This window comes from Solea solea, chromosome 19 (assembly GCF_958295425.1).
Source record: "Solea solea chromosome 19, fSolSol10.1, whole genome shotgun sequence".
NCBI lineage: Eukaryota > Metazoa > Chordata > Actinopteri > Pleuronectiformes > Soleidae > Solea > Solea solea.
Window position 1 is genome coordinate 21,010,634 of NC_081152.1, and position 144,179 is coordinate 21,154,812.

Sequence of the window (144,179 nt, forward strand, 5' to 3'; positions counted from 1 at the left end):
AACATCAACTTAACTTCTTCCTTGGATTGAAGCACTTTCAAGTAGGATGAAAGTTGCAGAAAGCCACCAGGGGGCGTCTCCACTGGTGTCCATGGACATGAACTTCTACTTCTCACTTGATTTATAGAGGATTTAATGGTCTCAATCACTAGTTTCAGCTCTTCTTCAGCAGAATGTGACGTCATTTTTGTGACTTATGTTCACATTTAGAGAAAAATAAATGTCCAATAGGAATCCGGAGACATGTTCCTTCATGCTGAAAACAGAGGTCATTGTCAGAGTGACTCACAGAAATCCTAAAGCTTTCCTCACATGAATTCCACGTCTGCTTCAGCTCATTCCCAGACTGACGTTGGCCGCTGATACAGATTTTCTCGACCTCAATCATCAGGGGAGAAAAAAATAAACATCTACTTTTCAATACTTTTCATTTTTAACACCGAGTCAATATCGACCGCCTGAGACTCACTCCTGAGTGCGACTTTCTCCGTTCAGGCGATAAGAGGCGTGTTATTTTAATCATCATCATCTTTCATTAGATCCTCTCTTTATCTGTCGCCCCAAACACACCAGAAAAAAACCACTTTGAGACGCGGAGCGGCAAAAAAAGCTTCACGCAGAGTCGCAGAGGCAGGCGACGCGTCTCTGAATCACTGACAATCCCAATTTGTCCCATTCGTGTGCAAAAGTGTAGCTACTTCCTGTTGCCTCGACTGTTTTATGATAGTTGTATTTGTCACCCGCCCATAAAACCAAAGAAGAAACCGTGTATTTGTTTTATAAGAATAACTGTTAAAAACTCAATATGACGTTAAGAAACTGCTGTAAATTATTTAAACGGGAAGTTACAACGAGAAGTAGACGCACTTTACACGTATGTAGAACAAAATATCGCCACCTTGTGTATTAGAGATGGACACACATCATTAAATAATCAATTCAGTAATCCAGTTAAACAGGAAGTAGCCAAACTTCACACATACATAGAACAAATCAGGTCTTGGACAGATAGTGTAATGACACACTTCATACTCAGCAGCTAAACCATAGTCAAGAGGAAGTAGCATGTTGTTTGACAGGAAGTAGCTGCTCTTTACACACGTGTAGAACTTATTGGGTTTCTGGTACGTAATCACGTAACAACACATTTGAAAAACAGGGGATATAAATATATCGCCACCTTGTATATTAGAAGTGAAGGCACATGATTAAATCATTGATTCAGTGATCCAGTTAAACAACACAGTCGACAGGAAGTGGCCTATTTCAACAGGAAGGAGCCACACTTTGCAAATCATAGAACAAGTCAGGTTTCTGGTTTGGATCGCATAATGACACCCTTGATACTAAGCAGCTGAAAGAGGGCATATATCGCCACCTAGTGAATCAGAGGTACGATTATTAAATAATCATCCAGTTAAACAACATAGTCGACAGGAAGTAGCCACACTTCACACACGTGTAGAACACATTGGGTTTGGGCATATAGCGCCACCTTGTGTATTAGAACACATGTTATTGCATAGTGATTCAGTGGTCTAGTTAAACAACACAGACAACAGGAAGTAGCATGTGTGAACAGGAAGTAGCCACACTTTGCACATGTGAACAACAAATATGGTTTTCAGTTCATATTAGGCAGTGACAACTTTAACTTTTTGTTGAATGAAAATTGTTTTTAATGCCAGGCTGTGAAGTCTACACACACACAGAGTGTGTGCAGCCCATAATATTCTAATTTAAACCCTCATATAGCACCAACACCACTGTTAATACCAGTAATTACTGCTGTTGGTGATGATAATAATAGTGTTGTTACTGTAACCACGGCCGCTGCTGCTGCTCTTCAAGAACCAGATATAATTTGCCGTTGCCTCGATGAGTCTCGTGGATTTAAAGGAGTAGTTTGGATAGTTTTTTTTGACGTGGGGGGTGTGCCGGAGGCGTGAGTGTGAGCTCAGTGAGAACCGACACTGCGACTTTTACCACTAATAGCACTTGTGTCACATTTGTTTCACAGTAAATCAGTCGTACACATGGTTCTGTTTCAGTTTGAACTGTAGACATGTTGTTACGCTGCGTAGACGTGTTGTTATTGACGGATATTGCTTACAATGGCTCGCCCAAGATACTTGTTGTTTTTTGCATTTTAGACTTAACTTAACTGGACTGTGGTGAAGTCGGGGTGATGTCACACTATCTTAACCATTTTGAAGCAGTTAAAGTCAAGGTAAACTGCTCCCACAGAAAATCAGTGATTTTAACATCACAGCACACAGGAGTTGTTGATCCACTGCTGCCTTCATCACTAAGTTCACAGGTGTTTTATTGTGACTTTGGCTTTTGAAATCCTTCGTTCAGATTTACCTCAGTGGCACAAACTCACCACACGAGGCAGCAGTGCACCAACAAACTCTATTGAAACCCTAGTTCAAATGCTGCTTTTCTCAATGGAGTCTGGTGTGGAAGTAGAGTCTGTGTAAGGGACAGCTTCACAACACTGTGTGCATGATCTCAGGACGTAAACATCCAGTCCATTCTCAAATGACGTCTTTGGCGCAAACAACAAAAAAACACGACACGTCGTCGAGCGTCTGCGTCTCATTCCCTCGCGGCGATGAGGTCGTCTGTCGAGCTGCCAGTCAGCGTCAGCGCCGCCATCAGAGCAACCCGGAGGACAATGACCATTAGAGGAAGCAATCATGTGATCATCATGTGACGCAGATCAGAACATCGCTGTTTGTCAGGAGGCAGAAAAAAAACAAAACTGCTTATTGTAATTTTATTCATTGGCTCAAATTTGTCAGATGAAAAACAAAACAATATTCATAAAGAAGTGAAATAAGAAGTGGAGGCAGAACAGAGTTAATGTGCGTGCGACGCCGCAGGGCTTATTGTTCCGCAGCCGTAATGGACTCCGGAGGATAAACGCTTTCTTACAAGTGGCCTTCATGCTTTCACAAAAATCACATAATTATTCTGATAAATGAAATGCAGCAGAGTTCTCCTACTTTTGTTTAAATGCCATGTTTTATGCTCTCATAAGAACTAAAAATCACCACCTGACCACATGAACACATGATTATGGATCGTTATTCACAGGTTGTTTTAATTCTCTGAGTAAATCCACTTTTTTTAAACAGCAAAAGGAGACAAAGTCAACAAAAATAAGTCTTTAATCAAAAAATCCGTGACAAAACAAAACACGAACAAAAGACGAAGATGAAGAAGACGAAGGGACAGAAAATCAAGCACAGACGTGTGAGGACATCAAGTGAAGCAGCTGAACGGGATAATTAAACACAGGTGAAAGACATCAGGGCAGAGAGAGAGAGAGAGAGAGAGAGAGAGGAAAACAGGACACAAACAAAACTCACTGACAATAAAGACCAACATCAACAAGAGAAAGTTCCGAAAACACAAAATCCCACGAGCGATCATGACGAAGCTTCATATTTAATTTGTTTACAGCGTCTTCATCGGTTCAGTTATATAAGTGAGACATCAGTGAAGAAGACGAGGGACACATGAAGGAGCCACATTTTCTTCAAAGCTCAAAAGTCTTTGGCTTAAACTTGTCATTCATGATGTGACAGAAACAAAACAACATCATCTGCGTACATGTTGATCCCTGTGAGCCGCCTTCATTTATTCACTCAGTTTGTCCTGATGTCTTTAGTCTCATGTCCTCACACGTTTGTCTTAGTGCTGTTTTGCTTTAATACGTCAGTTGTGTGCTCATTTTCTTTATTGTTGCAAAGTGTTGAACGTATTTTTTTATTTATTTTTTACAAAACACTACAGACAAAAAACAGATAGCTAACTGTTTTCAAAATAAAATGAAAAATGAAAAAAACAGACAATGACAAGTTTTTTCCAATTTCTATTTTAATGAAATAGGAAAAAAAACGGATAATGAGCATTTCCTGTTTCATCCAGTTTGGATTTTTCCATCTAACGTAAATTACGTGTCACAAAGGTTGGGTTGGTAAACCCGGACGTAACCTGTGACGTGGGAGGAGCTTCCCACGGGACAAATCACCCCGTTTTGATTTTTGAGTGAGACCAGAGCGCAGGGGCCGTCTACAAAGTGCAACACCTGAAAGAAGACACATTAAGACAGTGTCGTCAAACCTTCTGTAAACTTTATTCCACTGTATCTCACTGTTCAACTGAAAACTGAAGCTTGAGCTCTGTTTTTATCTTCTGCACCAAACCCCACAGAGAAAATCTACCTTTTTAGCTCACAGGGACACAGTGGTTTCTGGCTCACTGCTGCCTCTTGTGGTCGGTTTGAGTCACTGAGGTAAATCTATCGAGTAAAGAATTTCAAATGCTGAAGTCACAAAATAGTACATTTGAAGTTGCTGTGTTTAATTGTGTAAAATTGCTGATTTTCTCTATGGACTTTGGTGTCGGGAGAGACCGCGTTACGTAAGTCTAACACTTTTATGACCGTTGTCCCGTGTGAAGCTCCTCCCCCTGTCACAGGTCACTTCCAGGTCACGTAAATTTGCATTAGATGGAAAAATCAAACCAGGAAAAACGCTTGCTATCGAAAAAACAAACCTCTTTTTCTTAAAAAATCATTATGTTTTCTTCTTCGTCCTCGTCATCCTCCAAACTGCAGATGTTTGGCTCTGTGAGAACACGTCGTTGTCTCCCAGCGTGAACTGTCCTTTGTATGAGGGACGGATTGAGTTCTGCTCACTGTAACCCAGTTCACTTCAGGCCATTATGAGAATCCTTTGTTTTTCCATGACAGAGTTACAATAACCAGACGCCTCCGTCAGCGAGACGCTGATTACACACCTCCAGCTATCGCTGCTGCTCCCATTCACCTCTCCGCTGCTTCCACCGTGTGACACAAACCAGGACCTGGCGTGGAATTTACTCACTCTGTGGATCCACGGTGTCGGGTAAACGTCAATGTGTTGATTTCTTAGAGCGGAGAAAAGAAACAAGAAAGAGTTGAAGACGTTTGCTTTAAATCGTCCATTCCTGACAGAGTGACCCCTGCGTTCACTCCTCACAGATTTAACCGGTAATCCTCGCTGACAATTCACCAGCGAGGGCTTTTGGGGGGATTGTGAGGGAGATTATCTAAACAAATACATCACCTTTGGAGGCTAAATCCCTCCTCAAGGAGACTCGCTGAGAGATGAGTCTTGCGTGCGGTGGAAGGAGAGACGAGGAACGAGGCCAAGGTGTCGGTTCTGTGATCATCGCCGCCGAGGGCGAAGTCGCGTGACTTAGAAATCACACATTTCATCTTTACTGCGAACCAGGTGTCACTCACCGCTGAAGTGTCCTTGAGCAAGAAAAGAAAAGAAGAAGCGGAGGAAAAAACCTGTTATTTTTTCTGCCCAGTGGTTTCCACGGTGACGTCTCTTTTTCAAAGAGTCAAAATCTTTTCCTTCCTTTTTTGTCTCTAATGACTTTAATTGAACAACAACAGCCAGTATTAATTCCCTAATAAATCCCCAGTGGTTTAATTAGTTATTAGAGCTGAATTGATTGTTATTGTCCCTAAAATCTCTGTTTTTGCTCCACAGTGAGAGGAAGATGTGGTTTTTTACGGCTCTCACTTTGTAAAAACAGATTTTGGAAAGGCTCACGTAACAAAATCTAATCTAATGTATGTCTACGATATCTTAAAATAACATGTTGGCCACTGTGTCTCACTGTTAGACTGAAAACTGAAGCTTGTGATCTGTTTTCTCTCCTGCACCAAACCCCATAGAGAAAATCTACGTTTTTAGCTCACAGGGTCACAGTGGTTTCTGGCTCACTGCTGCCTCCTGTGGTCGGTTTGAGACACTGAGGTAAATCTATATGAAGAGTTTAAAATGCTGAAGTCATAAAATAGCACATTTAAATTTGCCAATGGAAGCAGTCGTGGATCAACAACTCCAACTTTAATTGTGTAAAATTGCTGATTTTCTCTGTGGAGTTTGGTGTAGGGAGAGAACACGTTGCGAACTTCACTTTCCTATTGGAAAAGTAAGTCTTAACTGCTCCGAACTGCCATTTTAAAGTGATTTTATGAAACACTGACAGCACTTTTGTTGTTTTAGAGTTGGGCGAGACTCAAAGTTGTGTCAGAATCGTGGCTACAATCCCCTGTTGTCGCTCTTTTTGGAGATGATTTAAGTTTTCATTCACACAAGTACACATATCTTTCCTTTTCCCCCTCTACGTCGCTCAGATAAATGTTTCTTATTATTATTATTACAACAAAAAAGCTTTTCCGTCATGCACCAACATCAGCAATCGTCTACTTCTGTCTTAGCTGGACTGTTTTGTTAGAGATTAGACGCTTGGCACGACGACTTGAAGAAGTCTCGGTGGTGAAAAATGCCGTTTTCTTTTGCCTCAGAGCGTTCTCCTCTGCTGAATGACAGCGTGATTACAGGCACTCGAGTACAAACCTCACAATACGTCGATTTGGTTTCACGCACAGTTGGAGGTAATTTTAAAATAGTGCTGTTAGAGCTCAGACTCTAATCAGGGCACTTACGTTGTGCTTATACAGTGTAATCTTACACTGTATAATAGAGAATCCAGAGGAGCCAGCGCACATAATGTGTCCATGTGAGAAATGAACAGTGAGATTCTGTGTGATTGTACTTTTTTCTCTCAGGTGGAGGCAAAAAAAAAACTGTGGAAAAATCTAACGGAGAAAAAGGCGAGAAACGGAGGTGAAACCGAGGTGAAGCGGAGGTGAAACGGCGGCGAGTGCCAGAGCAACATCACACCGCTATTATTTCCACTCCATCACAAGTACTGTGAGTCTAGAATCTAAAAAAAAAAATTTTAGCCCCTTAATAAAAAGCTTAGTCAATAAAATCTACATCTGCCTACGCAGGCAACGTCTAAAAATACAAGTTCACCGCTTTATCTCATCGTTAGACACTGGAAACTGGAGTTTGTGCCACTTTGTAAACCACTCGCTCCCTCCACACCAAATCCCATTGGTGAAATCAGTGATTTTAACATCACAGCACACAGGAGTTGCTGATCCACTGCTGCCTCCATCAGTGAGTTTAAATGTGTACTTTTGTGCATTCGGCATTTTAAGTCCCACGTTTGGATTCAACGAAGTGACACAAACTCGCCACACGAGGCAGTAGTGGACCAGCAGCTCCTGTGTCCCCGCCAGCTAAAAACGATGATTTTCTCTATGGAGTTTGGTGTGGGAGAGTGAACCTACGTGTGTAACAGAATTGATATTAAAGCTAAGGTAGGGAACATATTTTTTGTCATTAGTGATCAATAATTCAAGAACAGCTCATCAAGAAACTCAACAATGGAATGTTTTTCTTTCAATTTAATCACCACCAACATCATGTTATTTTCCTTCCCGTCCACTCTCTTTACTCCACGCTGCAGTCAGTCAGTCAAACATGCAGATACTTCACAGCTGTGTGTGCTCGGCGTCCCGACCGTGCTGTTCCACCACGCTGGCAGCAGACGCCTGCGATCCATCAACACCAGACGCAGCCAACGAACGCTCACTGCTCCACAGCCGTGTGCTTATTAGCGGGAGAGGAGAGTCATGAAGCGGCTGCAGCGTAACAACATCTACAGGTTGTTGTTTAGCGGTGATGTTCTCATCTCACAATTTACACTTTTTATCTCACAATTTACACTTTTTATCTCATAATTTCGACCTTTATCTCACAATCTCGACTTTTTATATCACAATTTCGACTTTTTATCTCAGAATTTCAAATTTTTATCTCACAATTTTGACTTTGATCTCACAATTTCAAATTTTTTTCTCATAATTTCGACTTTCATCTCACAATTTTGACTTTATCTCATAATTTCGACTTTTTATGTCATTAGATTTTTTATCTCACAATTTCGACTTGACTTTTTATCTCATAATTATGACTTTTTTATCTCACAATTTGGACTTGACTTGTTTTTCTTCCATACAAACGTTCCTCTGTCCTGCAGAGAACACGTGTAGTTGTGTTGTTTAGATGCCGTGTGGAGGACGAGCAGCATCTGAACACATCACTAACACGTTATAAATCACGTACGGAGGCAAACATCGATGACTTTCAGGTGATCTTTCTGTGTGATGTCGTCTGCATCGGCCACATACTGGTGTTACCACATGTTCCGGCAGACGCTGAAACACTGCTGCTGCTGCTACTGCTGCTACACCTGGCAGCTGCTTCCTGCTGCTTCCCACAGTTCCAGGATGATTCACTTTCTCCCAGAATGCTGTGCAGGAATTCATTTTGGTGCTAAGTCAAATTTTGAAAGACATTTATAATAAACTGAAGAGGCCTTGGAAATTGATTACATCGTGTTTGAGAAGCACATTAGAGATATGAAGTCATTCCTCAAGGTGCTTTACTTTGTCTCGTGCACCAAATTCCATTGAGAAAATCAGTGATTTTACATCACAGCACAACAATACTGACAGTTTTTGAGTCAAACCCAACTTTAAAACAAGGAAACTGCTGTCAGTGCAGTTAATTCAATCACTTTAAAGACAGACGTTAAGACGTTTCCAGCAGGAAGCACAAGTTTGTAAACTGGCCTCTCCCACACCAAACCCCATAGAGAAAATCAGGGATTTTAACATCACAGCACACAGGAGTTGTTGATCCACTGCTGCCTCCATTCATAAGTTCACATGTGTCATTTTGTGAATTCGGCATTTGAAATCCTTTGTTTGGATTTACCTCAGTGACACAAACTCACCACACGAGGCAGCAGTAGACCAGCAGCTCCTGTGTCCCTGTGAGCTAAAAACTGCAATATTCTCAATGGACTTTGGTGCAGAAGTTTATTCAAACTCTTATTTTAAATTCTAAATTGTGTTTGTTTGTTTTCTCCTCTGTCGCCATGAGTAGCCATGATCTCAGTGACAGCAGGCATGTGTGTGTGTGTGAGTGTGTGTGTGAGTCAGTACGTCATACCGGCCTCAAACTATGACTTTAATCAGATCTCTGAAGTCTGCGTCCTAGTTTTTTTTCCCACAAAACTGTCACGGAATCTTCCATTAACAGACGGACGGACAGAACCAGGACTGATGAGCTGAAGCGTCACAGGTTGGAGGAGCTGCCGAGCAGATGATCTGTCCTCAGTGAGAATTCCTATTCAAACCATGTGTGTGTGTGTGTGTTTCTTTTTAAAGCCACTGAATAAAACATACGGTGCAAAAAATCAATCTATAAACTGCTCAACGCTAAATCGTTGCTTCACAACTACAATTTTTTACGTGTGTTTTCTTTCTTTTTACGACGCGGCCCATGTGAGACCCACTGTGATGCTTCAGAATCTATCGTCACTTACATGAATATATTCCATTTCATTTTCTGCTGCATTTGGTTTTGGAAGACAGATTTTTTTTTAAAGGCAAAGTTTCACTTTCCATTCTAAAGATTGCAGATAAATGCAGGAAGAGAAATGTTGATTTTTGAATTAGTAATCCACGTACTATACTGTATTTTGTCATGTTTTGGGGACTACTTAAAACTGAATCAATGCTGATTAATCAAGTAACTTCCTGTCTACATTTTTTGTCGAATCATCATGAAATTTTTGTGACGTGTAGGTGATCACCCAAGTATATTCCCACTAAATTTTCGTAAGAATGGACCCACTGATGACGTCACAAAACTCCTCAAACTTTCAAGAAACGCCCATCTCTTATAAATGGGCAAAATTGTAAAACAAAACTTAATATCTCTGTCAAAAGTTGTCGGATTTGAACAAAATTTTGTTTGTGTATGTAGGATCATACACTCTACCAGCATACTGAGCTTCATCTAGATTTAATGCAGATTATGGATTTGACGAGAATTAAAAACAAGGAACCCATTTAACAAGTTCAGATGTTTATATCGCAGCGACAGATTGTTCTTCGGTTAGCAACTTCCTGTCTACAGTTTTTCAATCTGAGTTGTTTGCAAGTATTTTCCCACTAAAGAATCGACCCACTGATGACATCACAAAAGTCATCATATTTTCATGAAATCCCTGTCTCTTATAAATGGGCAAAACTGTAAAACAAAACTTCATATCTCTGTCAAAACCAATCGGATTGGAACAAAATGGTGCATGTATGCATGATCAGACTCTGTACCATCAGACTAAATTTCAACTAGATTTAATCCAGATTACAGATGAAGCGGCAATTTAAATGTAACAAACGTTCAGATGTTTAAGAGAACATGTTGTCATGTTTATGTAACGTGGTGAAAGCTGTGAGCAGGTAAAGAAAGTTCCTCTGGATCATAAATGTAAACATTTCAGCTGCTGGTGTGTAGAAGTGTTTAGAGTCTGAACTCTCTGAGTGATCTTGTAATTGAATAATTTCCTAGCTCTTACCTCCTCTTCCTCTTCCTCCTCCTCCTCCTCCTTGGTGGAGGTAAGAAAGCAAATTACAGAGCGCGGCTTTAATTCAGTATATTTTCCTTTGTGTAATTGGTTGTTTATGTTTCTCTAACGTGTGTTATTACAGGTCCTGTGTTCTTAAAGCTCGCGCTCGTCTTTGTTGTTGTTTTTTCTTTTATTTTTTTTTTGGTACAAAGAACAGAGAATAACCAGGTAACTGAATCCTGGTCCCAGTGTATTCCCTCACCCTCCTCCCTCCTCCTCCTCCTCCTCCTCCTCCCGCCTCCCTCCAGGATCCTGTCAAGCTCTTGACCTGACAACCCTCGACCCGCTGCCCCCCCCACGTCTCATTCAGCCCACAGTCACATGAACTGATGAGTCCATCGTTGGCCTCAGATCAATTTTACCGCGCTCGGAGCATTATTATTTTTTTTGATTCACAGCTCCCCGACGTCTCATGATGATGAAGAACTCACTTTAACGTAAAACGCCTCAGATCAGAGGCTAATGAATACATTTGATATTTAAGTGTGTCATTATTATCACTTACAGCACAGAATGAAATACTTTAAACGATCTTAAACGTGGAATAAATCTGTTGTTAAATTAGGTTTTGTTACAACAAAGAAAAGCAAAATAACAGAGATTCTAAACAACAAAGAAAATCGACATTCAATAGAAACGTTGTGTGGATAAAACTAAACAACACAGTACACAGTAAATGTGTCTTTTCTTTGCTGAATCTAATCTCAGCTCTTCTTTGTAGTTTTTATAAATAAATGAAATTAACAGTGATGTGAGATTAGGAGTGGGTGAGTGGATTATTGTGAGGCCGATCGATGGATTATGAGACGCCCTGAGGCTGCGATCTGAATGACAGCCTCTTTTTTTGATTGAATGACCTGATGTCGGGTCAGACGTGTTCACCTCTGTGTGAACTGAACCGATCATTACCACACACACACACACACACACACACACACACACACAGGAATGATTGTCACGCTTATTTTCGATTGTTTTAACTCGATTGAACTGTTTTCTCGTCACATAATCCAGTGTTTTTTTCCTAGTTTGTAAACTCATAGGTGTTTTGGTTACATAAGTTCAGCCTGTGTGCAAATATAGACCCTGCAAACAAGGTTAAGTCAATATTTTACAGTATATGATGCGTATAACATACGTATAAGATGCACATTCTTGATGAGGTACATTCATCAGAGAATTGTTGCATTACATGTCTATAAATTATTATTAATCTTATAAATAAGTTCTTAAGATTTTATCAAATCAAATACATTTTATTTAATATACAGTTTAATCAATGATGTGCAGAAATATGCCTGGTTAGGTTGAGGTGAAAGGAAAATTGGGGTATTAAGTTCTGTTAGCGTCAGTTATCGAGTATTATCATGACATTAGATACATGTTTGCCTACCATCACTGCATGATGTCATACTGTATGATTTAATTTGGAAATTAATATAACTATAACTATAATAACTATTTATTATGACGATATCAACACTGGACAAACAGCCCTTCGAGAAATAACTCAAATATTCTTAAATTGATCATATTTTTCTTGTTTTCTTCTTGGAAAACTGAAACGTAGCCTGTAATGTAACCACTTTCAGACTGAAATGGAGCTTAAAAGTAGACAAAATTCAACTTTTCCTTCACTTAATGAAGCTGCGTTTAAACGTGTGTCGTTCTGAATGTCTTACATTTTTTTCACAAACGTAGATTTATCTTCTTATTGGTGATTAACTGCATTAAAGACAGACTGATGAGTCACTATTTCTCTTTTTTAGTACGTTTGACTTCCTCTCACATCCTTCAGATCCACTTCCTCTTCGCGCCATCATCGTCCTCTCATGGAAAAGTAAATGTTTATCTCTCTCCCCGAGCGTTGGTTTCACCGCTCCGTCTCGTCTCGTCGGAAACTCCAGCGAGAACCTTCACAGCTGCAGGACGTTCACGTTCGTGAAAGTGTTGAAGGTTCAAGCCTGAGAAATAAAGATTTGACCGCGATGAAAAACACACAAAATAAAGAGAAATGTGAGCCGAGAGAGGGAGGAGAGAGAGGAGAGGGTGCTCGGACACAGTGGGGGGTCTCTGTGTGTGTGTGTGTGTGTGTGTGTGGCACCTGGTCTGAACTCCTTCTGTATACATGACCTCTGCAAACACAAATATACAAGCTCACACTTGTATACAAAACGCCAGAGTGTGTGTGTGACAGAGGTAACACACACTCTTGTGAGTTTTCTCTGTGTGTCGGTGAGTAACTGTGACCCACAGAGTCTGTGACCCGCCGGGCCTGTGACCCACAGTCTGTGCTGCGCCGAGTCTGTGCTGCTTAAAGTCATTCAGACGCAGTGCTGCTGACACTGGAATGTTAGCTATGTCGTTGGGGGCGGGGTTTCCTCAGCAGATTTGAACATTCATACCAGAAGGAGGTTTATTTAGTCACATTTATGTTGCACAGCAAATGTCCCCGAGTCCTTGAACCCCCTCCCCCCCCCACCACCTCCTAAATTCACAGCAGTGCACCTTTAACCCGACCGCAAGTGTCGCTCTTTGTTTTCACCCAAGTGTCCGTTTATGTTGAACAAAGCATGCGGGTGATTGACTGAGAGTCTGGAGGTGAAACCTGCATGTGGACAGTGTTTGTGGACAATTAGATGACATTCTAGAGGACAGGGGACACAGAGGACACTCTTAAAACATATATCATGAAAAACAGTAGCTTAATGTCCAAAAAACAGCGATCAGTCATCACCACATTTCTCTTGGACGACTCGAGTAACGTCCAATTTCACCAAAATCAATAAAATCGAACCTGTAACCGTGATATTATGGATGCAAAAACACAAGAAAACAAATATCCACAAATACTTAACATCATTTTCAGTCTAATTTTCTACAGTGCATAATGTGTGCATGATATGCAGTGCAAAAAAAAGTCAAAAATAAGCCTTGTTTTTGGGGAAATTGTGTTTTTTTTTCCCCACAAATTTTAAGAAATAATATCTAACTTTGTCTTAAATTCTCTATCACAGATTGGTTTTTGTGTGCAAATACAAGTAATTCTATGGTATAAATGGTTAAATTCACCTTAAGAAAACCTAAATATTGGCCAATTTTGTCTCATTTTTGACCTGTTTTTTCCCTCATGTTAAGGATCATCACAGTGGTTAAATTAAAGGTAGTTTTCAGTTTTCATCAGCAGATTTTTTTTAAAAATTACAATAAATTTAAGAATATTTGAATTACTTATCATAGGGCTGTTTTCCAGTGTAATGTGTCTATCATATACACTGCAAAAAAAGATTTTCAATTAAGTAAAATTAACCTTGTTTCTGGGAAAATTATTTTCTTTGCTAAAAAAGAAAGATAATGTAATTTTAACTAAATCATTTCGTCTGAATAACAAAAAATATCTCTGTCTTAATAACATATTACAATTTACCACAGATTGGTGTGTGTGTGCAGATATAACAAATACTAGGCTATACATTCTTGAATTCAGTTTAATTAACTAATTTTAAGTAGATATTTCTTAAATTTGTTGTTTTTGTTAAATTTACATGCATTTTAATAATTCTAGCCAAGCTAACTTTGCTTATACCTTCATTTGCAGATTTATTTTCTTAAAAAAAAGAAAACTTTATCAATTTAAGAATACATTTCCAGTGAGACTGTTTTTAAACCACCAGGGGGCGTCTCAGTGAAAAATAGCACCTACTTCTCACTTAATTTATAACGTTAGTAAACATTTTGCTGTCGAGTTAATGATCTTGTTAGTTTTGTAAATGATGTCCCTGATTTGTTTAGTCTGTGTGTGTGTGCGCGTGTGTGTGCGCGTGTGCATGCGTGTGCGTGGGTGTGTGTGTGTGTGTGCTTGCGTGTGCATGCGTGTGCGTGTGTGTGACAGTGGACATATTAGATAAACATCAGAATTCTCCTCTGCGTGTTCCGTGTCGGCTGCTTCTCTAACAATGATTAATAAAGTCTTCATTGTCTCTGTGGACGCAGAGACAATGAAGACATAAATGAAGTAGGACAAAGACGTCATCAGCTGAGAGGAGACGATTATCTGTGAACGAGTGAGGTGGATGATCAGTGTGAGGCCAGGTCCACACTAACATTTGATTTGGGAGCAGATGAAAATGATTTGCATCCAGACGAGGATTTCAACTTCATATCAGAAACAATCTGTATCCAGATTAACAAACAAACAGAAATAATCTGTATCCAGACTAACAAACAAACAGAAAAAATCTGTATTCAGACTAACAAACAGAAATAATCTGTATCCAGATTAACAAACAAACAGAAATAATCTGTATCCAGACTAACAAACAAACAGAAATAATCTGTATTCAGACTAACAAACAGAAATAATCTGTATCCAGATTAACAAACAAACAGAAATAATCTGTATCCAGACTAACAAACAAACAGAAATAATCTGTATCCAGACTAACAAACAAACAGAAATAATCTGTATCCAGACTAACAAACAAACAGAAATAATCTGTATTCAGACTAACAAACAGAAATAATCTGTATCCAGACTAACAAACAAACAGAAATAATATGTATCCAGACTAACAAACAAACAGTAATAATCTGTATCCAGACTGACTAACAAACAAACAGAAATAATCTGTATCCAGACTAACAAACAAACAGAAATAATCTGTATCCAGAGTAACAAACAAACAGAAATGCAGATAATTGTGTCATCGTGATCTGAGTTCTCATTTTTTGTTCATCCAGACTAAGATACAGCACAGAAGTTAGATTGTTTTCAACCTTAGCAATGTTGGGCTTGAAAACACTTGTGATGTAGTGTGAATGATGAACATATCAGATGTAGTGTGGATATAGTGTGGATGCATCGTGTGGATATAAATGTGATGCAGCGTGGAAATATGTGTGTAGTGTGAATTGTGTGAATGTGTGGATGTAGTGTGGACGTCGTAGCGTAAATAGAGTGGATGAAGTGTGGAAGTTGTGTGGATATACAGTAAATTTGATGCAGTGTAGAAATATGTGCATAGTGTGAATAGTGGGTTTAGGATAAGGATTTAGAGGGGTTGTAGTTTAGATACGGTGTGGACGGCGTCGTGTGGACACTGTGGACGTCGTAGTGTGGACGTCGTAGTGTGGACGTCGTAGTGTGGACACAGTGTGGACATCGTAGTGTGGACGTAGTGTGGATATTCTGTGAAGATTGTGGATACAGTGTAACTTTATACAAACACATAAACAAGTTCAGGTGTTTCTTCAGAAATTCCGAGTTCCGACTTCAAATAGAACAGACCACAACTAGAACTCAGTATTATACACAGGTGCAACCACAAAAACAGACCACAGGGAACAAAGAACTGGAAACAAAGGTTCCACATGACTGTCAGACAAAACAACACACATTAATTATACACATGAACACGTGTTATTGTTACATTAATTGCATGTTCTACAGATGTGGAGGAGTGGTGGAGGCGGAGCAGGGGGAGGGGGCGGAGTCAGTCTGGTGGAATAAATCACACAGTTGTTGAAGAGAAGCCTCAGACAGACGGACGGACGGAGGAGACTGTTCAGTGTCACATGTGAAGTTTATAATACATACGCACGCACACACACGCACACACACACTCAAACCTCAAACCTCAAACAGCGTCTTCTTCTTCTTCATTCATGGTGTTTGATTTCCCCTGGATCCTCACAGCGTGCTGTTCCCATGACGACCACTATGTGGCGCCTCGAGTCATGGAACGCCCCACACACTCACACGCACACACACAGAGCAGGTCTACAGCAGTGAAGTCTGCAGGAGGTGAATTTTTATAATCCTCATAAAATTGTGGAGGAAATGAGAAGATGTTTACTGTGAAAGAAGAAACATTGTTTTCAACAAAACAATGTGTGTGTGTGTGTGTGTGTGTGTGTGAGACGCAGTGAAAGCAGCTGGAGAATTATTATCTCAGTTGAGAATTATAATCTCAGCAAAATTGGAAAATGTTCTAATTTGAACCGAAATTATATATTTCCATTATAATAATAGACTGAGCTTAAAGTGTATGTAATTCAAACACAGTATGTAGCTGCAGTATTGATGTGATTTACTTTAGTTTATTTTACTGTTTAATTAACTTTTCTAAAAAAAATTTAAACTTGTTTTTATTTTATTTCTATTGAACTTTTGTAATTTTTGTACTTTAATTTGATATTGTTTGTGTTTTGAAGCAGTACAAAATCATCTGAATTATGTTATTGTACAGGAACACTACTCATATTTAGATTCTTTTCTTTAGTCTTTTTTATTTATCACTATTTTGTTGTTTGTATGTTTAAAACATGATGAGTGATGATGATGAGTGAGTGAGGATTGATGATGTTTTTGAAAATCAATGTGAAAACTGTCCACTGTAAGAAATGTCACACACACACACACACACACACACACACTGGAGGAAAATTGGAGATTAAACGTTGATTTTTGTGCTTTTAAAATGATCTGTTGAACACATCTGAAAACAGCAGTGAATAATTTCACAGGATTTAACTGTGAAATGATTCACTGTAAAACCTTTTAATAACTTTTTATTAAAATGTTTCTTACTTTTAATCTCAGAATTCTTATTTGTAATCTCAGACTTCCTTTTATCTCACAGTTCTTATTTTTAATCTCAGAATTCTAGGTTTAATCTCAGACTTCTTACTTTTCTTCTTACGTGTTTTTAACCAAAGACAGTCATTTTTTACAGTGTGCTCCGTCTGACACACACACACACACATATACAGGGAGAGAGCGCATGGCCGCAGCTCTACCACAGTGACTCTCTCTCTCTCTCTCTCTGGTTCTTCTCTCTCACTGACGCCTCGCGCTCGGTTCAGTCGCCGCTCACGAGACATTTTCTCGCGGAGGTTTTCTGAGCGTTTTTACGCGCAGCAGCAGCAGCAGCAGCAGCGGGAAACAGGCGCAGAAGACTGTGCGCGCGCTCGTGTTGTTGTTTATTTCGCTGTTGCTTGCTGTTTGTTTGCAGCAGAATCAGCAGCAGCAGAATCAGCAGCAGCAGTTGCTGTATTTCCAGTTGAGCCGCTGATTCGCGCTGGAAGCAGCGGAGACCCGGAGCTCCTGACCCGGACTGTGGCTGCTCTTCTCCCCGCAGCTGTGGAACATTTATTCAGCCTCAGTTTTCTCCGGTTCCTGATTTTTTATTTCTTTTCCATGTTTCTTCCTCGCATCAGCTCATCTGTGGGAAACTGAGTTGGAGAAAGTGTCCTCGCACTGCGTGGACGGGACTTAAACCGTGGGAATCAAAAACTGTGGATTTTCACTCAAAAAACTCTGGAGATTTAATAAGGAAATATTGAATCACGCAGAAGTTCCACAGGAGGGACAGATTGTCCGGAGCAGGGAAGAACACCTGTGCGGGAGTAAAGTGAGCAGACGTCGTTACGTGTTACTGTAACACGGAAAACAACGTTCGCTTTGAAAAATGCCGCAGATGGAAATGATCTTCATCCTCCTCTTCCTCCTCGTTGGTGTGTGCGTGTTCGCTCAGGACCCGGCGTCCAAGGTGGTGTCCGACCGGTACGCCGTCTTCTGGAACCGGACCAACCCCAAGTAAGTGTCCCCTCTCTCCCGCGTGAGTGTGTCTGAGTCCCGCTGCTGCTGCACCGGGAGTCCCCGGGGCCTCGGCCGAGACTGTGCCCGGGTTTGGTGGCTCTGTGAGCGGCTTCAGAGGCTGCGTGTGTCCGCTGTGAGTGGAACATGTGCTGGGATTAAAAAAAACAACAACCGTCAAACAGAGACGTTTTTATAGGAAAAAAACACATTTTCTACTTGTGTCAGACTCTTTTTCTTCTTTTTGAAAGCCCTGCTCAGTGAATTCATCTTCGCAGTGAAGCGTGCAGCGTAAATCACTGCGAGTGACAGTGGAACAAGTGTTATTAGTCCTTTAATGAGCAATTTTTCTTCTTTTCTTGTCTCCATTTGTGCGGCTCTGAAACAAACCTTGAAAAAAACGACCTAAATTGAGAATAAATGAATAAAGTTCATTGAATGAAGTTAATTCAGAATAAACTAAGCAAGTTGTATTTGTATAACTCAGTAAATTGAGTTTTAAATAACTTAATTTAGGTTTCAGTATTTTTTCGATTTCTTCAGTGTAAACTGCCTGGTTAGTTAGTTTATTAGTTAGGTAGTTAGTTCATTAGTTAGTCTCAGTTCAAGTCCACTGCTATAGATTAAAAGTGACAGTGAAATAAGTGTTGTTAGTCCTTTAATGAGCAACAATATGAAAATATTTTTCTTCTGCACTGAAACAAGACAATGGTTGAAAAACCTTTAATTTAATTTGCAGATTTAAATTCATTCAGAATATATATAATCTAAGCAAGTTGTCTTTTGTATAACTTGATAAATTTAGCTTTAAATAACTTAATGTAGGTGTTTAAATTGAAGTATTTTTTTCAAGTTTGCCAACTATTAGATTTTTAAGGTAGTTTGTTAAATGTTTAGTTAGTCTCCATTTTAGTCCTTTAATGACCACATTTTCTTTAGTTTTGCTCCATAATCTGTTTTAAAAATTAAACACAATTCACTGGGAAAATAGTTTTCTGCTGCACTGAAACAAGAAAATGGTTGAAAAACCTTTAAAAAAATACTTTAATTGGCAAAACTCAACTGGATTAAGTTGATTCGGGATAAATTCAGCAAGTTTTCTTTGTATAACTTCTTACATTTAGTTTTAATTAACTTAATGTAGCTGTTACCAATTTGAACTTGTCAAATATTTAAATATTTTTCCAGTGTAAACGGCTGAGTTAGGTAGATTAGTAGTTGCCACAATGTTTTCTTAAATTTTGCTCCATAATCTGGCTGAAAATTAAATATAGAAAATAGTTTTCTGCTGCAACGAAACAAAAATGTTGGAAAAACCTTTTAAAAACCTTCTTTAATTGACAAACCCTGTATGAATGAAGAATAAATGTGTGTAATTTAGTAAATTACAGTGGATTAATTCATTCAGGTGGCACCAATTTAAGTATTTTTTTAAATTTGGTCAACTATATTATTATTTTTTTATCATTCTCTTAATGACTGTTGGTAGTTAGTGACTGGTTAGTGAGTTGGTTAGTTAGTGAGTTAGTGTGCTGCTGTTGGTTTTTAAAAAACTGCTGAGTCGCAGTTTCAGGCCGCTGCCATGGATTAGAGGTGACGGGGCGTATTTTTTGGTGCCAAACTCATGCAGTAGTGGCAGTTTAGAGACGTCTGCTGCCAAAGTTCTGTCGACGTGATGTAGTTTATTACATGTCAGTGACACACGGCTTTACCGTCAACTGCTGATAAAGTCTCTCTCTCTGTGTTTGAGTTTAAATAAAAAACAAAAAGAAAAACTTTGGGTCGCTGCCTGCGTCTAATTATGACAAGGTTTTTCCTCCCAAGAAAGTTTCTTTGGAAATAATCCCGGAGTGAGATTGTTCTGACGTGACATTATACGCCTGCTAGACTCCCTCCTGACTCCTGACTGTGTCGCTTCAACCTCCCTTTGTCAAAAAAAATCACATGGATAGTTTCCAATTGGGAATATTCCCAAAAGTTCCCTACTATCCCATGGACAGTTTCTGGGAATTTAGCGTGAATTTTACGCCCTTTGTAACCCTAGTCATGATTGATATAGTTGCAGTTAAAGTTCACCATCGTCCTTGTCCCGTACACTAGGTGGCAGTACGTTCCTTTCCTCAGCTTCTCTGTATTAAATGTGTCATGACCCGATCTGGACCAGAAACCTGATTTGTTTTCTATGCAAAGTGCAAAATGCGGCTACTTCATTGTCAAACAAATATGCGACTGTTTCAGATATTTTAGTTAAAATATATCTTGTTGCGTGGAATGTCTGTTTCATTGCGTAACTTTCCAACGGTTCTGTTGTCAGGCTTCAGACTTGGCAGATGACTTACGGAGAGCGTCAGACTGAATTTGACGTTGTTTGGATAAGAAATGCGTGAGATATCGTTAGCATTGCGACAAATGTGACGCTAAATGAGTCGGTTTCGCCCCCTTGTTGGGGGATAGAGCTATTCTGTCCATTTTGTGAACTCAATAAGTTCACTTACTTACTTTATTAAGGTGTTTGAAGAGTTTGCAACTACAACTACCTGTTTCTCTCCTTAAAATATGAACAAGAACAGGCGACTACTTCTTTTAAAATAGATGGTTTCTATAACATGTGGTAACTACAACTGTGTTACGGTCGCGGTAACAAGAAATAGTCGTACTTTCTTACGGTTTCTGGTTTAGCTCGTGGCTACTTGGTACCAAGTCAAGTGCCATTTTGTGTCTTTCCACCTCCCATTAACTTGGAAATGTTGAATTCTTGAAGCTGACACAGTGTAAAGTCTGTGTTTTCTAACAAGATTCTTCTGTCATTTTCTGGTCAAAGCTCGTGTTTGTGAGACTGCAGAACATACGCAGAGACCAGTTTGGGTCTCAGGAGCAATCGTTTTGAAAACGGTGGCTGAGTTTGTCTTTCAACTGGAAGTTTGAGGGTTTGATTCCTTACATGTCGGCGTTTCCTTGGGCGAGACACTTAACCCCAAGTTGCTCTAGCACTGAACAGCGATGAAAGTGAAGGCAAAAACTGTCATGTGACATAAATACAGATTATTCACCATTGAATTGTTGTTTTTGCGGGATGACGTCTTTTCAAGAAGAGTGAGCAGAGTTTATCATCATCATTTGCTCAGGGAAACTGAGAAACTGGTTTGTTGGTTGCTAACGGTGACACTGCGGTTCACACACACACACACACACACACACACACACACACACACTGTGGAACTGTCAGAATGTTTTGATGACCCAAATGCAAATGTTGTGGTGTGGACATCAAAGTTAGTTCCTGCTCCACAGACAGACTTTTCTGTCCACAGGTTGTTGTTGTTGTTGTCCCTCTGTCTCTGTCTCTGTCACATACAACACCGTTTATTCGCAGGTTTCTCACCACAGTGAAAGTGTTTACTCAGTGTTCACTCTCAGATCAAAAGTGTGACTCAGCAAATTCATGACGTAAGCTCCTATCAACATTAGTCAGAAACACAACACACCTCATATTTGACTCAGCCATGCTAATGCCTGTGTAATTTCTGCTACAACACTAGCCGTTAGCATAGCTGTTAGCCTTGAATGGTTTTTTTTAGCAAACGTTACTTTATATAACAACAATACTCAGTATTTTTAATCTCATGAATCAGCGTCTAAATATGTAAAATAACTAGCTTAAATGCTCCACTGTGCTGTTGTTGTTGTTTTCTTCTTGCTAAGCTATGATGCTACGTTTTGTGCACAGGTAGAAAAAACTGTAAGTATTTTATTTTAGTATTTTGTAAGTAGTTTACCTGCTAATTTAATTGTTTGAGAGGTTTGAAATTAGCGTGAATTCTGAGCTTGATAATCGACAAAAAAGGTAGAATTAAGACCAGAACAACAAGAACAGTTACTGCTTTGTTTTACTTTGATGTCAAAAATTGGATTAAACTAAACTGAGGGACGTCCCCAAGTATGCTAACGGCTGGAAGATGGTGTTTTTGTAGGAATTTGCGAAAGTAAAAGATGAAGCCGATAAAAATCTGTGTGGATTAAGTAGTAAATGTTGAATCAATGATCAATAAAGTTGTAGTCGAATTAGCTGCCTGCAAATTTCCTGTCATGATTATCTTACGTTAAGTTGTGATTCACGATATTATTGCGCTATTTTTCAATATATGCCTTCATATACTTTTACACTTTTTACACAATTTAAGAAAATACTTACTTTACCAAAAAAGTGTTAAAAAACAATGTTTTGTCACCAAAAAAAAAACATGATTCTAAAAATCCTAGCTAGCAACCAAACCCAAAATTTTACCAACAACTTCATCTGTCGGAGAATCATTGCAGATCGATTGGTAAATGTTTAAATCAATGATCAATAAAGTCGTCATCAGAGGGGGTTTGTCGTCACATGAACATTTCCTGTCATGATTATCTTACCTTACCTTTCATACACGGCATATTTGTTTCCAATTTAACTTATGTTCATTTTCATGTTAAAGATGGTGCAAAAAATACTTACTTTACCAAAAGTAAAGTTTGTTTTTCGTGTTTTGTTTAAAAAGCCTTGTTGGCTTTGGAAACCAAGTTCTTACCAAAAAAGTGTTCACACTGGAGAAAACCCAGATTAAATCCAGGTTTACATGTGTTTCTGGACCAGTAGGAATGTGGCATTGGACTTCAAGTTTAGTTTTCTCAGTTGTCCTCCTCCTCCTCGTCGTTGTCCTCCATGTCTAAGTGTCCCCTCCCCCGTCCTCCCTCCCCCGTCCTCCCTCCTCCCACGCTGGTGCAGACAATAAGGAGGCACTCAGAGTTTCAGCAGCGGCCGACGCTCAGCGTGTCTCCGGCTCTTGTGAGAGATCCACACATGCTGAGGTCACACACTTGGTGGAAACCAGGCGAGTCGCGGGTTAAGCAGCACAAGAGGGGACCGTTGTCAGGGTCAAAACCGGGGCAGTACCGCCGGCCGCGGGGGCCCCGGCGGCAGTGGCCCCCGGCCCCTGGCCTGCAGCGGCTTTGTCTCTGCAGAATAAATGAGTAACTCTAAATGACTGTCTTCTTTTCTCATTCATGACTTTAATCTAAACCTGACCCGGGCTCTCTAATGTAACACAGGGTCGTGCTTAAAGGCCCGGGGATGGGGCCCTTCCCCCCCACCCCCCCACCCGTCCCTGACCCTCAGCAGAACCTAACAGTATTCCATACAAATGCCGGATCCCTACTGTTTAATGTAACCATACTCGGGATTGGAGTCCTGGGAACCTGCTGTGGTGCAGTCCCAACTTCCAGATGAGCTTTCTCTAACCCTCCCCCCCCCCCCCTCCTCCGCCTCCTCCTCCTCCTTCTCCTCCTCCTCCTCTCTTTTTACCTTCGCTGCATGTTGCTGTATATTTGAGCAAAGTGGAGAAAAAGACCCGCAGTTCCAGAGCAGCGGTTCATACTCAGCCATTCATGAAATCCTCTACAGGAGCCGCGGAATTGAAAAGGGAAGTGAATCGTGAAAAATGGAAATGCGATGACATTTTCATGTTTTCTTATTGTTTGTGGAAAAAAAACATAAACGGGCGGAGCAGAGAAAGACTTTGGTGTGTAATTTAGATAAATGTGCTTTGGTGTCTGATGAGGCTCAGGCGAGCCGGACTCTGGGGACACGGAGACGGAATCCACAGCCCGGAGGACCAACTCTGTCTCTGCTTCTCGTAGAAGCGACTTAATGAAATTAAAATGAAACTCCAGAATCAGGAATTTTTTCTTGTTGACACAGTTGATGTAATTCCTCCCCACGGCTGTTTTTATTTTAATGCCCAGTACCTGCAGAAATAATCTGAGATAATTGTTCTGTTAAGAGCGTTTGCACGGTCGTCGTGTGCTTGTGCGTCAGCTGAGCTCACGTTCACGGAGCTCTCCCAACGTCTGGGACTGATCCTGGTTTGGACATAATGTTGGAAATATGGAGATGATTCACAGAGAAAAAAAAACCTGGAGCAAATGCGAGAAAAACAAGAAAAAAACAGGAGCATTTTCTCGACTCCTTTTCCTTCGTGGACTCATGTGGTTTGTAGCACCGGCTCAGTGATGAAGAAAGTAATGTGTAGCATCCGCACGCTTCCATCCGACGCAGTTGTATTTATACAACACTGAATCACAACACATGCTGACTCTGCGATGGTCACCGCGGGACAGATTCACAGAGGGAAAAACAAAATATCACAAAGTCGTACTGCGTCAAATCGCGATCCGTCACTGCTGTGACTTTTATCAGCTCCACTTTCCGATAAAACGGATAAAATTAGAGCTGCGACAATCGATCAATAGACTGGTTTGAGTGTTTTTTTAGATGCTGTCATATTAGCTACATTATGCTAACTAAAGTTATTGCAATCATTGTAAAAATATGCATCTATAAACTGCGTATATGTTTCCAGATTCTTATGTTGCTGTTAATCTTACCTAATGTTAAGCTAAGTAAAAATAAGATGAAGAAAATCTAATTTTTTTTTTTACAAACCCATTTTTTTTTTGTTTTTTTTGTTTGTTAATGTAGGCTAATGTTAATGCTAATGTTAACATTACAGGCTCCCCCTTGTGGTACGTCACAATAAAACACTCGCATTAAGAACTTTTTTTTTTACTTAAAATAAGATTCTTGTTATTCCAAAAATAGTTAAGTGCCTCAAAAGAAACTTTTAGTAGATTAATTCACTGTTTCCGAACTAAATCCAAACACAGCTATAAGACATTAGATTGATCCCATATGTCAGTATTGGTTGCTAGAATTGATTTATATGACACTTCTGGCTGTAACATACAATATTATTCATTATTGTTCATATAAATCAGTGCAATAGAGCTATTTTTTAAACATTTGGCTTTGAAAAATAACCAAAAATGTGAAAACTGATGATCAGTTGTGGTAACTTTATCAAACCTCTTCAAAAAAGTGCTTTTTAAAAATCATGAACTGCTTTTCAAATGCTGCTTTTTATCAAAATAATGGATTTTAACATACGTACAATCCTCTCAGTGTGTTCAACCAGAAACGTGTCGACCTTTGTCATCCAAGTAGCTTTGGGAGACAAAATGACCTTCAGAGCGTCATTAACAGCTTTTATTAATCATCGTACAGTGTGGTATAGCTGCAGCTCACAAAACCCCAGCGTCGAACAGTGTTTTGTAAGAAAAGTGGCATGAAATCAAAATGTGGAAAACAAAAGCCGCGGCCTCTCGCGGTGGAAAAGTCATGTAAGAAAAATGAGCCACAGATGTTCCTCGTCAGCTCCAGAAACCAAACGACGGGCTAAAGTGTAAGAGCGGGGTATTTACCGCTGCTCTGACAAGGGCGGCTATTAGTGAATTTCCTGCTCAGCAGCTCTTTAGCTGCTTCATTAAAACCCGCCCGGGTCCATATGGTCCCGCGCGCAGGCGTCGCCGAGGCCCGAGGTGTTTATTTGTCGCTGATAGGTGGGATCAGCGGAGAGATCGGGGGCCTGAGTTCTGTCCTTAATCTCCCGAGCTGTTTGTGTCTCCGACGCCATGGAAACTGATACCCCTCCTCATCAAAGACGCTCATTGGGTGGGAGCCGCGACGTGACAGCTGGAGAGTGAAGGGATCCCAGTGTTCAGGGAGAAGACCGTCACCCCAGGGCTTTCCCTTAAATCCCTGATAATTCTCCTCCAGAGCTTCAGCCCCGGCAGATGCAACACATTTCTCTGTGAGACAATCAAACCGTCCCTTCAGCGACGTCCCTTCTAAGTGCAGTTGTTGACTTTAAAGACGTCTCTGACGGTCCAGATTAACGCCGGAAAGGTTACCGAGATAAAGTCTTTCAATAATTATCCCCCATAAATGGAAGTTGAAGAAACAGAAAAGTGTTCAAGCACAGAAATACTTCACATATCTGGGGTAAAAACATTTAAAGTGATCACATATGTCGAACCTCCAACTGTGTTTCTGCGACTTTGCCCAGTCCTAATCCAGATTATCTTTCCCCTCGCTGTTTCTGCACAAACTTGGTGAAACAACATTCCCACTTTTCTGTCCCATACTTTAAGACGACTGCGTCAGATGTTAGAGAAAGGAAAACATAAAATCAGATACGATCTAAAAACCCCTTAAATATCACTTAAATACTTCACTAAACACAGGCTGCTGAGAAAGATTTGCACCGCTAACCTCATGTGACCATAAAGTGAGCGAGGAATGCACATGTGTCTGCAACTCTGCAGTGAGTCATGTGACCTGTGACTCGATAAAAATCAAAATAGAGCTGCCTTTTCAAAATAATAATAATAATAACCATTAAAACCTGGATCACCAGACCAATTATGATCACATAACAGCTGCAACATCTGTCAAAACAACTACAATATGATTTTTATTGTAGCTCTATACTTCAGTCTGTCTTTTAATAGATCTTTTAGTTAAACCAAATGTTAAAATTTAAAAATACTGAGCTCTGTCCAAAGTTATTAAAGTTATTAAAAAGTAAAGTTCAGTGTATAAAGTTGTTTAAATGAGTTTAAAACAGTCGTTAAGATGCTAAAATGGTCAGTCGGACAAATTCTGAGCCACATCACAATTCTATGTCAACATGACTGTAATATGATTTTTAATTCAGCTGTTCTTCAGTTTGTCTGTCAATCGATTTTTTTAATTGAACCAAATGTTTTAAATTGAAAAATAATACTGAGCTCTGTCCCAAGTTGTTAGCTAGTGTAGCTAAAAACATTCATTCATGGCTAATAGCTATGCTAACGGACAGGGGCGATTAAGAAAAACCTCGAGTCATTTGACCTGAGAGTGAATGTGGATTACATTCACATTTAAATACGTGTATAAAGTTGTTTAAATTGGTTTAAAGCGATTATAAAGATGCTAAAATGATCAGGTCATTTAGCAACTTTTATATTCATCAACATGTGTTTTAATGCTGCTGTACTCGATCTTTTAAATGACCCAAATGTTTGAAATTATATAAAATACTGAGCTCTGTTTGAAGTTGTTAAAAGGTTCAGGTTAGCTAAAAGCCCTCAAGACTGGCAGCTATGCTAACAGCTGGAAGATGAATGTGCAACTTAGCGCTATGTTGTAAATGAGACAGAAATGTATACGTAAAAAACAACAGAAAAACTAACAAACCTGATTTTAAGTTTTCACTGAGATGCTAAAGTGAATCATTTCTGTCAAATGTGAGTCATTTAGCAACTGCGATAATTGTTCATGTGTCTTTTAATGCAGGTCTACTTCAGTCTGTCTTTCAATCGATCTTTTAATTGAACCAAAGGTTTGAAATTAGAAAATACCGAGCTCTGTTTGAAGTTGTTAAAAGGCTCAGGTTAGCTAAAAGCACTCATGGCTAACAGCTATGCTACCAGCTATGCTAACAGAGTTGATTAAACACAACTGAAGTGGTGAAGGAAACCAGTTTAAACCCAGGATGAAACTGGTTTGTGACCAGTGTGAATGGAAAAGAGAGGAAAACAACAACAATAACAAGATGCAGGCAGTAAAAAGCTAATCTCACTCCCTCATCTCTGTGTCTGTCGGCGGAGCAGGAACTGGCTTTGATGTGAGCGGCACAACATTTGCATTTGTATCATTTAAAACATCCTGACCAGAGGGAACGTGATGTAACTGCACTCATTGACTCTAAAGACTCCTCTCTCATGCTCTCAATGATCTTTTTTCCTCATTCTCGGGTTATTTTTGGTTTGGGGTCAGGGGCTCCGTGACTCGCGCACACGTCTCCTCGCGGCAGAATAACCTCCGCTATTTGCTTTTCTTACACCGCTCTCTTTTTAATCTCCACTTAAAGAAACAATACACCTTTTTTTGTGAGCTGATGTTGTGATATTTTCCCAGTGGCATTGTGAGTTTCCCCAGTCCTCATTGTTCACCGTGTTTACCCTCGCTCTCCCCTCTCGGCCCTCCCCCCCCGACTCCCTGCTGCTCGGTTCCGCTTGGATTAAAAAACGGACACAAAAAGGCAACTGCGTCCAAATATTGACTGGGTCCCAGGACTTCGGTCCTCTCCCAGCGCCCGGTGCAGACTGCCTGAAAGGCCGCTATTGTTCCGCTCGTACTCAGCGGCCCGTAGCCAGCTCTGAGGAGACGGGCGAGGTGGTTTTTGGAGAGTGTGCATATGTTATCTGACGTGGAGCGGGCGGATTGTAGCGGGAGGGGCGAGCAGAGAGTGAAACTCTTCTGTATCAAAGGCCAGAGGCCACGGCAGAGGGACAGTGTCCAGGTCGTGGAAGTCCCAGGGTGAGGTCAGGACCGGTGTTTCCACCCTGGAGGACGTGTCAATCTCAGAGATCAGCATCAAAGAGACGGACGAGTGAAGGTGGTTTCCTGCATCAGGAACAGGAACCATCAAACACCTCGTTACTGAAGTTTACCACGAGGTGCAGGAACATTGAGAGGATAGATAGATACTGATACTGTGGTTAAATACTTGAGCTACCTTTAGGATACATCATTTAAGTTTATTGAGCCAAAATATAGTTATTTTTGTCAGCTAGCTTACTGCTAACTATCTATATAACACAACAAACATGCTAGCTGGCTAGATTTACTCGTATTTGGGCTCAATAAACTCTATCTATACATAAGTTAGCTTAAAGTTATCTATCTATCTGCTAGTTAGCTAACAAAAAACATACTAGCTGACTAAATATACTTGTTTTTGGGCTCAATAAATTCTATCTATACATACGTTAGCTCAGTATCTATCTGTCTGTCTGTCTATCTAGATAACCCTAACCCATCTGCATACAATAAAATAAGATGTTTAAGTGGATATCTATATAACTATAAACAAGAGGAAGAATATATTTACAGTAAAATAAACTTGTAATTGCTATTACAATAAAGTGTAAGAATGTGTCACAGCTATACGAGGAATTAAATAGAAATACAAGACAATAAACTGATTTAGCTCAACATCCAGATATATGCTAACAACCTCAGCAGAACCAACAATGTGTCGAGCGAGTTTGCAGTTTTATTGTGCAAAGTTATGAGTTAATACGGTTTATAACGGGACATAAATGAGTTAACCGGTCGACAGTGATGAATATTTACACGGCTGAAATCTGCCGTTTGTGCAGAAATGTAAAGGTGCAGGGATTTGTTGTATCGTGTTACACGTCCAGGGTTTTCAGAGGTGTCGTAAAGATTTATCACAGCTTTTCTAACAAGTCCTCGCCACGGCGACGCTGAACAAGCCCGTTTGAGACATGGCGGTGATTTGTTTGGTCCATAAAATGTTGAAAAATGTCCATCGTTGTTTCCCAAACCTTCAAAATGATAATGTTCTCAAACGTCTCGTGTTTGGTCCACAAACCAAAAATAATTTCTTTGTTTTGTGGAGCAAATAAACCGGACATTATTCACAATTAAGAAGCTACCATCGCCTGCGTCCGTCACTGAAGGTTCTGAATCCTCTGAACCTTCAGGACAACCAGGACGTGTCTCTGTAGTCAGTTGTCTGTCAGTTGTCGTCCTGTGGGGACGCCCGTCATCTGTGACCCCGCCTGCAGAGACAGGTCGCCCCCCCATCGCTCGTCTACGCTGTGACTAACAAGGCGTCGTCCTCGGGCTGCCGCGCTGTGATTGACAGGAGCTATAGTGATGAGATGTTACTAATAAGTGTCTCAGCTTTATTGGTTTAAGGCTTTTTCAGGTCTGGATGTGCAGCTCTGCTGCAGCGAACGCGCCGCGGCTACAAACACAATTGGCTTTTCTTCTGCTCTTCGTACAAGAATTTACCGGTTTTAAAAGGATTTTGGGTCAAATTTTTAACCCTTAATGTCTGGTTTTCTTGAGTTAAGGTGAAGAATTCAGGATAAACAGCTACTAAAATTGTCCAATTTATCACAAGTCTCTCTGGTGACTAGTACTATTTCTTTTGATACCAGCTAAGGTTTACACACATATAAAGTCTTTGTTTTGCTAGTTGTTCCTCTATTGTTCAATAAAAATCGCAAAAAAATCAATTTTTCTTGAAGTTCTGGAACAAAAGTAAAAGCGGAAATTGTTGCCTTAGAATGAAGAATAAACTCAACTCTTGAGTCCAAATATCTGGTTTCACAGAATTAGGAGAACAAAAAAACAACTCATCCAGGATAAACCACTGTTTCCATGATTTATCATCAGTGTCTTACAGCAAAAGATACATTGTAATTAAGTCTATTAGAACAAAGGTAAACAATGATAATCTGCCTCCTTCTTTTGCTAGTTGTACAAGAATGAACATTTTAAGCCTTTAATTGTCCAATTTTGGTTCCTAAAAATCGGATTTTCTTGACATCTGTGACGTCAGCTCTTAGATTTCTTTGTTTTTGTCTTTTTAGACTAAATAAAATGATTGTACAACAAAGTCCGTCAATATTATTTAGCTCCACATGATGAAATAATACATATTCTGGAATCAAAATAATGTATTTTCCTCAGATCTATCAACTATTTCAGATTCTCACTTATTTACTGCACTGGGGGAGACTTTTGTTTTGAAAAACAGGGAGTGATTATATATCATGCTAATTTTAATCTGGAAACTGTTCACAGACCTCCTGGAAGTTCACCACAGTCTCACGTGAGAACCACCAATTTAATAGTTTTCTTAAAAAAGTCAAATTTTCCACCAATAATCCACATGTGTTTTTAAATCAAAGTTAGTAAATTGCTGCATTAGAATCAGAAAATGTGGCAGTTTTATTTTATTAGATGACAATTAGAGCTGTAATAGTGATTTTTACGACACATGTTTCATAACGACAAATAAGAACTCATTTTACATTATCATGTAGGAATTTCCCAGTTTTGGGATCAATAAAGTACATCAATCTTAACATATTACATGTTTATTTAGTAAAAATGCTAAAATGTGATTTTTTTTCTGCTCTAATCACAATAAAACCAACTTTTTTCACAGTTTTTCAGAACACAGCGACATAAACGTTGACTTCTTGTGTGAAATGACTGAATGACACGACTTGTGTTGAGGTCAGATTGTGCGTTTGATCCGTCAGTGGATTAAACTCTGGGAGTCTCACTCCACTGCACCGAGGTTCACTTTTCTGCTGTTTTAATCTCAGTGAACTTTTCCTTTTCCTTTCTCTTCCTCTGTGTGTGTGTGTGTGTGTGTGTTGTTAACTGTGAGTGGTGAAATGGCATCCCCTGTGTCTTTGTAGGCACCGGTGAGGGTATTAGCAGAGAGGCTCTGAGGGGCTTAAGAGGTCAGCCCTCCCTTTGTGTGGAGACACAAAACACTTCCTGTGGGACCCTTCACCCCACTCTGTTCTTCCCCTTCAGAAAAGCCAGAGTCTGCCTGACCATTCACATTAATCAGCCTCGGCTCCTAATGACCACAGTAAAGCTGCTGAAAAGTGCTTCCAAAAATGCTCCTAAAGAGCCACTAAGCTGCTCACAGTCTGAACCAAACATCACACGGCGGCGGCAGCGGCGGCAATGGGGAGTGAGCGTTTGTGCCGAGCCGTCATCTGCTGCTCCTCACATTCACATGTTAAAGAGTGGAACTTTAAGAACTCTAAAATCCACTCTCTGATACCGATATTAGTCATTTTAGAGCATTTATGAAGTACTAGGGCTGAAAATGCAGGATTTTATTTATTTTTTTACTATTTTTTTTTTTTTACATCTCTCTACATTTTATTTATCTCTGACGTACAGCACTTTGTTTCTTTATAAATAAAGTTGGATATATAACTCTCCAGCTGTTTCACAAATATTCTTCTCCCATAAAAAGTCCAAACATGACTCAGTTAAAAATCAGCAGAGTAAAACATGCGGTAAATAGGATTTTTTGGGTTGTATCGGATTTCACATTTTTATCGAAAATCTTTACAGAAATTGACCGATTATATATATTATTATATAATTGCCCTATTATATATGTATATATATATATATGTATATATATATATATATATATACATATATATATATATATATATATATATATATATATATATGTATATGATAGGGCAATTATTTTGTCAAGTATTTTGATAATCGATTAATAATTAAAATATCAGTATATCAGTCCATAGATAATGTCAGGACTGCAACGATTAATCGAGTCGTACATCTCTCGACAGTTAATTTAATTTAATTGAATAAAAACTGTTCTTTTTTGCTCCACATTAAAAAGAAAATCATTAAAAATTAATTTAATTTTGGTTTGCGGATGAAACAAAACATTTGAGAACGTCATCATTTCCAGGTTTGCTCAATATTTTCCGTCATTTTTATGACATTTGCTTCGACTAATGGAGGAAATAATCAAAGCATTGTGTGTCTGTGTGTATATATATATGTGTACAACAGTGTCATCAGCGTATACTGTAACTGTGCAGCTGGAGAAACTCTATATTTTCTGGTTTCTTTGCTCATTATCACAAAAAATCAATAAAAACAGAATAATTTTGTTTTCTGGACAAAACAAGACATTTTTTCAGTTGCAACAAACGTATTTTCATCAGCGATTAATCTGGCAATTACTTTCTCGATTAATCGACTCGTTTGGTCCAAAAAATATCAGAAAATGTTGAAAATAGTTTGAAATGAAAATGTTGAAAATAGTTTTTTAATATGGAGTTAGTTAGAGATGACTTTAGTAACATTATTTAGAGTCAAATTAATCAATCCATTTTGCATTTGACCAAATAATAACTCAAGGAAACAATCAAGAGGTTTGTGGATTAGAGTCAGGATGATGATATTTTGCAAATTCTGTCTTTTCTTCAGAAATGTGAAAAAAAGAACCAGAATAGAGTGAAATTATAGTTAAAGAGTGAATAATTCTCTGTGAGTGAATCATTAAAGTGTAAGAACTGTGACCTGCAGCTGACCGTCCTATCACACACGCGATAACAACACACCTTTATTTGTTTGTCTTTTCGTCGTCCGGACAAAATGGAGCTAATGAGGAATTTGGCGTCAACATTTTCTTAGATAAGAAGTGAATGTGATCAGTTTGACAGTCTGAGCAAATGTAACTGGACGTCTGAGTTCGTCCTCATCACAGACTCATCACAGACTTCATTTTTAAAACTGTTTTCATTTGTTTTCTTGGACCAAAGCTGACGCGTGAGAGCATGACTTTGTCCACTTGTGTGTGTGTGTGTGTGTGTGTGTGTGATAAAACCGTCCCCTGGGCCTCCTCTTGTGCAAAAGTCTTAGTCCTCGTCATTAGTCGTGTTGTTTCAGCTAAAGCTCTAACGACCGCGCCGTGTAATTATGACTCAATCACTTTATTGGGACGCGTCCAGAAAACATGGGGAAACGTTTACGGACGTTTTTTAAAAAAAAAACAAAGAAAAGCAGCGTGTACAGTTTAAAGCTGCAGTACGCAACAATGACAGACATGACATAAAAAGTGCATTCATCTTTATTTACAACAAAACAAACGTAAACATTTAATGCAAAGCGACAGAAAGCGTAATATTTACGTTACGTTTTGCATAATATTTAATTTGTAATAAATTTCCTCTCCTGTGACTCTTTCAAAATAAAAGTCCCGCCTCTCCATCATCACCCTGATTATGAGTCTGATTGGTTATGTCTGATTGACATACTTTAGCATTAGCATTAGCATACACAGGTTGTATGAGTTAAAGTCGTCGTCACAGGATTATAATCTAAACGTCAACGATCATGATGTTTGTCAAATATCAGAAGTTATTAATCTGTGGTTGACGAGCGGCCGCCGCTGTCAATTTTGTCGTCGTCGTTGTTGTTGTTGTCGTCGTTGTCGTCGTTGTCATCGTCGCTGTGAACTCGTTGTGACTTCGCGAGACCTTTCCTCCGTGCGTCGCTCGTCTCCGCCGGGACTCAAAAGTGTTTCCTCTCCTGCCGTGGTTGTTTTTTTTTTCAACACTTCCTCCTGCGGCCGCTTTGGGACGGATGAAATATTAAAATGTCTGTTTGTGATCTCACGATTGAAGTCTGGACCCGAGCTTCACACGCAACCAGGAGAGAAAACCAGGTCAGGACTTTAATGGACCAGGGTCCACACTTTCCTGATGAATGAGTGAGATTACGTCGTTTTTCACTCTTTTATCAGGATCATTAAAGTGAAATCACCCAAACTTCTCTTTTTCCACTGGTGTGTGTGTGTTTGTGTATGTGTGTGTTTGCGTGTGTGTGTGTGTGTGTGTGTGTGTGTGTGTGTGTGTGCAAGGACACCATTTTGTGTCATGGATTTGTGTGTAGGTTACGAATCCTGTGACTTTCTTCAGATTTTAATCTTCCTGATTGGATTCTGCTGCCGACTTTTTTTCTGTTTGATTTTCCATGTAAATTAAATTAATTATGTTATTTCATTTTCAGATTAAATGCACATCATCTTATTTCTTTCCTCCGCTGTGTCGACCTTTGACCTCGTGTGAAGACGCACACTTGATTTTATAAAATAAAAATAATGATAAAAACGTATATTTTTCTTAATATTTGTCATAAATATCAGGCAAAGTCAGGAATTGTGCATCGTTATTAACAAATGTGTCAAATCTATTATGAAAATGTCTGAAAAGAAAAGAAATTCACGTTTTTTCAGTTTGACTTAATAATTAAAAGAAGTTTCTTTGATTTTTCAGCTTCTTAAATGTGAATATTTCTCTATAATAACAAATTAAATCATTAAAAACTGAATCATTCTTGGTTTGTGGACAAAATCAAGTCATAGTTTCAACGTTTTCAGACGTATTTTATGAACTAAACGACTCATTTATTTGACGTTAATTGGGAAAATAATTGACAGATTGATGAATTAGTAAAAGATAATTGTTCAGTGCAGCTGTTAAATTACTTCCTAATCCAATTACTTCTCTGTCAAATCACTTCAGAGGAAAGAACTCGCACGGTTTCATGGAAGAGTTTTTATATCTGAGGAAAAACATGAGAAAAAAAAGACTTTTATTCTTCATTTGAATGCAATAATTTGTCCGTGTAAGTTTCTAAAGAATCAGGACATTTGGACATGTTGTTTAAAATGAATATTTGCTGTTTTTAAACTGCTTGAAATGTAACGTAACTGCATTTATTTACATGTCTAACAGAGTTCTTCACTCATTTGATTCAATCAGAAATGAAAACTGTTTTTTTAATCTACTTTTTCATATTTTTCCTTATTTGGAGTCTGTTTCGTGCTAAATATGAAGCTGTAGTTGCTGGAAAACGCTAGAAAAAGTACGTTTAGCAAAGGTGTATGAACAATATTTATATCCTCATTAGAATTTATCGTGAGATTTTAGTGATAAAAGTTGAGAAAATTAGAGTTAAAATACTTTTTATTTGTAGTAATTTGTAGTTTTTTGTTCTTTTTTTGTCTTGTCAGAAGTAACAAATCTCAATAATCACACATGTTGCGATAATTCTCATTTCCTGAATCAGCTTTCACAACTTTGTCGACCGAAAGTCGAGAAAATGGAGACTCAAATCTGTTTTGAGTGTCGGATTTTTACAATAAACCACTTTACATTTTACACAAATGCATTAATAATCACGTGTCACGAGTCAGTGTGAATAAAATATTTGCGAAAACAACAACATTAATTTTGTCAGTTTTGTCCACAAATGTGAGCTAAAAATCTGGATTAAGTCAAATCTGTGACTTCAAACTCTTTTAAATTCACTAATCTAAAATAGTATAGTTAAAAATAGTTAAAAATAAAATGGTGAGTTTAACGTGTTTATCTTTGACGTCGGGAACTTTCGTGTCCAGACTTTGACCCACTAACACTTGTTTGTTTACGGCGTGTGCCGTCGCTGCGCGGGAACGCGTGACGCGGCGCGCGCCGTCCTCCTCCTCATGGTCGTGGTGGTGGTGATGTGTGGCCTCCATCAGGGCCTGGAGTTATTCTAGTGCATAATTGATGGGAGGAGTTAGAAAAGCAGAAGTAATGCGATGAGAGGGTGCAGCGGAGCGGAGCCGGGGATCGCGTGCGTGGGGCAGCAAACATTGCAGGGGACGAGAGGGAGGGCATCTGGAGTAACAGGTCCCAGAGCTGCAGCTGACACGGAATATGTGTCCGTGGTGGATCAGGGCCAATCACGACACGGTACGGCGTGAGGCGGGGAGGGGGCGGGGCCTCCACCAATGAGGTGGCGTGGCTCGAGCGGAGTACTACGCCGCCGTCGCAGGCCAGAGACTCTGACTCTGTTTCTGCTTCAGGTTTTATCGTTTTTGTTTTTATAAAAAGTTTAAGTTGAATCTTATATTTACACTGTAAAAAAATGTGGTTGTTTTAACTTTAACATCAAATTCACACGTGTTTTTAAATTAAATCACTGTGATATTATAATTTGATCATAAATTAAGCTGTAACTGATAATTTCAGCTTTTATTGCCATAGGTTTTCATTTAAATTTTGATGTAATTTGATTGAATTTAAACATTTTTTAAAGTATATAAAAATTGGCAGTTGTTTTCTGGGAACTATAAAATATAAAATCCATATTATATCAACATCCAGACACGAGACAAGAGATTTAGAAAATCATCATATTGCATGATTTATTTGTACGTTATTTGTACATTAATTGAGTTGGGATGATGTACTGATAGGTAGTGACTCCAGAGTCTGATATTTTTGATATTTAGTCCATTATTTTCACATTTTTTATATTAAATATTTATTAAGTAAGTATTTGTTGATTAAAAATGTGTGAGATTGATGTAAAATTCTACAAGAAACTCTAAAACCTCCAGATACCATTTTAGATTTAAGGCTGTGAATGTATTTAAAGTATGTAGTGCACATTTTTAACATTTTCTTTTATTTTAGATCAGATTTTATTTTTACTGCACTGTGAGAAGCACAAACCTGTGAAAATTAAACTTTCATGAGAAACGGCATTTATCCTGCGATAAAGCCAAAACATATTCACAGTGTATGACAAATCTCAGTCCTAATGTCATATATTACTGTGATTTAGGCATATTTTATTGTAAAAACACAGAATTTTACTCTAAAAACACAGTCATTAGTGTCACTCAGTATATTACGGTAATTTATTTGTGTTTTTCTTGTAATATTTCCTTAAGAAATCCAGTGTTTTAGCGTAACTTTGCAGTAATTATGTCACACAGTAAATACTTTATTAAAGTATTTAAATCACACGTGAAAAACGTCTCATTATGTTGTAAAAAACGCAGTAAAACACAAAAATGCAGTTCTATTTAGTTAATGATCACAGTTAAAAAAGAGAATAATTGAGATAATTCACAGTTACGACCAAGGTTGTAAATGTGTGTGTGTGTCTGAGGACAGTCAGTCAGTCTGTCTGTCTTTCTGTCTTTGTCTTCGCCGCAGTGAGTTGTTGTCGTCTTGTGACAGAGTGAATATCACACCTAGACGAGCGGCTACAAAGAGAAGCTAATGGTCCAACAAGGCGTCTTTGTCTGTGGGACAAAAGAAGACAAGGTCACAGATAACCTGTCCCGTCCTGTCCCGCCCTGTCCTCCACAGAGACACAGTGTTCAGTAAAGTTAAAAAAAGAATGCATATAATATTTAATAATCTGAGAAATTCAATAATATGGAAAACTTTTAAAATACAATTTTTACATTTATAAAAAGTAAAATGATAAAAAATGTGAATATTTATGATAAAATTCACCAAAATAAACTATTGTGAATTTAATTTGAATCCATTTAATCACGTTTTATTAATTCAATGTAGCATAAATGACACAGATTACAGCAAAAACATAATTTTTATTCACTCTAGAAACTGTTTTTTCTGAACATTAACAGAAAATCCGTCATTGTTGGTAAAATAATATAAAAAAAGTACAATATTTTTCTTTTAATTGACAAAACTATCGTTAGTCAACATTAACCATTTAGAATAAGAGAATAAAATGTCAGATTTCTACTGAAATGATGTGTCTTGTGTGCAAATATTTCACTTTTTGACAAAAATACTAAATTCTTTTACGTGAAATTAAAGAAAATTGTCGAAACAAACACTTTTTGACTTTAACTCTTATTTATCAAACTAAGTTTGAGCTTGATTTTCTGGCAATTTTTGACCATAATTTATTAAAAATTGAACAGAAAAGGTGCAGATTTAATTTTGCCGCAGCTGCATCTCTGTGTGTGTGTGTGTGTTTGTGCACGCGTCTCTCAGAATCCTCTGGACCGAGACTTTTGTCGATTCAAGATCATAAAATGCGGCTCGTAAAGAAGTTTTATTTGTTTCCTGAGTGTTTTTTTCTCTTCATGACTCTGTCTCAGATTTCTGTTTCTGTGTTTGCACGACATTTTAAAAACTTCATCAAAGTCAGTCGTCAAAAGTTCACCTCAGGATTTTTATTTTAGTTGATTTTATTTTATTAATTTACGTAGTTTTAACCACAGTTTGTGTGAGAATAAAATCTAATTTTAGGTTTTTTTTGTTTACAGTAAATTATCTGTATTAGTAAATATAAATCCTCAAGTACATTTTTAATCAATATTATATAGATTATATATATATGTGTATATATATATATGTATATATATATATTAATGATTGTATAACACACTTTATATATATTGTTTCATTTTTACTTTTTAAAAGTCTTTTTAATACATTTTTTATGTAACTTTTCAATGTAAAATTGTATTTGTATTGATCCCAACATATATATATATATATTTATATATTTAAATATTTAAATGATTGGACTCACTTTGTATATATATTTATATATATAGTTTCATTTTTAGTTTACAATCAACTTTTTAAATGTGTTTTTAAAACAAATTGTCACAAAAAATTGTATTTTGAAGAAAAATACATATAGTTACGTACCGTATGTGTACAAATATATGTATATATGTACTGAGCATATATAAATATATAGGAAATATTGTGTATATGTGGGAAAAAAAGATTAAACCAGTGAGGAAAAAATGGTTAAAATAAATTTAAATACATTTTTTTTAACAAATTGAAACAAAATTAAATTAAGAGTAAAAATAAAATGTCAGAGTTTTTAAATTCTATGTCATTTTGTTGTAGTTTTTTTAAAGTTAATCAGATTTTTGTGTCGAAAAATAGAAAATTTAAAGGAAGTTTTCAGAAAACCTTTGACTCCGTGTGAGACGCCGGTTATTCGTCTGTCGTTTCTTCTCAGTTTCGCTTATTTGAGCTTTTTCTTTTTTTGGGAATAAAAGAGCGAAAAATCAATCGAAAGAAAAGCGGTTAAAAAAAAGTGTGGTCTGATTCTCTGTGGGTCACATGGTCGTTTACAGGAGTATCTGCTGTTGAAGGTCTAGACACGCGATACACGCGCGGGGGGGGGCGACACGGCGGCTCAGACGTCACGCACATTTACCATCCACCGAGCGTCTCTTCGTGCGTGGAGGCGGGACTTAAAGTTTGCCCAGCAACCCAGCGCACGCACGCATGTGCACACACTCACACACACACACACACACACACACCCCCACACTCACCCATTCATCCATTCATCCAATCACAGTTCACACCGTTTCCTCATGATTTCACAGTGACTGAGTGAAGTTAGTTTGAGGAGCAGCAGCTGCAGCAAAACTGATTTTTCAACGACTCATCATTTTGAACATTTTTACAAAAAATATGAATCACAATCATAAATATTTTGGCACTTATGTTTTTTTTGCAGTAAAAACATATTTTCCTTATTACGCTGTAAAACATGAACCTTTTTTTGATTGATTCCCTGATTTTATTTTGTATATTATTATAAATTTCATTATAATTTTGTTTTGTCTGACATTTTATCTTCTAAATTTGATATTACACTATTTTTAGTAAATTTTGCAGCATCAGTTTAAAATAACCTTTACTTTACTTCATTTTCTGTATTTAAAGTTTTCCGGGTCCAAATTTGTTACCGAGCAGATTAGGTTTCAGAGCCTCAGTCGTACGTGATCGCTGAAAATATGTAAATGTATCCCCCTCCCCCCGGGTGGGCGTGTCCTCTCTGAAAAGTCCCCAATCAGGCTTAAACCCATCACCATCGCCGCAGCCAATGAAGCGTGAACACAGCTGCGCTGTCATTGGCCCGAGCGAGCGAGCGAGCGAGGATCACCACGACTGAGCCACAGACGCCGAGGTAGAAATAACCCACAATTCCTTGTTGCCTGAAGGAAACAAAAGCTGTTAATGCAGGATGATGAATTCATGCTACAAATAATAATAATAATTAGTAATACAGCTGCTGCTGCTGCTGCTGAACTTAAAGGCCAACAAGTATCAGATAAATCACTATCTGTCTTGGTTTCCATGCACTGTGGCAGGATAACCACACACACACACACACACACGTGCGGTTACAGTTGGTTACAATGAGCTGACGTTGCATTCCCCTCTCTCTCTCTCTCTTTCTCTCTCTCTCTCTCTCTCTCTCTCTCTCTCTCTCTCTCGTGTCGCCTCATTATTTCTCCGTCCTTCGTCTCTCGCTCATATTTTAGCAGCACGTTCACACTCAGCTCAGTCTTTGTGTAAAATATCAACTATTTCAAGATTTGCGGTTGAAAACTCAATTTTCTTTGTTTTAAAACCAAACAGAGTTTGTTTTTTAATCACTGAACTTTTAAAATGTCTTTGTAAATCAGTTTTCCCGAGATTTTCTGCTCATAAGACAGTTTGTAAGGTCAAACTTCACCTGTTAGTCGTTCAATCCAAGTGAACGTTTCAATGCCAAATTTGAAAGAATTCTCGTGTCTTTATTGAAATGTCACGTTCACAAAGTAAAAAATTTGACTTTTCAGGTGACAGCAGCTGCCTCCCTTTAACCTTTGACCTTTGTATTCAAATCACTTTATGTTTAAGTCCAAGTGAACATAAACACCAAATTTGGAAGGATTCTCTCGAGTTATTGCCGAGATATAACGTTCACCGGGGGAAAACTGGGATTTCTGATGTCTCCGTGATATTGACCTGTGATTACCAAAGTCGAAATTGTTTGTCGTTGAATCCAAGTGAACGTTTTTGTGTAAAATATGAAAGGATTTTCTTTAATGTCTGAAAATTCTCAAAGCAAAAATGTGATTTTGGTCAAATTTCTAATCAGTTTGAATCCAGGCGAACATTTAGGCCGAACGTTTTGGTATTCTCATGATCTACACTTTGGCAAATTGGGATTTCTGAGGTCCCAGTGACCTTGACCTTTGACTATCAAAATCTAAACAGATCACCCTGAAGTCCAAGTGAACATAAACACCAAATTTGGAAGGATTTTGCCAAGTCACTGCTGAGATTTCACGTTCACAAGGGGGGGAAACTGTGATTTCCAAGGTCACAGTGAAATTGACCTTTGACTTCCTTTTTTTTCTAAACTATTCTCTCTAAATAGTTCATTGTTGAATCCAAGTGAACATTTTGAAAGGATTTTCTTGTGGATTTATTGAAATTTCACATTCACAAAGTAAAAAGGTGATTTTTGAGGTTTAAACATCTGTTACCTTTGACACATTTTATAAAATTTTTACAAAATTCTTTTCATTTTCTGCTTGAATCCAAGTGAACGTTTTTGCCTTACGTCATTCTTGAGACCTCATGTTCTACACTTTAAAATTCGCTTTTATTTCTGAGGTCACAGTGACCTTGACTGTTGACTATAAAACTGTAAACAGATCATCCTGAAGTCCAAGTGAACATTAATGATCATTAAAAACCTTCTGGGTATAAAACGTCTCGATAAAAAATTGCGAGTGTTCGTGGTTCTTGGATCTTTTCGTCCAGATGTGACTCGATCGTCCAGATGTGACTCGATCGTCCAGGTGTGACTCGATCGTCCAGATGTGACTCGATCGTCCAGATGTGACTCGATCGTCCAGATGTGACTCGATCGTCCAGATGTGACCGATTAGCGTAGATTCCACAGTTTTGTTCTCGTCTCCAGAAAAAACCCTCACACACTTGTCTTCACTCTCTCTCTGTGTCTCTCTCTGTCTCTCTCTGTCTCTCTGTCTCTCTCTCTGTGTCTGTCTCTCTCGCTGGACGCTGGTTGGTCTGTTGGCTGAGATCAGCTACTTTTTCTTTTTTTCTGGTTTTACTCTCAGACTCAGTCGTGGACGCGAGAGTTCGATCATCCGTCAGACGAGAGAAAAGTAAAAGGCTCAGCGGTTTGTGATCCTGCACAGAGGAAGTTCAGATGCTGCACAGATGAATATCAGAGCTCTGGTGACACACATTTAATCTGCTGTGGAAAATGAGGCTGCGCACACACACACACACACACACACACACACACACACACACAGAGAGGCTGGTTTTTATGACTTCAGAGGACATTACCTTGACTTACAGTCGTCTCCTGGGGACCTAGGAGATGGTTAACCTTAACCATAACTACTACTGGCTTAACCCTTAACCTAAACCTTAAAGTAACCCCAATTACAAAACCAGGTTCTTAACTCCCCCCAAAAAACCCTTAAATGTTGTCAGGATCAGAGAAAATGTCCTCACAAAAAACTGTTCTTTTTCAGGACTCTGCATTGACTTTCATTCAATTCACCAGACTAAACAAAGCCTTAACCTTAACCATAACTACTACTGGCTTAACCCTAAAGCTAAATCCAATTCTAACTCTAACCCTAAAACCAGGTCTGAACCCCCAAAAGCCCTTAAATGTAGGCGTGAGGACCAGACAAAATGTCCTCAGTTTCTTAGGACTTCTTCATCAGTGACTTCCATTCATCTGGACAAACTAAACAAAGCCTGATCACTTACCTGAATCATAACTATTACTGGCCTAATTCTAACAATAAACCCACTTCTAACCCTAAAACCAGGTCTTCCTCACAACCCTTAAAAGTTGTGAGGAACCGACAAAATGGTCCTCAGAACCAGGTTTTGGTCTCCACGAGGACGACTGGTCCTCACAAGAACCCACACACACACAGAGTGGCCATGCTTGCCTGCCCTCAGAGTCAAACACACACACACACACACACACACACACACACACACACACACGTGTGAAGCGGGTGTCATATGTTTATATCCTGTAAGTCTGATGTTTGATCATAATTTGTGATTAATCAGCCGTGAGAGCTTTTCAATTAACTGCAGCTTTTCATGTCAGAGTAATTGCAGCCTAATCCGTCGCCTTTTTCCCCCGAGTGCTTTATAGTTTAGCAGGGAGTCTGGTCACTGCTGCTGCTGCTGCTGCTGCTGATGATGATGATGCTGCTGCTGCTGCTGCTGCTGCTGCTTGTTAAGCCACAAAATCCCTGAGTTCTGAAACGTTTGATCCCGGACGGTGTTGTATTTTCTCTGCCTGCCACGCGCTTTTTGTTTCAGTATAAAAACACGTAAATTCTGCCGCGGACAAACAACTGATGCCTCGTGTTTATAGCTCAGTGTTTGCTAGTGTTGTTAGCGGCTGTTAGCACCAGGACAGCAGCTTTGTTAAATGTTAGCTTAGCTAAAGCAGTCAAACATTCTGCCTTATCCAGAGCGTTGGGGCCAGGAGGCTAAAGTTGTTAGCAGCAGGTAGCAGTAGAAATGTTGGCTTTGCTAAGCGATAGTATTGCTAAGTGTTAGCTTTGGTGAAGCAGTCAAACATTCTGTGCTACGCAGCGTTTTAAGAAAGTTGTCTTTGTTTTGTATTTTTGGCGGTCAGGGTGTCCGAGTCAGGAGGTTAATGTTGTTAGTAGCAAATTGCAGCAGTTATGTTAGCTTTGCTAAGCAATCGTAGAGCTAAATCTGTGTTTACAAACTGTTGTAGTTGTAATTATTTGTGGTTTTACAAGAGTCAGATCCAGGAGGCTACAAAGGCAAAGCAGGAGTTGTTAGCAGCTCAAACGTTAGCTTTTCTTAACGTAAGCGTTTGCTAAAGCAGACAAAAATACCCTGTATTACTCCACAACATCTACGTCTAACGTTCGCCGTAAAACCCCAGAATCCTCAGCGTGGCGTGACCGCAGCGTGGCGCGCCGCGCCGCCGTTCCCTCCCCACAAATGTTTCTCCTACTGGCCTTTTGTTCCGCTCCAGAATGGAGTTGACGCGTGTGAAAGCGAACGTGATACAGGAGGCCCCGAGAGTTCATTATCCGCCGCCGTTCTCACGGGGCGAGTGAAAAATCACCCCTTTGTGCCGCGGATGAAAGAGCCTTCCTCTGACCTCATGGCTGTGCAGTGTAATGTCAAAAGGCCCCGAGGTTTGTGCGGTGTAGCCACACCCACTCTGTTGTGGAGACGGCGTGGAATCGGAGCAGGGTTCCCCCGGTCCCTGAGAGAGGAGCTGAGGAGAAAACAGCCTCCTGTAAACAAATGTTTGGATCCCACATGTTTGCCACACTAATTGGACTTTGGCTGCTCTCAGGACTCTCTTTATTTCCCTCGTCTGAATCCAAAAGTGCGTTTTCTGCATTCCCTTCAAGTCTCCGCGAGACCACACTCACTCTCCAATTAACAGACATGTTGAAGGTTTCCTTCTGTGCAGTGTCACAACGCTCCAAACGGTTTTTGCTTTGACGTCAGGATCTTCTCCGCTGCCCGTCGCGTCTCTGAAACGTGGACTTCAGAAGCCGCTGTTTACAACGGTCTCTGAGACCAGATCATTAAACCACATTCAAAGACTGACGCGTCTACTTTAGCCGTCGTTTTCATTTATTTCCTAAAATCCTGTCTGCTGAAAAAAATATGATATCAAATATCTTCTAGTTTTGCCTGATGTTTGGTTCTGTATGAGGCCTCGTCCACACAGAAACACAACATTCTTCACTGTTTTTGTTCTTAAAAGATTTTCCTTTTTCTTTGCTTATTTTCTCCATTCATTGATCAGTTGTTAGATGCATAAAATGTCAGGAAATGTTGATCAAACCTGGAAATTATGATGTTCTCAAGTGTCAAAATGATTCAGTTTGAATGGATTCTTTGTTCTATGGTGAAAATAAACCAGAAAATATTCACAATTAAGAAGCTGAAAAATCAGAAAAACGTATTTTCTATATTAAAATACACTTATTTTTATTAGAAATGGTGGACGATTAATGATGATATTCATCGCAATAAATGTCAAACAACTGAAACCAGATTAGAGTTGCAACTAACGATTATTTTCACGATGTCGTCATCGTGTCATCGTTTGGTTCGTAAATGTCTGAAAACGTTAAAAAAAAATGTGGATCAGTTTTTGTCAAACCTGGAAACGAAAATGTTCTCAAATGTCTTGTTTTTGTCCACAAACCAAAATGATTGAGTTTTTAATGATTTCTTTGTTTTATGGAGCAAACGAACAAAGACAATATTCACATTTAAGAAGCTGAACAATCAGAAATCTAAACAATTCAAACCAATGAATCGATTATCAATTAATTTAGTAATCTCCTAATAATCCATTCATCGAGTAATTGTTTCAGCTCTAAAGCAGATTGGAAGATTTTTGCTTCTTCTGCCACTTTTTCCATTATTCAGTTCTAGCACGACTCGACTCGAGCTGAGCCCATAATAAAAGACGACCACTGATTGGTCATGGAGTCGTTAGAATCCACTTACCTTTAGTTCTTCTTCTTGTTCTTGTTCTTCTTCTTCTTCTTCTTCTTCTTCTTCTTCAGGGCAGAGTTCATAAGCGTTACCGTGACATTCATGCACTGAAGCATTGTAACGCTAATGAGACACATGCTAACACCAGGTGTGAAGTCAGAGCCGTGGATCCCCACACACGCACACACACAGACACACACACACACACACACACACACACACACAGACACACGCACACACACACACACGTGCCAGTGTCAGGTGTGAACCGTTGTCAAACGAGATGAAGCGACATTGTATCATGCCTTCACGAACGCTAACAGACGACATAATGACCCGCAGGAGCTCGCTGCCTCGCAGGTGTTAATTGGAGCTGTGTGCGCCGCGTTTACACGTGTGAAAGTGTGTCTTTTTCACAATTATATGGGATTTTCTTTGTCTTTTATTATTATTATTATCATTATGAGCCAGAAACCTTTATTTTTATTAAAGAAATGACTGTTTTTTTTAAAGCAGAAATCAGCTGACGTTGGTATAAACAGAGTCACCCATTGGTGAAATATTGAGATAATGACATTGTTTGTGTAATTTAAACTTTAGACTCGTCACGTTTAAAGACGACGGCATAAAATCCTCCGGTACTTTCCATCTTGAAACAACTTTGTTCTTGTTCCATGAGGCAGACGATTTCAGTCGGGATGTTTTCTTTTGGTTTTTCTGACAAAAACAAGTCGATTTTAAAACCTTTTTTTTCTCCCCATCAGCAAAATCCTCTAATGATCCCGCTGTTTTCAAATTGCCTCGTTCTGTCATTAAGACACAGAAACTCATTTCCCACCGGCATCTTTCCACGTTTGCAGAGCGTCAAACATTTCCTGCAAACACTTGAGCGCTGTGGTCACTTTTCAAACACTCATTTATTGAGAAAAACTTGATATATATTCATATATATATATATATATATATATATATATATATATATATATATATATATATATATATCTATATCTATATCTATATACATATATATGTACTGTATACAGTATGTATACATATGTATATATATATATATATATATATATATATACATATACATATACATATATATATATATATATATCTATATATATATATAGAGAGAGAGAGAGAGACTGGGGGGGGGGGTGGTCCTTTGCTGACATCCAGATCGCGGATGATAGCGGCGGCGTTTTGGCCCTCGACTCTTGTGACATACGATCGTCTGCCGCTTTAATCACTCGCAGTTATGACACGGCTCAGCCGATCCTCTGCTGGAGTTGTTTTGGACGCGTCTCCAATATTCCGTCTGCTCCTCCGCCGTCGTCTCCCTCCTCCTCCTCCTCCTCCTCCTGCTCCTCCTCCTGCTCCTCCTCCTGCTCCCACGGCCTTGTTAAGCAGGAATGCTGGAGAGAGACGCTGTTGAGCCGCTGTTTTGCTGCTTTGCTGCTTTGCTGCTAAACTAAAACCTTCATGGGAAACAAAAAACATTGCCTCTTCTGTGGAGGAAGAACTGTTAATGGATTAAGTGGCAGCTTCAACTGTTCCCCACTTTATTCCACTCCTCCTCCTCCTCCTCCTCCTCCTCCTCCTCCTCCTCTGCTCCGACTGTGCGAGGCCTAATAGGAGCGGCTAGCGTAGCTCAGCTTTAGACCCTGGTCCTCTGCCATGAACTTGGCTTTTCTGCCCCTCTCCGCTGCATTCATGTCAGCAGGCCTCAGCATTCTTGTTGGGCCTTTAAAGTGCGTTCACTTTGGACGGCGATGAAAGGAGTCGGGGGGGAACACGGGATCTTAAATCACTTAATGAGGGGAGACAGGCAACGCTTTTGTCCAGGGTGTTCTGGAGCTGTGTCCGGCCAAATGCTGCTAACGGGCTCTGACACCTCCATTGTGTGTGTGTGTGTGTGTGTGTGTGTGTGTGTAGGGTTGCCAAAAAAAAATCAATATGGATACTAATAGATAGTAAAAATTGGTATTGGATTGTTGTTGTTGTGTAACGTGAACAGACGGTTGTTGTTTAACAGGATAAGTGTTGTGTTTCTTTCAGAATCTGAGAAACGTCGACATGTTTTCCCTCGTACATGAAAGACAAAAAATGTTGATAATTCATATTTTAAAAAAAGAAGATATATATATATATATATATATATATATATGTATACATACTGTACATATATAGAGAATAATATTTTTGAATTACAAAATATTTTTCCACACCAGGTCAGACAACTTAAAGTTGACATTGCTTTTGTGGGATTGTCTTTATTTCTTTATTTTAAATGCTTGTTAGCAGCAGACTGCAGCAGAAAAATGTTAGCTTAGCTTCATGTTACCTTTGCTAAAGCAGTCAAACCTGATTTTTTTTGTGCGTGTCCGAGTTTTTCCCCTCAGGCTAATAATGATTTACACACGATGAAGTAGCTGTGTTTTCTTTCTTTTTTTTTAACTAAATTTAGCAAAGTGAACCTAATTTTGATCTTCCATGATGACTGGAGTAAACAAGCTAGTTTTTCTTGGTTTTGTGAGCGTTAAATAAGTTTAAATTAAATTTAGCTTAGCGTTTGAGCGCTGATCCATCATGACACAGTGCAACATCACATATACTCACCTAGCTTAGCTAGCTAAGTGCAGTGATGTTGTCATTGTTTTTTGTTTAGTTCCAATGTCAGCTTTGCATTGTTGTATGTTTTTTGTGTGTTAGCGAGTGTGCCCCTCATGCTAACAACCACATTTTTACACATGAAGTAGCTTAGTTTTTACTAAAGTTAGCTAAGATTTTCAGCTGAGATCTGTCATGATGAATGGAGTAAACAACACAGTACAAATTCACGTCTAATCCACTGACGTCGGAAAACTACCACAGCTGGGAAACACAAAATGCTAGCTTATAGTGCACTAGCAGTGATGTTGCCATTGGTGTCTTTGTTTGTTTTGTTCCAATCTTTAACATAATTTAGCAGAAATATTAGCTTTGTTGAAGCAGTCAAACATGTATGGTTTTGGTGTCTTTGCGAGTGTTCCCCTTATGCTAGCAACTTCATTTTTACACATCAAATAGCTTAGCTTTTACTAAAGTTAGCTAAGCTTTTGAGCATTGATTCAGTAAACAACGTGCTACAACATCGCAATTTGTCTCCTGACGTCGTAAAACTAGGACAAACACAAGATGCTAGCTTATAGCAGTGATGTTGTTATTGTTTGTTTTGGTTTAATCTTTATTTAAAAAAAAAAAAAACTTCTCTTATGTTTTTCTTTTCCTCGTGGTTTAGAAAATGATATCCAGTTATTTTCTGGTATCAACTTTGACACGCTGAGACATCTGTGCGATCTTCTCCTCAGCGTCTCCTCAGCGCCTCCTCAGCGTCTCCTCACCAGCTCGGCATGCTCGTGTGGTTTCAGTGTATTTAGTGTGTGTGGGCAGTGGAGGAGGATATTTGTGTGTGTGGTGAGGGTTGAGAGGCAGCGGCCGCGGTGACGGGGACACAGTTTCTCCCTGTGGGTGTTTGGCCTTGGCCCACACTTTAGCATGTGCTGACGGAGCAGGAGCGTGAAGGGAAAACCCAACACAGGGAAATAAATAAACAGGAGGCAGCAGGCGAGTTCGCTCATTACCTGAGACCTTTTCGATTTCTAACACACACACACACACACACTTGTGCTGATGTAATTAAGAAAACACTCCAGGGGCCTCGGCCAGGTTACGCTGAAGCCGACCAAACTCCCACGACACGCACAAATTGAAAGTAATAGCCTGTAATAGAGCCTATAAAGAACAAGCTGTTAAGTTTAAAGAGGTTCTCACAAAGTTGTGATTTCTGGACACAAAGGTTCGTCGGCCGTTTTCAGGGACGTCCTCAGAGCGACCGGCCCCAGGTTAAGGCCGACGATGCCTCCTGTTTTAGTCCTTAACCCAGTTTATAATTTATCCTACGTTGCTTGACGTCTTAGATAATTCTCTAATGCTTTATCCTCCGCCCTCCATGAGGGTCACGGGGGGTAAAAAGTGGGTCAGACCCTGGAGAAGGTCGCCAGTCTATCGCAGAGTGTACCTCCACACCTACCGCCAATTAAGAGTGTCCAATCAACCTTAATCCCCAAGGATTATACCAGTCACGCTGTGGAATAAAACATGATTTCAGAGTTGCACACACCTTCTTTATACACGCTGGTGGTTCCGTGAACCTGGAGCGTGAAGGTATTGGTCTAATGAGAGAACATGTGTGGTCCCTGTGGTCTGCTTGAGGATGACAGCATGCACATGGGCGGATGTCCACGATCCCGTCACGGGGACTTTAGCGCAACCTCCGTGGACTGGCGGACACGGAAAGCATGAATCAGCCGTTCCTCACTGTGAAGGATCTGGAACGTTCTCTCATGAGCTCACACTTTGTGGAGGTTTGAGGACGGCGCTGGCAGAGGAGGTTTTCCTCACATTCAGCCTCAGTCAGACTTCAGTGCAGGTCTGAACTCACTGGTCCTGAATCCTCTTTTGAGGTCGAGGTTGAAGAGTTTATATCGTTAAAGTCACGATACAACTGTACTGTGATATCGTATCTAATGACTGATATCGTGATTTTATTGTGTTGACTTAACATAAATATGGTGATATTATCATACTGTGACTTAAATATCGTGATGATGTCATACCGTGATCGTATTGTTCGTGTTGAATTGTGTGATGTATCACATCGTTGACGTGGCGTTCACCTGTCTCACAGGCTCCTCCTGTCCTCTCTCCTCCTCCCTCCTCTGTCCTCTTGTGTCCTCTCTCCTCCTCCTCCTCCTCTGTCCTCTTGTGTCCTCTCTCCTCCTCCCTCCTCTGTCCTCTTGTGTCCTCTCTCCTCCTCCTTTGTCCTCTTGTGTCCTCTCTCCTCCTCTGTCCTCTTGTGTTCTCTCTCCTCCTCCTCCTCCTCCTCTGTCCTCTTGTGTCCTTTCTCCGCCTGTCCTCTCTCCTCCTCCTCCGTCCTCTCTCCTCCTCCTCTGTCCTCTCTCCTCCTCCCTCCTCTGTCCTCTTGTGTCCTCTCTCCTCCTCCCTCCTCTGTCCTCTTGTGTCCTCTCTCCTCTGTCCTCTTGTGTCCTCTCTCCTCCTCCCTCCTCTGTCCTCTTGTGTCCTCTCTCCTCCTCCTCTGTCCTCTCTCCTCCTGCTCCTCCGTCCTCTCTCCTCCTCCTCCGTCCTCTCTCCTCCTCCTCCTCGTCTGTCCTCTGTCCTCGTCTGTCCTCCCTCTTGTGTCTTGTGTGTGTAAAAGAGTGTTCCGTGACGTGGTCTTCATGAACCTGTCTGTCAGACTGTGTGTGTGTGTGTGTGTGTGTGTGAACCTTTGCTGCAGAAACAAGAACCACGTCTTTTTCTTCTTCTTCTTCTTCTTCTTGTTTTTCACGTGTGAGCTGTAAACATTTGTTTGCTGCAGAGCCTGCTGTGCTCGCTCGCCCGTATCTCTGCTCTGTGTGTGTGTGTGTGTGTGTGAGATCTCTCTCTCTCTCTCTCTCTCAGAGATTTATAAGGCGTTCTCAATTTAACTTGAGTGCAGCCGTTTCTGGGCTGTTAGACCTCAGTGTTCCTCTCCGCTGGCTCAGGTCCGCGTCCTTTCACTGTCGTCCAAAACCACAAGAATGCCATGAAGTTCCCATGGTAAATCACACTCACATTTACATCCCGGGTACGAGCCGCAGCAGCAGCAGCAGCAGCAGCAGCAGTAACAGCAGCAGCAGCAGCAGCAGCAGCAGTAACAGCAGCAGCAGTAACAGCAGCAGCAGCAACAGCAGTAACAGCAACAGCCGCAGCAGCAGCAGCAGCAGCAGTAACATCAGCAGGAGCAGTAACAGCAGCAGCAGCAGCAGCAGTAACAGCAACAGCAGCAGCAGTAACAGCAGCAGCAGTAACATCAGCAGCAGTAACATCAGCAGCAGCAACAGCAATAACAGCAGCAGCAACAGCAGTAAGAGTAGCAGCAGCAGCAGTAACATCATCATCAGCAGCAGCAGTGTCAGCAGCAGCAGTGACAGCAGCAGCAGTGACAGCAGCAGTAAAAACACATTTAGTTAGTGATGCTCGTGGTTCCATTGGTCGTTGTGGTGTTTTTCTGACTCATGTTCACGTCAGTGAGGTTGAAGTGAACTCACAAACACATTTGACTGAGTTTAATAATGTAATAAATGAGGAAAATGAAGATAAAATGTACTTAAAAGTCTATGTAGAGTATATGTGTTTGAGTTAAATGTCATTTTTAAGACACTTTGGCTCTTTCTCTGTGCTGCTCTTAAGTGTTAGCATTGATGTTTACGGAACACTTCAGTTATAACCTGTTTCTCGCTGCGTCTGTGCTGCGTCTGCTGCTGTTAGCGCTCGTTAGCCTCTAATCGCTCGTGGTAAAAACAGTAATTTGAGTTTAATAACGAGAACATTCCGTCTTACGATAAGTATTTTATATATTATTTTTATTAATTGGCTAATATTAAAAGTTACACATTTATCTTCTTGTGCTAAATCTCTAAAACGTTATTTTTTTCATACAAAAGCTTATATTTTTTAGTTTTTTGTGACTTATTTCATGAATTTAAAGCTGAGTTTGTGCAGACATAACGTTCAATAACTGTTTACTGAAATTAAGACCATTTTTTATCTTTAAACTGTGATATTTTATCAGACGAAGGAAAAAAGTGAAATTGTTAAATCTCAATAAAATGTCCATTAAATTGTTATTTTTCAAATGAACTTAAAGCGTCTTTTAACGTATTTGATCGATTACGATGTTTATTTGCTAACATCAGTGTGTTAACGTAAACGTTACGTACAGGAAATTGAAAAACACACTTTTTTACGAGTTCTGCCTCGTTTTTGTCGCTAAATGTGATTTTTTTTTTGTTTATGTGCGAAAAAACTGAAAATACATCCAGACTCTGTCACTGCTGCCAAACATCTCTGTGCTGCTGCTGCTGCTGCTTCTGTTTCTGCTGCTTCTGTTTCTGCTACTGCTGCTGCTGCTTCTGTTTCTGCTGCTGCTGCTTCTGTTTCTGCTGCTACTGCTGCTGCTTCTGTTTCTGCTGCTGCTGCTGCTGTTTCTGCTGCTTCTGTTTCTGCTGCTGCTGCTGCTGCTGTTTCTGCTGCTTCTGTTTCTGCTGCTGCTGCTCTCTCTGCTGCTGCTGCTGTTTCTGCTGCTTCTGTTTCTGCTGCTGTTTCTGCTGCTTCTGTTTCTGCTGCTGCTGTTTCTGCTGCTTCTGTTTCTGCTGCTGCTGCTGCTCTCTCTGCTGCTGCTGCTGCTGCTTCTCTCAGGATTTTATTCTTTTATTCTCATCTTTTATTATTTTGTTTTTGCTCCATGTTCAAGTTCGTCTTTAAAGGTTTGGTTCTTCAGCACGTAGCTTCGTACTTATTTACCTGGGGGACAATAATTCCCGGTAATCTGTGTGGTTTGTCTCCTCCTCCTCCTCCTCCTCCTCCTCCTCCTCAGCAGAGCCTGGACCTCTGATCGTTCGTCCTTCTCTTTTTGCTCCATGTTCAAGTTCGTCTTCTTTTGAAGGTTTGGTTCTTCAGCGCTTAGCTCCGCCCCCTCCAGAGCTCCTGGTAATCTGAGGCGTCATGAGTCGTTGATAAACCTCGCTGATGAAGAACAGGATTACAGATGCAGCAGGTTCTTCTTCAGGAGGAGATCAATCACGTTTATATTCAGCGTCGCTTTTTACAGGAACAGGAGGAGGAGCTTCACCGAGGGTCAGAGGTCACCTGCTGTTGACCTGCTGTCTCCTCCTCTCTCCTCCTCTCTCCTCCTCTCTCCTCTCTCCTCTCTCCTCCTCTCTCCTCCTCCTCTCCTCCTCCTCCTCCTCCTCCTCCTCTCTCCTCCTCCTCCTCCTCCTCCTCCTGCAGCCATTGTCTGGATGTCACCCTGAGAACAAAACGTCTGTTCACACGGAGGCGGAACAAAACACAGCATCCTCCGTTCATAGTGCGACTGTCAAACACTCCGCTGCTGCACCGCGTCTCTGCCTGTCTCTCTCTCTGCCTGTCTCTCTCTCTCTGTCTCTCTCTCTCTTGTTAAATGATTTTCGAGGGCAGAGAACTTCTCACCCCAGATCAAAGAGGGAATCACAGCAAACATGGCAGGGATCTGTGTGTGTGTGTGTGCGTATGTGTGCGTATGTGTGTGTGTGTGTGCGCGTGTGTGTGCGTGTGTGTGTGTGTGTGTGCGTGTGTGTGTGTGTGCGTGCCTGTGATGAAAAAGCCCATTGTGCTCGTGCCACTGTGCCTAATTAGTGTGTACACAACTATGTCACCGCGCCTGTGATCTCCTCTTGTGTTGGACTGCTTCACGGCAAGTGTGTGTGTGTGTGTGTGTGTGCAAGTGTGTGTGTGCGCGCGTTATCAGAGACACACATCAGCGTCTCCGATGCCTCCTGATTTACGGTGTCCAGCGCCTCGCGGGCTCCGGGGTCAGGTGGCGCTGCTGCCGCTGCTGCCGCCGCTGCCGCCGCTGCTGCTGTTTTTACCCTTATACATAATAAATGAAGTTTATTACTTTAATCTAAAGTGATCTGAGTTTTACAAACTTTCCCACTGAAAAAAAGTGAAACTCAACGGGAAAACTTGATATTCAGAATGAAAATTCTTCTTTTGTTTGTGGTTTTTGTGATTTTTCTTTGACTAAAGAGCAGAAAAACACTGATAAACTGGACGTTTTTTGGAATTTGCCCTTGAATAAGTAAAGTTTATTCTTTAATCAGCTCATCTGGAGTCATGTCACGACCCCTGGATTGTTCCACACGCTTTTAGTTCGGACACTTTTGTTTTCCTGGCTTTTTTCGGTTCTTTGTGTCTGTTTTCCTGTTGTTTCCTGTTTTATTTTGAAGGTCTCGGGTGTTCCTCGTGTCCTGTTCCCCCTGTAGTTTTTGATCAAAACTCACAAAACTAAGTACATATGAGAGAAAAATATAATAAATAATAACGTACGTAACGTTAGTCCTCGTTTGTAAAGAAAATCCTCCAACATGGCTGTAAGTGTGTGTGTGTGCGTGTGTGTGTGTGCATGTGTGTGTGCGTGTGTGTGTGCGTGTGTGTGTGTGCATGTGTGTGTGCGTGTGCGTGAGACAACCACAAAAAAAAGCAGAGAAGAATTCTCGGGTAACCTTTGAGTAAATAATCACTTCATCACCTTTTGTCATTATTTTTCATGCGTTCACACCAGTGTGAGTGTTAATGAGCTCAGATGAAATAAACACTCACAAACGGAGGGAAATCACGAGACGTTCACACGTCGTCGTAAAAACCCCTGAAAAGTCACAGAGGGGAAAAAAGCCCTTATGTTAATGGTTTGTTCCATTGTCGCTCGGCTCTGTGGGAAGATTAACTCTGACACGATGAAAGAGTGAATGAGGGATGAAAACCATTGTCTGGACTTTTCTCGGTTTCTCGTCTCGTCCGAGTTCCAGTTTGTTGCAAATCTAAGATCTTGATTTTTTTGACGTACGAGGAATTTTGGCGTTTTTTTGGAAACGTCACGAGAAAAAATCACAGAAACGAGAGAAAAACAGAGCGATGATTAAAGAGAGAGAGAAAGAAAGAAATTTAAGGCAAATTGAATTAAGATATACAAGAAAAGAAATCTATGTTTCCACACAGACAAAACTGGAGCCTCGTTCACATGAAATCCGACATATTTCCAGATTAAAGTGCAGGATTACAGAGTTTAGAGCTCTTTCTTTCTTTACTACACGTTAAATACACTTTGATTCCAGTGAATCTGAAACGTTCCAAACCTGCTGCGTGGAAAAAATGCAATAAAACACTTTTAAACAAATTGAATGTAGAATTAGTTAAGTTTGAAATCTTGTTACGTTAATGACACAAATGTATAGAAATATTAACTTTCTCATATTATTTCTTTCATGTTTCATCTCGTACACGTCAGGTCCGACATATGAGGCTTCTAATTTGTTAGTTAGCGACAAGTTAAACCCCGCCCACCATCCGTACATGTGAGTGAGCTAGCATAGCGTTATCTAAGTTTGTTTACGTTCAGACGAATAAACCTGCTCAAACAGAATTAACCGTAAAGACTTAAGATTATTCTTAAACTCAATGTTTTGTTTTGTCGTATTTTATCGTGTGTTCCAGTTGTCGTCGGAAGTCGTGAATTTCGGACTTTTTAGTTGGGAATTTTCCTCCGTAGACGTGTTGTTACGCTGTTTGTGTGATTAAAATATCACACAGAGAGTTCTTGTATTGCTAGTGGAACGCGGTCATTTCTGAGGAGACGTCGCTCCCAGTTACGAAGTAAATAGAACGCACTCATTTCAGGTGGATTTTTCTTTTATCTCGTAAACGTCAGGTCCGACATATACGGCTTCTCAGTTGTCAGTTATTTTGGGCGATTAGTTAAACCCCGCCCACCCTCGGTACGTATACATTTTTGTATGTGACAATTAGCTAGTTAGAACTTCGTTAGTCCAGGGGTCTGCAACCTGTATATATATATATATATATATATATATATATATATATATGCACAACTTTATCCATGATGTTATCTTCATTCTTTGGCTCCAGATTCCATTTCTTTGGGTGCAGAAGAGACAAAAATGTCTTTTATTACTTATTATAAAAGACTGGACGCTGTCTTCTGTCTTGTGGACGTTCTCCCTGAAGATTATGTCTTACATAAATAAACGTCACCTCATCAGAGATAAGGACGACGTGAATGAGACGCTTTGTTGACACAAGAGCGGAATGAAGGCTTTTGTCCTCAGGTGATCGGTGTGTGTGTGTCTGCGTGTGTGTGTGTGTGTGTGTGTTTGCGTGCGTGTATCTGTCTGTCTGTGTGTGTGTGTGTGTGCGTGTGTGTGTCTGGACACAAACCAAGTGTGAGATAATGGCAGGAGTGTGTTATCACTCTTTGATGCTGTCTGAGTGTGTGTGTGCACAGGGATGTAAAGAGGGTCTGACCTCATCTCGCTCTGTTGTCTGCCTCCTCCTCCTCCTCCTCCTCCTCTTCATCGATACAAACACGCCCACAGGCGCAGAGACAGACAGACAGACAGACACACAGACAGACAGAGTAGATGAGAGACACACGGTCGATTCGTGTGTCACTGAAGCTCTGAAGTGTTCGTGTGCTCGTGTGTGTGACACGTCCACAGCAGCTGATCTCCATCAAACACAAACCACTTTATTAGGTACACCTCACCTGTTCTATGCAAAGATCTAACCAGAACCAGAACCAGAACTGTTCCTTTAAAGTCGGACATTTTTGAGGTTGTCGTTTGATTTAAGGCCGTTATTTTCTCCACCAGAGCGACGGAGAAGCCTTTCATTCATTCATTCATTCATTCACTCACGTCCTGTTTTTCAAGTGTGCGGTCGCCGAACAGACGAGTGCGGAGATGAAGTCGTTTCGTTTAACCCCCGTGCGCACGTGTGACTCGTTATCTCACACACACACACACACACACACTGACCACCAGCTGACCAGACACTTTCTGGAGTCCTCGACAAACCTCCTGACCCGCTGACCCCGCGGAGCCGTAGATAAAAGCCACACATCGCCCCCGCGTGTCACTTGGTCTTGATCAGCATAAAATTTATGACGACTCGACCCCAGGAGAGGCCGCGCTGTGTGTATGTGTGTGTGTGTGTGTGTGTGGAATGATCGCAGGTCATACTCCTGCAGGGAGGGGCGTCCTGAGGTCAGAGGTCAGGGTCAGGCAGATTCATGCCGCACGTGTTAGCTCTCCATTTAGCTAATGGCAGCGCTGTCGTAAAAACAGTGAGAGAAGAAGAAGAGTTACGACGTCTTTGTCATCGGCGTCATCGTCCTGCTGCTGCTGATGCTGCTGATGCTGCTGATGCTGATGCTGCTGATGATTCTGATGATGCTGCTGCTGCTTTGTTAGAAATCACACCCAGGCATTTTTCTGAGTCTAATCCTAAAAATTATGATCAGATTTGTAACAGATTCAAACCTCATCCTGAATCGTTGACATCTCTGTGACTCTTCCAAACTCTTCTTTCCCTACTTTACTAAACTAAATTATCCTTTTAAAGACATGTAATTGACACAATATTGACATTAATTTGTGAGAAATGTTGTTCTATTTAATTACACACACACACACACATGTTAAATTAAATATACTTACAGTTAGTCTTAAATACACAGAAATACAGTTTATATACTTTATATAATCAGCTTAGTCACTAAAGATTATAACTTTATGAACTGTACATATGAAGCTAACTTGAGTTTGAATTCACTGAGTCGCATTTAATATATATTGATAAAAGAAACTGAACAAAATGTTATTGTAAATTATAAATTTAACCTAAAGTACATTTATATATAAAGACATCTTGCTAACTTAAGTTGTTTACGTGTTTGTTTAGCTCAGGTGTTTAAATATATTTAAACACTTTTAAAATCAACCAATTAGTTTTTTCAGTGTAGCAAGCAACTATAAACTAACATTAGCGAGGTTTAAATTTAAACTTGCAGTAAAAACTTAATCTAAATAATGTAATTGGTAAAACTTAAATGTTAATTCAAACTTAAGTACATAAAGTTATATAAAGACTGAAACTGTAGTTTAAAGGAACGTAATTTAATGATGGTGTTATCCTTTAATGACATTACTTAAAGTTTAACCATTTTTGTTTATTTCAATGTAGTTAAAGTCACATTAGTTGTCAAACTTCAACGCAAAATTATTATTTAAAATGAAGTAAGCAATTAGTTAAACGCTATGACGACGGCTTTAAATGAACTCAATATGTTTAGGTTTTAGCTTAAGTTTAAAATAATTGAAGTTTTTTCAAGCATTTTCTTTTTGACAGTGTTTGAAAAGAGACATCAGTTGACAAAGTGTAAATGTTGATTAGCATGTTAAAAGTGATGTCGATGTCGCACTTATTTGAGTTTAGTTGAATGTGTTTTACATTGTTTTACATGTTTTTATTAACTGAAGAATCCGTTAATCCGTTAATCTTGTTTTTCAGTGCAGTTAAAGTTCATGTACCGTGATAAAAATGCTGCGACTCTTCAACACGAGGTACACGTGTAAACACATGTACGTCCCGCTCGTGAACATCTGTGCCACGTTCGTCTCCCGCTCAGCGCCCGCGCGGCTCCAGCTAACCCCCAGCGTGCCGCATTAGCAACGCCGCGCTGTGCTAACGCCACAATACCCGAGTGTTGAGAGGAGCTAACGCGGGCGGGCGGGCGGCGTTCACTGTGGAGCAGGTGTGTGTGATATCCATCATGGGCTCATCACACACACACACACACACACACACACAGAGGCCAGATGGGAGGTTATGGATGGACGTGGGCCATGTGCCAGCGGGCAGCACGGTCATTAGGAGGGAGGGAGTGAGGGAAGGAAAGGAAAGAAGGAAGGCTGCGAGGGAAGCCTCCACCTCCTGGGAGACATTTGTGTCCCCGGCTCTGAGTATCACATTACGAGCAACATAAAATTTTATATTTGTCTTAGATGAGATTTTAACTCTGTTTTAGACCTGGTTCCCCCCTCCCTGCCACACACACACACACACACACACACACACACACACACGGGGCTAATGAAAGTGTGTGAGGCGGTGCGACGTCGCAGGTGCAGAGTGTTAAACGATGGTGAAAAGCTGGAGGTTTTGTGTTATTAGATCTGCAGGAGATGTTGTGATGCTGTTTACGCGTGTGACTCTGTGGAAGGGACTCGGTTTGTTGTTGTGGTTCTGGTGTTTAATCGAGTCCAGAAGTGAATTATCTGATTTAGTTAGCTTTAGCTGTTTAACACGTGCAGAGAACTTTATCTGTCGTCAGCATCTGAGATCAATTCTACACCAGAGCTTCTGCAACTGAAGAACCACCTGAGACAACGTTGCTCTCTCTCTCAGTGTTGCTGAAGGGCTCTACAGCGCCCCCTAAGGTGAAAGCAGAGGCAAGATTGAGTTCCACCGAATTTCCCCAAACTTGGGGAAAAATTTGGTGAGACCGAGACGAACAAAAAAGCCGACCGTAACCATGGCCTCAACTCTATTTTGAATTTTGCCATTTCACCCATTCATTCATATACATTCACTGGAGTTAAGTCTTGCCCAAGGACACGTCGGCATGTAGACCTCGACCCTAACCCACTGAGCTGCCGTCGCCCCCATTGACTGCTGTTGCTAACAATGGCGAGCCCAATGTACCTTTGCCTAACTTGTCACTGAACTTGTCACTCCCAGTTCCGATCTCCGACTTCCCAATGTAAATGGAATGCAGTGTTCCTGCATTAGTCCATGCTGGTAGGCCTGGTTCCTGAAGGCCACCATACTGGTTCCTGAAGGCCACCATAGTTTGCCGAAGATGTCTTTACACATTTTTAGAAACTTGAAGATTCATTAAAACTTGAAAAACTATGACTATATATGAATTTATATTCTGTGGACGTGTCATGGGTGTGGCTAAGGTTCTGTAGAGGAGTGCTTGATTGAAGCTGGATTTTCTTGATTTTGTCAGGAAGAGAAGTTCGGCTACTAGTCTGGTGTCAATCACCAAAAAAATAATGAAAAGTTTAACTGGGAAATCCGAGCATTTGAGCTTTTAAAAACACGCCCAGTGACAGCAGCGTGTAAATCCAGCAGACTGAGTTTCAGTGTCGCGTTACCGTGCCAACACAAAGGCTTTGCAAGTCACTCTGCTCTCATAAAAACAAGGAGTGTGGAGGGAGATAAAAAAGGTTCATTAGCACGGCTGTAACCAGAGCCAGGTGTTCGCTCAACATTTACCTGGAAAATATCGCAATCTTCGTTTTCTTCTTTTAACGAATAACGTACAAATGTGGAAAATAAAGAAATGCAGGGATCATTAAAAAAGTACTGTCTCCGTTTTGGCCCTGAAGGTTTCGGCACCAGAATCAGAAAATTTCCAATGACGTCCAGCGTCGGTAACATATGTCAGTATGAATTTACTGCTTTAATTTTCTTTTTTATGTGCGTGTGTGTGTCTGTGTGTCTGTGTGTGTGTGTGTTTCTGTTGCCGTGTCTGTGTGTGTGTTTATTTAGGCAGTAAATCCCCGGCAGGCAGGAAGGCAGGGCCGAGTGTGTGTGTGTGTGTGTGTGTCAGGACGTTCTCATTGGTGTTTGGGGAAAGGATTATGAGGGATGAGAGATCGACTCTCACAGAACAGGATGAAGGGAAGAATACAGAGAGGGAGAGACGGTCCGTCCATTTACTCGTCTTTTGTTTCCCTGCACTCGTTATCCGTCGCACCGATGTGTGAGTGCATTTTTTAAGCACAGCGTCTCCAGACCCACCGTCACCGTGGCGACCTGCAGTTCCACGTCCTGCCAGTCGAGCTCTTCACGACCCTCTTCGCTCCTCATGAGTCGAATCTTAAGTCGTCTTCTGGTTTTGGGACAGTACGTAGTTTTTTTTTTTGGCGTTTCCATGTGACCAGACCTTTCCTGAGGGAACCAGAGTGAAATGGTAAATGGAACGTTCAAGCTCCACCAACGACGTCCAAACTGCACGTCTTGTTGAGACAAACAGGACAACAGATGAGGTCCTTCCTGGACAGAACGCCTGTCCATCACCTACAGTCGAACTAGAGCAGTGTTTATCAAAGTCTTTATTCCAAGACCCACCTGAGAACATGTTGACATACGCTGGTTTCTACAGTAGAAACAGTATTTCTGATTGTTCTCCAAGTACCAACCAGAGGAAGCTCACGTACCACTGAACCAGGGCCGGAGATTTCACATCCTGGGGTTTATTGTCGTTTGTATGAGTGGGATCGCTTCAAAATAAACACAAAACTACTTTTTCATGTACGTTAGTGAAGGTTCTTGCTTTTTGAAGGTCACCACCAATGTTTAATTTATAGTCAGGCTCTAGATTTTTCTGATTTCCAACTCAGAAAACCTGGAGCAACCTTGGCCAAACTCCAACACACGTGCCACAGATTGAGAACCGTGGATGTACAGTGTCCAGTTAACCTCTCCATGTTGGATTATGGGAGGAAAAGAGGAGAAAAACACGACAAAATCAGAGAGAACATGTGCACGGAAAAGAGCTTCTGTAAAATAAAACACGATCCAAACTCATGACCCTCTCACTGCAAGGTCAATAATTCTAACCACAGCACCGCCGCGTAGCCCAAGTTTTAACATATGTTTGGATAATTAAATGTTTACAATGACATTTTAGACGTTACGTTAGACGTTATACATCTCGCTCTCGCTCTCTCGTAATCATAAAGTACTTAATCTCAATCTAATCTCTTAACGCTGACAACTTTGTTCCCGTGGTGGAAAAAAAGGGCAGATTAAAGAGTGATGCAGTTACAGAGAGAGAGAGAGAGAGTGATGTTTGGCGGTGACTGTGTCTGACGTGGTTTATGGAACGTTAGCGCGTTTGTTTCGCACGACTGCGACGCGGAGATAACGGCGCTTTAGCAACGAGATCATAACAAGACTAATATGCCAGCGACACAAAGAGAGAACGAGAGAAAGGTCTTTTTTCCAGGAGTTAACTCTGAAGTCGTGTTGAGCGCGGTTTGATTGGCCTGCGCTGACACTTTGAAACTTGGCGTTTCTTAACGTGGAACTCACGCGGCGCAAAGTCAACGAGCAGCGTTAGCGAAAAGGTGATTTTAAGCACTTCATTGTCATTATGCAGGAGGTGCATTTAAAATGTCAGCGGCGTCAAGTGAAAATCACCCGACACAAAAGAACAGGACGACGACGCTGTTTCACGTTTAAAAACAAGTCATTATGTGCCGGCATTTTCAGATCCTGCTATAACACATACAATTAGGCTTAAATTTTAAGATTTAAACGTCATTTTGTTCTAGATAATGAATATGATGATTATTAAAACCAGGAAAAGTCATTACAGATATGAGGAGATCCAAGATCTCACAGGACTCTGATAAATCCGCACAAACCCACGATTCAGAGAAAACACAAGGTTTAATGCATTTGTTTTGTTGTGCCAATAATCACCAGCAGAACAAAGTGTGTGTTGTTGTTCTTTCCTCGTCCTCCATCGCTCACCTCCAGCTGTCAGGACCAGACCAGGGAACAGATGACAAACAAATGGGTTTTGTCTGGCACACATGAGGCAGGAGATACGCTTATCAGGGCTGCAGCGGTGGTGGGCTTTACCCGGGGCCACCTCCACAGCCCCCGCGCCACAGCTTCCCCCCCCGTACCTGCCATCTTATCTGTGGAATGTGGGAATGCACAGAGATCAGAGATGGAGGAGGGAAAGTGAAGCAGGAACACGGGAGGAAGAGAAGGATAAAGGCGAGCGGCCGGTGCTGACAGTTCTGCTGTCCATGCTGACACCTTCTCCTGAGCCGAGTGGATTAGAGCCTTCGTGAAGGGCCACCAAATCCCCTCCTCCTCCTCCTCCTCCTCCTCCTCCTCCTCCTCGACTGCGACCCCCAGACCTCTCATCATCCCTCTCTCCCGCCTGAACACCAGCTCCACGCTCCTTTCTCTCCGGGCCACAGTAGAACTTATCGCAGCCGTCACACTGGCATTCTCGTGATTCTCGGCTGAATACAAACTGAAGCTGGCACTTCGCTGCCTGAATTATAAACGCTCCGGCGGGTTCCAACACAAAATGCCCAAATTTGGTCGTACAGAAAAGAGCCCGACTGCAGCGAAACACCATCATTTATCAGAACCTTTTCTGCTTCATTACACGTGTCATAAACAAATCCTGGCCCAAGGTCCACTGTGAAGGTACTTTTAAAGGGGTAGTAGAGGCTCTGCTGCTTTATCTCACTGTAAAACTCCAGTTTCTGATCTGTAGTTAAAGTTTCTGTCATTTATTTGAAATCGATCGCTCTCCCATACAAAAGAAGCGACTGAAGCTCATGTGGACGCAGGAGCTGCTGCTTCACTGCTGCAGTGATGTGGCACGTTTGTGTCACTGAGCTAAATCACAATAAGAATAAAAAGACATAGATTTTCTCTGGGGTTTGGTGTGAGTGAGTGACCCAGTGTGTGTGGATGGTTGTAAACAGGCTCAGACGCACAGACCAGCGATCGCCGTGGTTTCCTCTGCGATTGGCAGTTTTTCATGTTGGACTTTTCCGCCCTGCGCTAATGAAACTGTAATCAACAGATGAATCAATATTGCTGCCAGTGCTTCTTCCTCCTCCCCCTTTTTTTTCCATTAGTGGTACGGACCGGAGGGCAGCTCGTGCAGATGGTGCATTAAACAGTGAAGTGGTTCAGCTGCGTCTTTTCCCTTATTTGACATTTTTTTAACCATTCTTACACAAGATCTATCAGACTCTGTCTGTGTGTCACCTGCACACAAGGAATTCTACTGCTGCAGGAAACCACGGTGTAAACGCTTCTAGTCTCCGCCCGCCTCTGCTCTGCTGCTGTATACACACAAATGCTCCCTCTGTCCCACATTATACAGTACAACATGACTTTTAATGGTAAAAGTAGCAGCGTCAGTGTGAGTTAGAAATCCGAGGTCACACCATGACAACCTCCGCTAAATCCCCTCAGTGTGCAGCCTGCTGCACATGAATCAAGATAGAAGTAAAAACACGATTTAAACGTAAAATCAACATGATTTTCATGCTTCATATTTTCCTTCCTCTCCGGCTCATCTGCGGTTCTTTTTACCGCCGGGTCAGTGAGACAGAGAGAGAGACAGACAGAGAAAGAGAGACAGACAGACAGAGAAAGAGAGACAGAGACAGACAGAGAGAGAGAGAGACAGACAGAGAGGAACACTGACTCTCCGCGCTCTGAAATCCACTCGGGGCCATTTAAAAAGTCATCGAGTGTAATATCATCCCATTGTGCCGTGTTCACTTTCAACACCATCCACTTAGCACAGCCACAGATGCGCAGATCGGCTGGCACCGAATCTGTGACCTGTCATTCTGTGGCTCCTGGTGCCTGCGCCGACCGCCGGGCCACCACCCACGCCGGGCCACGCCGCCCACACCGGGCCCACGCCAGGCCATGCCGGCCCACACCGGGCCATGCCGACCACTGGGCCACGCCGCCCACACTGGCCCATGCCGGGCCATGCCACCCACACCGGGCCCCCACGCTTTCATCCATTTACAAGACCGGCAGTGAGTGAGTGTTTGAGGCCCAGAGGCAGAGCTGGCCCTGCCCAGAGTGTGTGTGTGTGTGTGTGAGTTAGTGAGTGATTGAGCGCAGCTCCCTCTGTGATCATGTGATCATGTGATCATGTGAGTGTCACACACTGAGAATTGTGTCAAATAGTGGGTTGATGAGCGGCTGAGTGATTCTGCTGAAAGAAACCTGTGTGTGTGTGTGTGTGAGCATGCTTGTAAATATCACAGGATATAAATATATGTGTGTGTGTGTGTGTGTGTGTGGGGGGGGGGGGGCTTGTATTCCAGCTGATTATATTTAAATACATAATATAAAATATTTAATAAATGTATAAAATCAAGACATAAAATGACCATGTTGTGACACCAGAGATCGAGGAAACATGTTCAATCTACTGTCCGTATCAGTGTGTCCACCTCCACTCCACTAGGTGGCGATACACCCCGTTTCTGAGCTTGTTTTGGTTGGTTCCAGTTTTTACATCGAGCTTTTCTACTAATACATGAAAATTGATCAGATTCCTCGTGAGTTTGTCGCTGCGGTCATTTTCTGTTTTATTTGAGGGCGGGGACTGTAGCTTGAGCTAGCTGTCAAAGTGCAACCATTTCTTTTACGTATTTTGTCAAATCTGGCAAACAAAACTAGGATTACGGTAACTAAATATCACTGTTATCCTTATTATATTTTATAAATCCCATTTAATTAAAATTATTTAACCAATCTAACAACCTTTTTTTTATTATTATTAGTGATTATTTTCCCACGATTCCATTAAAAGTGCGTTCATTTTTTATTCCCGCGTCGTGCCCTCAGGTCCAGCCCACCTGCGTGGAATAAATCCTAACTCCACAGCGTGTGAGTTCCCGACAAACGACACAAACAAAGGGAAACAGACGCTGTTGGTTCATTAATTTACTAAATTCTTAACAACAATTAATCGACTGACGGTTAATCATTAACATCCCTGCTTTGTATGTGCACATCTGTGAACTTCAGTGCAGTGTTAATGAGGAGCAGAACAGCCTGGAGATGTGTGTGTGTGTGTGTGTGTGTGTGTGTGTGTGTGTGTGAGCTCTCATCTCCGGTGTCAGATCACACACACACACACACACACACACACAGACACACACACGGAGGAAGCTCGGAGGTGAATATTTATTCCAAACAGGGGAAATTCCTCCTGACAAAGACAAATACAGGACGAGACGACGCCGGAAAGAATCTTTTAAATGAAAGACTTCTCTCCGAGTCGTTAGCTGTCGTTTAAACTCAGACGAGCTGTGATTTTCTCTTCTTTAATCTCTCTGACTTATTACAATCTTCACATTCTGAAGTATTTTAACTGCTAACTCGTAGATTAACTGAGTTGAACAACAACAAACAAAATTCATTACGCATCGAGGTCATTTTTGGCTGAGAATAAGAGACACAATTACTACTAGTAATAATGATAATTATAATAATAATAATGATGTTGACATAATCTGAGCCATTCATTTCGTATCGCGGTCATTTCTGACCAAGAACACTAAATCTGAAGGATAACCGTGGAAAGGCAGAAGATACTACTACTATTACCACTATTACTACTTTATTATTATAATAGTAACAATAATAAAAGGGTTTTTAATCTGTTTGATGAACATAATTCATTTCGTATCGTGGTCATTTTTTGACTGAGAACAGCAACAAAAATATTACTACAAAATAATGGTGATAATAATATAATGAGGCAATGTTTACATTCCCTTTGAATTACGTATTATTATTATTAGTATTATATTATATTCACTTAGTTCACAAACAAACACGTGCACATCGGTTCGCCAGCGAAACATCGTGAAACGTAAACTGGGAGAAAAGACGTTAGGAAATGTAAGTGCAGTTCGTGGGAACTTAACCTTGGACACACACACATTTAACTACATACTTATAATATTTACAGTACTCTACATTGAATAAACACATAGATTAATTCCTGTATATATAAATATACAAGTGTTAAAAGGTAGTGTCAAATATTAATTTAGTGTAATGATATTTAATATCACACACACACACACACAAAGGTTCTGCCACGTCAGTGCTTAATGAATAAAGAGTCGATTAATCAGCAGGAAATTTGTCTTCCTGCCGTTGCCGCGGGGACACTTTCCTCTCAAACATGTGCTGAAACTTAAACACGTGTTCACGTATGATATACAAAGACACGACATGACACACTGCGCCGCGCCGCGTAGACTATACATACACGTCTGTACGTATAAATACTCCCTAATATTCTCTGAGTGAGCGGATTCTGTGGCAACGAGCAGTCGAGTATAAACAGTTTAGCCTGATGAGTTTGGACCTCAGCTGACGCATGTTTGTGCACATGAACCACTGAAAAGTCATCTGTCCCTCATCCTCTCATCTGTTATCTGCTGTCCTCTCTTCTCTTTCGTTTCTTCTCCTGAAAGAAACAGAGCAAAGTGAGCTCAGCTGCTGTTTGACCCTTTACTGAGATCACAGAGTCAAACTAAACTAAACCAAACCAAACTAAATTCTAAACTAAACTGGTTATTGACCCTTTACTGAGATCACATAGTCAAACTAAACTAAACCAAACCAAACTAAATTCTAAACTAAACTGGTTATTGACCCTTTACTGAGATCACATAGTCAAACTAAACTAAACCAAACCAAACTAAATACTGCACTAAACTGGTTATTGACTGAGATCACAGAGTCAAACTAAACTAAACCAAACCAAACTAAATACTAAACTAAAGTGGTTATTGACCCTTTACTGAGATCACAGAGTCAAACTAAACTTAACCAAACCAAACTAAATACTAAACTAAACTGGTTATTGACTGAGATCACAGAGTCAAACTAAACTAAACCAAACCAAACTAAATACTAAACTAAACTGGTTATTGACTGAGATCACAGAGTCAAACTAAACTAAACCAAACCAAACTAAATACTAAACTAAACTGGTTATTGACCCTTTACTGAGATCACAGAGTCAAACTAAACTAAACCAAACCAAACTAAATACTAAACTAAACTGGTTATTGACCCTTTACTGAGATCAAACTAAACTAAACCAAACCAAACTAAATACTAAACTAAACTGGTTATTGACCCTTTACTGAGATCACTGATTCGTCACAGAGACAAACTAAACTAAACTCAACCAAGCCAAGCTAAATTAAATGAAACTATACTAAACTGGTTAGTGACCTATCATTAAAGTTCAGTCATTAGTAAATAATACTAATACATATACTATAAAACATACAAAGTGACTAGAAAGAAAATATTTGAAACATATTGTAATTATTATTATTTTTAGTAGTAATAGTAGTTATAGTAGTAGTCTAATGACTAATTTCTGTTACAGTAGATGTCAAACTGATTAAAATACTGTATAAAGTACAAGTTTTTATCTCATAAATAGGTACATTATTTAAGTAAATACAAAATTGTAATACATATATATGTATATATATACATATATATATACATATATGTATGTATATATATACATATATATGTATATATATATACCGTTCAGGTTCCACCTCCATTTGTTTTCTGCAGGTTCTGCTTCATTTTCTGGAATTACATATCGTCTACAACAGTTTTTTGGCCAAATTTCTCAAACTGCTCGACTTTAAGTTAAAAACAGCCTTAAACCAGACTTCAGTGCAGGATTGCATGTGTTGAGCTGCAGGGACTTGGTTGAAGTTGAAGTTCTCGTCGTCCTCCTCCGTCCACGTCCTCATCACCTGACACGACTGGAGCGCTAACAGCCGCGGCCAGCACGCAACCTGCAAGTGTGGAGGGACGAGATCCAGGAGACAGAAGCAGGAGTGTGTGTGAGAGAGAGATTCCCTGCTTTAGTTCAGACAGTAAAAGAAAATGCTGTCACTGCAGCTCATTACACACTGTTGTTGTTTTTAGTTTGTTTGTCTCTGCAACAATCGCTGAAAAACAACTTCCTTTTTTATTATCACACCAGTTTCCCTTCTTTATATTCTCATTATTATCATTTAAAATACATTATTTTAATAAAAGTGTTGCGTCCATGTGAACAAAACCTGGTCCTAAAGAAGCAGAAGCTCATTTCTGAGGAACTGTATGCTTGTGTGTTCTTTTAGGTGTGTATTTGTGAGGACAGCGGAATAAACCATGGCAAGTGAGGACCTTTTTGTCCAGTCCTCTTGGTTTTAGGGTGAGGGTTAGAATTATGTTAAGGTGAGGTTAAGGGTTACTGTTAAGCACTTAGTCTTCATGGTTATGGTTGTGGTAATGGACTTTGCATTTGCATTTGTCTCTTCTCTTTGTCCTTGTCGTCTTCTTCTTCTTCTTGTGTTTAGAGTCTGCTCGGTCTTTTTTCGCTTTGTTTTTGTTTTTTCGACAAAGACGTTTCTTGAAAGAATTTCCACATGCTGCTTCTGCCTCCGGAAAACATTTTTAAACTTGTTCCGTTTCTGTGTGAATAGAATGAATCCTGTGTGTGTGTATGTGTGGACTTGTATTTATGACCTTGTGAGGTCCAAAAAACAAACCTCTCTTTGTGGGGACATTTTCAACTTTAAAGGGCTTTTTCAAGGTTAAGACCTGATTTTAGGGTTAAGGTTAGTCACTTAGTTGTGATGGTTAAGGTTAGGGTATGATGTGTTCTCACTAAGTCATATAAACCAGTTTGTGTGTGTGTGTGTGCTGTCACTTGTGTCCCGAGCGTAATGGTTGTGAAGGATTATGAGGCTTTGATTCGCCGTACCTGTCGTGAGAAAAGTCGACTTGTGACCGGCGTGTCTGTCGGCGACGACCTCGGGCTACGGTCGTCGCTGCGTCACACGCCGCCGCCGTCTCATGTGCAGTGAAACCTAACAGGTCTGGACTTGTCACACACTCTGAATCAGTCACACATATGTAAGCACACCACACACACTTTCACAGGAGGGGGGCGGGGCCTGACTGTGTTTAACAAGTCTGCTACGACCTCATTCCACCCCCTTACACACACACACACACACACACACACCTGTGTGCTGAGCGTCAGGTCGGAGCAGTTTGCTTCACCTGACTGATGACGGCTCAGTCTGTCAGAGCGACACACAGGCTTTGTCGTGGAGGATTAGCTCGGCCGGCCTGGCTCAGCTCGGCTCGGGTTTCTGCCTCAGCTAGCGCCTCATGACAGAGGGAAGGAGGTCAGTGTTTGACCCGCAGGTGTTAAACTGGGACCACTTGTCCACCGCGGTGACTGGGCACTGCCGTTAGACAAGCTCAATGTGTGACATGACGTCTTCACTCCCAACACTCAACTGTTTTCCTCAACTGCCATGTGAAGCTGCACCAAATAATGAAAATAAATTGCGAAATAATCCACACAAGGGCTGCAACTAAGGAGTATTTTCTTGATTAAAAGATTCAGATTTCAAGATTTCTTTGTTATGTAGAGAAAAAGAAAACCAGGAAATGTGTTTTAATTATTAAAGAAAACACTAGCAATTTATTAACTTTCATTTCGTCCACACTGTTCATTATTTCCAGGATTTTCCCAGGTCTACATGTACATTTTTAAATGAATTACTTAAATTAAATTAAATTAAATTAAATTAAATTAAATTAAATTAAATTAAATTAAATTAAATGTATTTATATGTTTTATTCTGGTGTGACATATCATATATATACCATTTTTTTTTAACAGTTAATTACAGAATTTCTTCAGGAAAATAAGACATTATATTATACTTTCTAGCATAATCACTATGACATTACGACATTATTATAGGTCTTATTTTATCCAGGTTCAATTCAGTTTTCAATATTTATTTATTGTATGGAGCAAAGAAACCAGAAAATGTATCAGTTTAAAGCTTTTAATTATTAAAAAGAAAAACAAAAAAACCCACAATTGACTACCTAATCCACAGTGTTAATTATTTTCAGCATTTCCCAGGTTTACCTGTAAATTTTACAATAAATTACTTAAATTATCATTTCACAGACTTTAACTGTGTGCATTCACTACATAATTTTTTACCTTTAAATATTGCAATAACATCAATTAATACAGTATTTCTGCAGGAAAATCACAGTAATATACTATGTGTCATAGCTACCATGACGTTACAGAAAAGAACAGTATGAAAATATTGCTATGTTTTAGTAATATTCTATATACTATGAAGTTACAGTATTTATAGATGAAATTTGCTAAATTACATAAAAATATTGTTCTTTCATTGAATTTGTGGTACTTCCAGACAGTTTTCACCATTTACTGTAGAATAAGTGGTAAAATTGTATATTAATCAGAATGTGTGTGACTTGTGTGTTTAAAAAAACGTGTGTGTGTGTGTATATATATATATATATATATGTGTATATACATATATATCCGTTGTGAGTTAAGAATGTCACTGTGATTGTATTTAATGTATAGGCCTTCAGCTCTGTGTACAGAGGAACATGAAAAAATGTCCAAATGTTTGTGTCGGAGTCTGAGGCTTTGGTTTGGCTGCTGAAAGCCACGCTGTCTGTGTCACTGTTTCACATGGTAAACAGTATCTGAGAAGTGTTGAGCTTGTGAAGTGTTCACTGTGTGTGTGTGTGTTGACTGATGCTGCTTCAGAGTGATTTTAAACTCTGGCTCTCTCTCTCTCAAACACTCGCAGCTCAAGTTTTTCTCTCTTTTATTCTCAGCTTGTGACGACGCACAAGAAAACTAATGTAGCTATAATGTTTGAAATCAACCTTTAATACAAATATTTACAAAAATGTTACTAAATGTCCCCCCCCCCCCAACATCTCTATATGTGTTTTTCTTTCCACTGCTGTTGAGTTAGTTTTCTAAGACGAGCAGTAGGTGGCGCTACCACCACAGAAGAAGGGTGTAGTCAACAACACCTGTTGATATGATACTCATCAATACAACATCTCACAACATTATGCGTTTTAATGGGCAAGTTAAAATCGGATTAAAAACATACGTGATTGGTACACGTTTATTGTTTTTCCATCTAAAACTACATTCCGTGTTCTGTTCCTGAATACGTAATGCGGTAATACGTAACAGTTTCTGATAAAATATAGATAACTACGCCATCTACTGTCTAAAACATGCTGCTACCTTTCTGTCTAAAAAGGTTTTTAGGTTTTTTTCACATTTTCTGTTTCCATTTATGAATTAAAAACAGGCTGAGTGTGCTACATGTTTATTGTGTTTCCGTCTAAACAGAAAAACCTACATTCTGTGTTCTGTTTCGTAGCGCAGTAAAAATGTTTCCGATTAAAATATCAGTAAATCTTATAACTACGCCATCTACTGTCTAAAACCTGTACCTGCATGAGGAGTAGTCCTTGCAGAGGATTATGCTAGCTATGTTTTGGTGGTAGAAACATAATTCATGTGAATAACCTTTCTGCCCAGAAGCATTTTACAATTTTTACATCTACATCTCTGTTTTCATTTACGGTTCATTAGTGGTTAATGTTTACAGTGTTTTTTTTCTCACCAAAACTTTGTGTCCCTGTATGTTCCGTGTTCTAACATAATTAAAAATTAATTTCTATGCCATCTCTTGTCTTAAACTGGTTCCTGCATCTGGCATATTCATTGCCAGGGATTACGCTGTGTTTTGATGGTAGTTTGGTTAGTTACACACTGGGTCTGAGGTTAATTACTGATTACTGAAGCTTGTGGAAACATAATTAACATCAATAACTGACACCGAATGCTACCACCTGCTCCTCAACACAAGAACCGAGCTGATAGAACACAGCGGCGGCAGCACAGACGGGCGATGGCTTTAAGTTTGTCAAAAATGGCTAAAAATCCACACAAATGACCTAATGTGTCTTTCATGTGAAAAACGCTTAGAAAATGCAAAAATAATTGGATGGAAACCAAGTTATTGATAATTTTTGTGCAGATAATCACATTTTATGGGACCACAAGTGGATAGACTGCCATGGATTTTGTTTGAGATTCCTGTTAATCTGGTTTTGAGATTGAATTTGAGTCTGGAAAGGGTGTGGTCACCTCATACTTTAAAGAAGCGTGACCAACGACCCCTGGGTGCAAACTGGATAGACCTACAACCAATCAGACCAATGATCCAGAAAATATTTGTAGAGCGACTCAAAATTTGCTTGTTGTAGCTTTCTCGTATCAGTGGTTTTCTAGTAATGGCGTCTAACGACTTTCGCCATATTGAAGATGCCAGATGTCATCATTGCGTTAAACCTGACTTTTGGTTCCCCTTCTTCAGGAGATTCTGTCGTTGGCCAAATTGGCCAAAACCAGCATCATGAAAACTTCTCTCCTGGAGAAAATAATCTCAAAAACACAGCTCATGTAATCGGCTCTGAAGTTTGGATGAGCGTATGAAAACGTGAATCTGCTTGTCGTTCAAACACTGGAGGACAGGAAGGATGTACATTAAGGGCCAAAGTACTCAAAGTCGTAAAAAAGTAATGACAGCGAGGATCGACGCTGGCGAGCAGCTCCGCTCCAACCTTGTGCCTACGCTCCATTATTTGAAGACACAACACTGAGTGGTCGTATCTTTTTACAACGCCCCTAATGGTTATGGAGGAAAATCATGGCACACATGATGACGCTGCTCTTTCCGCAGAGGCGATAATGGCGGTCACATGCCACTTAGGATGGAAGGGAGGGGTCGGTAATGGCAGTGAAAGGGCAGAGGAGGAGGAGGAGGATTAGGGTTTGAATTAAAATCATTACAGATACAGGATTAGGATGGCAGCTCGGGGGGAAGAGCTGGCAGAGCGATGTGGTGTAAACTGAGATGAGGATGGGTTAAGATGGCAGGTCCAGTCCTGCTCCACTCGCTCGGCCTCCCCGGGGGATAAACGGGAGATGAGAATGCCTGTCATTCAGTGCACTGGAGTATATTTATCCAGAGACTCCCACTGAAGATGTTTCTATCTCTGTGTTTGAGCTCTCGCCTTCCCTCCCCGTCCTCTTTTACATCTCTCATTTTTAAATTTTCTCTCTTTGTTTTTGTTCACCATCACGTTCTCCTTCTGTTGACGTCATCCAGACCACAATGAGGTTCTTTTCCCAGTCAGTAAAGTGGCAAATAAAGGTATTGTGTCTGTTACCAATAAGGTGTAATTACATAATTATAAAGCATAATGCCGGGTCAGTGAGGTTCTGTTGAGGTTATTTCGCTATGTGAGGTTCTTGTGAGGTTCTTGCTATGTGAGGGCTTTGGTTACGTCTCTGTCCTCAGCTGAGGTTCTACATTTCGTTGTGTCTTATTTAAGTGTGAAGTCTTTTGTTGTGTCTTATTTAAGTGTTAAGTCTTTTTTGTGTCTTATTTAAGTGTTAAGTATTTCGTTATTTTTGTGTGCCTTAAGCCGGGAGTCAGTGCAAAATTTCATTGTGTCCTCATAATGACAATAAAAAATTCTTGAATCTTGAGGTTCCAACTCTTGGTGAGGGTCTGAAGAGGTTCTGTTTCTTGCTGAGGTTCTGCCTCTAAGTGAGGTTCCGTCTTTTGATGACAGTTACCATTAAGGTGTAATTAAGAATATGATATGTCAGGATTCTGGGTCAGTGAGGTCTTCCATTGTGGTTCTGCCTCTTGGTGAGGTTCTGTCTTCGGTTAAGGTTCTGTTTCTCAGTGAGGTTCTGTCTTTTGTTAAGAGTTACCAATAAGGCATAATTATGAAATGATATGTCACGATGCCGGGCCACACCGTGGAATAGTGACTAGCACTGTTCCGGTCCAACCGAGGGTCTTTCTGTATGGAGTTTGAACGTTCTTGGTTTTTCTCCAGGTTCTCCAATTTCCTCCCACTGTCCAGAAACATGCAATGCATGAATGAATGAATGAATGAATGTCACTTTGCCTCCCAATTGTTGCCCTCTTGAAAACCCAAAGCTCAAAGTCTACTGCAAATTTGGTCAGAAGAGCTGGAAAGAAAGGTTTTGCTGTTTCACATTTCACATGTCCAGACTTCAGTTCAGTTCATATATACACCCACTGGTTAGTATAATCCACTGTTACATATGCCATATAGTAGAAGAGACATTCTTTTTTGAAGGTTGAAATCCCTCATTCTGTCACTTTAAAATATCGTGGGGATGGAGTTCCCTGATCACACAACATTTATCTGTATCTTCTTTGTTGATTGTGGTATTTTAGTGAGTGAGTGAGTGAGTGAGTGTGTTGATAGTCAAGAGTGAGACACAGAGAGAGAAGTGAGTTTGAGCACCAGTGTAGTATCTCCACTCCAATAACAATTACACACAAGTGGTGTGTTAAATGAGGCGGTCCAAGGTTCAGCGGCTGGGGCTAATCACTGCAGGCTGCTCCCCAAAACACCGTCCCAGGCCACGGATTTAGTCGCCGCGAAGAGCTTAATGTGAACCAGACTCCCGGAGAAGATTTGAGAAGACTCAGGGTGGAGAACGAAAAACACATTTCCAGCTCAGAGAAGGATAAAGACAGAGAGACACTCAATGTCTTTTTGGAGCAAAGGAGGGGAAAAAAATTGTCTGCTTGTGTCCTCACAGATGGTTCTGTCTTTGGTAGAGGTTCTGTCTTTGGTTGAGGGTCTGTCTTTAGTTGAAGTTCTGTCTTTGGTTGAGGTTCTGTCTTCAGTTGAGGTTCTGTCTTTAGTTGAGGTTCTGTCTTTGGTTGAGGTTCTGTCTTTAGTTGAGGGTCTGTCTTTAGTTGAAGTTCTGTCTTTGGTTGAGGTTCTGTCTTTAGTTAAGGTTCTGTCTTTGGTTGAGGTTCTGTCTTTAGTTGAGGTTCTGTTTCTCGTCCATGACCTTCTCCATCATCACGTCACGGCAGTATATCCTTCCTCTAACTGATGTGGACATCTGGTTCCCATCAAGTGATTCCACCAGTGACCAGGATTCAGCAGAGGTGACGAAGCTCATCAGGGTGAGGAGGAGGAGGAGGAGGAGGAGGAGGAGGAGTTTCACTGACAGCTGATCTGAAGTTCAGAGAGTGTCAGCTAGATCAGGTCCGAGTGAGGAGGAAGAGGAGGTGGACAACGTGTGTGTGATGTTTCTCAGATGCATTTGTAGTCGATCCAGATATTTTAAAGGTGAAGTTCTTTGTGAGGGTCTTTGTTCTATGGTGAAGCAGCTGGTGACTGGACCAGATGTTCTTCTTCTTCTTCTTCTTCTTCTTCTCTCTGTGGCTTTTTGCTGTCTGTGAGGAGCACGTTCATGTGGGCGAGTTTATTTACTTTTATTTACCCAGGGAGGTTATTTCTTTTGGCCCTGCCCTCACACAGTTAAACCACCTACACTTTTCAAACAGTTTTCTTGCTGTTTGCTGCACAGAGAGTTAGATATTTCGTCTCCAATTAAAAGTCCTCTCAAACACTTCAAGTGTCAGCTTACACTCGAATAACACAACGACAGATTTTCTCTCTAACTGTTACGGTATTTACTCATGCAGACGGTTGTGAATTATCCATCTTTGTCCTGATACAATAGAGATGCGTCACAAAAGTTATTTTACCTCGGATTGATTAGCATTTGTTCATGTTGGTTCATTTTCTCAATAGACAAAAAATCTCAAATATTGGTGTAGGCTGAAACTCAAATGTGCCTCTCATACCTGACAAAAGTCATATTTTCACAAATCTACAAGGTTTTGGTTTTATCACGAGTTACCGTGATAGTTTTTATTCTTTGTGAGTTCCAAGAAAAACATACATTTTGTCTTTTTCAGGGTTAAGGGTTAATGTCAGGCACTTGGTTGTGATGGTTAAGGTAAGTGTAAGGGGTTAGGGAAAGCATCATGTCAATGATGTGTCCTCACTAAGATTTAAAATCAAGTGCTTTACTGTATTTGTAGCTTTGTGAGGACCGTGACGCGTATAAACCATATGAGGACATTTTCGGGAAAGTGAGGACATTTTGTCTGGTCCTCACATCTTTAAAGGGTTTTGTGGGAGTTGAGACCTGGTTTTAGGGTTAGGCACTTAGTTGTGATGGTTACAGTTAGGGAAAGTGGCGAGGGAATGCATCTGTGAAGGTCCTCACTTGGACTGTGTGTGTGTGTGTGTGTACAGTATATTCACTCGTGCCTGAAATGTCCGGAGTCTCTCAGGTTCATTTATGCTCGACAGCAGTGGGAAACCGTTTTATATGCATTGAAATTTGCTCAGTCAACTCCCAGTAGACGAGCCATTACCTCAGCGACTGTTCGCCCCCCCGTCCCCCTCCCCCGCCGCTCTGAGCGCTGAATATGTGCAGGAGGAACTCCTGCGGCCTCCTCTGGTCGTCCGGCCGCTGACACTGGAATGCTGCGCAGCAGGTGTGAATATGAAATATGGCCGCTCGAGCAGAAGCGCTTGAATGTGAGCCCGGCACTTCTAAAGGCGGCTGGTGAGAATCCGAGCCGCGCCTCTGTCCAGGAGATATGTGCAGATCTGAGAGAGTGTCCGGTTTGTCTGATGGACGAGACTATGACAGCCTCTGTGTGTGTGTGTGTGTGTGTGTGTGTGTGTTGGGGGGGGGTGTCCCGGGTCAGATTGAGCGGACCAGGTGGCACGGCTCGGCGTTGGCATGCAGAGAACTCGGAGGACACGTCTAAGTTTAGCCCTTTACATGATGTTACATGTGCTGTTTTCTCTGGAGCTGCTGTGGAACGTAAAGAGAACAGAGATGAGATTCAAACGTGAAACGTGAACGCGGAATAGATACGATATTATCGCGTATCGCGATAAAAAACTGCATCACGGTGGATTTACAGTATCAGTTATTATATGTTATTATTTAATGGGACATGAAATCGTACACAACATACTGTCCTAGTGATTTTATTTACAGTGCCACAAGGGGGAGCCTTTATCTTTGTATTGATTCTTGTTACGATTCTTGTTTTGTTTGTAACATTAGCAACGTCACGTTAAATTTTTTTGAGCAACTTGGGTAAAAAAATCTTTTAAACGTTATCGATAAAAACATGTTTTTGATAAAATTACAATTTTTAAAAAGTTGGAAAGTTTTTGTAACAAGCAAAGATTTTGTCAACTTAATTAAACGTTTTTGAAACCTTTGTTACATGTTTTTCAAATGTTTTTTGTGTAATAAAAGCAAATACCACGATTGTATAACATTTTTGGAAAAAATGTTTGTAGTGCAAGTTATTTTTTGTCGCTCACGTTTTTATCACGTTACCACATTTTGTGGGACATATTTATAATAGTTTTTCTTAATTTAGCATGGTGGCTGTCTTTAAATGTACTTGTAGTTTCATAATAGATAGATAGATGGACAGACGGACGGACAGACAGACAGATACAGTGATGTTGTTTCTTTTGAGACAAACAGAGAAACACTTGTTGTGACACTTGCGTCTCTGCGTGAGCGGACGCCGACGACTTCTCCCTGTTTTTATTATTGTGTGAAGACAAATAAGTCTGTGGAGACGTCGTATGTGAAATTGCACCAAACAAATAACCTCCGAACTGTCTCACACACACAGACACACACACATACAGAGACCTCCTACCTCTTAAACAGGACCTGTGGGACTTTTAAATCAAGGATGTGCTCTTTCTCACTCCCCCTCCTCCTTCACATTTCTCACATCATTTTGGCTTCGTCTTTCACGTTTCTCCCAATAGTCAATCTTTCACTCTGCCACTTCTGACTCCCCCTCTCCCTTTCTCTCTCTCCCTCTCTCCCTTCACAAACACTCTGTCTTCAAACCTCGTAATCCTCTCTCACCCTTTTATTTCTCTCTCTCTCTCACTTCTCAGAACCTTGAGCACAACAAATTTTCCGAGACTTGACTTTTTAGCGTTTCACCATCTCCCCACAGAAACGCCTATTACTCAACTGAGTGAGCTCTGCTGCACTTTGATGTGTGAGAGACCTCACTGGTGGATAAGTGCTGGTGTGTGTGTGTGTGTGTGTGAGGGCTTGTCATGGCGACGTGATTGAGTCCAGACGTTTGTTGGTTCCTCTACCCCCACCACCCTCACCCCCCTCCTCCCTCTCTCTGGTTGTGTGTTCTCAGCGTGTCGGGTCCAGGATGGGTAAATTTGTGGGCGGGGCTAGGACTCCCTGGGGTGCAGTAAAGTGATAGGGGGGCAGCACAGGGGGTGTCGAGGGGGGCTCTGATCACCCCTGGGGAGGTGGGTCAGAGGTGAGAGTCTCGGCCTCGCCGCAGCAGGATCAGGGCCGTGTTAGTCAAACATGCTTCAGGTGGGGGCCGCTCTGCTTAGTCTACACCACATCTGTGTGTGTGTGTGTGTTTTTATTATTAGTCCATAAACAACACCTTTTCAAAGTAAATGCCTCACTTCCAGGATACAAGCAGTTAACGGTAATCGGTCTGTTTGGGACTCGATCAGCTGTTTATCATGGTCGTGTAATTGTGTAAAGTGTCTGGGACATTTTCTCCCAGTTTGTCTTTCACATATGATGAACGCAGCGGGAGACGTCTGACTGAGACATCCAGGCGGACGTCCAAGCGTTTCCTCTGAGCTGCTCTCATGTGAGCTTCTCTAGGACACTCTCCAGAAATGTGAACGCTGAGCTGCCAGGAGCAACCTCTGCATTCTCTCCCGCAGCCTTTACGGACGACGTTTGTCCATAAAATCCACGCCAGATTAATTCTACGATATCTTAAGAAAAGGGTCATCCTGACTTTAGAATAATAAAGTGACGTTTATCGACCGTTCACTCTCCCACACCAAAGTCCATAGAGAAAATCAGTGTTTTTAGCTCACGTGGAAACAGCTGGTCCTGGTCTACTGCTGCCTCGTGTGGTCAGTTAGTGCCACTGAGGTGAACCTGAATGAAGGTTTTTTTTAATGCCGAATTAACAAAATAAGACATTTGAACTGTAATGAGAGAGTCAGCAGTGGATCAACAACTCCTGTGAGCTGTGATGTTAAAATTGATGATTTTCTCTGTGGAGTTTGGTGTGTGAGAGCAGAGCAGCTTACGAACGTCAGTTTCCTGTCAGAAGAGTTTAGCCAACAGATGAGAAAAAGTGATAAAAAAACATTCTCTTAGGAGATTATGGACTTAATCGGTCGTGGCAACAATCTGTTTTTCCTGTTTTGTTTCCTGGCAGAGTCAACGCTGACTTTAATACCTCTGTAAATACAGCACTTTTTTCGTAAATAACCAAAAAAGAGGGGACGGCAGAGTCAGAATCCTCTTCATGGGAAACAAGCGGGGAGCGTTTCACGGTGAATTGAGTTTTTTTGTTAAACTTCACCGTCCGTCGCTCAGCGGCTCCTAAGATGGACGACAGTGAGGTCAGAGCGTCACCTGCACTCAGACGCTGACCAAACACCGGCTCTCAGCCTGAATAATGGGCTGTCACTAACCCATGACCTCAGCTCAGGGTCTAAGGTGTCAGGTCGATATCGGCCGAGCGACTCGTGTGACGTGTGTGTGTGTGTGTGTGTTTGTAGTCGGTACAGATTTAACACAGTGATCAATCATTTAACTTCTAAATCATGACAAACTCACATTAAAGTGCTTTCTTAGGTATAAAAGTATCGTCTCTGTCAGTGTTACTTTGTGTAACAACGACCGTGAGATGTTTAGGTCGTAAGTGCTACGCTGAGATAACCGCCATTTTGGATTTAAGACAGTGATTTAGCAGCGCTAGTTAGCGACACAAGGCTACAATAACCAATGTCTATGAATGAGCATGTTAAGACAGTGACTTAGCAGTGCTTGCTAGCTGTGCTAGGCTAGGATGACCGTTGTTTTGGAATGAAGACAATGACATAGCAGTAAAAATTAGCTCTGCTTGTGTACGATAACCGCCCTCTGTGAATGAACATGGCCAGAGTGTTAGCTAACAGTATGTGGTAGCTGTGATTGATTATACAAAACAAGGACATTTTTTTAGCTACAGTAGTTTAAAAAAAAATAAATTAAAAAAAGCTAAATTACGATCAGTAGCTAATAACTAACTTTAACTTGATCACAAGGGATTAGCCAATAGCCAATATGATACTTGGTATTTGTCCAATACTTATTTCATAAAATGACTAGATCAGATATCGTAAAAGATTAATAAAAACGTAAATGCTTTATGTAGCTCAGTATGTGTAAAATGTGGCTGTTTATTTCTTCACAGAACACTTATTTAGAATATTTGTGTTTTAAATAGCTGTTTATGTCGAGGTGGTAACTGCGTCATCACAAAAGTGTTGTTTAAAGTTGTAAAAGTAAAAGTGTATTTGATGATATTTGTACCAATACAGTACCTCCGGGCGTCGTTACACAATTTGGTGTCGGCGTATGTCGATGACATCACGCTGTACGTCATGATCCGTGTATGTTCCATGTATGTGATTCTGCTGCATCTCGTCAGCAGCAGCAGCAGCAGCAGCAGGTACGAACACTTAAGTGTTCGGGGAACATTGTGTTGTTGTTATAAACTACCACCATGGCAACCGGAACAACCATGTTTGATGCACAGAGGGGGGGGACAGGGTTTTGGAGTGAATCTGTCAGTTACATGAGGTTTAACACTGAGTGAATGATGAAGCCCTGCTGTGTGTGTGTGCATTTGTGTGTGTGTGTGTGTGTTTGTGTGTGTGTGTTGATGGACACTAACCCCATGTTGTTGCTGTTGTTGACACTTTGACCTCTTTAACACCAGAATAGAGTTACCAGTAATTAAGCAGCCACACACGGAAGACATGAGGTCCTAAAACCAAAATGTGTGGATAGTTTTCAACAATAATTCTGTAGTTTTCAGTCAAAGTATATAGATAATTTTTGTTTTTGTGAACAACTGAGAAAAAAGCTAAAGTTTGCAACATGTCAGCTAATTATAATTCTTATTATTCAACTGACTGAACGACAACTTGAGCTCAGTTTCCAGTTCACTATCATTCATAATATATATATGTTTATATATATATATATATATATATATATATATATTCACTATTCAGTATCACATTATATCATATTAACTTTTTCATGTCGTATTGTGAACTATGATTTAGTTGTCACGTTTTTCTGTAACATAAAGTATCTTGTCATGTTTGTTTTTCGTATCATATAGTATGTATATATAGTATAATACCTTTTGCTATTGTGTTGTTGTGTCACGTTTTTCGTATCGTATAGTATAATACCTTTTCAGATCATCTTATTGCGTTATATTGTGTCGTTTCTTATCAACAGTCTTATCATGTCAGGTTTTTCCGTATCGTAACATATCACACTGCTACCTATTGTATCGAATCATATTGTTTCTTATTTTATTGTATCTTATAGTCACACGTTTTATCTTTCCAAAAACGACATATCTCACTGTCGTATATGTGTCATCATGTCCTTGTCTTGTCTTATAATATGTATATTACACTGGAATGGAAACAAAAATACTGTTTTTTTACACTGTATCGGTTAATGTTAGCAGAAAAGTAGAAAGGTATTAACAATTTAAACTTCAATATATTTTTGTCATATTGTATTTACAAATTTAAATATAGTGTAAAAAATCAAATAAAAAATATATGTATATTTTTATATTACTTAAACTAACATATAGTAAATTAAAGTATTTCTTTGTAAAATGTGTCAATTTTCTCTTTGTAATATATCACACATTTTCCTCATTTTCCTTCATCTCCACAGTTTATACGACTTTAATCTTTCATCATTTTTCCAAAAACAATTACGAAAAGTTTTCGGAAATTATGGCGCAGAAAAATAAACGTCCACTCCTGTCCTGTTTCCACTTTCTGTCTCTTTCTGAAGGGACACACGGAGACGTCATCGACACACACACACAGACACACACTATACATGAAGCTTTGACATAACACACTCTCTGTCTGTCTTACACACACACACACAGCTGTGACACAGAGGGAACCACGGTGTGAGTGGCACAGGCCGGAACCACCAGGATCCATAAACTGACCGTCGTCTTCTTCTTCTTCTTCTCTGCTGCTGTTTCTTTTCTTTCTTCTTCTTCTTCACATGAGTAGAAATGTGTTTTCAATCTGAGACCAATTATTCACCTCCTCTGGTTTTTGTTCCCAGCAGAAAAAAAACAGGAACAGAGAATTGTCTATGCTCCATTTTTCCCATCTCTGTGCTGTCAACGCCCAGTCCAGGCCTGAGCCCGCTGGCACACACACACACACACACACACACACACACGCACGCACACTATGTTTAAATACACCGTGTGTGTGTGTGAGAGAGAGAGAGACAGATGTGTGTGTGTGTGTATATAATTAGCCAACTAAGTAATAATGGCTTTAACCTCCCAGAGGCGAAAAACCATGAGTGATGGTACAGGTGGAGGTGGGGAAGGGGGAGGGGCAGTAGACGCCTCCCACCCCCTAAACCCCACTCCCAAAACCCTGAGGGCAGCAGGTTGGACAGACACCATCTGGTGACATCACTTGACCGGCCTAGAAAGAGCTCCCCCCTGAGGCTGTGATGGGGAATTACAGGGTAATAGGGTTTATCATGGTGTGTGTTCTGGTATGTGTGGCTTTGTGAGGACCGAGTGTATTACCAGACAGAGTGAGGACATTTTGGGGAACGTGAAGACATTTTGTCTCCTCACATCTGTAAAGGACAAGTTAAGGGTTAGGTACTTAGTTGTGATGGTTAAGATAAGGGTAAGTAAGGGTAGTTAAGGGGTTATGGACAAAAGTTTTGTTTTCGTGACAAAAACCAGAGAAAGGGGTTTTTTCTCTATTCTTTTTTTCCTCTTCATCTGTTTCCTACCTTCCTTCCTTTCCTCACCTCCTCTTCCTTCTCATCACTTGTTCTTTTCCATCGATCTCCCCCCCCTTTTCTTCCCTTTCCTCTCTTCTAATCACCTCTCTCACTTCCTCTCCTCATCATTTTTATTTCTTTATTGATCTGCATCTCCAATTTCCTTTCCTCTCTTCCTCATCTCCTCTTTTTTATCCTCCTCCTCTTCTGCTTCTCTCTGTTTACACTTTTCTGTCGCTCGTTTTCTTCTACATTTCTCTTCCTCCGTGTCTTTTGCCTCTCCTGTTGCTTTCCTTCTATCCATTCTTTCTTCTCCTCTCTCCTAATCGTCTTCCTCTCCTCCTCCTGTTTCCTTCTCATCCTTTTATTATTTTTCTTTATCGATCCGTCTCCAGTTTCCTCTTCACTTCCTGTTCTACAACTTTTCTTCAGATCTGTCTTTTCCTCTCTTCTAATCACCTCTCTTCCCTTCCTTCTTCTCCTCCTCTTCCCTCTCATTATTCTGTCACTTCTTGTTTCAGTTTTTCTCTCTTTTCTTCGTCTACATTGTACTTTTTGAAAAACCCTTAAAGGGCCAGTGCAATCTTTTTACACTTCTCCTTTATTCCTCTTTATCATTCCTCCTTCTCCTCTCCTTTATTTCCTAATTCCTTTCCCTCTCCTCTCCTCCTCTTCCTGCTCTCTCATCACTTATCCTTTTTCGCCTGTCTCCAGTTTCCTCTTCTTCTCTTTTCTTCTTGCTCAGCTCTTTTTTCCTGAACTATTTCCAGATTAATTTTTTCCTAATCTAATTTCTCTTTTTCCCCTTAGTTCTTGTCTTTTTCCTCATCAATCCTTTTCTTCTCCTCCTCCATTTTTTAATTTTTTCTATCGATCTCCGTCTCCAGTTTCTTCTCTTCTTCTTTTCCTCCTCTTTTCCTTCGTGTTCAGCACTTTTCCTCTAATATTTCCCTTCCTTCTTACTCACCACTTTCTTCCTTATTCTTCTTTTCTTCTACATTCCTCTTCTGCCTCTTTCTCTTCTCTATTTTATCCAACAATCTTTTTCCTTCTCCTTCTCTTCCTCTCGTTTTCTCCTTTTCCCTTTGACTTTCACTTTTCTTGGATCGTTCTTTTCTTAAATTCCTTTACAAAATAAACTTCATGAGGTGAACCCATGAATTATTTTCCTCTCAGAGGGAACAGAGGTGAGAAGAAGAATAAACACCTTAAAACCTTAAGGGATTAATTATCCCTGCTATATCTTTTTATGTGTTGCACGTTTACGTCTGACAGCAAAAAACAAAACACCTGAATATGTCGTGTTTGTCAGGAGAAAAGACATGAAATAGAATTTCTGCTCACACAAAGAACATTAAGGCCTTTATTTTTGGAAATAAAGGAAGTCTCTGTGAGGATTCTGATTCGGATTCTGGTTTCCTGCAGAAACTTCAGTAAAACTGTGAATAGAATAATAAATAAAAGAAAAACTGTATTTGAAACGTGAATTGTGCTCGTACACTTTTGCCGGTTTTAAATTTCTTCTGTACTAATGACTTATTCTTGTTATCTTGTTTCTTTTAAGAACAAAAAAGCTTTTATTTTGAAATATCATCAGTCCTTTTTATGCTGTAAGTGGAAAATTATGATACAATTTTTACATGTTGTCCACTCTTTCTGAAAGGTCCCAAAAAAGTTGAACTTGTTTTCACTTGAGTGCCCCCTACTGTCCAGACTAGATGCTCAGTGCAGACCCCGCCTCCTCCCTCTTTTCTTTCCCCTGCGTCAGTAAAAACACAAACAGAGCAAACGTGGATAAAGAAAGCAAACATTAGTGAGGGGGGGTGCGACTGAAAGGACGGATTATCCATAGATGTGTGTGTGTGTGTGTGTGTGTGTGTGTGTTTGTGTGTGTGTGTGTGTGTGTGTGTGTGCTTTGTTAAGAACTGATTCATTGATAAGCCTCCGCTAAGTAGCCGTGAGTAATTCAGCCAATCAGTGATCATTAATCCCCAAGACCAATGGATTTAGTCTTGTTTTTACTTTTTTTTTTTACACCCTGAAACCCCTCCCCCAAAAACCCTGAAACCCCTCCCCCAAAACTGCTGCTGCTGCTCAACAGAAGTTGAGCAGGAAAACGTCATTTATAGATGAGTATCATATCTATATGTGTTGACATGAGACAATATATCATTTTAGATTATCATGGTAAAGAATCTGTGATGACTTTTCCTTGTTTTAAAGGCTGTGACATTGATGGATATTAATAGAAAACTTAGACACTAAGGAAAAAACTTAGATTTTCAGGATAAAACGTGTTAAGGGAAAAACATGGACATTAAGAGGACGAACATGGAAGTGAGGGGAAGTTAACGGGAAACAAGGAATTTAAGGAGAAACATAGAAAGGAAAAACAAAGGATATAGAATAAAAATTGTTTAATAATAATAGTCCAAAACTAGTTACAGTTACTAGTTACTTTGGAAAAAAGTAACTCAGATAGTAACTCAGTTACTTAAACCAAAAAGTAATGCGTTACTGAGAAAGTAACTTTTTAGTTACTGTAAAACGTTTTTCCAATGCTACCATTAAATAAAGGTTGATTGATTGAGTTCCCCTCTAGCCGTCATTTCAGCTCTATACTGATGTTTCCACTACATATCTGAGGGGAAAAAACACGTGCTTTTATTTTTCCATTGGACTGATATAGCCTGATATTGCTTAAAGAGATCCAAATAAACAATTAAACATACTGTGCTATTGTTTTATGAAGTTGTGCCTGGCTATGGGTCCGTCTTTCGAACTCCAAGCGCTGCCGCTTGGGTGGAGTGTGCGTGTGTGTGTGTGTGTGTGTGTGTGTGCTCGTTGCTGTGACTCTCATTAGCTACCTTAGCTGCTAACTTTGTCGAAGCATGCCGCTTCTCCAGGTGCTTCAGCAGATTGCTGTTGCTGTTGTTCGCCGTAGAAAGTATTTAAGTAAATGTTGTTTCTTCCTCTGCTCTCCAGTTGAAAATAATGTGAAAACCTCCACGAGGAGAAACTTGTCTTCCCCTTCTCACTCGCCATCATGCCGTGCCCTGACCTGTCCAGTCCTCTTCATGGCGCATGTTTGATTACGTGTGGGACGCTAGAGGGCGACAAGTGCTTTGTTTTTCAATTCAATTCAACTTTATTGATTGCTAAAATGTTCGCTAAATTACTTTTTAAAAATTGTAATTTATTGATTGAATGTATTTTTTTTTTATCCTCTATATATAATATTGAATGATTATCAATGCAGCAGCATCACAGTAAACGCTGAACGAGTCACTTAATAGACAGTGACAACGTAGTCGTTCAGAGAACACAGAGGAATAAATCTCTCTGCCTAATGACGAGCGCGGAACAAAAAAAAACCCTGATGTCGCTGGAGATTACAATTAAGTGCTGAACGTTTACGTCTCGGCTGAAGGATGAAGGTTTCTCACGCTTGCAGTGGAGTCCGTGCCAGACGGATCAGAGTCTGACTGTGATCAGAGTGAAGAGAGCAGCGGGGGAAAGACGAAACCAAGAGACGCACAGTCCAAAATGTCATCTAACTCATCGTGGCTCTGTATCTTATCAATATTTAATTCCTGTCATTCAAAAAAACATCTGGCAAACATCTGGAGCTGTAACAGCTCTAACAGTCGTCTCCTGTAACAAACCAACCATATTTGAGTCTTTATAAGAACACGTTTAAACTCATCTGAGACGTTTTTCACAGCCGCCGCCCAAACCCTCGTCCACTGATCAGGTCGTAAACGGAGATCGTTCACTAATGATCGTCATAAAATACGCTGAGTGAGCGAAGGAAGTATATATGTGGAGGCCGATGGAGATTCATTCACTCATAAAGAACAGAATCCGAGGCTAAATCACGATAAATAATGAAAAATAGTGACATTATGAGGCTACATCATGATATCTCAAGCATTAACAGCACAGAAATGAGAAAAAAGATGAATTAAAGCTACTAATGTTACAGAAAACATCATTTACGTCTGTGTTTCACACTTTTAAAAAAACAAAAAAACACCACCACAACATTAATTGTGACGAGTAAATTTGTGTTTAATGAAGCTAAAGTTAATAAAGTTTATAAAGCTTATATAATATTTATTTTTTTTGTCTGAGGACCACAAATGAATCTCCTGTGCTCCATTTGTGGGTCCCAACCCAGTGTTTGGGAAACTTACGTCACCAAAAACTTTTGTTATGTTACTAACATCGTCAAAAATTGTTGTTAAAATACAAAAATCATAACAAATCCAGTGTTAGGGGGCAGAGCTTTAACCACAAAGGGGGCGGGTCTATTTAGGCAAAGTCATAGATAATATGAAGAATAAAAAATAACAAAAATAATACTGATACAAAGAGGCCAAATCGCAATAAAATATAACTATAATATCAACGTTGCAAGATGATCATAATATCTGAAGAATTAACGGCTTTTGCTACTAATGTTCCAAAAAGAAAAATCTGAGTTTCCCACTTTTTTACGAACTATCGTGACCAGAAAAACACGATATTAAGCGTGACAAGGGCAAATTTGAGCATCACATCGTGTCAAATTTACCGAAAATCTTGAACTTGAAATTTACCATAAATATGATAAAATTCTGCTACAACATAAATATTTATGCGTAAAAGTGCAATTTTGTCTATTTCACGTGTTGTTTTAATCAATAAGTATAATATTTAATGATATATAATGAAACTAAATAGTGTCTGAAATGACGTTTTCGTAATACGTAAAGAGTCCAAACCTGGTTCATTGTCTCTTTCCCCGTTCTCTCTCTCTCTCTCTCTCACTGTGGCATGAGTGAGAGAAATTCTTCTTAATCCCGTCTAATCTCCATCGTTACTCCGGGGTCGGCTGTGATTGACAGCCCGCGGACACGTCCAAGGTTGAAGCTAACGTTTGAGGCTTAGTCGAGACACTGAGGGGACAAAGCGGGGACGTCCCACGGTGCCTCGGGCTGCGGACGTACGTGATACCGCGGAAGCGTTTGACCCTTGATCGTCAAAACATCAGTCATCAACTCTGATGGAGGAAATCTGAGAGAAGAAAACAAGAGCTTTGGTTTCTTTCTTTCTTTGACTGAGACGATAATTACAGAGAGAACCATTACAACGTGGACGACACACACACACAAACACACACACACGTTTGTGGCGGATACACCAGTAGGACGACCGCTAATCCCGCAATCTGTGTAATGACAACCTGATACCCCCAGGAGGCCCCGGCGAGCACACACCTCTCTTTATTCCACTCGAGCCTCACAAAGACTGAACATGAACGAGTCAGCGGCAGCAGCTGCGTCTCAATCCAGAGAAAAACCTCACAATCTGTGGCGTAAACCTGGGATTAAAGCAAAGATAAAGTGTTTAATCTGCATTTATTCCAGTCAAATTACTCTAGGCAATCGGGTGTAACTACAGTTGTATGACAAAATCGTGATCATCAATCATTACCGTTTTTTCTTCTTTACGACACAAATTCAAATTCAGAAACCACAGAATCTGTGGAATATACATAAAAAAATACCTTAAACATGAGATTAAACAGGTTTTTTAACCAAAGAAAATGTGTTTAATCTGCATTTAATCCAATTGGCTCTGATTGGTACTGGTGTGTAAGTTCTATATAATGTACGACTCGTCAGTTTTACCTCTTGCAGTCCGTCAACAACCAAAAAAACAAATTTTCTGTCGTGTGTATTGTATCACATTTCATCTTTAGCAAATAAAAGCAGTATAAAATATAGCAGAATATTGAACTTCTGGATATTTAGATTTTTGATTATTTTTGACGATTTACTCTCAGGTTGAAAAGTTATAAACCTGTAGTAACGTACGCCGATGACGCTTTTGAGGAAGAAACAAGACAGAAAACTGAAAAAAGGACGTAATGTCATCATTTTAAGTCAAAATCTGTGCAAATGAAGCAAGAATGTGCAAATTTTTTATAGATTTTTTTATTTATAGCCAGATTTTTGTCACTGCGGTTCTTTCCTCTCTCTGATCGTCTGCCTGACGCACGACCCAAAAAAGTCCCCGCCCGTCCCCCGTGTGGACGAACACAGGTGAAGTATTGAAGGCGTCCGCGGCCTGACAGTGATACTGAACTGTGAGCCATTAGCGGCTGCAGGGACGCGACCATCCGGCCCTCGGAGCCTAATCTGTCTCCGCTAAAAGCCTCACAAATGCAACCTTATACTGCACCTGTGGGAATAATGTGTGCCACCAATCACTCTCCCCGGGAACAAATACCTGGCATATCTCTCTCTCCCCCCCCCCCCCCCCCCCCCCCCCCCACACACACACACACACACTTCTTCTCCCATCCACTCAGTTTACAGTAAACACCAGGCAGAAAATCTTCAGGCTCCATTTTTCCCAGAGTCACAGATTCATGCTGTCATATCAGGCTAATGAAAACTCACTCTGCTCCTAAAGAGGCTAAAGAGGCACATGCTAACCAGGGGATTAGCCCCGCGACGCTGGGGGACTTTAATTTCAGCAGCAGCGTAAATTATCGCCGCTGAGCGCTCACATTGATATATGGCTTAGTGCCGACTTGCGTGTGGTTTCTGCCGGCGTGGGTGGATGTGTTTCGGGGGGGGGGGGGAGGGGGGGGAATCAGCGTAGTTTCACATGAGCCTAAGGATGATTGTGAGTGACGTGGTGAAGTCCTGTGAACAAAAACCAGAAGAGCCGAAGCCTGAGACTGAGTCACCTGCAGTCACAGAGTCAATTATCCCAGGTTTTTATTGAGGATCCTCTGCCGTCGTTAGTGTTTGGAGGATCTCTGCGTCTTCAGAGAACTCCCCAAACAAATCGACAAATCAATGAGTAACTGTCTGCACACTCCACCGCCAGCTGCTTCTGTGGCGAACCGCCGCTGCTCCTGGGTGTGTGAATATTAAAAGGCCGCAGAGGAGCCCTCCCGCTGAGGGGGGGGGGGGGGGGGGGTGCGTACTCAGCGGATTTCCACCACATAAATAAATCATTACAGAAGGTCAAGACGAGAGATCACATGATGTTGTAGTGTTTCAAGCCACGGCGAGCACCGGCCGTGCATCTCAATGCGCGGAAACAACCATCGACTCATTCATGACTTCTGTCATCTCATGTTTTCATGCAAACAAAACAGTCAATGGGTTTATAATACTTTGTAATAGTGTTATTATTGTTTTAAATGTAGCATCTTTCATGGATAAAATGCAGCTCAAAGTTCATTTTAAAATGTAATTTAACACAGAAATGCACTTATATGAATACTTAAATACTGTAGATCGCTGAGGAAATGGTAAACAAAGTGCTTGAAACCAGGGGTTGAAATCACTTTGTTTGTGTAATAAACCTCCTTAAAACCCAAGAAATTATGATATAAGAGTCTTTGAAGACATAAGGTTTTGCAAACTGACTCCACTTTGTCTCAAAAGTGGAAATTCCATCCCGTAAATTCTATCTTGGTTTTGTCTCACATCTCCCTTCTCCTCGTCTTCCAGGTTCTACCGGGGCGATTATCACATCGACGTCTGCATCAACGACTACCTGGACGTGTACTGTCCGCACTACATCGGCCCGGTTGCCGACGACAGGGCTGAGCGCTACGTCCTCTACATGGTCAACTATGACGGCTACAGCTCCTGCGATCACACGGCCAAGGGCTTCAAACGCTGGGAGTGCAACCGGCCTCTGTCGCCGAACGGGCCACTGAAGTTCTCGGAGAAGTTCCAGCTCTTCACTCCCTTCTCCCTGGGCTTTGAGTTCCGTCCCGGCAGAGAGTACTATTATATCTGTGAGTATCTGCAATACTGATTGTCCCGGCTGAAATGTGTCCATAATGTTTCACTGAAGGTCTGAAACATGGCTTCTTCAAAGTCAAAGTTCTTGATTGACCTCTTGAGCAACCTGTGAGTCTCCAGCATCCAATGTTGCCAGCGTGCATTTCTACATATACATGTGAACTGATGTTTTATTAACCAGAATTACATTATTTATTTACATGTCTGCAGACGTGCATGTCAATGTGACCGTGAATGTGAATGAATGAATGTGGTTTTTAGGTTTAAGCAAAAAAAACAACAACCCAACAACACATGGTTGAGGCTAGGAGAAGATCATCGCATCTTTCAACTTTCCTCCCCGTAAAAACATCTAAACGTCCTCGTAAAACAATAACGTCATCTGCAAATAGCACAATCTGTAGAATAAACACCATAACTTGAAACTTGAAAATGTCCTCATAACACCGTAACATCATCTGCATAAAGACACCAAAATGTCCTCATAATACTGTAACATCCTCTCCATAAAGACACACTGAAATATAATATTATTATAATATAATAGCTAACTTTATATGTATAAAAACACAATGAAATGTCCTCATGACACCGTAACATCATCTGCATAAAAAGACACCAGAATGTCCTTATAAATCATCATTTAAATCTGGTACAAATCTTCTGTCATTGGTTTTAGTTTGGTCTCACACTGTGACCTTGTTGCTCAGTGAATGTCTTGTCAACACTATCAGACGTCTCTAATGGCGTGAATCTTCCCCTAAAATACTGCTGTATTTGTCACTTACGAAATGCTGACACAACACAAATGAAAAAAAAAGCCAAATCATCACATTCAAACGTTTGTGTCTGCACAGAATGTACAAATGTAACATTTCCCATGGTTTCCAGAAAAGTAAAACACTCACTCGTGTCAAACTTTCCCCCCAATTCTCAACCAAGAACATAATGTTTTGGTTAACAGCACGGAAACTGAGCGAGAGAGGGAGAGAGAGGTTCACAACAACACCAGGCTCTACCTGAGACTCACATCAGAAGGTTGATATCAGTTCCATCTCAGAGAAAGACAGCAGCCATGTTTGGGTTTTGTTTTTGCAAGCTCTTGGAAAAGAAGGGGGGGCTGAGCCAAAACATAAGCCAGAGGGAGCAAAACATCTCTACTGTCGAGGTCTCCTCTGAAGCTTTTTTCTGCTCCTGACTGGCTGAGCTCAGCTTCCTCCACCTCGTGAGAAGACTTGGGAAAACAAGCAGCTGGGAAGTCATGTTTTTATAAGTGAAGTCAGTGCCCTGCAGGGGCAGAAGAGAGGGACTAAATGAGATACAGTGAGCTCCATGGTAGATTTGAGGAATTTAGCCCACACTCGCGCTCACAGGGACTTCATAAGTCTTTTACCGGGAACCAATAATGAGAACGAGCAGGTGTCAGTGGAGGAGAAATACTTATACAATAAGATATCAGATCCGAGGGAAAACGTATTTTCTTTCCTTTGTGCAACTTTTCTGCCTCCAGACACAGAGCAGAGGTTTGGAAAATCAAAAACCATGAAGAGATCCAGCTGGACTGTTGTAGGTATCTCACTTTTGGTCACTGGTTTACCCAAGTGACCAATGATTACGAAACATATTTATCCTTTATTTGACACATGTTGGGGAAGCCCTTGGTCAAATGGAAAGGGAACTTGGCTCGCTGGTTTGAGTCCCCAACAGGTCAAGGACTGGGTTACCGCTGTGCAAGGCACCCAATCCCCCATTGGTCATTGTTGATTGGACATTCTTAATTTACCCTACTACTCCTAGTGCCAATCTCAATTCCGGCTAAGTGGGTGGATTGTGTCAGGAAGGGCACCCGATGCAAAAAATCTCATCCGATGTAGCGCCCCCTACAGAGGGAGAGGCCAAAAGAAAAAACAACAACAACAACAACATTTACTACATGTTACCATTAAACCGAAACAGGCAGGTTCAAGATGACCAACTTTTTGGTTATCTTTTTTTTAAATTGCTTAAAATGAAGTTGTAATTCATTTAACAAACATAGATCTTATGAAAATATTATTTTTACCAATTGGAGATTATAGTGTTGCAGAAATGCCAGTAAAAATACTAAGCACAAATTTGCTCTGATGATTTATTTCAAGTTGGGTCGTGATAGTTTGTCATCTTTAAAAACATGGGCCTCCATGTAGAAACCCTGGAAAGTACCGTTCTGAGGTAGTGATAGGTTGTGTAATATAGAGTTAGATCTAACAGAGTTTCACTAAAAGAATGTTGATAAAAGCAACTTCAAGTAGTTAAGAAGTCGGTTTGTCGTCCAAACTCCGTCTTTGCTCGACTGAGTTTCCGCCAAATGAGCATCTGGAATCCCAGAACTCATCAAAATTGTCCTCATGCATGATGAACAAAATCCAAAATTTGCAGTGTTTTGTGTTGTGGTCCATTTACCCTTCACCGCATTTGTTGGCGAGTCGTAGCATAAAATGTGAGTGTTCAGGGAAACTGTGGTTTACCGTTAGCCTTGCCAAGGGATCGTTGATGTTCTTACAACTCCTTGGATGGCGATTAAAAAAAGAAATAAAAAATCATAAATTGCATAAATCTGCTTTGTTTCTTGAGTTGGCACCGGCTTAGTGCAGAAGATGCTCGTGCTGACTTTGAAGATGATTGATCATCTAAAGATAGATAGAGAGGAGAACGCAGACAGACAGTCCATATGGCTGCGAGCGATGTCGGCCCATGTGGACTTTTTCTCACTGACTCAGATTCATGATTCATCCGTCAGATCATCGCTCACCGAGGACATTTTTTTTCCCCTTCTCTTCCTCTGAGAACATGGGACCTGAGCATGGTATGAAATAACAAAAGACACCTCAGGGAACATACCATGACCTTGTACTGAGAACATTTAACATAATACCACTATTTGTCCTCATTGTGTGCGGTCGTGTTGTGTTCAGGAAATATTCCCATGTGCCAATTTCAAGTTTGTTTGTTTTTTATAAAAGCCCCGTTGTTTGAGTATAAAGATAATGTACATTTATGTCTAGCTAAACCCATTATCAGTCATATGTCTTAAATATACTTGTTGTTATGTATCACAGTTTTCATGAGCTTTAATTTAGAGTTCATGCAGCGCTTTAATCTATCTGCCAAGAACCTCGCTAACATAAATGAAGATAGCTAACAGAAAACAATATATCTACTAGCTAGCTAACATAAAAATAATATGCTAACACAAAATAAGCTAGCGAACAAGACAAAATAATATATCTACTAACTAACATGAAAATAAGATGCAAATAAGCTAGCCATGAAAACATAATAATATATCTACTGGCTAGCTCACATAAAAATAAGATAGCTAACACAAAATAAACTAGCTAACTAACAGAAAAATAACATGGCTAACATGAAATAAGATAGCTAATATAATATGAGCTATCTAACACTTGCTAACTAACATAAAAATAAGATAACCAAATCTATCTTCTCAACACTTTTACCTCTACTTCTGTCTTTTCTTACATTTTTATTTCATTTTTGAAAGATTTAATGATAATAAAGTTTTTTGAGATTCTCTGGTTCTGAGCGTCATTTCAGCTCCTTCTCAGTATCTTCTGTCAGACGTTTCCTACAACAAACTTTAAACGCTGTGGAAAGAAAAATACCATATTTTATGAGTCATTTCACGTGACGCACACTTATTCATCTGATAGTAAGACGTTCATTCATGGAGATTAAACTGCTGAATGTGTCAGCACAGCTTTTGTGACTGAATATTTCTCTGCCCGCAGGTTTTGTATTTTTTAAAGGCAAGTGTTTATCTTCTTGTATCCGTGTTTTTGAGATTACGTCCAGAGCCTCGAGGTGTTCCAACTATCACACGACCCTCACCTCTCTTTGCTCTGACCGTTTCCTCCGCGTCTACTGAAAAAATGAATGTTTATTTTTATCCCGGACTCTCGACGTGAACTGTATATTGACGCAGTATAGAAAGTACAAGAAAAACAGATCTGTCCCGCGTCAGATCGAGCCGTGTTTTTCTTCCCATCGGCATCAGAAACTTCTGGCTGCATTACAATGAAGTGCCCGGTGTTTTATCAGCTGCTGGTATCAGTGTCGCGTTACGTGTTAACAGTGTCCTGCTTTATCGGAGCCCAACAATAGCTGATAGCTAATACCTGTGTCGTACACATAATACGGTTTGGGAATCTGTTAAGTGTCTACGTACATGACACAGAGGGGAGGATCATGTCGACCTGTCTCTGTGAAGACAGACGCTCCTTTGTCCCGCGCTGGGCTGATTGTCATTTGCTCCAGGCCGGGGGGAGGGGAGGATGGGGGCACGTCAAATAGATGACACCTGCACTTGGCTGCAGGCCGTCTGTCCGTCTGGGTGACAGACTGACAGATATTTCGGGGGAAATCTGTTACTTTATCCAGCTTGACAGACGCTGACTTTAAGCTAGGAAGGGATTTCAGGAACAATGGCATCAGAATTATAGAAGTTGACGAACAACACATTGAGTGGAAAAGGGAATTTAGCCCTAAAAGCCCTAAAATATCCATATTTGTTTGTTTATTTTTGGAAAAACTGGACCCAGAGTAACAGATCTAAAATGCCCACCCTTACATTGTTGTTGTGTAAACAACTAGTACGTAGTAGTTTTAGGTCGTCTTCAGTAGAACATGATGTAGTTTTTGTGAATAATGTTCTCGTTTAGGAGGAAAATACATGATAAAATACGAGCGTCGCAGAACGCCAATGTGGTGTCGTCCAAATGGTGAATCGTGTAGGTTCAGATTCTTAAGATTGTACTTGTACTATGTTATACTATCTATGTTTTGGTTTCGCACACATTTATTTATAGAGAAAGAAAATGTAAAAGTTCTATGTTTTCTCTCACTTTGTCCTTTTTCTCTTGTTTGTTGATGCAAATCAGTAAAATTATAAAAGTTAAAAAGAGACAGACAGACACCCAGGGGGCTCGGCCTGGTGTCGGATCAGTGGTCCCAGAAGGTGAAAGTTCACCGGGATGACGACGAGGTCTGTGCTGAAGAGCTTCTCGCGGCCTCGCAGCGCAGCATGTTTTTCTAATAGAGCCGCGGCAGAGCAGGGGGAAGCTTGAGCCTAATCTCAGGGGATAGAAATCCAATTTTCAGCGGAGACAGTTGAGAGTCTGGCTCTCCCCGCGTGAGAGGGATGACTGTCTCCCCTGTAAAACCCCTCGCTCTTCAAACACTCGGGTCCCCGCTCCAGAACAGCCAGCGCAGATTCACATTGATAATGACACGAACCCCCGCCAGCGCAGAGCTGCAGTTTGCCTTTATAGTCTCGCGCAGCTGAAGCAAAGACAAAGGGCTTTGTTCGCCAAGAGAAACCGATGAGCACAAGAAAAAACATCAGATCCCAGATTATTAATATCAATACGTGTCTGATTCGTCGCACAGATACGCTAAAGCCCCGGACTAACACGCCATCCCAGCCCCGCTTACCAACGCTGGCCTCACAGTAATCACTGCAGACCCCAAACATGCAACCAAGTCTGGGTCTCACTTTCAGAAGAGATTCTAATCTTCATGTGGCCTCCAAGTAAAATAAAAGTCAAATAAAAATCAATCAATAAGGATATTTGGCCAGATCGTCAGCCCAATCCACCCTTAGATTATTTGACCAAATGTTCCTGTCAATCCCAGAGACTGGGTCAGAACCTACAGCTGGGTCATGACGAGCAGTTCTTTTGACTGTAAGGAGTACGTCAACAAACCAAAACATATTTAATGTTTTGAAACACATTTCATCTTCTTTATCACATATTTGCAGTTAAGTCTTTCAGTTTGGGTGTTGAAATCTCCATCATTTTATGATTCATTTTCCAAATAAATTTACAGATGTTTTTTTTTTCTTTATAATTATAAAAACAACACATGTAATAAAATGAGGTTTTGGTTCATTTATTTAACATGAATCCCTTGGAAATGTCCTATTTATTAATTAATTTTATTTTAAAGTAATGGCACTAAAAAACGTTATTAACGTTATATTATGGACATATTTGCTTGTTTTTCATCTTCAAATACTCAGTTGCCATACAAATTGGAAACATAACATTAATGTCACTTATTAAGTTGGACTTTCAAATGTTAAATATCATGTTTGATATTTATTATTCAGCATTGAGAATACTGTGTTAGCCGATTAGCAGAAAACCCACAATAACCAATCAGAGTAAGCTGACTAGCAGGTTTTACCAACTGGATGTAGCATCTTTTAGCCTTTAGCAGTAGCCTCGTAGATTGACACAACAATAAACTTGTAATTGCAAATTTTACGTGCTCACACATGGTATGTTTTAGAGTTTGTTGTCAGCAACGGTTTCTTTTTTTGTGTGTGTTTTTCAGTGCTATATACAGACGGGAGCTGCTAGCAGCTAGCCGCCGCCATGTTTGTTTTTATTATACAGTCATGTTTGATCATCCCACTCAAGTGTGCGGTCTTGCGTCTTGACTGGGTCGTCGAGTCTGAGCTCCCTCACGGTTTAAATATTAGAAATCAGTCCCATCTGTTGTTGTGTCTGTAGCTTCCCATGTTTTGGAAACTAGCCAATGTCTAAAAGTTGTACAGTGTGGATCAGGCAGAGCATGTGACGCTGGCTGAACGTATCGTTGCATAGATAGATAGATTGATAGATAGATAGATAGATAGATAGATAGATAGATAGATAGATAGATTTAACGGTTTAACTTTCTAAATACAAGTGCAGCTTCTGTTACTGTTACAGTCAGTGCATTATATCCATATTATATTCTGTGATCTTCCTCCTCATGACTGACCCACAGTTTGTCAGCCGTCTGCACGCGGGGACATTTCTACGTCGACTGCAAACTTGCAGACATAATTACATAATTTAGTCCAAACAGTTATGATGGAAATCAGCAGAACGTGGCATCGCATCACAACATCTGCACTCCATTGTGGTTTTCCCAGCGTGTTTTTGGCTGATAAGTTATTCATAACTTAATGAGAACAGCCTCGTTGTCACAGTGACTGATGACTGTGATGTCAATATTTATTCATCTAACATGTGTAGTCACTTTAAACCTGTGTGTCTCTATCAGCGGGGAATTAATAGACAAAGTGATTCCAGACATTATGTTGTTGTTATTGATCAATCATTCCGTAATGACCTTGGGTTTATACGGAGAAGATGTCGCCACCAGCTGTTCCAGGTGCTTCTTTACGCTAAACACGACCCTAGTTTACAAAAGAAGTCTCAGTTTCTGTTCATCCAACGCTAAAACACGACCCTAGTTTTCAATAAAAGCCTGTTAATCCACGCTAAAACACGACCCTAGTTTTCAATAAAAGCCTGTTAATCCACGCTAAAACACGACCCTAGTTTTCAATAAAAGTCTGTTTATCCACAGTAAAACACTGTACAGTTTTGAAATTAAAAGTCTCAGTTTCTGTTAATACACGGTAATATACAACCCTAGTTTTCATTAAAAGTCTCAGTTTCTGTTCATCCACGCTAAAACACGACCCTAGTTTTCAATAAAAGCCTGTTAATCCACGCTAAAACACGACCCTAGTTTTCAATAAAAGCCTGTTAATCCACGCTAAAACGCGACCCTAGTTTTCAATAAAAGTCTGTTAATCCACACTAAAACACCGTACAGTTTTGAAATTAAAAGTCTCAGTTTCTGTTAATACACGGTAATATACAACCCTAGTTTTCATTAAAAGTCTCAGTTTCTGTTCATCCACGCTAAAACACGACCCTAGTTTTCGATAAAAGCCTGTTAATCCACGCTAAAACACGACCCTAGTTTTCAATAAAAGTCTGTTAATCCACGCTAAAACACGACCCTAGTTTTCAATAAAAGTCTGTTAATCCACACTAAAACACCGTACAGTTTTGAAATTAAAAGTCTCAGTTTCTGTTAATACACGGTAATATACAACCCTAGTTTTCATTAAAAGTCTCAGTTTCTGTTCATCCACGCTAAAACACGACCCTAGTTTTCGATAAAAGCCTGTTAATCCACGCTAAAACACGACCCTAGTTTTCAATAAAAGTCTGTTAATCCACGCTAAAACACGACCCTAGTTTTCAATAAAAGTCTGTTAATCCACACTAAAACACCGTACAGTTTTGAAATTAAAAGTCTCAGTTTCTGTTAATACACGGTAATATATGACCCTAGTTTTCAATAAAAGTCTCAGTTTCTCAGAGAGAATTGGAAAATGTGATTTCTTCCACCTCCATGATAAATGGTCTCAGATAAAAAAAAGTAGTCAAATGTTCATTCGTTGTGACATTTGTGCAAAAATCACCTTTTAATGGAGTCGGAAAAAGATAAAGTTATCAGCAGCTGAGGAAACGGAGACATAGAGAATAAAAGAAAGACCCAGACAGTGTTTTGTCCTGTGGACGTCAGAAGACACAGAGTGAGACAGAGTGAGACAGAGTCTTCTCATGTGTGTGCGGGTGTGAGGTAAGTCACTCGACACCAACTCACACAGACAGAAGCAACACCGTCATTTCCTCCCTCTGCTGGTGGAGCTTTAAAGATGATTTTTATCTCCTCGCAGACTCGAGACGGCATCTGATTTTTTATTTATATATATTTAAAAAAACAGAAGAAGTTCCCTTTGAAATCAGAGACAGTGGAAACACTGACATGGTTTACTTTCATCCCGTCTGGGTGAAACGATGGAGGATAAATGATGGACACGCTCAGCGGGAAACCACAACACACATGTGGAATGATTTCTTGTCTTTTACATCACTTATCTTATCGTGACTATTTTTGGATATTTAACACAAGTGACTACGTTTTCAAAGGTGACAAATTGACAAATTGTGAATTTTGGGGCATTTATTTCACTCAAGGAAGCTTCAAAAAACACCTGAGGTCAGCACTTTTATTATAAAACAATAATGACACTGAAGTGGTGACACAACTTATTTGTAAATAACCCTCAACTTGACTTAAATTGTGTTATAGCAGCTTTAGACAGCAAATGGTCATAAATGTAACAACTTAAAGCTACAGTACGTAATGTCATTTAGTGGCAACAACTAGCACGTGGAGCTGAGGACTTGTGTGATCGTAAAACTGAGACCTAAACACTGCTATTTTGCAAAAAACAGAAGAGTTTTGCATGTGATGGACTTAATCAACCAATGAAAAGAACTTGAATGTAACATGTGACATTTGTCTGTATGTAGGAGTTACGTACTACAGCTTTATTGTTCTGTTATAGAAACTAAATTTAACGTCAGGTCGAGTTTACAAGTGGTTTTTTTTTTTTAAACCAGGCAGCAGGTGAACTTTTATTTCTAAGTTCAACCACCTTGAAATGTTTTACAGTGTGTGTGTGTGTGTGTGTGTGTGTGTGTGTGTAGAAGGTCAGAGTATCAGAGCACATGTGGAACACGGAGGAAATCTATCGTACGACAACGATAAGGTTCAGACCAAACACAGTGAGCGTGTTTTTTCCTCAACCGAAGTCGTTCGTCAACATAATTAGTTTAACTTTGCAAAAACAATCACAGCACCTGGAAGAATTATTCTTTTTTTTAAATCAGGAAATTACATTTTTTTTTGCCTCAGGGCAAATTAGACTCGTAACAGTGACGGTGACATTGAGTTTGTTTCACATCGGAATAAAAATAAAGAGTTTAGTGTGAAGTTCACGTGTTTATGTGAGGAGTGAAAAAAACCTGTCGACCTTGTCAAAGATACGATAAACGACGTCACGACTGAAAAATTAAACTAACGTCTGAGTAACATTTCATTATAGACATATTTTACACGGTGCAGCAGTGGTTAGAATTGTTGACCTGACAGCAAGAGGGTCACCAGTTTCAGATCGTGTTGTTTCCGTGTTCTCTGCTTGTCATCCCATAATCTTAAAAACATTCTAATGTAGATCCAACGGTTCTCAAACTGTGGTACGTCGTGTGTCGGGTTTTGTCAAAGTTGCTCCAGGTTTTCCGAGCTGGAAATCCGAGACCCTGACTTTGAAAAATCCAGACTTAGACTAAACTAAAACATGTTGCCTCCAGAAAACTAAAGGACATTAAAAATGACGAGTTCTCTGTTTATTTTTACAAATGTTCTCATGAGTCGAGAAGTTTTAGCATTTTAGCATGTGAGCAGCGGTTCTCAAACTGTGGTGCCTGTAACCAGCAGTGGTACGTGAGCTCCCTCTAGTGGTACTCGGAGGACAATCAGAAAATACTGTTTCTACTGTTTATACCAGGGTATGTGATCAGAGTGGAGTAGAAAAGGAAACGAATACAAAATAAATCAAGATTTTATAGAAATTGCATGAGGTGCAATATTTTCTAAAGCCAACATTTCATTATATCAAAATATCTTATTACGACAAAGTTAGATTTATTTTTTTCGAGAGACAAAGTCGTCTGAAAATAGATTTTTCTTTTTTTTTGCCAAAAATAAGAAAAAATTCTCACAAACTTTGCAAAATGTTTTGCAGTGTAAACGAACAAAGAAGAAAGCGCCTGGTAAGGGTCCGGTTTAGTTTTTTTCCTTTTCAGGATGTAACGTAATGTTCTCATGAAACCACAACAATCTGCAAAAACATCTGGTATTTGGTCTCAGACGGGGTTTTTGTTGGACGCCTCGCTGTTACACATCACCACCGGGTGTCCACACCCACAGCCTCAAATACTCTGCATTATTTCTGTTGATAAAAGTCAAAAACAAACTGCACTATCTGCACTAGAACATAAAGTTCATTCAAACTAAACTTGAGACCTAAAGACAATCTTAAGTTAACGTTCTAACTTACAAATACACGTTCATCATTTTAAATAATGTTTTGTGAATGAAAATGAGAATAATGACGTAAAAAATGACCGTTCCTGTGAAAATAATCGCTATTCAAACTCGTTCAGCTCATATTAGAGCTTGTTATCTTCTCTCACGTGATCACTGGCTATAAAAATAAGTTAAAATGTCTTTCAGACGTTTTAAATGACAGAATTGTGTGTGTTTTGTCTCCACAGCGTCCATCACCGACAACAAGGGACGAAGGAGCTGCCTGCGACTCAAAGTCTTCGTCAGGCCTCAGAGTGAGTCGCACACACACACACGCGCTGGTTTGTTGAGTCTCATCTGTCCAGCGTGATGAAGTCGTGACAGAGTGACAGAGGTTTATTTTGTCTTAATCTTTCACATCTTTTTTTCTCCACAGACAATTGTGTGAAAAGCACCGGGAGCTCAGTTCAGGAAGGAGTCGACTTTGAAGACAACAGCCACAACTCACTAGAACCCAGAGGTCGGTGGGAAAATAATCATGTGACTGCACTCGCGCGTGTGTGTGTGTGTGTGTGTGTGTGTGTGTGTGTGTGTGTGTGTGTGTGTGCAGACATAATTAAAAAGACCAATAACAGCTTCATCTTTTCTTTTAATTTCCTTTCGGAGTTTTCTTTCATTTTCATTTCATCATTACGTCCACAGATGAAAGTAAAGAAGCTTCTCTTTTTGTAGTTAGGCTCCTGAATAAAGGGATAGTTCATCTTTATTTGAGGTTCACTGAATGAAATGTATGTCAGCGAAAGTCTATGATATCTCCTGAATATGTTTGCATCATCGTCTCACTGTTAAACAGCCAGGAAACTGAACTTTGTAAAGCACTCACTCTCCCACACCAAAGCCCATAGAGAAAATCAGTGATTTTAACATCACAGCACACAGGAGTTGTTGATCCACGGCTGCCTCCACTAGTATGTTTAAATATGTTTTTTTGTGAGTCCGGCTTTAGAAATACTTCATTCAGATTGACTTCAGTGACCGGAACTGACCACACGAGGCAGCAGTAGACCAGCAGCTCCTGTGTCCCTGTGAGCTTAAATCACTGATTTTCTCAGTGGAGTTTGGTGTGGTTTTCAAACTTCACTTTTTTGTTGGAAAACGGTGAAATTAAGCAATAAACATGTTGTTAAAGTATCACAGACATGAGCTGACATAGTGAGGGTTTTGTTAAGTTTTTAACAGTTGTCCCTGATTGAAGTCCATGTCTTTGCTGTGTTTCCAGAGTTCAGTCAGCCAGAAATATCCTGAACTGTCACTTTAAGACTCTTTCACTTCATACTCTGCTCTGATGACGCAGTTATTCACTCACGTATAAACCTTTCACTTTATAATCATTTAGTTTTCATAGACTTAGAAAAACAAACATTAAAGTACTTAAAGTTAAGGGCTTTGCTTTATGGAGGTGGCCATCTTAAGCCACCGTGTTTCCAAGGCAGCCTGAATGGACAAAAAGGCTTATTACTCCGCCCACTTAAACCTGCTCCATACACTGTAAAAACAAGTACTGTAAAATTTATTTATAAATTTGTTTTAGAATTCCTAACGCTATCTTAATGTTCCTTAAAACAAGGAAAAAGGGACAAAATTAGACCAAATTGAAGAATTTTCTTCTTAAAATTCTGTCATGTAAGAATTGTTTTACTTAAATCTGCTGCTTTTTGCTTTCAGTCCCTTTTTCCTCGTCTTGTTCATATTTCTTATTTCCCGCTGCTCATTAATTCATGGTCGTTTCTGTCTCCGCCTCCTTCAGACGGCATCAGCCACGAGTCGCCGGAGCCGTCTCGGAGGGACGTGAACGCTGCCACTCGGCGCCACACCCCCGTCCTCCTGTTCAGCTCCGCCCTCATACTCCTGGCTGCCATCTTGTCATTATAGCACCTGGTTTTTGAGGAAACGCCCCCTGACCCCCCCCCCCCCCCCCAGTTCTGCCAGGAATGGACTGTCCTGATTGGACTGCAAGGCCCGCCCCCTTTTACCCTCCGACCCCACCTCCCCTTGAAGGAGCACTTTTCAAAAAAGATCGTTTAAAAAAAGAAAAAAAAAAGACATTCTCTCAGAGAGAGGGCGGGACTTCACTCGACGAAGCCTTTGTTGATATTTTTGGACTTTAGGAAAATACCAACTTGTGTGAGTCGTGACTTTTTTGCGTGCGGGGACGAAAACGCCTGTTTTTTTGTGTTTCGACCACACACACACACACACACACACACACACACAGAAACAAGCACAGCAGGATTCCCTCAACAAGTTTACAGACGTTTAACACCTTTTTTTTCTTTTTTTATATAAATGTTCGGAGACGTCACCTAACATTAACTCCGCCCCCTCCACCACCACCGCCACCACGTGTCACATGATTAAATTTCACGACAAAGTGGAGAAGGTTTTTAAAGAAGAAGAAAACTTCACTTTCCTGTCGGGTGGAAACGGACGGAGTTTGAAGCATGAATAGAGAAAAAAAACTAGAAAAGAAAAGCGCTCATCATTTATGACGCGTTTCCACTGCATGGTACCGTCCCGCCTCAGCTCGCCTCAGCTCAGCTCAGCTCAGCTCGGTTTGGTTTGGTTTGGTTTGTTTTTCCATGACTTCATAGGCGTCGTCTTATCGTGGTTTTCTACGCGACAAAAACCCAAACTAGTGACTTGTAAAGCAGTTGTTTTGGGTGAAACTGGATCATTAGAGTCAGTTGATTTAAAAAGATTTATTCACAGAATCGTTCAGCACTTCCTCTGACACAATCACTGAAGTGAAATACCACTGAACGTGGTCGTGATTTGAACTCACAATCACCAAAACACCAGACTCCTGTGTTAAACATTGACATTTTAGACATTTCTTTTGCTAAATGCTGGAGGTTTTTAAAGGATTTTTAAATCTTTTTAACTTTAATCTACAGTTCACATTGTTCTTATGTCGGAGGTCGCGCTCATGACTTCCAGTGACAACTTTAATCTCAGAATTCTAATTTAAACTCTCAGAAATCTAAATTAAGTCTCGGAAATCTGACATAAATCTCAGGATTCAGAAAGTCAATGTTGGAAATCTTGACCTAAATCTAAAGACTTTGTGTTCTGACTTTAATCTTAGAATTCTGATTTAAAATTTCAGAGTTCTGATTTTTAATCTCAAAATTCTAACTTAAAATCACAAAAGCCTGATTTAAAATCTCAGAAGTCTGAATTAAGTCTCGGAAATCTGACGTAAATTTCAGAATTCTGACTTTAATCTCAAAATTCCCCATCAGACGTCTGAGGATTCCGAATTTAATTTTGGAAATTCTTCTCAGTTAAACATTGTCATTTTAGACATTTCCTTTGCTAAATGTTGGAGAAAAGGATTAAAGGATTTGTAAGTCTTTTTAAACTTTAATCTACAGTTTGACATTGTTGTCTTTGATTCTCGTGTCGCGCTGGTGGCTCTTCAGTGACGACACTCTCTGACGTGCTGAGGCGAGTCGCGTCGTCGGTGGAAAAGCGTCATTAGTGTTTGTTTACGGACGATTTAATGCATTTTTTTGGGGTTGTTTTTGTTTGAAAAATGTCATATGATTCAATCGTAGCAGTGAACACAAACACGGGTGTACAGTGAAAAAAATATCTGGACATAAAAAAAGAAGAAAAATTTTGTATTTTCCTATTTATTGTGAAGTCCTTTGTTTTTTGTTTTTGGTTCAGTAGCGAGGCAATAATTCAAAAAAATAATAAAAATTTAGCTCACGCTCATATTCTTACAATCATACAGATTAAAAAAAAAACACTGAGTGCAGTTTATGATGGTTTTTAATTTGTATTTTATTTTTTATTTCTAACAAAGTCCAGGAAGAAGAAGAAGATTAAAAGGTCTGATGTGTTTTCAGGGTGTAGAGATGTGTGTTCTGACTTTGTCGTTACTGAATGTCACAGATGTAGTTTGCTTTTGTGGATCACTGTCATTACGCATAACTGTTGTATATATTATAAATATTTAGAGGCAAATTTCCTACAAAGTTCAGGGATGTGTCCATGCTTAAAAAAAAGAAAAAATGATTTAAGACGTGTTGTTGTTTTTGTTTTGTTTGTTTTTTAAGGGGATTTAATCGTTCTTAAATAAAGCAGCACAAGTTTTAAGTGGCTGAAGATGTTTTCAGTGAGACAGTGAGCACATTAATCCAGCAGGGGGCAGCACTCAGGAGCGCGTGTGTTCCGTAGTCTTTGAGATACGACGTCGTCCTCACGACAACAAAAAACTGCATTCTCTGTTACGTTTTTTTAAGGAACTTAAATCTAAATTTTTGTTACATATTGTGTTTAAACTCCAGTATGTAACATGTAAGAGGGCTTATTGTTAAGAGTACATTGCACAGACCTTTGTTATAAACATAATAATCATTTGGTTTTTATAGAGTTAAAAAAAAACAAAAACAAAAATAAGAAATTTGTGCTTAAATCAAGCACAGAAATTCTATCATGTGAGAATTACATTAAGACCCAATTAATTTTAAAATAATTTATAGTGTTGGAAAACTAAATATTTGAGAATGCAGTTTGTTTGTGTTGGGACGTCATTTTTGTCAAGAGGATTAAGGTCACATGAACAAAGCAAATTGGAAACAAAATTGAAACAAAAACAGCCTGAATTCTGGGATTAAAGTCAATATTCTGACTTTAATCTCACTTTTTTTTGCAGAATTCTGACTTTAATCTCCTAATTTTGACTTTAATCTCTTTTTTCTCGATTTTGACTTTAATCTCAGAATTCTGACTTTTTTTTCCTCTTTTCTTTTCTTCAATTTTGTTTCCAAAATACTTTCACATGTGGCCTTAATCCTCACACCTGGATTATTCCAGTGCTGGTTATTTGTGGGATCAGTAAAGTCTCGGTGTCCACTTCTGAAACTGAGACTTCAGAGACAGGAAGTGAGACGGTGAAGCTTTTGAAGTTCTGCTTTTTTAAAAAACAGGTGCAGCACTGTTACGTTCACGCCGCTCACTGCCAAACAAATCAGCCTCTGCTCATTCATATGGAGGAGGAAAATGTCTCAGATTAGGATTATATTCACCATTTTCATACAGAGTCACTTAATGAAGCAAAATTTTAACAAGAAAATCTAATAATAGAAGAATAATATAGCTAATTTCAAGAGAATAAAATACTGTATTAGAGTTATAGCATGAGTACTAATACATAATATTATAATAATTAAATTAAAGTTATAGAAGAAAATATACATTTACAAAAGTCCCACTATAAAGAAGAATACATTTTCTGGAGAATATATTAGAGTTTAATCTTCTAAACAAACATTAGAGTTGTATTTTCTTGTAATAGCTCCCTTTGGTGTCATAGAAACTAGACTGTTACGAGTTACACTGCAAAAACAGCTCGACTAGAATTAAGTGAAATATTCATCATAATTGTGTAAAGTCAAAATAATCTGCCGATTTTGTTCGGCTGGAATATTTATTTGTAAATTTTGCCACTTTTATTAAGAATTATATTGCTTAGGATTTCTTATATTTGCACACACACACCAATCTGTCATCGTGAATTTTATGCCTGTATTAATATATAACACAAACTTAATATACACTCCACTAAAATTAGATTTTTAGTTTGCCAAGATTAAAACAAATAAGAACAATTTCCCCAGAAACGAGGCTTAGTCAAGGTTTAAAGGGAATGTCCCTTTACTGAAATTAACAATTCACACTCAAATGATAACTAAAATACTGTTCATAATCAACATTTCTCCCAATATACTGTAAATCGTAAAAACACGATCTCTGATTATTTAATTTGTGTTAATCTCTTCCAATTTGAGACAAAAATGAAAGAATATTAAATTTAAAAAAATCTGTACATTTAAAAGTCCACTGTCACTGGAATCACCATCGCTATAGCAACGCCACAACAACAAAAAACACCCCGTTGGGTTTGTGGATACCGTGTATCCAACAAATAAACCCAATGTAACGTACGTTTGTAGATATTTTCACGCCTCTTTTCAACTTTTAATAGTTTCACTGGTTTAGCGTTGATGTTCTTGGCAAAGAAAAGTTTGATATTTAAAAAAAGAAAAAAGTGCTTTATTTCATTTTTATATGGCTTTTTTATGAAATAGATGGGAAAAAAACAAGATCATTATGGCGCCCCCTGTGGGTTCATATCAAACACAACACAGGCTGAAATCATGAATCAAACGGCCTGTTTTCACTCTTTTATTTTGAAAATAAACCTGCTTTTTGTTCTTTATATTGTTGCATCCAAACTGTCTTAAAGGTGCCGTCATTTTCTAGCTGAGTCATAGTTCAGACCGCCGTGATGACGTAGCAGGATTCAGGAGACGTTAGCGTTAGCACGCCGTAGATGCTCCATGTGTTTGTGGCAGCGAGAGGAAAAAAAGAAATAAAAGAAGTAGAAGTAGTAGCGAGAACTTCTTATCTTTTCTTTTCTTTTCTTTTCTTCTTCTGCACCTAGCGTTTGGTACCACGTAGCCTGAAGCTAACACTGTGGATGTGTTGCTTTTGTTAGCATTGGGGGAAACTTTTGTTACTGTAACCACAACTGTGTTTGTTTTTTTAACCCAAACAAGACATGGATGTGCCACACATTTCTTTTAAAGTGATAGTTCGATTGTTTTTATGTTTTTTTATAGTGTGGTTGTAATGACAAAGACAACATGGCTGCCAGCTGAAGTTAACCACATATAAGGACTACAGCATCTTCAGTCTGACGTCTTTATCTGCTGCTTTATCTTGTCCTGAACTTTTTCTGCCAGTAAACGTACGTTTTTACAAATAACTCCCAACTTCAGAGAGAAAATCATTGATTTAAGCTCATTCAGACACATTGGCTCGGGGTCTACTGCTGCCTCGTTCTCTACGTTTATGTCACTGAGGTTAATCCCAACTAAAGGTTTTCAAACACACAATGATTTTCTTAATGGAATTTGGTTTGGGAGGGGGAGAGGTTTTCAAAGCAACACAAACTTAAAGTTTCCAGTCAAAAAATGCTGATTAATGTTGAAATAAGGTAACAAAAATATTCTTAAGATATTCTAGACTTAAGCTGATGCTGATTTTATGTTGGTGAGACTTTTGCTTAGTGGCTAAAACCTGTGATGTCTAAGCTAATTGCCCACGTCATTGTCGCTACCTGATACAGCCACACTTCAAAACACCTGAACTCTTTAACACTGTAGTATCTGAACCTTGTGCCTATAAGAGCCACACATTCTTTTAAAGTGGTAGTTTTTTTTAACGTGTGGTTGTTTGAGGTACTGACAAAGAAAACATGGCCGCCAGCGAAAACAAAAGAAAAACAGATTTTTAGCCACAAAACAAAAAACTACATGAGCTACAGTCTATTATGTTTTACTGGTGAGGCAGCAGTGGATCCACTACTCACATTTGCTGTGATGTAAAATCGATGATTTTCTTAAAGGACTTTGGTGTGAGAGTTTCCAGCCAAAAAAAAGTCCTCTATAATCGCGAGATAAAGCAACACAATTATTCTTTTAAGATATTGGACGTTGATTTTGACACAGTCACACTAGAAAACAGCCGAACTACCCCTTTAACACTGTAGTATGTGAACCTTGTGCCTATAAGAGCTCCGTCCTCCTCCTGTGCTCATCTGAACTGTCCTGATGTCTGTTTCCTGCTCACTAGAATTTTCTACAGAAAACATCAAAACAAGAGGCCATTTCTTTGTAAATACACGTGTCGGAGCGGCTACGACTAACAAAAGAAGTACAAAAAAAAGATTTAATAAACATTGCTTTGTCGTTGTAAATCGTCGCGTCTGCTTTGTTCTTATTGATGTGTGAATGAGTGAGTGAGTGAGTGAGTGAGTGACAGAGGCGTGGAGTGAGTGAACAGCTGCTTCTTTATAATCTAAAAAATAACAGAAACAGTTTGAATGAATCTTTGGGGGGAATGTTCGGTGCTTCAGGGGGAAACTGATCTCACACGATCTCTGCCTCCTCACTGCACTCACTGCCTCTCCTGCTGTCTCAATCCATTCCTCAATCTGTCTATCTGTCTGTCTGTCTTTCTGTCTGTCTGTCTTTGTCTCACCTCCCTCTGAAAATCTGTCGTTCTGTTTGCATCCAAAGTCACAAACAGGAGAAAAAGGTCAAGAGGTCAAACTGTAAAAAACCACCTGTTTTTATTGCCAAGAGTCGTCCACTTGTCTTTAAAGGGACGTTCCAGAGATTTAAAATGGCACAAATTTGGGGGGAAATCTTAGCGCCGTAGAAGTAAGAAAATCCTAAATTTACAAAATATAGACAAACCCCATATCTCTCCTTTTTAAAGACAATTAAAAAAGTTTTATATGAATTTAATGTATTATTTCTTAACTTTTGTAACATTGCTGAATGATCATTGACTGTGTGTGAAATGGACGTTGTGAAATCTTTGCCACTTGTCTTTAAACGGACATTCTAGAGATTGAAACGAAAGGTGTTCAAAATCAAATTTGGGGAAAATCTGAGGAAGTGTAAAAATCCTAAATTTAAATAATTCACTTAAGTGTTAAAATTTAATTTGTTTTTGACACATAAGATTTATGGGCCACACGGTGGTGTAGTCGTTAGCACTCTCGCCTTGCAGCGAGAAGACCCGGGTTGGAGCCCCGGTTGGAACAAGGGCCTTTCTGCATGGAGTTTGCATGTTCTCCCCGTGTGTGCGTGGGTTCTCTCCGGGTTCTCCGGCTTCCTCCCGCAGTCCAAAAACATGCATTGTGGGGATTACGTGAATTGGACACCCTAAATTGACCATAGGTGTGAATGTGTGTGTGGCCCTGCGATGGACTGGCGAACTGTCCAGGGTGTGACTCCGCCTATCGCCCGATGTAGCTGAGTTGGCACAGCACCCCCGCGCGACCCTCTGGTGGAGGATAAAGCGGTAGATGATGACTGACTGACATAAGATTTACAAATCCCAGATCTTTCATTATTAAACACAATTATAAAACTATTTTTTATGGATCTTCTCTGAAGTTGAATGTATTCTTCCTGTATGATGTTTGACTGTGTATAAAAATAGACGTCTTTGTTTTCTTCAATAGAACACGGCGGCCATTTTGTGAATTATGAATAATTTACTGTTTAGTAAATTTACAATTTACAATTTTGATATAAATACAAAGTAAAAAAATCAGTTTTGTCTGGCACTTTCACTCATGTCATTAAAAACAATATTAAAAAACACATATTTTTGAAATAAAGAGTTTATTTTCGTTGTTTTTAATGGTTTATTGTTGTTTACAGTGATGAATATTCACAAACTAAACACAACAATGTTCATATTTGTTCTTCTGACGGACGGTGGACTGTGGGAATCAGTGGAAGTGGACGTTCCCTCTGATAACTGCTCTAATTCAGGGTCTGAGGGAAAAATAAAAACAGTATACTTTCACTTCCTGTTCTCTCTTTCTGTGTCACCACGGCACCAGGAAGTAAACATGCACTCACTGTTATCAACGTATGTCTCTGTGGAGGACAATCACTGAGGGACACTGTCCATGTTAGCATCCATGTTAGCCAAACCACAGCAATGGTGTAGCCACATAATATAGCATCATTGCTTGATAGCAGCTACTCTAGCCATACACTGTATCATTGGTGTAAAATGTTAGCTGATTTTAGTAGCAACAGGAACCACTATTGTAGCCAGATGGCAAAGCATCAGTGTTTGCTAGCAGCTACTTTAGCCAAATAGCATCGCAACAATGACATTCATTGATATGTTTATTTATTTTTTATTTTTTTTAATTCCCCCAGAGTTATGACATGATGGCTAGGATGTGCGAGGGTTATGCACGTTAAACCACCCGAGTTAGTGAATGAGTGAAATCCTGCTCCTTTTGTTGTTTTTTAAACACAGTAAAAGAGCAGAAGCTTGTTTCCTGTCACTTTGTCCTCACTGTTCAGCAGCAGCAGCAGCAGCAGCAGCAGCAGCGGGAGACGAGCGCTGCTGCGTCACCTTCATTAACTCGGCTGCGTAGAAACCTGCCACCATGAGACGACGTCAGCTGCGGGACGCGGAGTCTGCTGGTTGCTGTTGTTTGGTCTGAGACAGAGAGATAAAGACAGACAGACAGACTGACACAGCAGCTGTGTTGGGTTTGTTTTTCCCCCTGAAGGTACTCTGCGAGGTCAAAACAATGTGAACGCTGTCTGTTTCACTTTCCCTCCAGGCCTGTTTTTCATGGTTAGAAGCTGCAGCTTATGATGATGTTTCAGACAACAATGTGTCCGTGTCTCTGCTCACGTTTGTGGTGATAGTTTTTTGGGGGAAAGACTCTTATTGTACACAGAATCTTGACCTCGGCGTCATCACACAACCTTTTGATGAGCTGGAACATCAACTGTGAGTCAGACCTCATCAACCGACATCTGTTTTGTCACCAAAACATTAAAAAAATAGGAATATTTTATTATTTATTTATTTATTTATTTATTTAAGAAGTGATCCAATTAATGTATCCAAAGGTAAATCAAGAATCTGCCACCAAAAATGAAGGACAACATACTGTAAACTGAAAATTTAGTAACACGTAAATTCTTAAAATGAACTTTTTTTTCAACTCCTCCAAGGAAGTTGTGTTTTCTGGAGGTTTGTCCTTCTGTTAGCAGCTTCCTGTTTGCAGTTTTGTGTCGAATCAATGTGAATTTTTTGTGACAGGTAGGTGATCACTCGAGTATGTTCCCCTCAAATTTTAGTAAGAATCGACTGACTGATGACGTCACAAAACGTGGTCAAATTGTGAAGAAATCCCGATCACTTAAAATGGGAAAAAATGTAAACGTTCTTCATGACATCTCTGTCAAATCTCATCAGATATGGATGAAATTTGGTACATGTGTGCAGAGTCGGACACTCTACAATCATACCAAATTTCACCTGGTTCAATGGATTTGGTTTTGATTTGGCAACAATTTGAAGTCCTACTGTATTTAACACATTCACATGTATGACTTTTTTGTCAAATTTTGGACACCTTGACTTTTTTGTCTCATTTTGGACGACATACTAAGCTATGACTTTTTTGTCAAATTTTGGACGACATACTAACCTATGACTTTTTTGTCAAATTTTGGACGACATACTAACCTATGACTTTTTTTGTCTCATTTTGGACGACATACTAACCTATGACTTTTTTGTTAAATTTTGGACGACATACTAACCTATGAATGAACTCTACTTTAACAGAAAAGAGTTCCGTCTCTTACTCACCATCCTACCTTTTTCCGCTGAGTCTTCTCATCATCTTTCGTCTCATGAGGTCATTTCAATCTTCAGTCTTCTGTAACATCTCATCTTAGGTCCGTGACGCTTCCTCTCTTTTATACTATTCCCCCCATTCTAATCTGAAGGCTGGAGCAGATGGAATCGGTCATCATGACACTGTTGAATGAAATGTTTTGCGACACGTAATATGAGCGTCCAGGAAAATCGTCCGACCTCAGGCCGAGTGGCTGTTCAGCCATTAACCTCGAGGACAAACCCATTCAAGAGACAATCATGGAAAGGATTGTGTCGCCCACCTGTGTGCAGCTCGATTACTGAACTCCCCGTGTGTTCCTCATCACAGAGACCACACAATGGCTCGTCTACCAATTCTCCACGCTGCCGTTAAAATGAGGGCCTATTCACTTTTATGTAGGCCATCTGTGAGTCCACTCAGACCTAAAAATAAAGGCTGAGTGGATTTAGGACGTACTCGCGATGGCTCGCAGCTGAATGGCCTCTGTGAGCCAGAGAAAACACGGCGGACGGTTCTGTGATTGACTCAAGGCTGGTGAAAATGGTCTAAATCTATTATTCAGACAAATCCATGACTGTGGGGGGAAAAGCTCGTACTGTAGGAGGAAGGGGAAGAAAATCAATACTGGCAAAATGGCCCTCGTGGAGCAGCAGCAGCAGCAGCAGCAGCATATGAAGCGTCATCATTGATAATTAATCATTCCTCCTGACAATAGAGCCTTAGAATAATGTTATTCTGTCACTCACTGCTCTGATTATTATGTATTATGGCATGTGGGAATAATTTGTTATGTTAAATCATTCAGCCGGTTCTGTAAGTGTCAACGTAAATAAAAGCAGTCGAGACGGAGCTGATGTAGCAGAGACGACTGTAAAAGACACAAAAAAACCTGCTCTTTAAAGATACAGTATGCAACATTATTAATCAGCAGCCTTTCAGAATATTAATATTTATTATTATAATAATAATAATAATAATAATGACTTTTTAATATAGTGTTTCCAAGCACTCAACGTCGCACAGTAAAATCAACACACATTAAATTGTGCGGGCCCTCGCTGCCATGCCAGCAGGTGGCGCTCTGCCCTCGGCTCAGTTTCCATGTGCTGTTGTTTTCCGGCCACGTCTCTAATCTCATGTGTGAAGTTTTTAGCTGATCGGTCAATGTCCGGTGAAGTTACACGGCACTTCCTGTTTCGTGGCGAATTGGTTTCTAGATTCAAAATGGCTGACTTCCTGTTGGGTGAAGTTCACGTGAATGAATTAACATGAATTAATATAAATTTGTTTAATTCAGGACACTAACGACACTTAATCATAATAATAGCTGTGTTTTTATGATGAATAGAGGTTTGCTGAGGTTTTTAAGAGCTGGAAATCCAGGTTCCTGAACTCATAAAAAAATACTTAGGGTCAATCTTACCTACTGTCGCTTTAACTGACACTCTATGAACGTATGAACGTATGAACGGTGAATAAACTGTGATGTAACATTGGTGATGATGAGACTGTAACTGTTACACAACAACATGAAGCTGAGACGCAGGGGACGACACAGAGGCAGGTGTTCTCCCAGCAGGGGGCCTCGGGGGGCGGGGGCCTCGGGGGGCGGGGCCTCGAAGGGCGTAGAGGCACTCAGGAAACACACACACGCACACAATGAAAACAAAGTGTTAGAAAATAAGTGGGAAAGTCGCTGAGGATTAATTTCCTGTTTGTTTTTTTAAGGGAAGAAGATTTTAAATGTTTCTTTATTCTTTATATAAAAGTTTACAAAGTTCTGTGTGTTTCACATGAAAAAAGGGGAAAAAAGTTAGACAATAAGAATCAATGACATTAGAAAATGTATAATTACAGAGGTTTTAGAGAGGCCAATTTTTCCCAGAATAACTTTCAGTATCTGGCCGTTATTAACAGTTTACTGCACATTAAAATAGTGTTTAAACAATTTACGATGAAGAAAAGCAAAACGTTTTATTGAACTCTTAAAACACAGAGACTTTTGGCTGCTTTTCGCCCTTAACTATGTTTAAATGTACACTTTCTACAGAGGTTATAAGAATATTGAATGTCTTATTTCCGTTTTTCACCCACTATAGAAACAAACCTGAGAAAAAAAAGTCCTCAAAATGTTTAAAATTGGATTGAATTTGTGAAATTTGTGAAATACGTCAGTTTTTATGAACAATAACAAAATAAAAAAAGTCAAATTTTGTGACCTCTGCACAATTATTGCTACTTTACATCACTGCTAAAAATGTGATATAAAATAAATCACAACTTTGACTCAACAACACATGAGAAGTCTGATTATATGACCTGTAAACACCCACACACACACACACACACACACACACACACTAGTTGTACATTAACAACAGATTTTGCTTGTGAATGTAAACAAAATAAAACATATTCAATATGATATAAAGTAATAAATAATAATAATAAAAAATAAAGTACTGCATGTACAGGTGGGTATTTTTACCATCTCTCTCATCTCTGGTGACAAAGAGTGAAATTACAGTAACAACCACAAACTTCTAATTTTTAACGTTTGTTCTCACAGTTTTCAACAACCCTCTTCAAACTATAATCATAATTATAATAATTATAATAATTATAATTGTCTTTTTTAAATTAATTTAAAACACAGACACAGAAAGTTCCCGACTGTAAAAATAACATTTCTAACATTTTCGCTTCCAGTTTCTCAGATAATTAAGAACGTTGTTGTTTCTGTAAACGTGTTGATTTTTGCTCGTGTGTCTGTTCGTTCGGTCTCAGCCTCGTTAGGATTCGTACACTTCATTTATTTTGCTTTAATAAAAAGACTGAGGGCAAAAAAACACTGTTTTTCTGTTTGAACGAGAGTCAGATTGTGGACGTCGTCGTCCAGTGAACAGTGACGTGTTGTTTTTCTGAACCTCACACACGTGAAGAAAAAAGAACCAAAACAAAGCAGATGAATCAACATTTAGACAAATAAAACATCTGTGGTTCCTTTTTAAAAATGAAAATGTGAAGAAAAGACAAACAAAAATCACACGTTTGCTGTTGGCAGGAAATTCTGACTGCATTTTATTTTATTTTCAAGAGTGAAAATAAATTTATATTCACTCTAAAAGCCTTAAAAAAATACAATTTAAAAAAGAATGGAGTCGGAAGAAGAAGAATCTTATTTAATACACAAATCTGTCTGTCCTTATCGTCCTTATATTATTATTTACACTCAAACTTCTGTCCCCAATTTCTTCATTTATTACTTTTATTTGTCTGTTATCTGAAAACACTTTGTAAACTCTTACTATTATTATTATTATTGTAAAATATCCAGGCTTTTTTGTATTTTTGTGTACATTTTGTAACATTTTGGGAGAATTTTACTATGATTTTTTTTTGTGATACATGTCTTTTTTTTATTATTGTTACCATAACAACAGCAGCCAGAAAATGTGGACGTTAAACTTTTGTCAAATCTGACGCAGTAAAATCAAAAAGTGCATAAAAAATGTAAATTAAATGAAAAAAAATATAAATTAAAAATAAACGTTTTTGTAGCTTTTCTTGAGAATTTTTTAATTTGAATTTCTATTTGAACACATTTTTAATAAAACGCTGATGTGTGTGTGTGTCTTGTTTATTGTCGTTGCCATAGCGATGGCAGCCTGCTTCACCTGCTCCTGAGGGTAAAGCAGCGGCAGGTGAAGCTGCAGTTAATGGTCGGAAGCTCTCAGTGAGTCTCGTAAAAATAGTTGGTGAACACACAGATGCTGGAATCCAGACTCACTTCCTGTTTTTGAGCGAGCGTTTAACGGCGTCGCGCTCGTTCCTGCAGCTGCACGTCGGGTTCTGTCGGGGAAACTTTGGTACCAGCAGCTGCTCGGCTCACAGCTGCTCGCCGGCTTTACAACGTGATAATCTGCACGGAGCAGAGCCGTCAGAACATGTACATTATCATGACCTGGAACTGTGTCCAGAGCTCCAGCATTTCTAAATTAAATCTACAAAGTCACATGGGCCACATTTGGAAAACAAGACCTTTATCTCAGCAAGACCATTTTGTAACTTGATACAGTTGTTGTGTATCTGCTCCTGGTCTCTGTCTCTCTTCTGTCTCTTGTCCTTTCTCTCCCCCCTTTCTGTCCCCCACCTCTCCTCTGTCCCCCATTTTCCTTTCACCCCGACCGGTCGAGGCAGATGCTGCACATGTGTGAGTCTGGTTCTGTCAGAGATTTCTACTTGTTGGACACATGTCACAGCCCAAGACGAACAAAAAAGTCAACAGGAAGTTGGCCATTTTGAATTTGGCGTCCATCTCGGCGAATTGCTCGTTTTGTAAATAAACAAACTCGTCTTGAGCGTGTTAATCGTACTGACATAAAAAAAAGTGCCAATTTGTACTCAACACATCAAAGGTGAAAAGTTATCAAAAGGTTTCGCAGATTTAAAAGGGCGTGGCTACGGCAACCATCAGAATTTTGGCGAATTTCGACCATTCGTCACGAAACAGGAAGTGGGCTGTAACTTTGGTGCACACTGAGTGATCTGCGCAAAACTTCAGACGTGACACAAGAGACCCGGTGAGAAATCATCAGCACATGAAAACTGAGTCAAGGGCATAGCGCCACCTGCTGACGAGCTTTAATATATTTTTTAACGTGCTATAAAAAGTAACTTGAGCCTTAAATCTTCTTAAATGTTTGTTTTTGTGGTCTATGAAAGGCCACAGTGCACAGAAAACTACACATTTTTTAAAAAGTAACCGTCTTTGTGTGGACTGGAGATGAAAAAAACAACAGTAATGTGAACGGCAGGTGTACGAGGAGCAGAGTTTATGAGTTTTTCCTGTGGATTGTGAGGTGTGAATGTGAGTGTGCGGATCACACGGATGAACGGATGAATGTCTTTAGCACATGTCCACTGACATTTGCAGGAAGTGGGGTTTGGAATCTTGGATTCTCACGTGCGGCGTTGTCGTACGTTAATAAATAACTGGGTTTTCTCTCAGTCCGACACAAACGCCCTGAACTCAACTCACACACAGAAACAAAACGGGATCAAATCAAATGAAAACCCCGCAGACACACAGGAGCACGTCCAGCAAACATTCCTTCCTTTGTGAGCCGCAGTTTGACTTCACCCCCTCCTCTTCCTCCTCCTCCTCTTCCTCCTCCTCTTCTAACATTTTGACATTCCTTCCTTTCACATGCCTCTTTCTTCTTAATTATCCTGAGTGTTTTTATTGCTGGGCTAATTAGCATAGCTTTACAGTGAGGTGGCACCTGGTTCTGCTTTCCCATGCTACAGTACAGAGCAGCTGATCAGCATCTGTGTGTGTGTGTGTGTGTGTGTCAGCGCGGCGTGGTCTGATGATGGATGAACGACGAAGCTCCATTAGTCACCCGGTGCCACTAGGAGGCACCACTGCAGGGCCAGAGAGGTCGCACACGGACAGACGGCCGATTATTATCAATGAAAAATGGAACTGCGCTTAATTTTTGGAGTCATTGCTCTTTTGGTCCTTCAGTTTTATTGTTTCTTTAATTATTAAATGACACATGTATACATTATCAGCTCCTCCTGCTCATTTATAGTTGATTTTAAGCTCTTGAGAAACCACCACATTCTCCCACATTACTCAACACATCAATATACTAACATAATCTACACCAGCCTACGTCTATGATATCTAAATGTTTGTCACTTAATTTCCCCATTTCATACCTTTTTTTTAACAGGAAACTGAAGTTTGTAAACCACTCACTCTCCCACACAGAGAGAAAATCAGTGATTTAAGCTCACAGGGACACAGCTGGTCCTCTGCTGCCTCGTGTGGTCACTTTGTGTCACGGAGGTTAATCTGAATAACAATATATTTGGACTTAGTGATGGAGGCAGCAGTGGATCAACAACTCCTGTGTGTGTGTGTGATGTTAAACTCACTGGTTTTCTCTGTGGGAGAGTGAGCGCTTTACAAACTTCACTTTCCAGCCAAAGAAAAGGGCATGAATTGAATGTCATGAATGTCTCTTCTTCTTCTTCTCTCTCAGTTTCTCCTCATTAACGTGTGAAATAATGTGTGCTGATAAAATAAACACACGTCAGTCTGTTTTTTCTTCTTCTTCGTCTTCAGTTTGATGACGAGGAGTTGAGTTACAGATGTTACGAAGACTCGGCTCTCGCGCCGCAGGAGCCGGAATGTTTGCGGTGGGTTTTGACTTTGGTGTTCTCTGAGGACGCCGGTGGACACGTCGCACGTCAGACCAGACCAGAACTCAGCTGCGTCTGCAGTCGCAGGCCAACGTTTCTGCTGTCACTGAAACTCACTGAGCCTCAGTCAGAGTGAGAGGTTTGTCTTGGCTTCCAACGAGACAGAGAGACAGACAGACAGACAGACAGAGAGACAGAGAGACAGAGAGACAGAGAGGAGGCTGGAAACACACCGCGTGCTGTCAACTCTCTGGCAGTTGGGTAGGAAAAGGTCAAAGGTCAACAAATTCCTCAAGCTGCTGTCTTGTTTACACAGAAACATCCGAGTTAAATATTTATCCTTTTATGTCAATGTACAGTTTTATATCAATAAATGTGAGGAATGACTCCTTTAATAATCATTCATGTGAAGAAACATTCAAACCCAGCTCTCTTTGCTGCCCCCTGGTGGCTATAACTTTATATTCTTACATCCTAATAGTTTCCAGGTCACAGTCCACAAAGTATAACGTTTTTTTATTTTTGTTAGAATCACCACGGTTACGAGCAGAACGTAGATTTACTGACCATTAAAATCCTCAAAGGTCGCAGCAGGAAGTGGGCGGGACGATGTTCGTTGTCGTGATGATGAGGTGAGAGCTGCGCTGAGCGAAGCCGCTGCCACTTCCCTCCTTTAAAGACCCAGAAAACCCCTGTGTTTTCTCAGTGAGGGTCAACACGATCGCTCTGACTCTGATCGTGATCTCACGTCTCAGGCTAATTGTGAGAGCGCTCGTTATGAGCGATAAAGAAGAACATAAATCAGGAGCTCTGACCCGTCTCTGGCCTCCTGGAAACTCTCTCTCTCTCTCTCTCTCTCTCTGAGGCCGAGCTCTCTTTACGTCGTCGTCTTCACTCAGAAGCAGAAGAATCTGTGATTCACTGAACTGTTTTCTGTGTCCACACGACCTCACCCTGACACTAAGCCCCGCCCACCTCGCCGTAAAAAAGAGAGGCCATTTTTATCCAGACGTGAAAAATGCTGTTTTATCGCTCAGGGTGTGAATACGGTGGCCTGGAAGTTCATTCACTCTCTCATCTTCTAATGCTTTATCCTCCACATTATAAAGGACAGAGGACAGGAAACCAGACACAAAGAACAAAAACACAAGATCTGCTTAAAGTTCCAAAATGTACTTAATGTTCCAAAATGTACTTAAAGTTCCAAAATATACTTAAAGTTCCAAAATTTACTTAAAGTTCCAAAATTTACTTAGACTTCCAAAATATACTTAAAGTTCCAAAATTTACTTAAAGTTCCAAAATATACTTAAAGTTCCAAAATGTACTTAAAGTTCCAAAATATACTTAAAGTTCCAAAATGTACTTAAAGTTACAAACTATACTTAAAGTTCCAAAATTTACTTAAAGTTCCAAAATTTAAACTGCAGTTTCTTTGTGTAAAAACATCTTTTAGGCGACATAAAAAACTCCAGTGTTGTATTTTTCTTTACAGAACTTTTATGTGTCATTTCACTTTAAAAGAAAATGAGCTCCTCTCTTTCTCTCTCTCTGTCTCTCTCTCTGTCTCTCTGTCTCTGTCTCTCTCTGTCTCTCTGTCTCTGTCTCTCTCTCTGTCTCTGTCTCTGTCTCTCTCTCTGTCTCTCTCTCTGTCTCTCTGTCTCTGTCTCTCTGTCTCTCATCCATTGTTTCCTCTGAAGCTAATTAATATCTCCATGCCTCGGGCTCCCAGCATGCATCGCTGCGTGTTGCCCACAGAGCCAGACTTCCTGGCAAAAGTGGGACTTCAGAGACACACACGCACATGCACACGCACACACACACACACACGCACACACACACACACACACAGATGTCAAACAGCGGTGAGAGGAGATTTTAATATTTCACGTTTATGTCAAAAGTTCAAACGCCGTGTTTGTCATCACACGCACACACACGCACACACACACACACACACACTCACACACACATGCACACACACACAAACACACACACACACACACACACACACGACACAACAAAAAGCAAAAAGCAGCAGAGAAACTATTCTCTGTGAACGCAACCCTGTTGTTCTAAACAACATTTCCTGACAATAAAGAACTTTAGAGTGACTCTGGATTAAATCTTCATCGGTTAAACACCATTCTAGTGTTTCCTGAGCACCTGATTGTAATCTCATCAGGATTATTTGTGCAATCAAACACCAGCACAAGCGAAGATCTTTGACACTTCTTTCATGAGTTTGAACAAAGGTTTTTGTGAGGAACGATCGCTTTGACGGGTAAATACGACATTTCCTGTTGTTGCTTTAAAACAAAAAGCTTCTACGCAGTCACCAGGAACGCTGGATTATAATGTTGTTGTTTTTTGTTTTCGTGCACAGAAACTCCCCCACACCAAAGCCCATAGAGAAAATCAGTGATTTTAGCTGCGGGGACACAGGAGCTGCTGCTCTACTGCTGCCTCGTGTGGTCACTTGTGTCACTGAGGTCAATCTGAAAAAAAGGATTTCAAAAGCCAAAGTGACAAAAAAGACATTGGTCGTCGAGAAAAATCAGCAAAAACTTTTTTTTAAGATATCGTAGATTTAAGCAGGTGCTGATTTTCTGAGAATTTTTAAATTATCTCGCTTTACGTTTACTTTTTATACGAATGTCACCGAGATAAAGATATTATTCGTCATATATATTCATAAATACACTCTGGATTAGTGTTTAATGTATATGGTTTATTGAGACAGAGTTAAAATTCACTTTTATTGTAACATCAATTCTGTATCATTTACAGTGCATCACTCAGTTAAAATCAGTTTTTCCCTTGTGTTTACGACATAGCAGCCATGTTTTCACGCCTTTTTTATGACTTGTTCCCGGTTTTCTGAAGTCAGAGGTGACTGTGTATCAATTCCTCACAAATACACTTAAAAAAGAACCTCAACTATTTCTTTTACGAGCTGAAAATGACACTCAGTGGTGAATAATCCTGCCTACTCTGCAAAAAAACCCAAAAAAGGAAACAATAACAGAAAAACCTCATCTTTACAATGTTCTACCCAATTAATCAGGTAGAAGGTAACTTTAGGTGGACATGAGTCAGGTTACATGACACCAGTTTTGTGTAACGTCAGTAGTTGGTCGCGTGACTCACTGACTCCAGACCTGCGTTGAACCACAGACCAGGATCGAGCCTGAGCTTCAGCCGGAGCCATCAATTACAGGACGCTGAGACGCCCGGCGAGATCTGCACATAACTCTGACTCCTACTGAAGCGTTTAGCCCCCTAATAATGATTTAATGCATGTGCTACGACAAAGATAAACAGCGACCTCGTCCCTGACAAGAGAAGCTACTAATTACATCATGGAGGACAGGAGAGAGAGAGAGAGACACACATGGACACATATGTCTTCCATATGGAGAGGGTTGAGCCCCCCCGGGCTTCGGCTCTGCCCCAGGAAACAAGACGACGGAAAACCACATGTACGAATGCTCCCCCCTCTGTTTTTAACACCCACTTTGATCATTATAAGCGGAAAGAGAGAAGTAACGGAGCAGCTGATGATCGTCATCGCCATCATCATCATCATCATCATCATCATCAACAAACTCGTGCTAACGAGCTCTGATTTCATTTTAGCATCATCAGCGGCGGCTCATCGTGGCACCGCCCACTGTGCACACGGCAATGAAGTCAACGTCAAAGACGGAGCAGAACGCGACAGTCGATATGCATCTCAGTCTCATAACAGAGGGGGGCGGATACAGATTTATAAAATCTACATCAGCATAAGTCTGCGATGTTTGCTGCTTCATCTCACTGTTAGACACACTTTTCCAACAGGAAACTGAAGTTTGTGAACCACTCACTCTCCCACACCAAACCCCACAGAGAAAATCAGTGATTTTAACATCACACACACAGGAGTTGTTGATCCACTGCTGCCTCCCTCACTAAGTTCAAACGTCTTATTTTGTGAATTCGGCTTTTGAAATCCTTCATTCAGATGAACATCAGTGACACAAAGTGACCACAAGAGGCAGCAGTAGAGCAGCCGCTCCTGTGTCCCCGTGAGCTAAAATCGCTCATTTTCTCAATGGAGTTTGGTGCAAAAACTCACTCCCCACCCGACACAACAAAAACATGTTTTTAGCTCACTGGTCCACTACTGCCTTGTGTGGTCAGTTTGTGTCACTGCAGTGAATCCAAATGAAGAAGTTGGAAACACCAAAGTCACAACATAACACATTTAAACTCATTGACATGTTGCAAAATCACCAATTTTCTCAATGGACTTTGGTTTAAAGACACAAACTTCAGTTTCCGGGTAGAAAAGCGTCTCAAACTGCTTCCTCTAATGTTGTGTTGTTGTGTTGTTGGCTTCTATGATTACGGTCACCTCACCCACAGACTATGCATGAGCTAAACTCTCCCTTTAATGTGTTGAATAATATCTGGGAGAGTTTTGCTCGTGTCTTAGGGGAATAATCACAGCATTACCACAAAATAAAAAAACGAGAAATGAAGTCATAAAAAACAGCTAAAAACAACATGTTGACCTGAGGTCGGTGCATGTAATGTGCCAATCAATCCCTTCTGTCAAATCCACAGAGGAAATCATTTGAGTTTCCACAGCCGCTGATGATGATGCACACAGATTCCTCTGCTCGTCTCACTCTGAATAAGTCGTTAACATAAATGAAGGGGCTGCGAGACAACAATAATAATAATAATAACAAATCGAATATAACAAAAAGAAATCCCAAACATCAGCTAAGCATGTTTCCATCATCATAAAAGCAAAACCATTGTGTTAATGTGGTTAAATCATTTGAGAATTACCGCCCACATGATGTCTCTGTGGTCATAATTTCATCCTCTTGTAAAAAAACAAATTAATAAATAAAAAGAAGAAGAAATAAAGTGGACAAATGTTGGAGAAAGAGCGTCTTTCATTAAACTCCCTCTTGGTCAAAGATGAGAGTGGTGAAGAAGCTCAGCTCTGTGGTCTGAAGCTACACGGCCTCGTTTTCTCTGCTCTGTAATGATTCTGACATTTATGAACCACCCATACTGAAATATCCTCTGCACAAACATCACTGCACTGCAGGGCCGCAAATATTCTTATGTTCATGTGTATTTATGGTCTGTAGATCGTTCTAAACTCTGGAAATGTTTCCCTTTTCCCTTTATTTTAATGAAAATCATTAGATTTGAGCATCAGGATTTCTTTATCTTTGTTAACAGACGTTTATTTTGTCTGTTTTTGCAACAAAAAAGTTGTTTATTTAATGTTTCATTTTGTGAAACGTGGTTTCTCAATTCTGCGGCTGCTAGCTAGAAGCTATGAAGCTGGCAGCTAGTTGCTGAGAGATAATAATATAACAAGAGCTGCTACTTGCTAAGAAGCTAGTTACTAGTTTTTAAGAAACTAATAAGCCAGCTGCTTGTTGCTTGGAGGCTAAAACTGATAGTTTTGTAAAAGCTATAAAGCTATCAGCTAGTTGTTAAAAGCTGCCACTTACTAAGAAGTCAGCTTTAGTTATTTAGAAGGCAGCTGCTACTTGCTAAGGACCTTAAGAGCTAGCTACTAGTTGCTAAGAAGCAAGCTGCTAGTTTCATAAAAGCTATAAAGATGTCAGCTAGTTGTTATTACCTGCCACTTACTTAAAAGCTAGCTAACAGTTACTATAATAGAAAATAGGTTAGCTGCTATACTGACTAAAAAATATAGTTGCTACAAAGTGTCTCAGAAGGCTATGAACCCAACTAGAAGGCTAGTTGTGAGGTAACAGGTAAGCTGCTACTTGCTAAGAAGCTACTAAACCAGCTGCTAGTTGCTAAGACTACAAAAAGCTAGCTACCTGTTGCTAAGAAGCCAGCTTGTAATTGCTTTAAAGCTATGAAGCTGTCAGCTAGTTACTAAGAGATAATAACTTAGCTGTTATACTGACTAAAAAACGAGTTGCTGAGAAGCTAAATCAACTGCTAGTCACTCAGAAAGCTATGCACCTGGCAGCTAGCTGTTAGATAATAGGTAAGATGCTAGTTGCTAAGAAGCTAGTAAACCAGCTGCTAGTTGCTAAGACCCCAGCTTGTTATTTGCTACTTGCCAAGATGCTAGCTGCTAGTTGCTTAGGAGATCTTGCTGGAGTTGTTTGCGAACAATTAGCAGTTAACGTTTTAGCAAAGACTTTTTGTTTATTCTTCACGTCACTGTCACGTCTCCTTACTTCAATAAAACTGAAGACAAACTCTTTTGAAGACGACGTGAGGAAGATGCAGTTTAGCAACTTCATTAAAGTTAAACATCAGGCAGTTGATCTGATTTAAATCCGCGTATAGAACAAAATATTTCTTTATAATCGTTTTTGTCTTTGAGTTTCTCTGGACGTCGTCCCAGACAGTTCTGTCTTTCAGGAAAGAGAAACTGGAGACGAGGCCTGTGAGATTGAGTCAGACTTCGCAGAGGGTTTTTATTACAGATTTAAGCTGCCGGCAGCGGAGAAAAGAAGAAACAGGGATGGATGTGTGTGTGTGTGTGTGTGTGTGGGGAGGAGGGGGGGGATAACGCTTTTTGAAATATTACTCTAAATGGAATTAATTCCTGCCCGCTGAGCGGCCCGGACATCCCAGGTGTTACTGTGAAAAAATACCATCTGGCTCATTAATTGGAACTTATTCCAGACGATTACTGATCCCCGTGAGGAGCGGCGCGGTCCACTCGCTCGTCTTCATGCATGTTGAGTTTCATAAATAAGACGCCACCGGGCCTCGCCCCGGGGAGCGGCTCAACCACGGCTTTTGTGGCTGAACATTGATTATCAACAGTTCAAGGTAGTTTTACAAACACACACACACACAGGTGGAGGAGAATGTGAAAACACACAAAGACAGAGACAGGACAAATTGAAGTGTTTGGAGTTCCCAGACAGTGTAAACGTATCATTTTAATTACGTTCACATTCACAAAGGTCTGGATTCTCTGGCTGGAAATTAGTTTTTATGCACCGTAAAAAAAAAAATCCACTCACTTATTTTGGGAACATGAAATGACTATTAAGCGCCAGATAATTAAAAAAGTTCGAGTTTTTTTTTTTTAAATGTAAAATGTTCTGCAGTTTGTCCAACAGTGAGACAAACAAAGTCAAGTTAATAACACTTTCATCCCTGAATGCTCCAAACTGTTGACGATGTGACGAGGTTACGTTAGCCAACGGACAGCCGGACAAATTCCTGAAATATCCCCAATTTGTCAGACTCAGTTGAGACAGAGAAACTCTGGAAGTTTGTCCAGCAGCTATGCTAACGTGAGCTGATACATCGTTATAAACGTTGTAAATGTGGCATCATACCTTTGTCTCAGTTGTACAGACATTCATTTCGTCTGTGTTCATTTTTTAAGTCGTTTATTTAATGTTTCGCTTTTATTTTTATGAAACATGGTTTCTGAATTATGCCACTCATTTCTTAAAGCTATGACGCTGGCAGCTAGCTGTTATTAGCTACCACTTGCTAAGAAGTCAGCTGCTAATTGCTAGGAAAATAACAAAATCACCTGCTGGTTTAAAAGCTATGACGCTGACAGCTAGTTCATAATAAGAGGAAATAAGTTAGCCGTCACTTGCTAAGAAGCTAGCTTGTAGTTGCTTAGAAGGCAGCCGCTAGTTTGTAAGAAGCTAAAGAAGACCAGAAGCTAGTTACTAGTTGTTAACAAACTAATAAGCCACAGCTGCTAGTTTTGTTAAAGCTATAAAGCTAGCAGCTATTGCTATTAGTGATGACTTACTAACAAGTCAGCTGCTACTATCAAGCTAACAAACGTAAACAGCTAGTCCTGGATGTATTGATGATGTTTGGTTTGGACTTTTTGTTGTTGTTTGTTTTGAAACAATGTTACTGAAAAACCTTTAAAGAACAAAAAAGAAAAAGATCGTAATGAGAAAATAAGATAATGGATAAGAAATAAGTCTTTTTTAGATTTAAAAACAAAGACAGACCTAAACCAAATGTCCAGTTTCCAGTTTCTCCTCCTCACACGATCAATAAATCAAAATCAAACTAATTGTTTCACGTCAACTGAATCAGAGTCTTCTCAATTTTCAACGTTCACACGATGTCCTGAGAAAAACCTGAAATTGTTCCCAGCGTCTTTTTTTATGACGACCGACGTGAACTCGTGTTGTGGACGAAGCAGAGCGTCCACACTGTGACTCTCTGTTCTCTGGTCAGGAGAAGGTCACAGTTAAGTGCTGAGGTCAGAGGTCAGCGAGCTGAAGACCTGCCCGCAGCTCCACAGGGCGACCGAGGGCAGCCGCTCACTAATCAATGGACACGAGAGAGCGAGCAAATCGCTGAGTCATTAGATCCACTGAGTTCACGGTGACACTGCTGAGCCTCTTCACTTCATTAGGAGTTCATTTCATGGTTCTTTTTTAAAAGTGTTGAATCAGATAATTGAGTTCAGACACTCAAACAATCAATGTCGCGTTGACACTTGTACGAGTTTAGAAATATTTTAATTCCAACTCTCAGTGAATCAGTAAATCGTCTGCGATGTGAAGCCACAGCTCACGACTGTACGATGATGGACGGGAGGACGAGGACACGACGTGTCACCATTCAAAAACACCACAAAAATACTGGGAGAGTAAAAGTACAAGCGCAGAACAGAGAAAAGTACAATGACAGGAACAGGAAATGCTGACCTGACACGAGAGAGAGAGACTTGGCCAGATTTTATACACAAAACCCTCTAAAACAACACTGCAGTATATATGTAAGCCTGTATGTGGCGCTGTAATACTGCCACAGAAATACAACAAAAAGACACGGAGCATGTACATAAAGCTGTACAAACTCTAAGACACGTGTTCCAAAACTAGCGGCTCCGATAAATAGTAAAAATTGTGGAAATGAGCCGATATGATGCTCGGTATCGGTCGTTTACGCTTGTAAATCACTGGATATCGGAAAGAGAAAAATGTGAATCCTACATAACCCTTAAGTTATTCTTCACTGCACACAGACTGTGAAAATGTCAATAAAAATGTACCACAGCATTTTTGCTGAGTCAGCTTGTGGGCTGCTTTTCCTTTATGGCAGAATAATGTTTATATATAATTATATTCAGTTATAGCTTTTAAAATAGCTTGAAGTGACTGTAGCTGATAAAAGCATCAGCACAAATGTGATGATAACAGCTTTGTACTTTAAGAGGTGTAAACTGACTGATATCACACTGATATTTGACTGATATTTCACTGATATTTGACTGATATTTCACTGATATTGCACTATACCGCACAAACATTAATATCAGATTATGGACTGATATGGGACAGATATGGGATTGATATTGTACTGATATGGGACTGATATAGAGCTGATATCGCACTGATACTGGACTGATATAGGGCTGATATTTGACAGATATGGGACTGATATTGCACTGATATAGGGCTGATATTGCACTGATAAAGGGCTGATATCACACTGATACTGGACTGATATAGGGCTGATATTTGACAGATATGGGACTGATATTGCACTGATATAGGGCTGATATCACACTGATACTGGACTGATATAGGGCTGATATTTGACAGATATGGGACTGATATTGCACTGATATCGCACTGATACTGGACTGATATGGTTCTGATATTGCACTGATACAGGACTGATATTTGACAGATATGGGATTGATACTGGACTGATATAGGGCTGATACAGCACTGATATTGGACTATAGTGGACGAACATCAGATTAATATCAGACTGATACTGTATTGGACTAAAATTGGTATTGGTACATACTCGAGGGTGTGATACTGGTGTTGGTTTCGTCCCAAACGGGAGAGAACTGGTCTTGTAACTGGTTTGAATCCCTGAGCAAGACACCCTAACCCCAGTGAATGTCCAGTGCATAATCCCATCCACTGTGGCGCCCCCTAGAGAGGGAGATGCCAAAGGACAGGAAAGTAAAGTGTGAGCGAGTCACAGATAAAATCTAATTTTCACATTTAACTCAACGTTTAAAAAGTGACTGATAGAAAGAAAAGGAAGAAACGTAATCAATATCATCACCGACGCAAACGACGATCATCATCATCATCATCATCATCATCGTGTGCTCCCTCCACAGTGAGTGAGTGATGGTGACAAACGTAATTGGATTCACTCTGAGAGACAACAGAGGAAAAAAGAGACAGCGGTAATTCAGTGTGAGGCGGATTCACACGGACGCACATTTATTCTGAGGAGAGACGAGCACAGCGAGGTGTTTTATTAAATTTGTCAGGCTGTTTCCTTCCTTACACACACACACACACACTCACAGACACACACACACACTCACACACACGCACACACAAACACACACACACAAACACACACACACAAACAAACTCAAAATGATGGGTTTCTCTCGCTGCACCCCCGGGGCTCGCTCGACCCCGCACCAGATTAAATCTGACACTCATGACCAGCTCTGACAGGGAGGAAATACTGCTGTGTGTGTGTGCGTGCGTGTGCGTGTGCGTGTGTGTATGCGCGTGCGCGTGTGTGTGTGTGTAGGTTTTTGGAGTGACAGACTAATTAGGGCTTTTCCTGTGTGAAAGCTTTATTTTCATATTTACTCCAGAGCATCAGAAGGCCAAACTCCACTCTGACTGGAGCGGCTTCAATTACACACACACACACGCACACACACACACACTTGTGCTTCATGCATAGTGAGGACCCTCGTAGACATATTGCATTCCGTAGCCCCCTTTACCTTAAGCTTAAAACCAGGTCTTAACCCTGGAAAAAGCCAGTTTTTGTGGTGTCAGAATGTGAGGAACAGCCAAAATGTCCTCACTTTTTCAAAATGTAAATATATTTATATTCACAGATGTTTTTTTTGGTCCTCACAAAGATACCCACACAAGAACCCTTTACCTTTACCGTAACCTTAACTATCACAAAAATACAAAATTACAAAATTAAACCAGTAAAAAGCACGCAAGCGAAATAGTGTAAGAATATTTATTATTTATTAAAGATTAAAGCCTTTATGACAAAATTAATTGAATTGAATTTAAGTTAAATAAATAATTATTAATTTGTCACGAGGGGTGGATGGAAAAGTCGATGCAGTGAATATATCGCTTATAGACAAAGTTCAAATTTTTGAATTTTAAAAGTAGCAAAAAAGAAACGATTGACGTTTCAGTCCACTAGATGGCGCCGAGTGTCCACTCTCACTACAGATGTTGTATGAATATATCGCAAATATAATATGATTTCACAATACTCATCACAATATCGTGATAATATCGTATTGAGACTTAAATATCGTGATTATTTGTCGCATTTTACTGTAAAATTTACTTAATCTTAAAAAGAAGATTCTCATTTCTGAATTTATCATCCAATCAGACACTTAAACACCAGGTTTAACCTTTCCATATAACTTCACTTTATATTTATATGTATTTATACAGGTTACAGTGTTTTTTTATTTAAAATAATTTTACAATCAATGTCACAACCTATGACTTTATTAGTTTCTATGTCAAACGAGGACCTGAAGACCTGCAGTAGCCACCACTGTGATGATGAATACCTCATGTTACTCAGCTCCAGTGGTGCAGCAGTAAAAGTCTTCCCCCCGCTCCCCCCACACACACACCAGGCTTTTATTTCCATATAACATGTGTAACGTAAAGAAAGTGAATCACACACGGAGTCGTAAAACAATCTCACACGACGCGAAAGAACAACACGGATCAGCATGAACGAGCAAAGACGGCAGCGTGGATTAAATGTATGACATGTTTGAGATTAAATGTACGACATGTTTGAGATTAAATGTATGACATGTTTGAGAATAAATGGGCGACATGTTTGAGATTAAATGTACGACATGTTTGAGATTAAATGTACAACATGTTTGAGATTAAATGTACGTCATGTTTGAGATTAAATGTACGACATGTTTGAGATTAAATGTACAACATGTTTGAGATTAAATGTACGTCATGTTTGAGATTAAATGTACGTCATGTTTGAGATTAAATGTACGTCATGTTTGAGAATAAATGTAGGACATGTTTGAGATTAAATGTACGTCATGTTTGAGATTAAATGTACGACATGTTTGAGATTAAATGTATGTCATGTTTGAGATTAAATGTACGACATGTTTGAGATTAAATGTACGACATGTTTGAGATTAAATGTACGTCATGTTTGAGATTAAATGTGCGTCATGTTTGAGATTAAATGTACGACATGTTTGAGATTAAATGTACGACATGTTTGAGATTAAATGTACGTCATGTTTGAGATTAAATGTACCTCATGTTTGAGATTAAATGTACGTCATGTTTGAGATTAAATGTACGTCATGTTTGAGATTAAATGTACCTCATGTTTGAGATTAAATGTACGTCATGTTTGAGATTAAATGTACGACATGTTTGAGATTAAATGTACGACATGTTTGAGATTAAATGTACACAAGTGTGAGATTAAATGTACAACATGTTTGAGATTAAATGTACGACACGTTGCTTTACCTTGAATCATGATATGTCAGTTTCCTGTTTGGCACTTTTCTCAGTGAGCGATCTCTTTCTCTTCCTCTCTCTTTCTCTTCCCCCTGAGGACCATCAGAGTTCCTCTCCTGTGATTTCCTGCCCCGTGAAATCAGGCCTCGTCCATTCATCATCCATTTACCTCTGTCATGTTCTCTATATTTAGAAGCAGGTGACGAAGAAGAAGAAGGAAGTGGGGTCAGTGATGTCAACAACAACAACAACAACACCAATCATACGCTCACTGTGACGATTGATTACAGGAGTTTAAATGATGAGCACGTTTGAAAATGAGATAACTTTGACCTTTTGTCATTAACTGCGAAAATACTCATTGACCAGGTGAGGGCGCTAAAGCACAGTTCATGGAGTCATTAAGATCAAGGGTTCATCTCATTTGGCCTGAAAAAAATTATGAAATGTTTCGAAAACTTATCATGTCACCAAAAAGTGTTCCAGAATGATATGTTTTTAAAATGCTACTGATAGTAAAAATAAAAAATAAAATATAATTTTACAAAAATTGGAATTTTACAAAAAAATTGAAATGTTTTAACAGTCAACCAAAAAAAATATGTATCACAAAAATATTGTTCTGACAACTCTGACAAAATGACTTGTTATCAAAGTGTTTTATTGTTGTAAAAACATGTTATTAATGTTGCAAAATTACACAGACAAACAAGTTACAAATTAGACATTTTGAACCAAAAAATGAGGAATGGAATGTTGCAAAAAATTGATTCTAACAGTAAAAAAACTGACTTATGTTGCTAGTGTTTAAAAATGTTTTCAAATATTACTAAAATGTGTTTAATCTCAAGTTTCCCCAAAAAATATTTACAAAATGTTGCAAAATTATAAAACATTTAAAATGTTGTAATATTACAAAATATGTTATTATGGTTACAGATAAAAATAAACTCATGACAAAGTGAAAAAAAGACTGCATAAATTAGGAAGTAAGAATATACTGGATAGCCACCAGGGGGCGACTCTGCTGTTTGAAAAAAATAACTCCACTTGAATGAAGTTTGTCGCAATTTCCAAAAAGATAATAATCTTTGTCCAGGTGAGAGCGCTAGCGGACAAATCATGGAGTCATTAAGTTATTTATTTATTTATCATGTTGACTTTACTGATTTTATTTTTATATTTTTATTTTTGTGCTTTCTGCCTGATTTTTCTGTATTTTGTTTATTAGCTGTTATTAAGTGAAAGGTTCTGCATGAATAAAGATATTAATTATTATCAAGGTGTTCTTATATACGTGCTAAAAAGTCCAGATTTAATGCGTTGAAATACATTTAACTCATATTTGACTTCCCCTTAACCCCGAGAATCCATAAATATTACACTAAAGACCACAATAAAGCAATTATTTAAAACGTCTGGAGTAAAACGAGCTAAAAAAAACACTTTGGTGTTTAATGAAAACATTCATGTGTGAACCAAACATGGTCAGAACCAGAAGAAGAAGAAGACGATGTCGTCCTCTCGTCTCACACATGTACAGTAAAAATAAAACACACACGTGTGAAAACATCCACATAATTTACACTTTTATTCATTTCTCTCAGTTTGACACCAGAGCTATGAATTCTGCATAAAGACATAAAAACTGCAGAGAAAACACATGATTCACTAACGCTTGATGGGAAATGTGACGACAGTCTCCTGAGCTTTTATTTTTTATTTTTTTCTCTCTTTATTTATTTGCACACAGAGGGCGTTTAAGTTTCACGAGCGTTCATTAAGATTCAGATAAAAACATGTGTCACAAACTCTCCACAGACTTTAGAGGAGAAGAGAAGCAGCGAGAGCTCAAACACTGAACATGAGGCTTATTTAACACGGTCGTCATGACGATAACGAGCCTCCAGACTGAGCAGTGAACAAACTTCACCTGCACCTTACACTCTGAGTCTACGCTGATGATGTCAAACTCTGCATCAGTAAACTTTAATATAAGAAAAAACACGTCACAAAAACATGTTACAAAATGTTATGGTTCCAAAACCTGACACTGACTTTGTTTGTGTTACAAGGAATGAAATAAGTCATGAAATGTTTTAATATTACAAAAACGTAAACAAGAAAACTGTTACAAGAAGTTACCAAACCTTTTTATGATACGTTATATACGTTTCATAATTTAAAGTTAGAAGAAAAATGACACTAACTTAAACACTAAAAATATTTTAAGTCATATTATATTATTAGAAATTATAATATTTTTATTTCCAAAAAAATGTATGTCACAAAATAAACCCAGCAAAAAGATTCTAATGTAACAAAAAATCATATAAAAAATATGGTACAATTATTGGTACAAGTATTTACGTCACCCAAAAAAATTATGAAATGTTTCAATATTACAAAAAATAGAACAAAATAACATGTCACCAGAAAAATTTTACTAATTTCCCCAAAAAATTATCGTGTCACCGAAAAGTTAAGTTTTAAAAATGTTACTGGTATTACCTCCAAAAATTGGATTTGCCGTGAAATCTTTTAACATCGCCAAAAAATGTACATGTTCTGACAACATCACAAAGGCTACAAAAACACAGACCTGCAAAAAAGTTACACAATTTTGTTAACAACAAAAAAAGTGACTTAATTAGCATTTCAGAATGTTGTCAAATGTTACTAAACTCCAGTTTCCCCAAAAGTAGATAGATATTTACAAAATGTTGCCAAGTTATGTTCATGTTACATAAAATACTTAGATTTCAATAGAATATATTCTAAAGTATACACACATAGAAATAAACAGAAACAAGAATTATAAATGATCCAGTTATTTATCATGAGGTCCAGGAGTGACTGGAGAAATGGCTCCCCCTTGTGGCTTTTCACAATAAAACACAAGCACTGTAATCTCCTGTTGCTCATGTGAAATAATAATTATTTTCTCTGCTTACAAATAAACCAATCATGAAAATTCACACGATCATTTTTATTGTGAGTGCTTGTTTTTTTTTTATTATAATATCAGATTTTTATCGTCCCTCTGCTCGTTCAAATCACGTCTGAGCTTTAAATCTGGATTTTCATCTTGTGCTCGCAGTAAAACAGCGGGGGAACCCGTTTATTTAGAAACACACTTAAAAAGACGTGGACCTGCAGCTCCGTGTTGACTTTAGATTCAATAATGCGACGCGTTTGTGTGGAAACGGCCTCAGAGACGCGGACGTCGGTGAGAAACCGAGGAGCTGGAAGTGAGAAGTGATGAGGTTCATGACGGGGTCGCGACACGTGGGGGCGAGCGAGTGGGCCCCCGGGGGAGGGAGAGGGGCAGTGGGGGGGGGAGGCCGTATATTTCATGTGAGCAGGACTTCTGTTCCAAACACGTCCATTTATTATCCGTCTAACATGTAAACAGCTCACATCGCCGTGGAAACGTCTGGAAATCCCCAAAATCTGAGGCCAGATCGATTTTCAACCACAGAGGAAGTGTCTCACAGAGGACATGTCTCACATACGTGTCTCACAGATGACGTGTCTCACAGAGGACACAGTCTCCTGTCTCTGTGAGTTTGTATTTATAGATACTTTTAACTGGGTTCCCACGCCTTCACTCACATCAAATTCAAGCACTTTCCAGGTCCAATTCCCTTCACATTCAAGGACTAGAATGTGCTGACACAGTTTAAGATGGAGGACGACTTGTTGTCTTAGTGACTTAGTGTCTTCGTCCATGAGGGGCATTTTTAAATTTGATGGTTGGGAACTTAAATGTAATGGTTGAAATTCAAGGACTTTCCAGGACCAGTTCCCTCAAATTCAAGGACTTTTCAATGGCTTTCCAGGACCAGTTCCCTCAAATTCAAGGACTTTCAAGGACCAATTCTCTCAAACTCAACGACTTTCCAGGACCAATTATCTCAAATTCATTTTCCAGGATAAGTTCCCTCAAATTCAAGGGCCTTTGAAGGACTTCTAGGACCAATTCTCTCAAATTCAAGGACCTTTTGAGGACTTTCCAGGACCAGTTCCCTCAAATTCAAGGACTTTTCAAAGACTTTCCAGGACCACTTCCCTCAGATTCAAAGACTTTTCAAGGACCAATTCTCTCAAACCCAACGACTTTCCAGGAACAATTATCTCAAATTCACTTTCCAGGATAAGTTCCCTCAAATTCAAGGACTTTTTGGCAACTTTCCAGGACCACCTCGCTCAAATTCAAGGACTTTCTAGGACCAATTCTCGCAAATTCAAGGACTTTTTGAGGACTTTCCAGGACCAGTTCCCTCAAATTCAAGGACTAGAATGTGCTGACTCGGCTTAAGATGGGAGGACAACTTGAAATAGTTGTCTTCGTCCATGATAGCGTCCACTTGCTCTGCATCTGGAGGAGTGATTGTCCTCAGGATCTTGGTCAAAGTCAGTCTTTGTCTTTTGTCTTTGGTGAGACAGAGATGTTGGAATTTTCACGTCGTCATTTTCTCTCTCTCGTTTTAACTTTACTCGCTCGTTGTTCTGCAGGAATCACGTGTCAACGGCGGAGTTCCAGTGACTCTTATTTTGAAAAGGCTCTGTCCCTGTCTTCATAGTTTTATTGTTCCAGATATTGTGAGACGTGTTTTCCCCTCACGCTTGTTTCTTTTTTACGGTTTCTCTGCGTCTCAGTGGGAGTTCTGTAATCGTCTATAAAGGGAACGTTTGCTCCTGCAACAGTAAAAAAAAAAAAGCAGCTGGAAAAACCTTCATTCAAACTCGATATCTTTGATTAATGTGTGATATAATAACATCACCGCGAGTGTGTGCGTGTTACCATGGTTCTCACTCCTGTGTATTCAGCAAAATAAAACTTGTTTTCCCTCATATATTATCTCACATTCCTTTAAATCCCAGTTCCGTGTTGTTTAATCGTCGTTAATTACGTTCCGGACTGAACGGGAAACATGTTTGAGTGACATTCACATGGACTAAGACACACTGGTTTTCCTCTCAGGAATGCTCTCTCTCTCTGTCCCTCGGGAGTCGGGATGAGCGACACCTGATCCCTGCAGGATCTGCTCCCGAGGCCCAAAACCAACTCTGTGCTCTGTTTAATGAATAAATAACGAACGCTCCGGATCACAGGCTGCGGTGTTTTCACTTTAGTTTTCACGGCAGGAAGAGGCGACATGGATGCTGGAGGAAACACGATGAGAGCAGGAATAACACGGCGGCGGCGGCGGCGGCGGCGGTGAAGGAGAAGAAGGAGGAAGAGAAAGAAGAGGCCTCGCTTATATTAAGACAAGAAAGAGGCCGGGTGTGGATTTGATGTGGAATCAAACAGAGACGGAGCAGGAATGTTAACTGTGACTGATGAACAACAGACACTGAGGAAAATAAAGAAAGTAAAGATCCCTGTAATCTTTACATGTGAGAAAACACTGCTTTCTAGATCTGATTGTTTTATAATAATAATAATAATAATAAAGATATATATATGTATATATACTGTATATATATGGCATTTTTTCTACTTTCTAAATTGAGTAACATATGTACGAAATACTTAAAAAAACTAAACTGCTTAAAATCAAAGACATAGTTGATTAAAATCACAATTAAAATTTAATATAAAAGACAGTATGCTTTCTAGGACCCATTCTTTCAAATTCAAGGACTTTCCCAGACCAATTCTCTCAAATTCAAGGACTTTTCAGGGTCAGTTTCCTCAAATTCAAGAACTTTTATGGGATTTCCAGGACGAATTCCCTCAAATTCAAGGACTATTCTGGAATTTTCCAGGACAAATTCCCTCAAATTCAAGGACTTTCCAGCACTTTTCAGGAGCAATTCCCTCAAATTCATTATATTATTACTATTATGTTATTTTAAAAACAATAGTATTACAATATACGTTATACATTATATTTATTGTGTAGTTTTTTATACAATTTCTTGCAAGGAAAATAAAGATTTCAATATCTTTAATTTTTACATGTGAAAACCACTATTTTCTAGATTTTAATATTTTATTTTAATAATAACATTAAGTACATTTACTTATAAGGCACTTTTTTAACAGTTCAAATGGAGTACGGTAAATATGAAATACTTTTAATAATACGCAGTAAAACTGAACAAAACTGCTTAAAATAAAAGAAGTTAAGTAAAATAAAAGTTTTTGGGGGAAATTGTTCTCTTTTTTGCCTAAAAAAAGTTTTGTACTAGAAAAATAATCTAACTTTGTCTTAATCAGATTTTACAGTTGAATTTAATAACCAGTAGCAAGCTAAAACAATGAGTTCACTATTGGTGTTTATTAAGTTTGTGTTAAATAAGTGTGCAAAAATAAGAAATTCTCAAAGTCTAAATTCTTCAAAATCCGCTTCATCAAGTAAAAGGCAGATTTATTGTAAGTAAACATTTCTTACATGACAGAAATTCTTGGCTTGCAAAAAGAAATACTTCATCAAATGTTGGCCGGTTTTGTCTGACAGTGATTACATTCACAGGCTTTAGTTTCAGGAATTATAGCCAAGTAAAAATCTGCTGACACATTCTTCTCAGCAAAAACAAAAACATTTAAATCAATTTCAAGAAAATTTTGACTTTGAAAATGTCCAAGTTTCCCCTTAACGAAAGCTGAAACCTGGAAGTTAAGGAGTTTTAGTGGACGTCATGAGTGACGCGTTGTCCTTCAAAATGGACAACTTATATTAGTTACTGTTAAACTACAGTGGACGAGGAGGAGGACGAGGAGGAGGAGGAAAGATAGGGAGATAAATGTATTAACTAATTTGGTGACACTAGCTAGCATAAATAGATAGCTTATGTTTGAGTTATTTATCTTACTTTGTAATAGCTAGCGGCGTATATACAGTAGCTGGCTAGACTTGTGTTTGTTAGCTTATTTTTGTGATGCCAGCTAGCATAGATATATATTGTTTAGGTTGTTCGCTGACATCTTATATCTTCTTTTTGTAACAGAATAGATACATGGATAGATTTATTTTCCTATTTTGTTAGATAGCCTTCTAACTTAGATATCTAGCTTGTTTGTGTTAGTTAGCTTACATGTATGTTATCTTATTTTGTAATAGGTCGCTAGCATAGATAGATAGATTTATTTGAGTTACTTTGCTTATTTTGCTAAAATGTTTTTTAGCTTATTTAGCTTAGCTTATTTTGTGACACTAGCCAGCACAAAATGAGTTACTGTAAAACTACATGAAGTGGACGAGGAGGATGTGAGAGGTTCCTCCTCGACAACAATGAGGAGGAGGAAGAGGTGGTGGACCTTGTTGGAGAACTTGTGATGAAAGACTTTAACTAATGTCCGCATGTCCTCAGCAGTAATTTATGGCCCCCTGCAGCTGTGCAAATACCAGTGTGTTAAAACATTCTTCAGCAGAGTCTCAGTGTCATGATGACAGATCAGCAGAGGATAATTCATCTGAGAACTCCTAAAATATGCAATTACTCTGCGCTCGTCCATCACGACCAAAACTCAGCCTCGGAAAAAAGTGGTCGGCTTTTATCAGCTCAGCTAAAGGTGTGGTACGTCTATTGTGACAATGAGTGACACCTACAGGTGAGACTGCAGACTGCAGCAAACACAGGACACTTCACTTCACTCACCCTCGTCCTGTCAGAGAACTACAGTGGCCTTCATGAACCAGAGAGGATGTTCAAGTTGTCCGTCAGCTTGTTTGAGCTCCTGTAGAAACAGATAAATGTATTAGTTTATTTTATGAAGCTAGCTAGCACAGATATATAAATATCTAGCTTGTTTGTGATGGCTAGACTTGTGTTTGTTAGCTTATTTTGTGACACTAGCTAGCATGAATAGATATTATTTGTGTTGTTAGGTGACATGTATGTTATCTTATTTTGTAATAGCTAGCTAGCATATATATATATGTATATATATATATATGTATATATATATATATATATATATATATATATATATATATATATACATATACATATATATGTATGTATATACATATAGTTGAAACCAGAAGTTAACATACACTATATAAAAAGACACATATGCTTTTTTTCTCACTGTCTGACATCACTTTTCCTGTTTTAGGTCCGTTAGGATTACCAAAATTATTTCTATTTGCTAAATGCCAGAATAATGAGAGAAGGATTTTTTTAGACAATTTTTTATTGCTTTCTTCAAAGTCAGAAGTTTACATACACTAAGATTATTATGCCTTTAAACAATTTGGGAAAGCCCAGATGATGATGATGATGTCATTGGAAGCTTCTGATAGGTTTATTGACAACATTTGAGTTAATTAGAGAAACACCTGTGGATGTATTTTAAAGATTCCATAGCCCGGAAGTGCCAATTAACGCTGCCTTTTTGTGTGTATCTGCATCATTACCTTGTTTATGAAGCCCTAAACGTCTATAACAATCAGTTCAGCCACTGCTGAAAGCGGATAGTTTGATTGTTTTCCTGAGCTCTACGAAGCGGAACGGCACTTCCGTTGACTAGTTACGTCACTGGCGAATTTCACCACTCCTGTAAACAGCAGCGCCTCCTAGTCCGGGCACTAGAGTCCGGGCACATCCTGTGACATACTTTCAACCATAGAAGACTCTCGTAGCTGCTGAGCTCCGTACAACCGATACGCTCAGCAGCTACAACAAGAGTATTCAATTCAATTCAATTCAATTTTATAGCGCCAAATCATAACATACATTATCTCAAGGCACTGTACATAGACAACATCAAGGAGAGCAGAGAACCCCAACAGTTCACACAATGAGCAAACACAAGGCATCAGTGGATAGAAAAAACTCCCTCTTAACAGGAAGAAGAAATCTCTGACAGAACCAGACTCAGAGATGTGCGGTCATCTGCCTCGACCGATTGGGGTGAAAGGAAAATCGGGGACAGAGGAGAGGTGGGGGTCAGAAAGGGGGGAGAGAAAGGACAAGAGGGAGATGAGGTAGAGACAGAAGAGAGAGAGAGAGAGACCAGGAGCAGATACACAACAACTGTATCAAGTTACAAGTTTATACAGTCAATGATATCGACTTTTAATTATAGCACAATAATAATGGTGATGATATGTATGATATGGATAGCCTCGAAAACTGGATCTGGATCCTGCAACCTGCAAGATGAGGATACAGAGAGAGAGAGAGGGAAGGAAGGAAGGACACAAACTAGGGAGAGAAAGAGACAAGGTTAATGACATATAAAAAGTCATATTCATACCCTGAGTGTGAGAGAGTGAATGTGCGTGCACCACAGGAAAATCCCCCAGCAGTCTAGGTCTATAGCAGCATAATAATAGCATACAGAGAGAGACTCCGCCTCCCGAGTTGTCATTGGAAGCTGGTTCCACAGGAGAGGAGCTTGGTAACTGAAGGCTCTGCCTCCCATTCTGCTCTTACAGACTCTAGGAACCACAAGTAAACCTGTATTTTGTGACCTAAGTGGTCTGTTAGGGTGATAAGGTAAGTAGCTCTTCTTCTTCTTCTACGGTTAAAAGTAGCAACATAAAGCAGGACACAGCACCAAACTTGAGGAGCAGTGCCAACAATACATATATAACTGTCTTTTTGTGCATGTTTTGTCGTTTAGCATTAGCGATAGCCGGCTACAGGCTAAGCTACATGCTAAGCTACACGCTATGCTTGTGTTTCATTTGCATGTGTTTATCATCTCAGTAACCACAACGTTATCCAAGCTGCAGGCGTCCTGCAGCAGCTTTCACTTGTCACAGTGTCACTGACTCTGGGTCAGACTTTGGATCCTGCATAAGGGATTACGACATTACTCAATGTTTTAATAATTGTTAGCAGTGAATCCGCCTTTCCAGAGGGGCCAATTACGTCACTTCCAGGTAACTGGCCAATCACAAGACAGTCCGTGTTCTGCGGGTGTGGTTTTGGTCTGAAACAGCACGGCTGACAAGAGCGTCAGTGATGAGACATTTACATCGGCTCGTTTGTAGCGACTAGGACGTTTTTGACCATAAAAACGACTTCATGTTTGTAAGTACACCTCCATATCTCACATAGAAGTGAGATAGGACCATGCTATGGCCGCTTTAAGGCACACCTGAAACACACTGCTTCTTTGTGTAACATCATAGGAAAGTCAAAAGAAATCAGCTAAGATATCAGGAAGAGAATTGTGGACTTGCAAAAGTTTGGTTCATCCTTGGGTGCAATTTCCAGATGCCTGAAGGTGCCACGTTCATCTGTTCAAACAATTACACGCAAGTATAAACACCATGGGAATGTCCAGCCATCATACCGCTCAGGAAGGAGACGGGTTCTGTGTCCCAGAGATGAACGTGCTTTTAAGCCATTACTCCAAAAGAAACATAAAAAAGCCAGATTACAGTTTGCAAATGCACACAGGGACAAAGACCTTCATTAAAATCAAACTGTTTGGCCATAATGACCATCATTACATTTGGAGGAAAAAGGGGGAAGCTTGCAAGCCTGAGAACAACATCCCAACTGTGAAATACGGGGGTGGCAGCATCATGTTGTGGGGTTGTTTTGCTGCAGGAGGGATTGATGCACTTCACAAAATAGATGGCATCATGAGGAAAGAACATTATGTGGAAATACTGGAGCAACATCTCAAGACATCAGCCAGGAAGTTAAAGCTGGGGCACCAAATCCAAATGGACAATGACCCGAAGCATACTGCCAAACTGGTTAAAAAGTGGCTTAAGGATAACAAAGTCAATGTTTGGCAGTGGCCATCACAAAGCCTTGATCTCAATCCTATTGAAGATTTATGGGCAGAGCTGAAAAGGCATGTGCGAGCAAGGCGGCCTACAAACTTGGCATTTGAATTTCATGCTGTAACTGTAACTCACCCAGTAAAACTAAACATTGTTGTCATCTACCGTCCACCAGGCCCATTGGGACACTTCTTGGAGGAACTAGATGTCCACCTTTCAAACATCCCAGAAAATGGCCCACCACTTGTTCTTGGTGACTTCATCATCCAGTCAGAGAAGTCATCCGATCTACTTCTTCTACTTCCCTCTCTTTCTCTCTCACTTGCTCCTTCTCCACCAACTCACAAAGCTGGCAACCACCTTGACCTCACCTTCACCAGAAACTGCTCCACCTCAGACCTCAAGGTAACTCCACTTCATGTCTCTGATCTGTCTCTAAATAAGTATACAAAGATTCAGAACACTGGCTAACTGTTAACATTTTTAAATCATTTAAAGTGACTTTGATTTGCACTGTATGTCCTTTTAATGATTTTGAAGAAAATCTTTATTATATGATGCAATCCTATATTTAATTTTTCTCTCCTTTTCTAGTTTTCTGTATTTTGTTTTTATTTTTATTTCTCCAATTCTTACTGTTAAAAATGTTTGTTTTACGTAAAGCACATTGAGTTGCCTTTGTGTATGAAATGTGCTATATAAATAAAGCTGCCTTGCCTAAACGTATAAGCTATCATAGACTTTTACGAACACACGACAACAAACGTGTGGGTCATATATTTAATATCAACCCTCCTGATTATCACACACTGATCCTTTAAGTGATGTTTTTCTAATAACAGAGAAAAACAAAGAGTGTTCTGCTCTGACCTTTGACCTCTCGAAGAGCGGGGGGGGGGAGTGTACTAAGTGTTTCCACAACAAAATCAATCCATCATGAGATGAAGAAAAATCAGTCTCCAGAGAGGTAAGGAGCTCAGAGGCTCCAGCGGCACATTTCAGATGCCAAACGTCTCATTTTGGAACTTTGACTGAAAAAAGATCCTCCCGCTGTAATAAAGTGAGATTATCAATCAGTGCGTTTGCCAGAGGAACAGAGTTCGTCCTCTGCTGGAATTCAACTCTGAGACTGAGACGAGTTTTTTGAGCTAAATTAAAATTTAAAAAAGCAGAAAAAAGCATTTGTCTAAAAATGAGACAGAAAGAAGATAAGAGACATGATTTAATCTTCCCTCCCTTCTTATGTTCACTGTGATTTTTATTTAACATAATATGTAACAAAGTGTCAACAGACGCTTGTGAAACGACATTAAAATGTTTATTTTATTTTATTGAATTAATTCATGAACCCCGTGAAGAGAAAAATAATGTTTATTAATTACCGTGACATGTTTCCTTGGCTGTTCTCAATATCCATACTTGTGCGTACTTGTGTGTACTTGTGCGTACTCCCGTACTTGTGAAAACGTCATCAGCCTCAGTCC

At 39.8% G+C, this 144,179-nt stretch overlaps 1 protein-coding gene across 1 annotated transcript; it reads left to right on the plus strand.

Annotated features, from left to right (window-relative positions):
• Positions 1-17,211: 17,211 nt before the first annotated feature.
• LOC131446561 (ephrin-A5-like) lies at positions 17,212-106,072 on the plus strand. Its single transcript, XM_058617868.1, has 5 exons — positions 17,212-18,004; positions 90,818-91,110; positions 102,157-102,222; positions 102,345-102,428; positions 103,716-106,072. The coding sequence occupies exons 1-5, from the start codon at positions 17,877-17,879 to the stop codon at positions 103,838-103,840; spliced, it is 696 nt and encodes a 231-aa protein (XP_058473851.1). The 5' UTR covers positions 17,212-17,876; the 3' UTR covers positions 103,841-106,072.
• Positions 106,073-144,179: the final 38,107 nt, after the last annotated feature.

Bases quoted from the DNA above. Each gene is read 5' to 3' on its own strand.
- LOC131446561 (XM_058617868.1), top strand. From the start codon at position 17,877: ATGCCGCAGATGGAAATGATCTTCATCCTCCTCTTCCTCCTCGTTGGT. The intron at 18,005-90,817 runs GTAAGTGTCCCC...CTCGTCTTCCAG, and splicing joins TGGAACCGGACCAACCCCAA to GTTCTACCGGGGCGATTATC. The intron at 91,111-102,156 runs GTGAGTATCTGC...TTGTCTCCACAG, and splicing joins CAGAGAGTACTATTATATCT to CGTCCATCACCGACAACAAG.